Genomic DNA, 144,179 nt, shown 5'->3' with positions numbered 1-144,179 from the left:
TGAATGGGGTTGATTGATATTTTTTTGAGGAGGAGGATCTTGGTTATAATTGTTTTGAGGAGGGGGAGCTTGGTTGGGTTGTTTCCACCCCGTGTTTTGTTGGGGTTTCCAACCTTGATTGTAGGGTTGAGAGTATTGATCGTTTCTTTGCCCAATAGCCGCAGCTTGCTCTTGGTTAGTTGAGTTGCAATAGGAGGACAAGTGATCATTTCCTCCACAAGTTTCACAAGACATGACTTGTTGTGAAGAAGAGCTTGGAGATGTAAGTGTGGCTTGATCTAGCTTGTGAGCTAGAATGTCAAACTTTGATGCAATAAGGTCTATTGCACTAAGGTCGTGGATTCCGCCCTTCTTTGCTTGAGGTTGCCGTCTATCACCTCCGTATGCATAGTGCTTTGCCACTTCTTCAATCATCTTGTATGCATCCTCCACCGTTAGCTTTTTAAGGCTACCACCGGCCCCGTTATCAAGGTTGGCCCTTGAAGTAGGCGTAAGACCATACTAAAAGCTTTGAACAATGATCCATGATGTGAAACCATGGTGTGGGCATTTTCTAGTGTAGTCCTTGAAACGCTCCCAAGCTTCACTTAAGGTTTCATCAATCTCTTGGTTGAAATTGGTGATTTTCCTTCTTAGTTCGGCGGTCTTTTCGGGTGGACAATACTTTCCAAGGAAAGCTCTAGTGACTTCATCCCATGTGGTCAATGATCCCTCTTCTACCGTTCTCAACCAATGCTTTGCTTTGTCACGGAGGGAGAATTGAAACATGTGCATACGGATGAACTCTTCCGTAATGTTGTTTTGCTTGATGGTTGTGCACAATTCGAGAAAGTTGTCCAAATGAGAAAAAGGACACTCATGAGAACTCCCACCAAATTGATCACTTTGTATCATCCGGATGAGTTGAGGTGAAAGCTCAAAATTATTTGCATTTGTAGTAGGGAGACGTATGCCACTCCGAAGTGTGAAGGCATTGGGGTGGTCATAATCTCGTAACAATGGTGGAGGAGGATTGTTATCACCCATGTTATCTTCTTCGTTGGTTGCAAAGATTTCCTCCGGATCGGAATCCGAATATACAATAGAGAACTCGGGTGTGTCTTACAAAAGCCTCCTCACGTTTCTCAAAGTCCTATTTAACTCTGGATCAACGGGAATAAGCGGTGATTGCTTACTCTTCCGTGTCATGCAAGGTCAAACAAAGCTAAGAAAAACGTTAGCAATGACTATCACAAGTTGAAAACACAAATATACAAAAATAAATAAGAAAAATTATGATACAAATATACACACTTAGACTCATTCAACAATAATACATTCAATGTGACTTTGCCTCCCCGGCAACGGCGCCAAAATTTGATAGGCCGTCGTCGAGCCTACCAAAGATAAAGTCCTATCTTGGTCTCACTAGCTAATAGCAAGGGTAAGAAAGGGTCGAACCCAAGAGAGGCGTTGAATCAACCACCGAAATACTACCGCATAAATAAGCTAAATGAAGTCGAAATTGGTTTGGTTTTATGTAACAAGTGCTAGTTCAAGTCAACTAAAGCTAGGGGAAGATTAACAATATTTAGAGAGTTCTAGGGTTTGGGATATACCACTCAATTTCGTCACAAATCACAATTAGCAAGTAGGAAACAATGGTAATTTGAGGGGATAATATAGGGGAAGTCATCTAAAGCACCCAACTACTCTCTCAAGCTAGAGGGATTACTCGAATTATGAATACAACCTACTCTCGTGGTTACAAAGCATAAAACAAGTATTAAAGCATAATCACGATGACAAAAACATTCCCTTGACTGGAAATTCCTATTCTCATGGCATTTCAAGCCAATTAAGCATAAGGGAGCTAACTCAAGTTCATCTCTCGATCCTTCATTAAGAAAGCTTAGATCGATAATAGTTCTAGCAATGGCCAAGCTCAACTAATTAACCCCTAACAATTACCAAATTAACACATGCAACAAGTAATTAGTGACTACATTGAGGGTTTCACCCAAACCCTAGCAAATTAGACTACTCACAATCCATGGAGATTAAAGCAATTAAGGATTTCAAGTAACTCATGAACAAGAATTAACTAAAGATTAAGCTAAATAACAATCTAAGCATACAAGAAATAAGCAAGATAATTAACAATCAAAGCAATTAAAATGGAAGAGAAGAGTGAGAAAATGTTACTAGAAGCTTCAACTTAAATATCAATGGTGGAACTTGTCTTCTACAATGATTGAGAATGAAATTTCCAAGTTAATAATTATAATCTAACTAATGATTTGAGAATATTTGTGTTTCTACAATTGCAAACTAAGAGGAAGCACTAAAAACTTGGATGTCGTACAAATGAGCTCAAGGGGTTATTTATAAAGACCCCCAAATAAAAAGGACGGAGAAAACAAGAGTCGGGCACGGCTACAGGTCAGCACGGACGTGCTGAGGTTGGCACGGACGTGCACCTGGGAGGCAGAAGATACTGTTTTGGCCAGGGCATCCTGCACGGACGTGCCAAATATGGCACGGACGTGCAGGCCTTGTTTAGTAGAATCAGTTTTGAAACTGATTTGGGCTGAGCAAACTGCACGGACGTGCAGGATCAGGCACGGACGTGCTGAATATCCTGCACGGACGTGCAGGCCTTGAAAGCAGTAGGCAGTAGCTTCTGGTCGTGCTGGAACACTTCTACACGGACGTGCCATACTTTGCACGTCCGTGCAGACTCTCTAAGGCCTTTATCTTCACTTTTCTTCGGTTCTGCTCCATTGTTTCGGCTTCTAACCTCGGTTTATCATCCAAATGCCTCAAATGGTCGTCTTTGAACCTAAAAACCCAACAAAAACACTAACAACCCGTGAAGCAAGAGATACACAAAAGTTGAACAATAATAGAGTAAAAGTGAACCAAAATGCCAATATACCAAGTAAACAAGGTTCGAAATCACTCTAAAATCGTATCAAATAACAAGTTATCAATAACGTCTAATAAGTTCAGATAAGTTAAGAGAAGTTCAGAAAAGTCAAAATGAGGTGAATAGAACACACCCTAAGTTCAGATAACTTCAATTCATGTTTAATATGTCATGATAACAGTTACTTAAATATCAAATTACAACTAAAATAAGTTAGAATCACTACTACAAAAAAGGTCTAAGGAATTATTTATAAAGAACCACATAACTCACAACCAAAAATATGAGAAGTGTGGTTTCTTAGATTAAATATAAGAAACCACTCACTAACTATGTATGGTTTCTTATCTATAATGACTATTCCTAACTAAAAGATGAAAATAAAAGATACCATGATTGTATGTAATATGGTTTCTTATGTTAACTTTTTATTTTAAAAAAAATAAAGAAAACAAATTGCACATGCTCCCCACGTTTAATCGAGGCCACAACTTCTACCCCTTTGTTTTCCATCTAAAATACTGCAAACTCCCAAAAAAATAAAAATAAAAATCTTATTTTTACAGTAGTACTCGCACTCCATTGAAAACCCATTAGTGTTGCCGCCATTAACATCGCGCGCTTTCCCACCACCACGAATTCCGATCATCAGCCAATCTCAACCGGCCAGTGCTACTTATTCATCTCCATTTTCTAATTTGTTCAATTTCTGTGGGTTTTATTGGAGAATTTCTGTGTATTAACCCTAACAATCGTCCATCGAACCACTCGAAAACACCACTTAGCCACCTTCACTGCCGCTCTTCCACCCAGCCCGCATCTACTCATCAAGTGTACAGAGTCAAATTGTGTTAGGTAATGTGTCGTCTTCTTTATTTATTTTTTTAGTTTTAATTATACAAATCAATTATGAATTTCGTACAAAATTGAATTTCGTATACAAAATTGAATTTTGTATATAATTGTGTTGTTAATTTTCTTGTAAAATTATATAATTATATATGATTAATGTTTGTATGTGTGCTAGATTATGAAGTTTAACTAGTATGCATCAATTACCTAAGTTGTCAAGTTATACTGAAGTTTTCCCTATAATCAAGGTTTAGATAATAATCTCATAAATGATAATATACCCATTTAAAAAAATTCACTTAAAATAACACATTATTAAAGTAAATAAAATAAACAAGTTGTGAGTATAAGAAGAATGAAGCAGAAAAAAATAGTTCGACTTTGTTTATTGATGTTGCTCTGCTTATAACTCATAAATGGGAAGATTGCAATTACTTTTAAAAAAATAATTTAAAAAAATAATTTGTATATTGAAACTAAAGGATTGATGCACTTAGTTTTCTAGAGTAGTTAATAAGAGTGCCCTGTAAAGTGTTAATAAATGGTTATTCCTCTAAGTTACTTCTAATTGCTTTCATATTTTCAAATATATTTATATGTATTGTTATTTTATTTTACTTTATCTTGATTACATTAATTCGTAGAAATGGATCGAAGTTGGATATCAAATTCAAAACCGGGTGACCCACGTTATGAAGCTGGAATAAGGGATTTCATTAATTTTGTTGTTCAGAATGCTGGAAATCGTTCTAAGTTACCATGCCCTTGTTTCAAATGCCATAATTTTTTGTATAGATCAATAGATGATATTCTTGGTCATTTGTCTAAGAATTCTTTTGATATAACATATACTCGTTGGACGTGGCATGGAGAGAGTTTGGAGGAAAATCCTACTAGTGATTTTAGAAATAATATTAATGAAGGGTTAAATTTTGATGAGGGTGATAGGTTAGGGGACATGATACGTGCAGCTCAAAATAAGTTTGATGACAATCCTGCCACATTTGAAGGGTTGTTAAAAGATTCTGAATTGCCCTTATACCCAGGTTGCAATAAGTACACAAAATTATCGGCTGTACTTAGATTATATAATTTAAAGGCTGGCCATGGATTAACTGATAAGAGTTTTACTGCAGTACTTGAATTAGTGAAAGACATGCTTCTGGATGAGAATGTCTTGCCAAGTGGTACCTATCAGGCTAAAAAATTATTGACTACGATGGGCTTGCCCTACGAGAAAATCCATGCTTGCCCTAATGATTGCATACTATATCGAAATGAGCATGAGTCCTTAAAGAATTGCCCGGTATGTAATGCCTCACGATATAAGAAGAAAGAAGGCATCCCAGCCAAGATATTGTGGTATTTTCCTATAATTCCACAATTCAGACGTCTTTTTTCGAATGCAGAAGATGCTAAAAGATTAACACGGCATTGCAATGGTCGAAAGAAAGATGGGTTACTTAGACACCCGGCTGACTCCCCACAGTGGAAGTTTATAGATGGAAAATTTCCAGAATTTCGTAAAGAAAATCGAAACTTACGCCTTGCATTGTCTACTGATGGTATGAATCCTTTTGGCTCCCTTAGTAGCATGCATAGTACATGGCCAGTAATTTTGGTTACTTATAACCTACCTCCTTCATTAATTATGAAAAGGAAGTACATGATGCTTTCTTTGCTAATTTCAGGGCCAAAACAACCGGGAAATGATATTGATGTCTACTTGGCTCCCCTCATTGACGATTTGAAGTTATTATGGGATAAAGGTGTAGAAGTATTTGACGCATATCGAAATGAAACGTTTAACCTGAAAGCTATGTTGTTTTGCACCATACAAGATTATCCTGCATACGGTAATCTTTCAGGGTATACAGTAAAGGGGGAAACACCTTGTCCCATATGTGAGGATAATTTGAAGGGAACATGGCTATCAGCATCTAAAAAGATGGTCTACCTAAAAAATCGAAAATGGTTACTTGCTGATCATCCATACCGCAAAAAGAGAAAAGCTTTTGATGGTGAACAAGAATTGGAAAGAAGGCCGATAGTATTTAGTGGCATGGAGGTGTTTGAAAAGGTTAAAGACATTCAGATTACTTTTGGGAAGAAGCATAAATCTACACTTGTTAAGAAGGGATATAAGAAATGTTCTGAATTTTGGCGCTTGTCTTATTGGAAATTCTTATTTGTGAGGCATTGCTTAGATGTGATGCATATTGAGAAAAAATTTTGTGATAGCTTGATTGGAACTCTTTTGGATGTCCGTAAGAAGACCAAAGATGGTGTTAATGCCATAAATGACTTGAAAGAAATGGGGATTAGAAGAGAACTTCATGTTGTTAACCAAAATTCTAAAACTTATCTTCCTCCCGCAGCTTATACACTTTCACGGAACGAGAAAAAATTGTTTTGTGAGTGTTTAGCTTCAGTGAAAGTGCCAGAGGGTTTTTCTTCTAATTTCAGCAACCTTGTTTCGATGGAGAATCTGAAACTTATAGGGCTGAAGTCTCATGATTGCCATGTTCTGATGCAATATTTGTTACCCATTGCTATTAGATCAATTTTACCAAAAAATGTTCGAAATGCCATTATTCGATTGTGTTCTTTCTTCAATGCCATGTATGAAAAAGTCATCAACCCTAAGGACTTAGATGATTGGGAAAATGAAATTGCAATCATTATTTGTCAATTAAAGATGTTCTTCCCCCCTTCGTTTTTTCATATTATGGTTCATTTGCCAATTCACTTAGTAAGAGAGATAAGGTATTGTGGGCCATCTTATTTGAGAGCGCAATGGGCATTTGAACGACAAATGAAAACATATAAGGGATATGTTAAGAACTTTCGTCGACCAGAAGCTTGTATTGCTGAAAGACTATTTTATGAAGATGCTATTGAACATTGTAGTCAATACCTTGAAAATGCCAAGGTAATCAGGCTTCCTCTGTCTCGACATAGCGGAAGAATGGAAGGAAAAGGGATCATAGGTCGCAAAGAAGTTGATTTGACTTATGAAGATTGGAATAAAGCTCACACATACATTTTGTTTAATGAGGAGGAAGTTGCACCATATATTGAGAAACACTTAGCTTACCTAGCTGCAAAGAATCGTAAGGCTAATAAAAAATCTTTACATAGTGAGCATAATAGATCTTTTAGTACTTGGTTGAAAGATCAAGTAATTATAGATCTTCATAACTCAACACATTCTGTTTCTGATCGGGTTAGGACTTTAGCTCGAGGACCCAACTTTAGAGCATCCTTTTACTCTGGATACGTTTATAATGGTTGTACATTTTACACTAAAGACCAGGATGATATTAGTACTATGCAGAATAGTGGAGTAGCTGTTGAATCTGAAGCTATGCATTTTGCTAGTGCTAAAGATAATTGTCCAGCCTATGGTAAAATGTGGTATTATGGAGTCATTCACCAGATTATTGAGTTGCATTATACAGATTTTACAATACCAATTCTTGGGTGCAAACGGGTCGATAACAATAATGGAGTTGAATATGAAGATATAGGGTTTACTTTGGTTAATTTTGACAAACTTGGTCACGAAGACGATCCTTATATATTACTTAGTCAAGCGAGACAAGTGTTTTACATAGCAGATGCAATTGATAAGAAAAAGGAAGCAGTTATAAAGTCGAGGCCTCGACATGATATTGATGAAAGTGATGATTTTGATGATAATGATATGGAGTTGCAGGAATTCCCTGCTGCCAAGGTGGTACAAGTTGATGATGTCAGTGATGACTTTTGTGAGAATTCTTCAGCTTATGTACGCGAAGATCATGACGAAGGCATAGAAGTTGATGGAAATTATAAGGAGGGTACTTCTAGAAAGCGTCGTCGAAATAATTGACAGTAAATCACATACTTTTTGTAAGCAAATTACATAGCTTTTTTTTGTTAGCTAATAGTTTGTATGAAGGGATCAAATGTGTTGTGAATGACCTATGATATTTCCTTTAATAGAATTATGCTGTCCTATAAATTTTTTCTTAATTATCTACCGATTTTTAAGAATTTATTTCTTTTATCCTCATGTCGCTTTAAAAGTAACAACACTTGAAAAGTCTTATATATTATTTTACATCTTTACAGGATCATGACTAAAATAGTACATGCTATATGTGAAGAGAATAATGGACATGAAGACGATTCTGATGCAGAACGAGATAGGCGTGAGGATGAGAGGGGGCGCACTGTACTTGCTGCTGTAGGAAAGGCCATTCAAAATGGAACCAAAATTCCTTTAGAGTGGGATCCAATTACCAAAATACCATGCGGGGATCATAAAGATACCTTTTCCACATATGTTGGTGTAATTGCTCGGGAGCGAATATGTATCAGCTATAAAAGTTGGAAAGAAGTTCCTAAAGAAACCCAAGATGGAGTCTTTGACTTAATAAAGGTAAATATCTATATATGTACCTAATTATTTCTTTTATTAAAAACTTAGTTAAAATTTGTGTCCAACAATGATGATAAATTTGTAAATGATGCAGAAAGGTTTTATAGTTTTAGAAGAGCGTAAAGCATGGATCATGAGGCAAGCAGATAATAGATGGAAAAAATGGATGTACCATAAACAATCTGGAAGGTTAAGGAGTGGGGCACCTAGTTGGAAATATCCTTGGATAACACAAACAATTTGGGACAGATTTGTTACATGGAGTACTTCTGATGACTTCAAGGTATTTGTTTGTTGCCTTTTTTTATTATTTTTATACAATCTATTTACATACAAGAAAAAGTTGTGAGCATATGCCTTTTTTTAATTATTTTTATACAATCTATTTACATACAAGAAAAAGATGTGTGCATATGCCTTTTTTTTATTATTATTTTTATACAATCTATTTACATACAAGAAAAAGATGTGTGCATATTTTAACCATGATCCATTATCATCCAAAGGTTCTGAGTGAAAATGGTCGAAAACGGTCAAAGCATAAGACATCAAGCTATCGAGGTGGCCAACTTGGGTATCAATATTACAGAGACGAGATAGTAAGTTTCAATATACACTTTTATTTTTTTATAATTGGTAAAGGTTGTGTGAGACTTAGTTAGGCAAAATAATTTTTGAACGTCATAACATTATTTATTTTACTGTCAGGCTAAAGAATTTTTTAGAAAAGGGATCCATGTCGATGAGGTGCCTCGACATGAAACCTGGTTGAGAGCTCATGCACATGTGAAAGATGGAATATACACTTTTAGTAATCTAATAGATGAAGTTACAGCAAATGCAATTGTAAGTGTTGTGTTGATTAGTTGATAATTAGTTGGCTCTAAACTAGTCAGTTCATAACTGGTTAGCTTTGTTGATGTCAGAATGAATTGAAAGGTCAGGCTGAAAGAGGTGAAGTGGTTTTTCACAGTCGTCGTGATGATATTTTGGCAAGAGGACTAAAAAAGCCGGAGCGTGGTGGACATGTCAGAGGTGTTGGGTCTGGAATCACAAACAAGCAATACTTTAGATACAGCAAACCTACACCACCTAGCCATATGCATGCACAACTCACATCTATGCAGTCGCATATAGCGATGATTCAAAACCAACAAAATGTCTTTATGTCTTGTATGATGTCAATCCTAAACCCCGAGCAATTGAAGCAAATGAATCAATTTCAAACTACTATAGGTGGAGGTGGGTTTCTTGGCATTCCTAATGGACAGCATGGACAATTCAATGATCACGTGAATGGTAACTTCGGTGGTATCAACTACCAATCACAGATAATGAGAGTTGGTAGTCAGAGTACTGCCCAAGGTACTAGTTTGGCTATGGCTAATTTGGAGCATACAAATGGTTTCTTCACCCAATTACTATTAGGTGATATTAATGGTCAGGTTAGACAAGTGTCAAGTCCTGAATTACCTTCATTTGAACATGAAGAGCAAGAAAAGGAGCCAGAACAAGCTGACCCTTATCATGTGTCTTGGCCCACTAAAGACAATGTCCCCTACAATGAACAACTAGATCAATCTCCACAACACAAGAACTCTGCTATTTCTTGGTCTGAAATAGACAATAATTTGCATATTAGTGACCTTCCTGAGGTATTATTGTTACTATTATTTCCACTTCTTTTCGTCAAGTTGCAATTACATAAATCTGTTTTTGTAAATGAATATAACTTTTATATGCCCGCTTTTTTATTCTTTGACTAAGTGTATGCCTTATTGCCTAAATGACAAGGGTATGCATGATTGTTGCTTGGCCATTGAAGATAACAAAGAAATCAAGATTGTGGCCACTGGACAAGTGTATATACCAGGGAAAAATCTAGCAGTCAAGAATCATTTTTTTGATGTGTCTACTAAAAATCGGCGAGTCTCCATAATTAATGACATTGAACCGACTGCACTACTTCCCTGTCCTATTCAAGATTTCCTTTACATTATGAAGCAAAGGAAACATTTGTTCCATGGCCGGCTCACTTGATTTTTCCAAAAAAAAAAGGTATGAATATTTATGTGACTAATTATTTTAATTTGTCATAATATCATTATATTTAACGTCATTACATGTATTGTGTATATAAATAGCTAGAACAAGAAAAAGAGGATACCTCTATCTTGCAATCTTCACCAAAACAAGCATCATCCGAAAAAGAGTATATCATTGATGATGCAGATCGAGCAAAGGTGAACTCAGGTTTGTTAGAAGTGTTTATGGGTAAAGCTATAGAATTGAGAAAGAAAGATGAAAAGATCATAGTAACAATTCCAAATAGTGTGTTCAATAATGAGATGGATGTTAGACTTGATTTTTCTAAAATGCTTGATTGGTGCTTCCAAAAAGAAGTTGGAGCATCTCACACGTTGATTTTCATGAAGTAAATGTATATAATTTTCAAATGTTTTTTTTTCTTTCTATTTTTTATGTCTTAAGTAAATTACCTTTATTATTCAAGAAAAAAAAATGATGACTTTTATTACTGTCATGTATAAAATAATTTTTATATACTTATGTGTAGGTACTTATGTGTAGGTACTTAAGTGAAGTCTGTCAAAAGGAGAGTGTGGCAGGGATGTATGGATTTTGCGATGTTAATTTTGTTTCTCCGTTATCCCCAACAGTAGAAGAGGAGGTTTGCTCTGACTACTTGTGTAACATTTTTGGGTGCAATGGAGGCAAGAATATCAATCAACTATTTTTTGCACCGTTTTATGAAAAGTAGGTGATTTACCTATGTTTTTATCATTCAAGAGAAAGTTTTTTAAATTAATTGCTAATATTTCCTACTGTTGTTTGTATGGAATCATATGAAAATGAATGAATATGCAGTTTTCATTGGACTTTAGCTGCGATAAGTCCGTGGAAAGGTATAGTGTTTTGGCTTGATTCAGCGGGACAAGATGACATTAGTGAATTTGCACAAAAGACCATAGCAGCGTATGTACATTTTATTATCTATTTTAGTTGTATTTTTATTTTATAACATTATCATTCTACGTATGCCTAATATATATTTATGATTTAATAGGGGACTTACAAAATTTAGCGTAATTCATCGGAAGGATATCAAGAAACTAAAGAAGAATCCTGGAATTGCTTGGATTACCCCACAGGTATGTAATTAACCACTTGTTGCTAATTGTGAATACCTTAAACTATGTGTTCAAAAGTGAATCTTAATTAATCACTAGAGAAACGCGGATATAAGTTAGAACCTAGATTTTTATCTTCTTGCTGTAGTGATACATTACATATCCTATCTAAACTATATTAGCTTTTTTAATTTGCCTAGCACTCAAACTATGAGTAAAATGAAACGTAGTACACACCCAAACAATGAAAAATGTGTAAACTTAGGACCTTGTTGTATGATTACAATCGTTTACGTAACAATGAACAATTACATTTAACTTATTTGTATATTTATTTTTTTCTGTATTGTAGTGTCCTCGTCAACCTATAGGATCCAAAGTATGTGGATATTATGTATGTCGTTACATGCTAGAGACTATTGAAAGTAGAGGACAAGTAGTTCCACCAAAGTTAAATCCTTTCATACATTGAAAGCAACACTCTTAATTTACGTTTTGCGGATATAAATTCAAATCCTTGTTTTTTTGTAGTATTTTCCTCGAGTTCCTACCACTTATTCTGAAGAAATGATTGATGAGATACGAGACACTTGGGTTACTTATGTTTTGAAGCAAAAACAAGTCAACAATTACAAGTCTGGAGAAAATGGATCTTGATCACTATTATCTTTGTTTTTAATTTGTGATTGAGAAAACATGATTATTTTGGTGCTTGATATAACAGTTAGTACGTACAATGCATTTTTTAGTGGATAGTTTTGGTGGTTTGAATTTTTGAATTAGGTACTTATTAGATAAATGTTGTTAGTTTGGATGAATTGTAAAGCCACTACATTGTTTTATATTAAATGATTATATAATGCTTATTATTATGCCTACAGTACACTTTTGATGTATATACATTTTTTAGAAAATAAAGCATGCGTGGCAGGTTAATATATATATATATATATATATGTGTGTGTGTGTGTGTGTGTGTGTGTGTGTGTGTGTGTGTGTGTGTGTGTGTGTATACACACATATATATATATATATATTATTTGAAAAAATATTAATTAAAAAAAAAAAAGAACAAAGAAACCATACATCTAATATTAAAGGTTTCCAACAACGACCTGAATCACCAAATAATAAGAAATAAGAAACCAAATTAGTGAGAAATAGGGTATCTTATCTCTTAATGTTAGACACCATAAATCTCAAAAATATGGTTTCTTATCATTTAATATTCACGAATCAAGAGCTCATTTAAGAAACCATATCTCTTAAAAGTATGGTTTCTTACCTCAATATAACTAACCACACAAAAATTATGGTTTCTTATGCTAAGAGACCACTGGGATATAAACCATACATTTATTGGTCTCTTAGGCATATTTAGAATGGTTTCTTTGCCCTTTTTTGTAGTAGTGAATACACTCTAAGTTCAGATAACTTCAATTCGGGTCAAGTATATTCAGGTCATATTTGGATCATGTCAAAATATGGTCGGGTCGTGTATGGGTTGTTTAATTTGTGAATCAACCTCAAATCAATAATTTATTACACAGTATATATTTTGTTATTTTGTAGGGGTGAAGTTCGGTTTTCGGTTTGGTTTTTTGGCTAAACCAAAACCGAACCACTTCATTACGATTTTGGAATTTTGCAAACCGCACCGCACCACTTTAAGTTTGAAACCGAACAAAACCAAACCACCTAAATTTCGGTTTTTTAGAAGAAGAAAAAACTGCACCGAATTTCCTATAAAGCATCATAAACATGAAATTTTGCAAAAAAAAACCAAACCAAACCACACCAATCAAACCCAACTAAACAAAACCAAACCAAACCAAACCAGTCCAGATCCACCGCAGTGCAAAGAAGAGAAGAGGAACGGAGAGAGAAAGGGCGGAAAGAGGCTAGAGAAAGATTTAAGTTTTTTTATTCTTTATATACTATGTAGAGTTTGGCTAGGGTTTTTTAGGGTTCGGTCAAACATTCGGTTCGATTTCGGTTATTGAGTTTTTATTTTCCAAAATCGAACCATATAATTTCGGTTTCTTGATTTTGGAATTTAAACCGAACCACTTTAAAAAAAATAAAAATAAATAAATAAAAAATGAAACATATTTGTTTTTCGGTTTGGTTCGGTTTTAAACCAAATTTGTTTCCCCCCTAATTTTTGGTTAAGACATTTTAAGTTCAATTATAAGGTAATTTTAAGTTCAGGACATTCTGGGTATCAGGTTTGTTCGGGTCAATTTCGGGAACCGGGTCTGTTCGGCTCAAACAATTCGGGTCAGTTCGGATGTCGGGTTAGGATTCGGTGAACTCCACTTTCGGGTCAGGTATGGGTCAGGTCGGGAACAATACAGATTACGAGTCCTTTTCAGGTCATTGTATTTGGGTTATATTCGAATCATGGGTCGAGACATTCGAGTCAGGTTACCTGATATGGGTCAGGATTGCCTAGTTATTACTAGGACGACAACAATACGGAGTAAATACATGTGATCTCACTTTTACTCTTCACAAACATTCTACTCTCCAATTGGCGGGAAAAATTGTAGTCATTGGTAATTGTGCCATCATACTAAAATATTCGTTTTTCATACTAAAATATTGTACTTTATACCGTCTTTAACTATTCTATATTCCATTACCTTATATACAAAACAAATCATTACAATGATCAGCTTCATTTATTGTGCGGGAATATTCTATCACATTTATGACTCCTAGATACTATATAAACCATTGCCATATCTTGTTTAGATATTAACCCTAACTCACATCATCCCTAAAAAATTTTAAAAAACACTTCTAAATTCTTACTTTAATAACACCATGGCTAGAGGAAGAAACCATGATGCTGGCATAAAAGGTTTAAAGTACCTTTCATTTATTCATGACAGTCATATGCATTTATGTTTTTGTTGCTTATAATTTCATTAATATTTGTCCTGTCTAATAATTTGGTTACTTTTTTTTATATATATAGTTGGAAGAGCCCTTCAGGCAAAAGCTCCGGTGACGCGAGCTTCAGTGGCAAGACGAAAAGTGACGGACGAAGAGTTCAAAGAGGCCCAATTGTATAGGGAGAAACTTACATTTAGGTTGTTCATGCGTCAAGTAATGACTCATCTTGGCTCATTTCAAACTGGGAAATTGGTCACCAAGGTTGGTTTTGCACCAAGCCTAGAGAAGATGTTCAACAAGGAACTAGACCATTACAACTTATGAAATTGGCTTTTTTCATACTTAAAAGACAATGGAAAATGGTGAAAAGGCTAATCTTCCTTCCTGAGGTGGATGACAGGATTGTCAAAATTGAACAGCCTGATAAAAATGAGAATCTACTCTCACTCAAAAGGCAGAGGAAAATTGTATTTGTTGATCTCACTGCTGACCATTAGGAAACATCATCTACAACAATTATCTTGTTCTAAGTTTTAAAATAGTTATATCTTCTTAGCATTTATCTTACCCTTACAATGAAAAATGGTAAGGTAAATACTTTTGATAAGTTTATGTATTGATCTACCAACATTTTTTTGTGTGTTATTATATGGTACTCTTTTATATGTTATAGTTTGTAGGTAGATTATGAATTATGTAACTAAATCTTTTGTAATTACATTTCGTATCATTATGTAGTATTTTTATGCTTATAATTAAATTTATCACTCTTTGATTCCTACAAATCTCATTTCTAAATACGAAAATAGACTTTTAAACTATTTTGGATGGTAATAATATGGGACACAAAATATACTCTGCTTTTTTCCTACAAATATAAAATTTATAATACTAAAATTACTCCCACTTAAGAAAAATTAAGGAAAAACTTAAATCAAATAAACAACCATTTATATGAAACAAAAATGGGCCTAATTACTAGCCCATTAACATTTGTCCAACAATTTCTATCCTTTTAATACACTAGCCCATTAACATTCAACCTTTTTATATATAGTTCCTTAATGGGCCTAGCAACATATTTCTCATTAACATTTTCAAATTTTATAACTTACTTTTACTTAGGGGTGAAACTAATTCGGATTAAAATCGTACTAAATCCAAAACCAAACCCTATTAGTACTTTGGTTTTGAGTTTTTTTTTTTTTTTAAATTCGGATTAGATTGATTTGGAATACGGAGTAATTTAAATATATGGATTATATATTGGATTCGGTTTGGGGTTACAAAAACAAAAAGACAAATTACAAACCGAATTTCCACCCATTACTTTAACCCTGATTTTCTTTTTCAAACTATCCAACTACTTTCCCCTTTCATATTTAAACTGCAAAAAAAATAAAAATAAAAAAAATAAAAATTGGATTGGAACATCTATTTGGAAGAGTTGGAACCCCAAAACATTTAAAAAACATATACTACAAAATTAATAAATAAAATATTTCAATGACACATGAGCACAAAACACTTTTTTAAAAATTCTCAAAATGAAAAAAAAAAAAAGAAAAAAAAAAGAGTTGGGCGGTCTTATTTTAAAACTATCTCGATCATATTTTAACTCCTACCACGTCAAATAATGAAATATGGTATAATTGTCACTAAGTGAAATATGGTATAAAAGTTTAATAGTCATTATTATTATTATTATTATTATTATTATTATTATTATTATTATTATTATTATTATTATTATTATTATTATTATTATTATTATTATTATTATTATTATTATTGTCATAAAAGCTTAAAAGTATGAAATGTGGCTTTATATCATTAGCAATATCATTAGACATAAACTGAACTCTTACGTACTAAACTCTGATTAATCTGATGAAAACAGACCCTAACCCACAAATATAATAACTAACCTTTTAATTGGTCCTAATAACCCACAAATCAATTCATCCCATACCTTGTACTCTTGTAGATACTATACAACTTTCCACCAAATTTACATGTGCAAATTATTATTTACATTATATTATTCAAATTTTAATAATAATTTTGCTATCCAACAATAATTACACCTATTTTGAAACCATCATAATGGTAACACTTCATCCATTTATATGTCTACCATCAACTCATATCACCAATTCAACAACGATCACATACCCACTATTTGTTCTCAAATATTTTCAATTACTATACTTAAACAGAATTCATCATTTAAAAGATCTACAACAATTAACTTTTCTAAATTCACTAATTGTAATCTACATTCACAAACTCTTTTCATTTTCACGTTCAAAATCACATATTATACAACTAGTCTAAGAATTACATTAACAAAATTAACTAACATACATCATAACATTTTTTGTCATTTATGTCCATAACTACAACTAAGAATTTGATATGAATTTTTAAAATAAAACATTCTTCTTTTTTATACTAATATATTACATATACTCCTAAAACAATAAATTTTTATACTAAAATAAAACAAATGATGCATAATATATTTTTTCTAAACAATTTCAATTCTACAACAATACACTTGGTTGCCGTTGTCTCTTTCGCTTGCTCACCGACTCCTTTTATTTCACCCTCCGTTGTTCTAGACCATCTTATGTACCACATCAGTGTATGATTTCGCTGACCCTCATTTTATACTCTAAACCACACCGATTTTTCATAACATCAAGCATCGACCCTTCTTTTACTGTCAACCACCTTACTGGCCTTATAGCCAGTGGCGGAGCCAGAAATTTTAAATCAGGGGACGGATGAACATTACATAGTTTGACAAAAAAATATTCGGAAAAAAACACCAATACTTAAATACACAGAATGTTCAATAATTAATGTGTACAACTCAAAAAATCCACAATACAGAGTACTTAATAAATTCAACATTATATATCAATTTTTCCTCTAAAAATAATCGTTTATGAGTTCGGAATTTTTAATAAATTCGAAAATTAAATAATATAGGTTATTAAATGCAATAGTCATAATGTATAATTTTGTATGACAAACTTAATTTAGTGGGTTTTGTTCATGCAATATCATAATTAAAATTATTATTTAAATATATATACTTAGTATATATTAATTAAAAAAAATTGAAAGGAATACTTCTTAATTAAACATTATAAAGAACAAAAGTGAATGGAAAATACTCCACTAAAGTTCAATGACAATAGTAATTTAGGGGTTCCGTTCATGCATTACAATTAGACTTTTGTAAATAAATTAGTATTGGTTAATAAATATAATGGAAGGATTCTTATAAAAAAAAATGGAAATATTACAACAACAAGGTTCGAACCTTGGTATCTTGTAAGGAATTCAACTCCACTCACCACCACACCATCCACTCTGTATTCTAAATTATTACACACGGTAATATATATAGCTGCTTGTTTTTTTGGGAAGTGGGGGGACAGTTGTCCCCCCTTGTACCCCTCTGGCTCCGCCAGTGCTTATAGCCACCGTCGTCCACCGCCGTCTTAAAGCCACCATCGTCCACCCTCGCCTTAAACCCACCGTCGTTCTCCTTGAAGCCGCCTTATATTCAGCTTAAAGCCACCATCGTTGACTATCGTCTTAAAGCCAGCCACCGTCGTTGACCATCGCCTTAAAGCCAGCCACCGTCGTTGACCATCGCCTTAAACCCACCGTCATCGACCCTCCCCCTTAAGCCACCATCGTCGGCCATCCTAAGTCTCTTCTCGCAAATATTCATCCCAAAAGTACAATTATTTTCAAATTTAGAATTTGAAATTCAAAATTTTCAATTCAAAATTTTTCAAAACGAAATTTTCAAAACTATTAGGGTGGGACCAAGTGGGCCAACCTCATCAGCCAATAAAAACATTTGTCTATGTATGGTACACATAGACTGTGTCTATGTGTACTCTTTTCGTGAAAGAGAGGACGAAAGAGAGCAAATGTAGAAGAAGACAGGTGGTATCCATCAAATAAAAAAAATGTTTGTAGAGAAAGTGAACAGGGGATTGAAGAAGAGAGAGAGAAGAGATACAAAGTAAATGTTTTTAGGAAAGTAAAATTCAGAAGGAAAAAAAACAAGGTCAAGATTCTATTGTTTGCAAAAGCACATGCAAAGTGATACAATCGAGGTACAGGAGCTGAGGAGCTATGAGGACATGTTAGCAAGCTCACACATGCAATTGGCACATGTTGCTACTGTTCATAAGGGAATAAGGTGAAACATTTTAAGGGTTGAGGATATCCCTTACTATATGGAATAAACACACAAACTAATTCTCTCTCAATCTCTCTTGTTTCTTCCTATTTGACAACACGTTATCAACACCAGCCCTAGCCGACTGAATGAATTCATATCGTTAATCATGTTTACTTATACTACAATTTAAATTAGATCGCAACATAAGGTACGCTTATGGTTTCACTAATTTTGCGTGAATAATTCATAAAACTTTGTTATTTATAATCATCAGTATGCATGAACTCGTTAAATGGATTCTTTGGGCTTTACCAGATTAATTGGTTTTGTTTGAGAAAAGATCATATATACATATACTATTTGATTATGCATGTTACTTCCATTGATTGCTAATCTATAATCATGGACTCTAGTTGTTTGTATAAATTGCAATAAAATTAAAAAAATAAAATTGTTTTATATAATTGTATAATTTTATATTGCACAACTTCTGCGACTAGTTGTTTATCAAGTGATTAACACGTAACTTTTATTTTTTGAAAGAATTAACACATAACTTAGTGGATACTAGTATTAAAGGAAGTCGAGTAGTTGCATAAGAATTTATTTGTTTTACTTAATACTTACCCATTAATAGTTTCCCAAACTAATACAATATTTACATATAGCTTTATTGTGTGCCACTTTGTTATTGTTTAATCACTATTATTGCTACTACTAGAATTAGGCTGATTTCCGACGGACTACTTCCGACGGACATGAAATTCCGTCAGAAACATCGGAACTTCCGACGAATTTTTATTCCGTCAATTATTTCCGACGGATTTTAACAATCCGTTGTAAATTTACAACGGAAAATAAATCTGATGGAAAAAAATGCTTTCCGACCAAAAATTCCATCAGAAACTTAAATTTCCGACGAAATTAAAATCCGTCGGAATACAATTATATATAAAAAAAAAATCGGCCTTTGTTAAAACCCTAAACCGAGTAAACTTCCTCACTCCTCCTTCATTTCATTTCCGCCCTTTCTCTCTCTTTCGCCCTTCTCATTCTCTCTCTTCCACCGCCCCTTCTCTTCTCCAATTTCTCTTTCTCTTCGCCTCCTCTCTCCTCATCCATCTCTTTCTATCCACCATCTTCTCCTTTTTTCATCTCTTTCCTCATTTCTCTTTTCTTACTTGGTGTTTTCCATGGCCAAAATTAATGGTTTTTTGGTCAAATTCGACCATGAAAAGTGTAGATTTACACTTTTCATCGTCGAATTTGGCCTATTTAGACCAAATTCAAGACTTCTAAGCCAATTTCAGTTAATAAGGTATGTTTTTCGAGTCTTTAATTTTTTTGGTTTTTTTTTTTTAATATTTTCGGTTGTTGGCTGTTCGGTGTGGTTGTAGTGGCTTGTGTGGTGGCTTGGTGCCGTGGTGGTTTTGTTTTTTGGTCAGATCTGGGTCATTTAGGAGGGTGGGTCGGTTTTAAGGTTAGGTGGGTGGGTCAGTTTTAGGGTTAGGTGAATTGGTTTTTGGTTTGGGTGTGTGAGTTTGGGTCGGTTAAGTTGGTGGTTGGGTCGATTAGGGTGGATCTGGGTTTGGGTGTGGGTTAGGTAAAGTGGGGTGGTGGGTTTAGTTAAGGTAAAGTGGGGTAGTGGGTTCGGTGGGGTGTAGGGGCTGGTGGTTGTGGGGGATTAGGGTTAGGGTTAGGGTTACAGGTTGGTGGTGGTCTGGTGGGGTGGAGGGGCTGGTGGTTGTGGGGGATTAGGGTTAGGGTTACGGGTTGGTTGTGGGCTGGTGGGGTGGAGGGGCTGGTGGTTGTGGGGGTTTAGGGTTAGGGTTAGGGGCTGGTGGTGGTTTGATGGGGGTGGTGGAGGTGGTGATACGTCGCGTTGGTGGTGGAGCGACGTTTTTTTTAATTGCAAAAAATTCCTTTCCGACGGATTTTACTATTCCGTCGGAAGTTTTCGGGGGATTTTACTATTCCGCCGGAAATTTTCGACGGACTTTTCCGATGCCTGAAAATCTCATATGACTGAAAATTCCGTCGGAAAAGTGTTTTTGACGGAATTTTGGTCGGAAAAGGTGGTTTTCCCTAGCTAGGATTTAGGCACAAATTATGCTAACTAATTCACTAAACATATGTGATAACTATTGACTATCCTAAAAGGTTAAACAACTAGTACTATATATATATATATATACACACACACAATAAATATGATAACTACAGAATATATGGTAAATATATCCTACCAGTAATATGAGGATATTTGCCAAACCCAGCTTCAATACTAACAATCTAACATAGAACGACAATTTAGATAAAAACCTTAACACCATAATAAAGTACTCGAGTAATACCAAGGGAGTTTTCAATATGATGTAAAGTGATTAATGCAAAACTAATTCAATTGGAACACTACTAGAAAACAACCCGTTTCCGACGGAAAAATTCCGTCGGAAACACCCTGAAATCCGTCGAAAAAGGGGTTTCCGTCGGAAGTGGTTGTCGGAAATGACTTAAGAAATGGCGTGTTTAGGACTGACATTCAGCCCCAACAAGATCACAAAGACGCGATGAAATCTATCAAAATCGCACCCCTTTCCCAACATATAGGAGGTTTTTACTGAATATTCACCATTATCAGAAAAGGCCCAGGTTATCTCATCTTTTTTATCGCACCTGCTAATAGAGATAGACAAAATGCACCTTACATCTCTTTTATTGAAAACTTCCTCAATCAGCTCGACATGCCACTCATTATTTGTCTCGCCATTGATGCAGTCTGCCACTTTCGTGAAGTCACTCCTTTCTTGACTAGTCACAAATCTGCCATCTCCATCCACTAACTAAGGATCATGCTATATATATATATGTTTCCTCAATCTCCCACTCTCTATATGTGACTTTCCAAGATTAGAGCCTTTGAGCTCTAAATATTCCTCCATGAATAACTATTTGTGTATCCCAAACTTGATTCAAAGAAGGTATGAATGGGGTAATAGTTAGCACGAAAAACACCCCCCAAGAAAGACTCCGGGAATCGAACTAATCTCCAAGCATGTCGGCCTAGTAAGGCATCATTAAAGATTGATGAGTCTTTGAATCCCATTCCTCCCAAACACTTTGGGGTACAAATACTATCCAAACTCACCCAATGGACTTTCCTCTAAGCATTCTTCTGACCCCACCTGTAGGCATCGTTTGAAGCGCGCCTACGTAAAGCATGTGTGAATATGCTTAGCACTCATAGGAAGTGGAAATTGACATATACGATTAGGAACACCGATTAGGGACAAGGAAAGTAGGGAGCCGCCAACAAGTTTTTAAGAAACTTGTAAACTGTTCACGGGTCATAAAAGGTAACCACGATTAAGGGACGTCGAAAGGCAATAGTGATTGACCCATGAAGGTTACACCCCATTCATAAGCCATGAGATTACTAATTCCATATGGTTCGGAACCACGAAAGGAGAATCGAGGATGATGGTACAAAATGAATCATGGAGTCACATTCGCCCGTATTGGCCTCTACTCGATTCTTATTATGAAAAGTATTTTTTGCGATCTCAAAGGCATACAAACAAAGATTCAATTTTCTCCAAACTATAATTATGCTAAATTGGTTGAATATATATTAATGCAATGCATAATTCTAAAATATCGTGATCACTTAATTAAAGAACAAGATTAAAAAGGAACCTGAACCGGTTGTCCTGTTCCCTTTAAACATGCAATATGGTGATCAATAATACAATAAAAATCAACATTAATACTGGAAGCAATTTAACAATATATCTAACAATTAATATATGACAAACATAACAAAAATTGTTAAAAGAATAATAGGAACAAAAGGAACATGATTACTTACTTTGATTTTGTTTAATTGCACTTATAAAACAATAAATGTGTTAGTAACTTCAAGGAAAATAATAAACAATAATAGAAATTAGATTAACTAAAGTTGATTTGGGGCAAATCCTCAAACAATTCTACCTTTCACGCCTTGGTTTAAGCGTAGAGTCGCGGTTTAAGTACGAACTCCGGGGAGTGCTTAAAGGAGGTATTGTGAGAGAACAGGGTAGGCTAGTGTTTAGGCTACAACATAAGAGAGAAAGAGAATGATATTTGGTGCCCCGAAACCGTGAAAATTAGCTTCGTATTTATAGAAAAAATATACGAGGGGTGAGGTACAGAACCCTAGAATTGAAGCGCCGTAAAAAATTAAACCTAGAAATTGTCGTGTCACAACGCAATGTCTGCTGTGTCACGGTATTTTTACCGTGGCGCAGTAATTTCTAGTTTTTATGCATTTTTAAATCTATAATAACTTTTGATCTGTAACTTGGAATAAGACATATGATATATTGTTGGAAATCTTATCAAGTCAAATTTCCAACACATTTAAAATTAGGTATTGTAGATTTTAAGATATGGCTGTTTTAGTGAAAGGGTGTCGATTTTGGGCCGAGTTTAGTGTTTTGCTCATATATTTTTCGTTTTAAATCAAAATTGGACTTATGATATACCGTTAGAAAGCTTATTTCAAGTCCTATCCAACCAAACAATATTTGAATCAAAATTATAGGGTCACCAAATCAGTTAAGCACGGTTTTGTGATGTAGACACGAAAATTGGAAAATAAGTTATGCATGGTTTGGGAAAATGGGCTAATAATTGGGTTGGTTTATGATATGTATGGGATTGAATATGGATTTAAGCACGCCAAAGATTAAATAATCGATCCGTCCAATAATGATGGTGAAAGGCTGTTCATCATCGGGTTTGGTTTTGGGGAGAGATTTTTAGGTGTTTACACCACCAAAGTCGACCCATAGCCGATCTTAAGCTTGAAATAACCGAACCCAAATATTCTCCATGAGATAAGTCGAAATTGCATGCATGAAAAATCTTAACCTTGAGATCTCTCATGTAGAGCATAATTATTCAAACCATTGCTCCAACTACACTTTCATGTAGAGCATGCAAGCAAAAGTTGTACTAATTATCCACTTGCCATCAAATTGCCACAATTAAAATATGCCAACACATGCATTTAACAATGTGAAACTACAATTTTTTTAAAAAAAAGTAAGAAGAAGGACCTTAACCGTACCTCAATCCTCATTTTTTCTTTCTTCAGTATTTGCGGGTTAGACACTTTGAGAGGGATGAAGGGTAAAGGAGACCTACTACCCTTAAAGTGTCTGGATTGAAACTTGAACCCCAGCCTTAAAGTTGAAAGTGCAATCTTTCCCACAAGAACTACATTGCTCTGGTAAGCATAGTGGCGATTCAAGGTCAGAGTGAGGTGCTCGACGAAACAAGACCCCCAAATTTAGATATATGTATTTTGTTTTGGTATGCAAAGCATGCTAATATGCAACATTTTTTAAATGAAATTTTACTTTTAGGATAAAGTTGCAATTATATATATATATATATATATATATATATATATATATATATATATATTTTGATACCTTTTGCATTTACACGATTGCTAAAAAGTAAGTAGCATTTACCACATTTTACAACTCAACTAAAATATTTCCAAGTTCCAACTAAGGATGACAATTATAAATGGATATACGTAAACCTGATTCACCGGGTATAAATAAATGGACGAAAATCCACATTAAATGGGTGGGTGGGTGACGGATAAAACAGACAGTGGCGGAGATAGTGTAGGTCTTGGTAAGGCACGTGCCCCACCTGATTTTTTTTATAAAATAAATTAGTTTAATTTTTTTTTAAAAAAATCACATTTAATAAGTATAGGTTTACTCAGCTTCGTCATATGTGTACTGTTTGTAGTTTCCGCCACTTTGTAAGTGCCACATCCTATCACCTGCCATGCTTTATTATTAATTATTTTTTAAAAAAAAGTTTAAAAGCACTACAATTTTCACATGAGTATGTAAAATATGCGGAGTAATTAATAATAAAAAAAAATTATTTCTTCAAAGTCTTAACTTCAACACAATAGCACGCTAGCTAGTAGTATGACTATTGGTGTTTTGACTTCACTCCTTCAAGCTCCAACATCAGATTTCCACTAAATTACTAATGAATCACCGTCTTTTTGCACGCTTGTCACACCTCCACCGTTATTTAAGAAATTTTAATTTATCTTGTTTTTAGCTATTCAATCTTATTTTATAATCTAGGATTTCGTTTTTTACAAATTTGTTTTCAACTAAATTATTTCTTTGAATCCTAATGTCAATCCTCACTTAAATGCTTTTGTAAATTGCTAATTTGTTATACTTGCTAAATTGCGAATTGACGAATTGTGATTTGTTGCTTTGTGCTTGTGTTACTTGCTAAATTGAATAATTTATGTTATTTTGGTTCAGAACCAATGATGTGTTATAATTTATAAAAATTATTGTGTTTATATTTAGACTTGAGTAAGTAAAATTGTTGATTTATTTGATAAATTTAGTTTATATTATCTAATAATATTATTAACGTGTGATTATATTGGATGATTGTTATCGATTAGTTTGTATTCGGTGGTGTCCTACCATCCTTGAAATCCTAGCTCCGCCATTAAAAACGGGTGGTAGATCGGGTCAAATTTGAGTGGGGCTTCGTTCCATCCACTACCCGATTCGTCATCCATCCAACATAAATTTATTTTTTCAATTGTTTTTTTTACCTTATATACTTTTTTTTTAAAAAAAAAATAAGATTTACCTTTTTTTTCCAATTGTTTTTTTTTACCTTATATACTCTTTTTTTTTTGTTTTAATTTTTATACCTTATATACTCTTAGTAGTACTTAAATATATTTCTAAAAATTATTAAAATTGATTTTTTTTTACAAGGGTAACATACTAACATCAATAGTTTTGATTTATTTGTTGAAAATATAGTCATCACTCATAATATTAACCATCAATAACTTTTATGTATATATAAAAAAGAAATTATTATCATCCGATCCACCTGTTTCACTCGCGGGTGACGGATGGATTGGATGCGAGTGATAAAATTTTGCAGGTGGCATGTGGATCGGTGTAGCGGATGGTGTGAACTGGTGGATGCGAATGGAGCTCCATCCGACCCGAATCTAACCCGTTGTTAATTATACTAGTTTCAACTATCTCTTTTTCTTTAAAATTAATTTTACTAGGTTTATACTATACATAATGGATTATTCTCAAAATCTATTTAGTCAATATTATCCGTGTTTTCAATATTCCCAAAGCAAAGAACATTTGAGTTCCCAAAATCCCATCCAAATACCTCAAATAGCCACACTCCAACAACTTATCTAACTCCTCAAACTTTCGATGGTCCAAATCATGTTTATTTAATTGACCAACATACAATGACATATATATAATCACCCCTATTATTGTTAAATTACCCGCCTGTTAGACCAAGTAATCGTCCAATTATGCCGGAGTATTATTCTCATCCACTTTATCCCAATAAACGATACATAAATCATGTGTACTATTCTCGTCCACTTTATCCCAACGACCCCTAAACCTCCTTTTGATTTCTTCATACAAACAACGAGGCTTATGATGTAAGTTGCTATGTCCGAGGAATTTTCTACAGACAACATTTATTTAATCAATTAAAAACAGCCATTGGTAATTTAGGGATGGCAATAGATCCGTATCCGACCCGGATCCGTGGATCCATATCCGTTTTCACGGATATGGATCTTGTTAAATTGGACCCGTCGGATCCGGGTCGGATACGGATCCTGTCCTGAAAAACGGATCTGGATACGGGTCTGACTCAAATACCCGTATCCGTATCCGTTTACCCGTGTTTTTTAAGAAAAAATATTTTTAATATAATATACAAGCCCAGCCCACAAGATATGATTTTATGCCTCTAAGGGCCTTAAGGCTCTAAGTTCTAACTCTACCAAACCTAAATCTCACGCACACACCCTCTGAGAGTCTGACTCTTTCTCCTCTCTCCCAAGTCCAAACTCCCAAACGACACCTTCATTCTCCCATATTTTCCGGCGACCGCAATACACTCCAGTAGTCCACCTCATCCTCTCCGACGACCGCAAGTACACTACAGCAGTTCGTGTTCTGGTAAGTAGTTTAATTAATCTTCGAATTCGTTACTTTATGTTTGGTTTTATTAAAGCAATTTTTTCATGTTAATGCTTAATAAATTGTTAGTATAATGAGTGGATCTAATGAAGTAATGAGTGATGTCTGATGTTTCGTTAGTTTCCGACTTTCCGTTGCATGTTTTAGTTTTTAGAATTTTACTTTATGTTAAGTTTAATTAATTTTCATGTTGTAGACTTGTAGTTTTAGCTAATTGTAGGATCTGTAAGTTTAATTAATTTGCTGCAATTCTTTTGCATGTTTTAATTTTCATTTTGTCATTTAGTTTGTAAATTTTGGTTATGTTGTGTTTGGTTATCAGGTTATGCCGTGTATATGATTTTGCTTTAAAAAGTTGTTGAAATAGATTGTAAATTGTTGATGAAAATTAGTTTAAATTATTATTCTTTGTAATATTTCAGCCTTATGGATGAACAATCAAATTTTAAAGATAGTAATGAAGTACCATTTGTGGTGGTGTCAAATGCAAATGATGAGGAAGGGGATTCGGAGGAGGGGTTTGTTGAGGTCCAGAATGATACTAGCAAAGAAGTTGAATCTAGTTCTTCTAAGAGAAGTAAGAAACTAACTTCTGAAGTATGGGATTATTTTGATTTGGTTACAATCAAAGGTATAGAAAAGGCACAATGCAAGTATTGTAAAAGTAAACTCTCTTACAACGGAAAAAATGGAACTTCACACCTTCTCAAACATGCTAACAATTCATGTTCGGGAAAGCATTTGAAGCTTGCAGCCGGTCAATCACAGTTGAAAATTAAGACTGAACTTGATGGGACTACATCTTTGACCGTTAAGGAAAAGCAAAAGAAAGTGATATTTGATCAAGATGTTTCAAGGCGAGAATTGGTTAAGATGGTAGTAATCCATGAGTATCCTTTGTCAATTGTGAATCACACTGGTTTTAGAAGCTTTGTCAAGAGCTTAAATGAGAATTTCAAGATTATTTCAAGAAACACACTAAGGAGTGATGTGATGAAGATGTACAACAATGAGAAAATTTCTCTAAAGGCTTTGTTAGAGGCTAATGAGGGTAGAGTGGCTATAACAACCGATATGTGGACTGCCTCCAATCAGAAAAAAGGATACATGGCTGTGACCGCGCATTTTATTGATCATCGATGGGTTATGCATAATCGAACATTAAGGTAATTGTTTGATTAATTTTGTTATTATTTAGTATAGTTAATATAATGTTTATATACTAGTATTTCATTGTTTTTTGTAATTTGAATTCTGGTTATATGATGATATGATGTTTGTGTTGGTAATTGTTCTAGCCTTAATTTGTGTATTTGGTATTTTGGTATGTATATTTTGTGTGTAGGTTTTGTTTTGTTCCATGTCCACATACAAAGGGGGTTATTGCTAAGGTTCTAATGGATAGTTTGTCTCAATTCTCTTTGGAAAACAAAATTTCTTCTATTGTTGTTGATAATTGTACCACAAATGATTCCATGATCAATGTCTTGTTAGAGAAATTAGAAAGTAGTTGTTTGGTGTTGAATGGAGATTTTTTGCACATGAGGTGTAGTGCTCATATTCTAAACTTGATTGTGAAAGATGGTTTAGAAGTTATTGATAGTGCAATTGTCAAAGTAAGAGAGTGTGTAGCATTTTGGATGTCTACTCCTAAAAGAATTGAAAAATTTGAGGAAGCTTGTCGTCTTTTGAATGTGACAAAACCTAAAAGAATAGGTCTTGATTGTAAAACTAGGTGGAATTCTACTTACTTGATGCTTGAATCTAGTTTGCCTTTCAAGGAAGTTTTTAATAAGTTGAAACGTCTAAATAAAAGGCTTAAGTTTTCTGTTCCTAGTGACAATGATTGGACTATGGCAACTCTTGTTTGTCAAAAGTTGGAAATTTTCTACAAGGCTACCAAGGTTTTTTCTATAAGAAATCATCCAACAGCTAATTTGTTTTTCCGAATTGTTTGTGAGATTAGACTTGCTTTGAATCGTTGGGTGCAAATTGAAAATCATGAAGTTATTAGGACAATGGCTAAGAGTATGGTAGAAAAGTTTGACAAATATTGGTCACATATCAATGGGATTTTGGCTATTGCTGCCATTTTAGATCCTAGAAACAAAATGGATTGTGTGGCTCATTATTTTGGAAAATTATATGGAGATGATGCTTATATTGAAATGACAAGAATTAGAAAGACCCTTGATAATCTAGTCCATGAGTTTCAAAACAAGCCCGAGGTAGTGAATGAGCAATCACCATTAAAGAGAGGGTTTAATGACCTTGGTGATGAAGATGATTTTGCAAGATCTAAGAGACAAAAGGTTAGAAGTACACCCTTGAGGAGTGAGATTGATCAATACTTAGAGAGTGAAACTATGCCGGAGGACAATGAATTTAATGTTCTTAAATGGTGGAGTAGAGATCAAAATTATCCAACTTTGAAAAGAATTGCCAAGGATATTCTTGCAATCCCTGTCTCTTCGGTTACTTCGGAAAGTGCATTTAGTATGGGTGGAAGAGTAGTTAGTGCCCATCGTTCTCGACTTCATTCTCAAACCGTGGAGGCTTTAATGTGCTTACAAAGTTGGATGGTTGATGACGTGAAAGGTAATATATATTTTGCTTAGTTCTTTTTTATTTCCTTTTATTAATTTTTAAATTCATCTTTTATTTCTAATATAATGTAATTTTATTTATTTATGACAAAGGTGAATTTGAAGGATCACTTTCATGCTCCACTATTACGGAAGATTGTGAGGATGATAATGACACACAAGGGATGGATATCATCGACATGGTAATATTTGCTAAGTTGTATCAATATGTAAACATAGAAGTTTTACTCTTTGTCGATAACTAATTCACTAATTCTTTTGTTTCCTTGTTTTTCTATTTTAGGATGTTGATGATGTTAGTAGTGATGAAGATTAGCCCTCTTGGTAGTTAGTCCAAAGACTTCTTAGGAGATGGATTTGGATGCTCATCTTTCTTGTATCGTTGTACTTGTTTGTATTGTTATTCATAAGACATGTATTAATGGATTGTTGAGATTGTTATAAGTTGTCTTGTATTATTGGAGTAGTTGTAGAACTTGGATTCAAATATTGAACGAAACAATTGAGGGAGGTTTGAGAATTGAAAGTTAAACCACTGTTTTAATTGAAAACTACATTTTTTGCTAAAAAAAGGTACAATATGCAGGATCCGTTTTGGACCCGTTTTGGACCCGGATCCGTAGGATCCAACGTATATGGATATGGATCCTCCTTTTTCATACCCGACGGATCCGGATCGGATCTGGATCCAGGGTGCAAAAACGGATCTGGATCTGGATCCGGTCGGATCCGGTCCAGATCCGACCCGTTGCCATCCCTAATTGGTATACCATGATCCGAGCCCAATAAACCTGGATACTCATCAATACAACATACCTAAATGTAAAAGACAAGTGTCAAGAGCCCGAGAGCTTCATCTTAGCACATATCATGTCTATAAAATGTTCATAGTCCACAACAGTTAACCTTTTAGAACAAATAGGCCATATATTTAAAAAGTAATCAACCTCTTGTGAACCTTGTCATGGCCAGAACTTCATTCATCTCATTTTCATCTCGTTGTCATGACTAGCGGTGTTTCGATTTTGACTTTTTCGCTGATCAAGGGTTTGTCAAAATAAGTCCATTCCTAAATGAATCTCTGCTATTATAACTCATCCTTGGTTTCCAAGCATGGTGGAAAAATGAGGATTAGTGTCTTTGGTGTTTTTAGTAGGTGAATTAATTACAAGCCCCATGGTGTGCACACAATTTTTCAGCGCAAATCTTAGAAAGTAACTCTTAGAATTTGCTTAAGGATTGAAGAGTTAAATAATCAAGACTTGCAAAAACACTATAAGCAAACTAGAAGTAATTCAATATAGATTAATGAAATAGTAACAAAGATAAAGCTAATAGACTAAATAAACAATATAAATGAACATAAAGTAAGAAGTCATTGATCTTGCATATTCTTTAATTTGATTTTGCCTTGTCTAGTTACATTTCTTTTAATTCATCTTGCTATATTTCTTTCCATCTCCATTTTTTTCATTCTTGGAGGTGTACAAGGTTAATCTTGGCTGCAATTTACATTTGGGTGGATTGTGCTAAATATTGGCCCAACTCCTAACAAACTCCACTTACATACTCTCTCCATCTTTTTTTTTTCTTTTTTTACCTATATAACTTTTCAGGGGATTCTAAAACACGTCTTTAAACGTATAAATTTAAATTTCCATAACCGTTAAAGTTATAAAAACTTAATATTAATAAAATATACAATGAAAGAATTCAATAAGATCTGGCCTAATTATATTATCTTTTATACATCAATTGAAATTTATAGTCAATGTTTTTTATGTTTGACCAAATATTGAAAATGGGGCAAAAAAAATACTTGCAAGAATTAAGAGAGTAATATTTTAACAAAAGTATTCAACTCAATCACATAAATTTTATTTTATTTTTTTTCCCATTGTGAGGAGTGGTTCCTAATGTTTTTTTTTTTTTTCTTACCCTTTAAAAAAAAAAACTCAATCACATAAAATCGTTCTGGTTAAAATGTTACAATTAAAGAAGGAAAAATTCATTTTAATAATCCCAACTTTGACCAATTTACTTTAAATAATCCCAACTATTGATTATTATGCAGTAAACCCAACTTTCACTTGCGTTTTCTTTCTTCAATCCCGTTTACGGGTAACTCGAAGAAAAGGTTAAAAAGTTTTTTAAACAAAATTATTTGCCACATGTTACATGTTAATTAAAAATAAATATAATTTAATTAAAAAAATAAAAAAGGGAAAAAAATACCACCAGCCACTTACGTTGGTGGCCACTCTTTCCCCAGTCGGCCATCCTCCTCCCCCAAACCACCCTCTTTGATCCCCACTGCCACAATTTCGACCTCCCTCCCTAACCCCCACAAGCTGTCATATTCAAATTAATCAAACGAATAATTCAATCAACAACCAAACTTAGAGTCTTTTGTTTCTCTAACAAGGATTGATTTGATTTTAGTTCTAAGAATATCGATCAAGAAACAATGGCTAGGTCTGAGACATACGAAAACGACCTCTATCTCGAAGTAACTAAGCTTAAGTTAAAATTACCAAGGAATAAAGAGACAGAAAACCAATCTAATTTTGATACTGCTGGTCATGGGGGTTGCGGTTACGGGGACTAGGATAAGATTAGGGGCTGTTTCGAGGGTGGGGGGAGGGAATGGGGGCGGTTTCGATGGTAGTTCTGGTAGTGTAGCAGGGGAGGGTGGTGGTTTTGAAGGTGGGGCTTTAGAGGTGATGCCACTAGTGGTTTGAATTTTGTTTGTTTGTTTTTTTATTTTTTATTTTTTTGGATTAATCATGATCTAATACGTGTCGGATAACTTAGAATAAAAGGTCATTGATTTTTGTCGACCGATTTAGGATTGTTAGAAGAAAGCACAAATAAAGTTGAAATAATTGCAAACTAATCGAAAATTGGGATTATTTAAAGTTTGAAAAAAAAATATATAAAAAATGGAATACGGAGCACCTTGTAAAGATTAACCATCTCTTTGTGCTCTAAAACCCTACACCCAACTTTCTCCTCTTAAACCCCAAAACCCTTCTTCAAAACTTATTTCATCATCTTCTCTAACAACAACAAATAAAAATGCGCCCTTTTGTTCACCATGCCTCTAACCAGATTACTTCTTCAGTTCCTGGTACTTCTGCACCTCAACAGGTAACCTGCCCTTCAACTTCATCCCCTTGTTTCGACGAAACCCATGAATTGTTTAATTGATTGTTTCTTGTTATTGTTTGTATTTAATCTTACAGGTTGTTGGAAATACGGGTAATTTATTGCCTAATATAATGCAAATGCAATCGCAAATGGGTTTTGTTAACAACAATGCTAATTACAACCCAAATTTGGGTAATGGTAATGCTCAAATTCCCCCTGGTTTTATGAATGTTCCCAATTTCAATGGTCATATGGGTAATTCAGCTCAACAAATTCAATCTAATTCTGGGTTTTCATCAAATAGTTTTGGGCAGAATTTGAATGTTTTTGGGTTTCCGGGAAATGGGCAGTTGGGTAATTTGGGTCAAGGAAACCTGAATCAATTGTTTGGGAATAATGGACAGTTTGGGTGGCAAAATCAATTACAAAGTATGAGTCAACTTGGGAATATGCCAATGTTGAATCCTTCTCAAGTTAATGCTTTGACTCAGTTATTAGGTTGTGCTAATCAAGTTGCTCAGGCTATGAATTCGCAAAATGCCGGTTTTCTTGGTAACCCTAATCCACAGCTTGGTTTTGGCCATCCTAATGGTGGTTTACAGCAGGCTGGTTTCAGTCAACAGCTGTCTGTAGCTCCTCAGCAGCTGCAGAATGTTTCTGTTCCGCCTTCAAATCCCGCTGTTTCATCTCATCCTCATGGCCAGTCCCCCAATTTTCAGGTATGTATGATTGTCTTTTGTGAACATGGTCGTTTGAATTCCTGTAAAGTGTTTATGCTGTTGCTTTCTTTGTTAATATAGCATTGTCCTAAGTATTTTGTGATTATCATCGTGGAGAATAAGTGAATTTTGTGTTTTGATTCATGAAATCAACGACTTGTTATCATTTTATCCATTAGTGAAGTAATAATTGGGAAGGACTTGAAGTTACGACAGCTTTTGCTCATCCAGTTGAGAATGAAAAACCTTAATAGCCTTATTAGGTAGACTATGAGCCAGATTTGCTATAGTGTTTCAGGAGTAACCCGATTAAATATTATATCTTCATGATGGCTTATAACCAAATAAGAATAATGTTGCTTATGGTGAATTGGTGATATTGTTATTATTTTTATGTTTAAATTTTGTAAACTTGGTATTACTCTTTTAGAGCTAGGATATTCCTCTTACGAGCTATGTTGAAGGAGTATATACTCAGTTATAAATTGATATATAATCTTATCGATTTTCCAAATTCCAAGACTTCATATGATTGGAAAAGAGAGGGTAGAAGTTTTTCACTTCACTTTGCGTAACTTGTTTCCCTCTTGAATTCCTTGATACTTTGTGAGTATGGATTTTTCTAAAGAAAACTATCTATGTCTGAGCTCTAGTTTGAAGTCTCCGTCCTTGTCTCCTATCTTAAATGTAAGGAAAGAGAAATAAAAGGCATTTACATGAAGGCGTTCTATGTTATATTCTTACAAGATTTTCGGTTTATAGGAATCTATCATGAAAGTGATCAAGTTTCATCCTAGAAAATCATATTGAAAGGGCAATAGATGATGTAGATGAAGTTGTTCTGGTAGTGTTCATGTGAGTTGGTCTTATAGGTTTTGGAGGTTAATAAGTTTGGGAAGCTTAAATTTGAAGACCAAAGGGAAATAAATATTGGAACACTCTTGATGTTTGTATTCTCTATCATTGGAGTCTTTGGAGACAGAAGAATTTTTTATACTCATATTGAGCCTTCATTCTTTCATTATCGTGACTCTCCCTAATAGTTATTTGTAAAGTTAATTGGGAGCACCTAGGCCTGTATGTACTAGGCCTTATGCACAAGTGCAAAAGTTTATAGATAAATTCTTGCAGTTAGATTACCTTGCATTATGAAGCGAATATGTTATTGAACGAATGTGTGGGTGCTGGGTTTGTCAGTTACTCAGTTGCACACAGGTTATGCTTGCACAGGAGCATTCGTCATCAAGGATGCTCTTGATTCCACCAAATTTTGACTCTGATTATTGGAATCTTTTCCTAACTTTACTCACTTGTATTTAAGGAATTTGCTTTACTGGAAATGACAAGGGGGAGTGAAGGGTGGGGAGGAAGGAACGATAACAGTATTTTCTTCCAAAAACAATGTTAATTTTAACTGGCTTATGTATTATCCGGGCAAAAAGAAATGAAAAAGGAGAACTTAAGTATCTTTACTTCTTACTACACCCTAGCATCTTTTTGATATTTTATACCTCTATCTTTTTCCATTGTGAATTAGAATATACTCTTTCTACTTCATAGTCTTATTCATGAGCTTGATAAAGTTTGTTGAAAGGATGTATTGGCAGCCTGGCAGGGCTTGAATGAAGAAGAAAAGAATACTGTAGAGAACTTGTATCTTCTGCCTAAAGATTTCTATACATGGGATTATGGGAATGAGCTTGTGCAGGCATGTTGCATAAACAATACAAGCTAGGGTGTTTATTTACAAAACAAAAAAAGTGTATTTCTGACTCAAACCAAGTAGTTACCAGGTCTCATATTCATGAGTGTTAACTAATCATTGGAAGGAGTTTTTCAAACTCGTTTCCAATCATGTTTATTCTTATTCTTTTGACTCTCCTAGGTTCCATACTTCCATATCATTCCATTCTGTTTGGTTAAATTAGAGAAACAATTTTGAATTTCATTGTTGATTATTGGTTTAAGAAATTAATAAACCACCTCTATCCTTCATACCTTTTCTCTTCCTCGTTTTACTTTTACTAACCTTATCTTCTTACTTCTTGTGTGCTAAGAAATCAACATTTATTATGCACAATCATCCTAACATCAAAGCCTCACGTTCTTCTAGCTCAGCACCACCACCATTCCATTCCATGGCCTTCCTAATGCACCAATCTTCAAAAAATCGGATCCCCACTAGTTCTTGTCCTAGATCGCCACATCTGTGATCATCAGTTCTAAAAAGGTCTAATTCCACCATGAGAATTGAAGATTTTTAGCCAATCTTTGTCTGAAAATTCCAGGGTACAACTTGGAGAATTTTGTATGCGAATAATAATTCTCTATTTTCATTTTTTTATTTTGATTTATTTATTTGTTTTTGTGGCAGATTGTATTTTTGGTGCTTTCTCCCTCTTTTACTCTCTTTTAAGGAGTAATATTGAGAGTTAAATGTATAATAACCATTATGGTATGTATGAAGCCATCTGCATATTTCAAGATTTTGTTAGATCAAGTGGTATTTGGTCATAGCCTACATTTGTTATCACTTCAATTTTCCTAGCTTGATTGCATTCTTGAGTGCTATTGACTCCACTTGAAGGAATTGACTTTCTTAAAGAGTAACACCTCTGGCCTTTCCAATAAGGCTTGTTAAATATCCCTACTTTGGCTTTCAGCCTTTAGCTGAGTGACCGATATAATTTTCTTCGTTTGAACAATAGTATAAGAAGCCACTTTTACCTTTTATTATTAAATTTATTTAGGCCTTAATGATACTCTTTTAAGTGAAATATGCTCCGTTTTGTTTGCATGAAGTTTCCGAATTTCCAAAATACTATTCTTATAGTTTGATATATAATCTTATAGATTTTCCAAATTCCAGGACTTCATATGACTGGAAAAGGGAGGGTGGAAGTTTTCCACATCACTTTGCCTAACTTGTTTCCCTCTTGATTTTTTGAGACTTTGAGAGTATGGATTTTGCTCAAGAAAACTATCTATCTTTGAGCTCTAGCTTATAGTCTCAGTTTCCTTGTCTCCCCTCTTAAATACAAGGAAAGAAAAATAAAAGGCATTTACATGAAGGTGTTCTATGTTATATTCTTTCCAGATGTTTGGTTTATAGGATTTATCATGAAAGTGATCAAGTTTCATTCTAGAATATCATATTAAAAGGACTATAGATGGTGTAGATGAAGTTGTTCTTGGTACTATCCTTGTGAGATTGGTCTTAAAGATTTTAGAGCCATTAGAGGTTAATAAGTTTGGGAAGCTTAATTTTGGAGATCAAAAGGGAAAGGAATTTTGGAACACTCTTGATGTTTGTATTCTCTGTAATTGGAGTCTTAGGAGACTAATTTTTTTATTTTTTTTATTTTTTGTTTTAATTATATTTTTATACTCATATTGAGCCTTCATTCTTTCATCACCGATGCTCTGCTATTAGCAAAGTTAATTGAAGCGACTTAGGCCTGTATGTACTAGGCTTTATGCACAAGTGCAAAATTCTATAGGTAAATTCTTGCAGTTAGATTAACTTGCATTATGAAGCGAATACGTTATTGAATGAACGTGGTGCTGGGTTTGTCAAGTACTCAGTTGCACACAGAGGTTGTGCTTGCACAGGAGCATTCATCATCAAGGATGCTCTTGATTCCTCAAATTTTGACTCTGATTACTGGAACATTTTCCTAACTTTACTCATCTGTATTTAAGGAATTTGCTTTACTGGTAATGACTGGGAGGAGTGGGGAGGAAGTAACGATAAAAATATTTTCTTCAAAAAATATTGTTGATTTTAACTGGCTTATGTATCCGGGCAAAAAGAAATGAAAAAGGAGAACTATCTTTACCTCGTACTACACCCTAGCATCTTTGATATTTTATATCTCTAACTTTTTCCATTGTGAATTAGAATAGAGTCTTTCTACTCCATGGTCTTAATATTCACGAGCTTGATAAAGTTTGTTGAAAGGATGTACTGGCTGCCTGGCAGGGCTTGAGTAGAGAACTTGTATCTTTTGCCCAAATAATTCTATACATGGGGAATGAGCTTGTGATTTGAAGGCGCGTTGCTAGCTCTCATTGTTCTGGAGAGCTAGCAGCATGCCTTCACAAGTTCTGTTTGGAGATTTTCGTGAAGGCACGTTGCTATTCTAGAATGAAGAACGCTCCACGTTGCTAGCTCTCAATCTCTCATTCTTGCACGTGCCTTCTCAAGACAGAAGATTTCTATAATTGAACTTGTGAAGGTTTGACTAACAGAACTTGGAGAGTTTTATTTTCGAATAATAGTTATATACTATCATCAATGTATTTTAATTTAATTTATTTATTTTTTGTGGCAGATTGAATTTTTGGTGCTTTCTCCCTCTTTTACTCTCTAGAAATGAATAAAAATCATTATGGTATGTATGGCACCATCTGCATATTTCAAGATTTTGTTAGATTAAGTGGTATTTGGTCATAGCCTACATTTGTTGTCACTTCAATTTTCCTAGCTTGATTGCATTCTAGAGTGCTATTGACTCCACTTTAAGGAGTTGACTTTCTTGAAGAGTAACACTTCTGGCTTTTCCAATAAGACCTGTTAAATATCCCTACTATGGCTTTCATCCTTTAGATGAGTGACCGATATAATTTTCTTCGTTTGAACAATATTATAAGAAGTCACATTTACCTTCTTTTATTATTCAAATTTATTTTTAGGCCTTAAGAATGATACTCTTTTTATAAGTGAAATATGCTCCAAAATACTATTCTTATTTAGTTTTTCTAATAGGCCACTGGTTGGAAAGACCAATAATCGAAATCAAGTAAGTCACTATTACCTACCAGTTATATGGTCAGACTTGCTGATCTACGACCACTTCTTTTGAAAAGCTAAACATGAATCTGCTTATCTTATTCCCGATCCTGGTCTACCTGCTTCAGCATTCCTTGCTCAATAGTTTGTTGCACCCAGATAATTGAACAAAGGGTGGAATTCAGAGAGAAAGTAGGATACCATTCAATTTTTAAGCAGTATTAGATCTTGAATGAGTTGCATTCGCTTGATGGTGTGGTATTGTAATTTGTTTCTGCTTGGTGCAGTAGGGCTGATTATGGGTCATTGCAGTGGTTACTTTGAAATTGTATAGAATTTTATGTTAATAATAGGTCTATGTTGGAGAGCAAGAGAGGATGTGTTTGTGCAAATGGTTGTTTGTCTCCACATTTTGTAGTATGTTGTAATAGTATAGTGCACTAACCTGAGGGGGTAGAATACTGTTGGTATTGCAATATTATTCTGTTAGAATTAGCTTGGGGAAGAAGACAAAGAGTTGTTAAACAGGAGAGATACAAAGGAATTCGGAAGGCTATATGTAGAGAAGATCAAATGAAGAAAAAATAAGCCAAAAACTGTTAGATTTAATAATTTAAGTGCATCAAATTACTATTCCATTATTATATTGTTCTTATTTGACATATGGGAAGAAACTAAGGAAAAGTGGACACATTTAGTAAAGTGGGGTATTTGGGTAAATAATCACTTAAATAATGGATAGGAAGAGTTAGTGGAGGTACATTGGACCCAATTGATGAGGTGTATGGGGATAAAATGGAGAAAAATACTGGATTTAAAGGAAAGATTTTAAAAAAGAACAAGCAAACTGCACTTGAAGTAAATTTAAATGTAAGGTAGAACAACAATTAGAAACAGAGGGAGTATCATGTATTCAGTTTTCCCTTAATTCTCTTCTATCTTCTCCTTTCACTATTTTTATTTCTCTGACATGTTGCATTACTTGCATATGTATTGTGGGATCAGTTGCATAATCTTTCTGCTTTTGTTGGAGAAGTGCATACATCTTCACTCATGAATGTCTTGCATCTGCAAGGTACTTAATATAGTTCTGTAGTAGTTCTGTAGTACTTGATATAGCTCTTTTGCCACCCAGCATGATGTATGTATATTGATCATGCTATGTTGGTTTTGCATCTTGACTAGAATACTAGACACTGGACTGATTTCTGTGATGATTATGCAGGGTAATCATGGTCAAAAACAAGGAATGCATATTCCAAACTCAAATTATCATCAAAATAAGAGTTTTGTAAACCCTAATAGAGAAGCATCTAACTGGAGGTATACTGTATTTATTATGCTTTTTTTTTTTTTTTTTTTTTTTTTTTTTTTTGCAATATAATTGCTCTAATTTTGTCTCTAACTTTGAATTCTTACTGCAGAAATCAAAAGTCTCAAGATCGGCAGATGCATAATCCAAAAGGAAAACTTAAGTTTTCTAAGATGAATGAAGGAAAAGGTTTTTAACTTATTCATGCTTACAAAGCTATGTGGTGTTTTTCCTGTGCTAAACTCAATAGTCATTGTGTTTTGGAGGGTAAAGCCATGTTTGCTGGTAAAACCATCAGCTAGTGGGCTAGCTTGGCTGGATTGATCGGCCTTTTGAAATTGAACCCTTTCTCTCACATGGAAAACATTTTGCTGTAACATAACATCTGGAAGTGTTCGGTGTTACTACCTGAAGCTGGCTGAAGCTTCTTGTGAAGCTGTAGCTCTCTTGCTTTAAAAAAAAACATCGTCTGATCACTCTAATATAGTTCTTTATATCAGAGCCTATATTGATTATGTTGCAAAAAGATGCCCCAGACTGATTTCATAATTTCACGTGAACAATTGTCTTTGAGTTGCTACTGATATAAGCCTTATTGTGAATATTTGATATTGCTTAGTCTCAGTACCAATTAGTAAATAATTCTTTTTCTCCATTTTTGATGTGTTATGGAATGTAGCAGAATTAAGCCAGTGAATAAAATAAAGTTTTCAGAGCATGTAATAGCACATTATGAAATCGTATATATAGCCTGTGTATACTATATAAAATCTTAGCATATCTTTAAAGTCTTCTATTTGGGAACGATCTGTTGTCGGTCATGTCATCTTTATAAGAACTTGCAGTATTGTTAATTTCTGGCACATAGCTCATGTATGTTAGGTATAATCATTAATGAATTAAATGTTGATATCCAAAGTCCTCGTCATCTGGCATAGTTTTATTCCCATAGCTTGTATTTATAACATAGAAACTTAGCTTCATGTATTTATAGATATTAAATTAAAGTCAAGATGATGATATAGGATAATAGGACCAATGATGCCAAATGTTTTAATGACTGGTACAGAAAGTGCAGCAGCAGTAGCAACATCAATATATTGTGCTCTTGTAAAGTAGGATCCATAGAAGGTGAGAATATGCAGCTTAGTAGCTCAAATGTTGTATAATTAGAGATAATTTTTTGAATGTCCCTGAAGTAGAAAAGCTATGACAGTATTCAACCTAAATAAGCAGTATTTTTAGTAAGGTGCCAAAGGTAAAAAAGCATTGGTGAATAGAAATAACAAGGAAACATAAAAAGATCATGATAGTGGAATAAGGTAGATTGTTTAAAAACTAAGCTCAAGGAAAACAGAAGACAAGGCCAGACAAGCTATAATTTAGGATCTCCCCTGAAAGCCTAGAAAGCTTAAGAAGTGCCGTTTGGAGATGCCATAAGTAGTTTTAAGTCTGAGAAACCTATGCAGCTATGCTGCCATGGAATCCTATCTTCCACTCGCTGCAGTAAGTCATGTATGCTTGATCTACATAACCAATGCTTCTATGCCTCTCATCCACAACCTACCTGTGTCACTCAGGCACAGGCATGTAAATTAAGAACCTTGGCATGCCATGGTAAAAATCGAGGTGACAGGTTGGGTCATTAGGTTTTCATACTCATGTCATAATGGTGTCTAAAATGTTCATGTAAACTAAATAAGAGTCAAAGTTACTTTGAATGGAGTGTAATGGTACCCTTCTCCATGTGTAGTAAAATTATTTTTGCTGTGCCTTCTCTTTAGTAAGTCTTTTCTTCTTTTTGATAAACCCCCGTAAGTTTTTCCTTGCTTGGCCATACTTCAATAGCAACTTCTGAATCTCTTCCATCTGCAACTCATGAACTTGTATAGTTGTATGTTTGCTTAACTAATAATGAATGCCTAGCAGTCTAGCAGTAAGTGACTAGAATTTATTATGTATATGATGGATGCCATTGGCTAACCCTCCCTTCAGCAACGATGGTATGAATTTTAGGATCTTAAAACTGCTGTCTTCTATATTATTTCCTCTTAAAAATGCGAAATAGAATCATCTTTCCATGCTTTTAATTCTTATCTGGTCTTAATTATTCTTTCTTATGGCAACATTCTGCTTGCCAATACATGCATGCCTTGGTAAACAGTTTTGTTTCATTGTTTGATTTTCTTTGGTGTAAAATCTGTGGATCTACGGATCTGTATTATAAAATGATGTTCTTCATTTCTTCTGCAAGCAGGCGTTAAAAATGTTGGTTCTGATGATTCTGCAAACCAATCTCAAGGTGGAAAGAGAAGGTACTTGGTTATACAATTGTATACTTCGTGTTACATAACAATGAAAAATCAATCTACTCTTTACCACTATAGCTAGAAGCCTAGAACTGTGTAGATTCACTCAGTCTTCTGTTTCTGACAGTGTTGTATCTGCGGTATTTCCTTCTACTTTAACTATAGGTCACTCTCTGTGTTCTACACTGAGAAAGAAATTCAGCAGTGGCGTGAAGAACGCAAGAAAAATTTTCCTTCAAAAGGCAATGTGGAAAAGGTTAGATTACAGTCCCCAGATTTGAATGCTTTCTGTTGATTAGCTTTATTTTACTTCCTTAAGGGTTGGTCTGTTATTTGCAGAAGCTGGCACAAAAGCAAGCAAATGCTGATGCTGCAGATGAAGATGCTAAGTTACGACGTCAGGTATGGTTTTCCTTTTTATTTAAAAATTGACTACTTTTATAGGGTTTGCTTCTATTATTTTCTCATGGATATGTGTTGGATATGGATATGGCGTGGTGCAAAAATGTCATACAATAGTTACTATCTCGAGGATTGTATCTTTATAACAAATACAAAGTATGTGTTATAGATACTCTTTAAGATGGATGTTTTTTCATAAACATTAAAATTTCTCTATCCTTGTTCCTGTTTATCTGAAGAAAAGGAAAAAAAAATGTCTATCATTGAAATGCTGGAATTGTCTCATGTTTGCAAAGAGGGGGCTTCTAACCTCTTGCGCAATGTAGTTTTTTTTATTTGGAGGAAGGTCTTCACTAATTATAATAAGAGAGCATAACTAATGTAGACTGGATTCATATCACCTTGGACTCACTTCTGATTGATAAAAAAGGAAGTTAACAATGCTTGAACTGTGCTGTGTTTGCAATCTGCAATATTGAATTTGTAGTATTTGTCTGTTTGTACCAGATTCGGGTTGTTCTACTCTAGGGTCTACCATGAAAACTTTGCACATATTTGGAGGTTTCAAATCAACTGCATTATACTGACAAGCTTTCTGACTACATATTCATTTGATATATAGTTATCTTTGCTTGGGGTCAGCATGTAATTATGACCTCCATGTAGGCGATATTTAATATATTTTCATGTTAATCTGGTCACTGTTACCGTTTACTTGCAGTTTGATTTCTCATTTTCTTTGTTGGCAAATGCAGCAACTAAAGGATGTATTGGCAAAGCAAGTTGAGTTGGGATTTGAAGTTCCAGAAATTCCATCCCACTATCTGATGGATCCGGAGCACCAGGCTCATGGGAGGGACAAATCTAGAAGGCCATTGAACAAGGGACGCTTCCAAAATAATGGGCGATTCCAGAATAGATTCGATAAAGGGGGAAAATATGACAATAAAGATCGATTTACTACAAAGAGAGGCACAGAAGATGATGGTTCATTCAAGAAGCATGATCGATTTGCAAAAAGACAAAGGGTGGAGAGTGATAATGCACCAAAGGCTCATTTGAGTGTCAAGGAACCTACACTTTTGCAAAAGCTTTTGAGCACTGATATAAAGAAAGATCAGAGTCGTCTATTGCAGGCTTTTCGTTTTATGGTCATCAATTCTTTCTTCAAGGACTGGCCTGAGAAACCTCTTAATTTCCCCAAGGTTATTGTCAAGGAAATTGGAGTTGAGAGCGATGCCATTGAAGATGAGTCTTCCATTCTCGAGGGAGAGCTCAGCAATGATGAGGACCAAGACACTCGTGATGGGAAAGATGGTGAAAATGATGTTGTTGGCCCTCAAGAAGAGGGAGAAATCACAGACTAGAAGTATTTTTGTTGTGACATTGTATATTATATGTACTTTTTGTACTCCTGACCACATTTGACAATCTCAATTTAAGGTTTTGTATTTTTGTGTTTGGCTGACCCAAGCTAATATTCAAGGTGAAATAGATATTTGATTATAGTTATAAGCTATAGCTTGTATGATCATTCAATGGCAGCAACAACAAAGCGTCTGAACTGCCAGCCAATGAGCCGGAGATATCCACAAGCGTCATTGCCAGTTTCTTTCTTGGTCCTTGTTTGTGTTTGTTACCAAAAAAAAAAGCGTCACATAATGATTTGGTATTGTAATTATGAATTTGTAATGAGAAACATAAGGAAAATGAACCAAGAGAAGTAAAGGGCATACCAATTATTGGTTTATGCACCCTGATGCAACCTAAGAGCAAAATTCAAATAACATGAATAAATACAACAGGCACAAGGCCACAAGGGCTAATACAAAAGACCACAAACTCGTAAAGGATACAAGGCTTGAAACGAAAGAATATGAACCCAAAAAAACAAAGAATAAATAGTTTAAACGCAAAGAACATGTATTAGTCTCCATGTATAAGAAAACATGGTTTGTGGTTTAGGGGCTCTAGATGCTCCGTGAGTACGACATGTGTTAATTACAGGTTTAGATATCTGCAGGTTGCTAGATTGCAGGTTACATGTTGCTACGAAGTCAACGACTAGATTACCATAATATATTTCCAAGGAATATTCTAAGAAAATCCAAGTTTGAATGAGTCAAGAGAAGTTCCATAAATATAGAAACCAAAAACTCCAACTAACTATTGGCCAAGAACAAGTCAAAGGATAATGGATAAGAGCATGAAGAATGTGGCATGAACCTGGCAACTAACTCCGATTTTCAAAGAATCATCAAAGAAGCTGTTATAAAACTTCAAAAGGCTATCCTATTATAAATAGGTTGAAAAATCATTGTAAAAAGACAAGATACGAGCCTTAGGCATTATATTAGCAATTGGCAACCAAATTTCAGATTCATTCTAAATCAAAAAACAATCTGCATTGTAACTGTAGTTAATTTTCAAATTAGTAGATTGGTGGACTCAACGCCACCCGCACTTTTTACCCTTATTCCTGGGGTTTTCTGCATCATCATCTTGTGTCTCTTCTTCCCTTTCCTCTTTATTCCTTTTTTCGTACGTTATTCATCCTCATTCATTGAACCTACACTATCACTTGCATATTTATTAATCTAGTTGTTGTCCTATTGAACCTGGTTGAATCTGGCGGTCAGATTTTGGCCTAAATAACATGTATAATGACACGAACGTTGAGAGTGCCAAGAAATTAAAGAATACTCTTAGGATCAGAATATTCCCCTCCTACGATCAAATTATTCATTAGAAAATGTTTTTTTTTTTTTTTTTTTTTTTTGAAAAAAGTCCTAAATGACACTAAATTTCATTAAACAAAGTCATACGACATCTACAATTGACAATTAATGATAATGAAAACGAATTTAACAAAATCAAACAAGAATTAATCGAGGAAGAGCTAAGAATCCAAATACAAAAATATAACAATTCGGCACATTCTCGATTCGTTGACTCATACAACTTTTGAGTGGATCCGTCGTCGCTTCGCAATTTTGTGAGAAAGTTAATTATTGTGCTGATTCCGTAACCCGAATTCGAGCCATAATCAATCGTAGCCCCGCACAATCGGAGACCAAATTAAACACTAATAAAACCTTGTCTTTCGAAGAAGATCGAAAAAACCTTGTCTTTCGAAGGAGATATACCCTTTATTTCAAAGGAGACATTATTATTTTAACCTAATAAACAAAAAGCTTAAAAGAAAATAAAGATTGGGGCTTTCCATCGGTGAAATCCGATGGAATCCCCTTCAAAATTTACAATGGAGGCTAGACTTTAGGAGAGAGAAGAGAGAGAGGAGGCTAAGCTAGGGTTTTTCTTTATTCTTACCAATTACATTTATTCTGAAAACGTGTTTTTTATAAGAGAGAAAGTCGAGAGAAGATAAAGTGATTTTTTAGTAGCACCTTAATATGTGTAATAACGAGTTTGTTCCATTAGTAAATGAGTGTTTGGGGTATTATACTTTTGACAGGATAAAGTCATATCTCCTAATCAAACGAATTACCTAAGTCCTCTAACTAAAGTAGATAGGGAAGTAGGGTCACCATAGGGAAACAAGTCGATTTATTCCTAATTATTTAAAATAATCTAAATTATTAAGTAACCAAATTGTGAAAGGAATTAAAATAGGGAGAATAAAGTAGAGAGAAATCAATTAATAAAAGACTAGGGAATAGGTTCACCAATAAATAATATTCCAGGTAAAACATAATAATCAATTATCAATGCATCAATTAATCAGATCATAAAGGGCTTTCGCTACGTATTACAATCACATAATTAATCTACCGGTATTAAATCGCATCTCTCGAATCTTGACTTAACCATTTATTATAAATTAACCTGCCTATTGAAACTAAGCCTAAACATCAATTCTCATCTCTCGAATCTCGAATCACGAATCAATATTGAAAAACTCATACAATTAAACCAGGCCTAATCTAATTGCATAGCATTAAATCAATCAATAGGAATTGAAATTAATCAAGCATTAACAATTAACAATAATAAATTACCCCTTCATATTATTTATGGATCCCCACAAACACTAGAAATAAAACTACTCACACATAATGAAATCTAAACTAATCAAAACAATTAAACAAAATATGATGAATCAAAGCAATTAAATTACCGAAAATAAAAGAGGAAGAGATCGTTACCAAAATAAACGGAAATAATGAATTGTATAAACCAAGAGTTGCAGAGAGAAAAACAAGAGAGAATTCTATGCTTAAAACTAAGTAAGAGAGAATTTAGCTAATGAAAGAGATAAATGTATCAAAACAAAATAAAACGTATTTATACAAAGCTTAAAAATCCTAATTAGAAACTAAGTGAAATTCATCCTACAAAACACACGCCCGGTGAGGAACGCCTTTTTCTTCATGAATGCTGACCGGGCGCAAGATAGGGCGAAGGGCAGATCCTTGGTCTTCCAACCCGCCCGGTCGGGTGTGCCTCAAGGCGAGGGCTCACCCAATCGGGCGGTGTCTTGGGCAATGCTTGGACTTCCGTTCGGGCTAATAACTCGGCCCAAAGTCTAATCTCCTCTTCGGGGCTTTAATCACTCGGTCCATTACCGCAACTCTTCTATGTCAAGCCCTTAATCACCGGTTTGAAGGCTCTAACCGGCCTTGGGCTATGAAAGATGGTCAATATCCTCTAGTGCTCCAATAATTCCTGGAAAATGCTCTAAATATGCAATTTACTATAAAATCATACCAAAACTACTAAAACACTATAAAGCACATATTAGTAATAAAAGTGGTTCTAAAGAGCCAAAAATACTCCTAATTATGACCAAGGGACGGGGGTAAATCACTATATAAAATAGACATATCAACTTTTATGGATGTTAATTCTAGGTTAATTAACCTAAAATAGAGTGTCATGATATGCTAATCAACGCTCTCATAACACTACCACCTTAACTCTCATGGACTCGCCAAAAAACTGTAGGGAATATTTCAAAAAACTTCAACTTTGAGCCCCACCGTTATCATGCATTTAATCATGGTAGCGTTCGAAGGGAAAATAGCCAGAGCAAAAGAGTCGCAAACAAGTTTTAGGAACTTGTAAACCGTCCATGGGTGTGAAGGTTACACCCAATTTATGATCACAAATATCGCTAACTTCATAGTGGTCCGAAACCATGACTGGATATTCGGGGATGATGGTACAAATCCAACTTAGTCGCCTTGAATATGCCTCTATTTTATTCTTATAATATTCCTGTACGCTTTCCGATCAATTACATTTAATAAATTAATCCTAAGCATATTTAATCTATGTTGGTTGATTATTAATGCACAAATAAATCTATTGTTTGCAATCACTTGAAATAAAATCACATTAACCTTAAACCAAAGTTATCTTATTAAGCGTGATTTCAAAAACACATTTTCCTTTAAACCTGCAGAAAAGACGTGATCAAGAAATAACAATAAATCATGAATAATCAAGCAACATATAATTAATGACACAACCATCATCATCATCATAATAATCATCAAAATATAATACTAGCAAGATCCTAGGCATGATACTAAACAAATTAATAACAAATCCTATTATGTCACTAATAATAAAGATCAAAGCTTTATCCTAAAACATGATACTAGAAATCAATAAGATATTAGAAATATTAATTAACATCCTAACATGATACTAGAAATTAAACTAATATTCTAAACATGATTTCTATATCAAAAGAATAAAGTAATCAAATTACTCACTTTAAAGCCTCGTACCTCTTTCTATCAAAACAATACACACATTACTAACTTCAAGAAAGATTAAATCAAACAAATAAATCAAATAATAATTAAATATAAATTTGGGATCAAACCCTCATAATTATCAACCTTTTGCGTCAAGGTCTAAGGCAACTTCAAACTTGGTTAGAAGTATTCGAGTCTTGTGAATGAGGTATGGTGACTAATCAAAGAAGATCAAGGATTTGTGTGATGTGTTTAGTCTAGGCTTAGAAAATCGAGAGAGAGAGAGAGAGAATAAGCTCTAGCTTAGAGAGGAAATTGATGATGATTGGTTGTGAATGAAAACGGAGAAAAAAACCACTGTTTATAAAGAAAAAACGACGGAAAAGATCAGAAAAAGAGTTAGAACCCGACTCAGAGTAAAACGTTTTTATCGCGTGACGATGGTTACATCGCGAAGCGATGCTCATATCGTGCAGAAATTAGCATCGTTGTGGGATATTTTCATCGCTGCGCGATGCTTTTCGAAAGATAAGATTCGTATAGAATTCGGCTTCCAATCAAACTGAGTTAGTCAAATATCCATACTTATCCTTATTTTATCATAAATAAATCTATTAAAAATAAGTGTTTTATCTGATATAAAATCCTTAGTCTTTATCTTTTCAAAAAGACGATAAATTAGAACCTTCTAGAAGATTCTAGAAGATAATAATCAATCCTAATGGATTTAGGACTCAAAACAATCTTCTAGATAATTCTAGAAACTTGTGATAAATCCTAATGGTTTAGGAATGAAATTAAGGTTAATGGACCGTCCACATGATCATTGGGTCTGCACATAAGACTTCGGTTGGGCCCAGTTTAGCATTTTGGCCATAACTTCTCGTTATAATTAGGATTTGGGCTTATAATATATCGTTGGAAAGATCTCTTTTTAAGCCCCATCCAACTATACAATTATTGGACCTAGATTACGGACCAAAATCAATAGGTTTGTACGTTTTATAAAAAAAAGGACACAAAAAGAATGATTTTAAGGACACGAAATGAATTATTTTAATTTATAACATTTAAAGAAAGGTTGAAAAGGGGGAAATTCAAGAGACTCTTCAACTCTTCACCTAACTCGATAATCAAAGACGTGAAAGGTACTCATCACTGGATTATATTTGGTTTTTGGGGAGACTCAATCAGGTGTCTACAGCTATATAACCACAATTATTCGACATGTGTCAAGGAAGCTCTAATTGGCTTCTACAGCTAGGGGTATTTTTTTTATCTAATCGTTTTCCCCGAGAAGGTCTAACTTGATTCTTGGTCCCTAATCTATGGAAGAAGACTTACTTCACCTAGTCTTTATTCCAAGATCACACATATTCAATTGTTATAATTTTACATAATAATTAATATAAATATGTTAGGAAATTTTACAAAAAAAAACACTTTTTATAAGCATGTTTTTGCAAGAAACCACCTTATAAATTTTTTTTTGCAAAGACACACCTTAATCAATTTTTTTTTTGCAAAACCATACCTTTATGCCGGAAAATAGAGTCAAACCCTATTTTCCGGCGTTGACTATGCCATTTGCACCCACGAAACTAACAGCGGAGGGGAGAAGGGTGGCTAGGGCTATAGAGGAGGGTTTAGAGTGGTCAACGTCGTTAAAGGGGTGTGTTTAGGGTGGTTAACGCCGTAAAAGGGGGTATGTTTATGGTGGTCAATGCCGTGAAAGGGTGGTTTTGTGGGTGGGGCTTAGGAGGGAGGTGGTTTTGTGGGTGGGGCTGGGGAGAGAGGTGGTTTCGTGGGTAGATTGGAGTAGTCAACGCCGGAAAATGGGGTCAAACCTCATCTTCCGACATAAAGGTATTGATTTGCAAAAAAAATTTGATTAAGGTGTGTTATTGCAAAAAAATAAAATTATGAGGTGGTTTCTTGCAAAAAAATTGCTTATAAAAGGTGGTTTTTTGCAAAATTTCCAACATATTATCACTCAAAGTATTGCATTGATTGGCATAAGTGCACAAGGGAAATGATTTGTTTATTTAAACACAGAGAGAGTAATTCACATTATAGTGAACTTGCATATATGTAGGCAAATTTTGTCATTAAACTATGGAAATTTTATCAAGAACTACCCCATTTATAGTCTGTTTTGTTAACAATATTTGTAAACAACTACCCCTAAGATATAAAAACTTTGTCTAACACTACGTACGTACCCTTTAATAGTTTTCGTTCAACTTTTTGTTTGTGGGGCCCACAACTTGGTTTCCCCATCCAATTATTTTCCTTTCGAACTACCTCCCTTCTCCTTCATAAATTTCCCTTCCATTTTCCTTCATCCTTTCACTTTCTTAAGATTAACTAGATACTCCCTCTGTTTTTCTGTAAATGCATCAGTTTGACCAGTACATTTGCAGAGATACAACTTTGAACTATATCTTTAATTGCCCACTAGTAAAAATAGTAACAAAATTATATGATAAAACTATACATTATGGCTAATCTAATGATATATTATATAATAACATTTATTTATTATGAAGAGGTGAAAAAATTAAGTCAGCCATGGTATGTGAATAGTGCAAAAGTCAAAGTGATGCAATTAAAAAAATGAAAGGGAGTAAAATCTTATTACTCCAAATTTCTTGTTAATTTTGTAAATTAGCCCTTTAGTATGTATGCGATATCTCTTTCCTACTTATCTTCTTGCTTTGTTGGGTACGTAGGCCTATGTTAGTGGCTCAAATTAGTATGGGAAAACAAAGACCAAGACGGTATAATGTAGTAATTGCTATGAAACTTGTGGTCTTTTCATTCAATCAAAGTCATATAACCTAAACCCAAAAAATACAAAACCCCTAATTTAATTCAAACCCGAAACCCTAACAATTAAAATCTACTGTTTTCAATTGAAGCTGAAAACTCTAAATTGAATCCTTAATTATGATCATTGAAGTAAATTGTAGGGAAATTCTCTCTGATAACCTCAAACTTTTATTTTTTCTCAGTGGTAGAGTAAAAAAAAAAAAAATTAGTTATCAATGGTAATCACAACTTAATATCACTAAACAAATGGTAACGTTAATGATATTAAAGCATTATTAAATGATTAACCATGTGTAGACACCTAATTGTGTCTCCCCAAAAACCAAATTAAACCCAGTGATGAGTACCTTTCATTTAATTGATTATCAAACGAGGTGAAATGTGAAAGCGTCTCATGAATCTCTCTGTTTTTAATAAAAATGCTTCTTTCTGTTTTCGAAAATCTTTCATTTCATACCCTATTTATGAAAAACGTCCATCCCAGTTTAGTTTATTCCATGATATGGGTCCAATAATAGTGTAGTTGTATAGGGGTTTAAAAGACCTTTCCAACGATATACTATAAGCCCAATTTCGATGAATAATGAGGAAGTTATGACCAAAATACTAATTGGACTCAAACTGGATTTTACCTACGACCCAATGATCATGTGGAGGGTCCACTAATATTAATTATATTCCTAAAATAATTAGGATTTTTTTAGAAGCTTCTATAAGTTTCTAAAAGATCTTAATTATCCTTTTTGAAAGATTAGATCAAATGGTTTGAAATTGGTTAAAACTTTCCTTTTTTAAGTCCACAATCTATTCGAATTTAAAGATGTTCAAAGACAGTCAGATATTATTTTTGTGCCTCATAATATTATCCAAATCTTATATGGTTGGATAGATCTTGAAATTATCTTTTTAATGATATATTATTATATTAATTCCGAGCTATAACGAAAAAGATATGAAAGAAATACGAAACTCTATCCAAACTGACACCCTTCCACTATTTCGGCCATATATTTTATCATAAAAAATATTTTAATTTGATTATAATTGATTTGGAAATTAGACTTTAAGAGCTTTCCAACGACATATTATATGACTTATTTCGACTTCTGGATCAAAAGTTATGATAAAAACAAAATCCGCAAAAAATTGTCTCAGCGCGCCACGACGGCTCTGTCGCTCCACTCTGGACCCTGTCGCTCTTGACAATTTTATTCTGATTTGAATTCTAACTCTTTTATATCGTTTTTGAACTATTTTTTCTATAAATAGGAGCGATATTACTTGTTTTTAAATCATCAACAAGCTTGATCATCAACAATCATCTATTCTCTTCTCTTTTAAGCAATAGCTTATTCTTTCTCCCTCTTTCTAAGCCTTCCCTTTTCATAAAAATACCACATTCACGAGTTCTAGACACACCTAGCCAAGCTCGAAGTTTCCTTCGCCCTACACGTGAAAGAAAGAGATACGAGGCATCAAAGCTCGAAGTTTCCTTCCCTCTTAAGTGTTTTTTTTTAATAAAAAGAACTATAAAACGGGTACACGGATCCGGGTTCGGGTCCGGGTCCAGGAGTTAGACCCGGACCCAAATCCGTTTTTTCTAGCGGGACCCGGATCCGACCCGGATCCGTCGGGTCCAATATTTGAAGACCCATATCCGTGAAAAAGGGATCTGGATCCACGGATCCGGGTCGGGTCCAGATCCACTGCCATCCCTGGTTGGGGGTAGTTGTTTCTTTTTGTAGTCTAATAGCTAAACCATGGTTAAGGAATTAACAAATTGTTTAACTTAAGTTACAATTGGATTAGTAATAATAATTCATGATTACCATTGATAATAAATAAAATAAAATAAAATAAAATAAAATAGACTTTACCACTAAGAAAAAAATAAAAGTCTGTGGTTACCAGAGATATTTTCCCAAAATTGAAAATCCTAAACTAATTACATTGCCAATGAATTCGCAATAACTTTAAAAAACTTGATTTGGTGAATAATTGTTTATAATTGCTCAAATTTATGGTTCTTGGTATTTTTTTTTTGTGACCGGAGGAAAAGAACAACATTACGAGTTTTATTAGATGGGTGGGAAATGAGTTAATTGGGTGGATAAACGTAACTATGGCCCCACAAACGGAAAATTTGACGCAAACTGTTAAATGGTAGTGTCCGACAAAGTTTTTATATCTTAGGGTAGTTGTGTTACAAATTAAATAAAAGATTAGATATATAGTTGTTCACAAAACAGGTCATTTATGGGGTAGATCCGAACAAAATTTTCTTAAAATATTTTACATGATTCGGGATATATATCACATAGTAAGATATTAAAATAAATACAATGTAGGAAGTTTTTTTTTAAAGGAAACCTACGAAATTAAGTTAATATAACATCAGCTATAATTTGTTGCTATTCATCAAAAATTTGTTGCCAACTCTATTTAGCAACAGGTTGGAAACGGAAATTTTTTGTTGCTAAAAGGCTTGTTGCCATGGGGTTTTGGCTACCAGTTGCAAAGCAATTTTGTTGCAATATTGCATCCATTTAAATACAGTTTCCATGATGGTTGCTTTTTTGGTACATTCGTTGCTAACTTTGGCAACATATTACCATTGGTCATTGCTAAAATTAGCAACAAATTATTAATATTAGTTCCTAAAATAGCAACAAATTATTAATATTGGTTCCTAAAAATAGCAACAAATTATTAAAGTTGGTTCATAAAAATAGCAACAAATCATAAATATTGGTTGCTATCAACACTACGAGACAAAAACCTAAGAATCGCAGTTGGTAGGAGTCGAACTTGTGACCTCAAAGTCACATAGTGAACCTCTTACCAAGTATACAAAATACTATTTGTTTAGTTCTATACATGTAATTTATAATAAGTGAACGAAATATTAGAGACAAAATTGAAAAATTTGTCTCTAAATTAGAGACAAAATAAAAAATCCGTCTCCAAATTAAAGACGATATTGAAATCCGTCTCTATTTGAAGTCATTATGGCAACAAATAATAAGAAGAGGGTCTTCACAATCATTTTATACATAATAGCAAAAACTGACCTACATATAAATTAACAACAAAATGTAACACAACTTGTTTCCAATGGCAACAAATAAAAAAATATGTTATCATCTAGCAACAAAAGTTTAGACGACTTGTTTCTAATTGCAACAATTCAAAAATTCATTGCCTCTGTTTGTTTCTAAATCAATACAAATAAAATATTTGTTGTCATAGTTTGTTACTACATGGCAACAATAGAAAAATATGATGCCATCTAGTAACAACTAGTAAGACAATTTGTTTTAAATAGCAACAAATAAAAAACATGTAGCCATTAATTATTAAAAAACTAAAGCATAAAATGTTGCTTTTAATTAGGCAATGAAAAAAATTATATTCGTTGCTATTTAGCAACGTTTAAAAAATCTATTGTCAAACTTAGTTGCTAAAAAACCTTTATTTTTGTAATTGTACTTTGTTATAAATCACTATACTAGTTATATATATATATATATATATATATATATATATATATATAGGGAAATTGTACTAGTTATGTTGTTCATGTGAACTTCATTTGTTTTCTCAACAAGAACAATACTATTTTTTTACATGTAATCATTTGAAAAAAGTGTATTATTGGAGAAAATACAAGTGTATAACCTTGATAAACAAGAATTATGTTATCAATGGGCGTATATGTAAATTACATCTAACTTTGGTTAATTGTTGTTTTCTCTCTCCTCTTTCAACCTTTGGTATTTTCTAATTTTCTCTCACCTTCTTCAACCTTTTGTTGTTTTCTCTCTTCTCCTTCAACTTTCAATTTTAATGGTGAAAAGTACACATTTTACTATATGATGTCGAACAAGTCGAAATCAATGGAGGGAGCAAAGCTTATCTACCCTTTAGGGTTAACCATGTCTGTTATTTTCACTTTGTTATTTGGGTTTTTGTTTACACCGCCAGAAATGGTGGTGCGAAGTCGAATTTAATGAAGGAAGAACTTAGCTATCCTTTAGGGTTAACCATGTCATGAATTTCTCCTTTTGTTATTAGGGTTTTCGTTTAATTTCGCTGGTGGAAATGGAGTTGAACGAACTTGAAAGAGAAGGTGAAAGTGGGTAGACATTGGAGGGAGAAGATTAAGGAGGGTGAGAAGAAAAAATATGAACAAGAGGAAGAAGGTGAACATGAAAAAGAAGGTGGGAGGAGCAAGATGATAAATAGTAGCAAACAGAAAGTTAGAGCCTGCTCACATTTACTTAATTTCAGTTCAGTTCATTTCAGCTCCAATCAGTTCAGTTTAGCTCCTAATTTTCCTCTCTCATAAAATATTCATTTGATCTCAGTTCAGTTCAATTCCAATCAGTTCATTTCAGCTCCAATCAGTTCACTTAAGTTCAACTCAATTTAGTAAATGTGAACAGGCCCTTAACGGTGTTAACTTTGAAAATATGTTAAACTTGTCATTGTGGCCCACAATTTTCAATGCAACTTATTTACGAAAATGTCATTTAATAAACATACTCTCTCCAATTTTAGGAAAAATTAGAGAAAGTATAAAAATATAGAGATAGTGGAGTAAGTGGATGGTAAATTGGAGAAGAGAAGGAGAAAGTATTGGCCACTACCAGGTAGGGACTAGGAAGGTCCATACCACCGTTGAAATTTATTTTTTTTTCGCTAAGTGTTGGAAAAAAGTTATTTCCTATTTTAATACTGTTATTTTAAGTTCTAGCCAGTTAAAATAAAATTTAATATTGTTATATGTTTCTTCAATATTGTTTTCGAGGTGTTATTTTGATCTTTTCAGTAGTACTTATATATTAAAAGGATAAGTATTTGTGTCAGAAATTAAGTATTATGTTTGAATACAGTTATTATATAAGTGAAATCTGTCATTAAGGAAGATAATACAGTTATTATAAATTAGAAACTGTTAAGCTGCGTGATTTAGTATTAGAGTCATACGGTTAAAAGATTAATTAAGTTGTTAATTTAATAATTAGGTAAAACTGGAGAATACTAGACCGTCTACTGAGTGTAAGAAACCTAATTTTAAGCATTATTATCATATTCCTGAAAATACTAGTAATTTTGGCCCAGTCCTTAATTATATAGTAGATCAAATTGGTGAATTAAGATCAAAAGTTGATAACATACATGCTCGTTGTATTAATATCGAGAATAAAATATCAATAACCACAACCGATATTAATAAAAAAGTAAGCGATCTAAAAGAACAGGTTAAACAAGTTCAACTTGCCTTAACAAACGAAATTAGGCATCAATTCGGAAAAGAAGTATCACCAAATAAAGAGAGAATTGTCCCATATAAATATAAGTATCCTTTTCAAAATCTAGATAAAAATAAAAATTTTACCGTATCACTCCCTAAAAGACCTACTAGTAACCAAGAAAAGAATAAAGAGACTAAAGATGAACCCTCATCTTCAGGAGAAAACACTTAACGAATTACGAGCCCTATTCGATGAAGAAGAAGACCCTAATAAGCTTAACGAAATCATGAACTTAATTTCTGAAAAAGGGATTGCTTTTGATAATGAAACAGAGGAAAGTAATTACGTTACTTTAGAGGAAGATTTATATCAACAAATGGGATTAATGAAGTTAAATGATCTAGACTTTCTGCCTATAGAAGTTGTTCGACAAAAGATTGAAAACAAACTAGGAAAAGAGTAATGGATAATAATGATGTTAGAGAGGAAATTATTTATGAAAACATTAACGTAAATAAGGTTATCGAAAGACCTAAGATACATACCATGAAAGACTACCCGGTTTATTGTCAAGGTTATGCCTAATCATATACCTAAACAAGAAGAAGTGACTCTTGAACCTATAAGTCAAACTGGTGATAAACTTAAGCTAGACGGTGTAAGAGATAGACAAGATGTTTTAGATCAATGGAAGAAGAGTATGAGTAGTTTACTTAATTTAAACACTGACTAGACTTCAGAAAATTTCTTAAACTATATCGAACATAGTCTTTATGGCTGTGTAGAAGACTGGTACGATGGAATAGAGGAAAAAGTCAAAACTGCATTAAGAGCTAGTGAATCACCTACTAGAATGTTCAGACAGTTATGTCAATACATTGAGTTAGAATTCATTGGTCCTAAAGCCGATCCTAATGAAAAACGAATGGAATATCAAAGGAAGTTAAGTAATTTTTCTATCTGTAATATGAGATATGTTGATGACTACATTATGGAATTTGAAACATATTATTATAAAATTGGTGAAAATGATACAAATCTCGGAATGTTCTATAACAAATTACCCAGTCCTCTTAATGAAGAAATAAGTGAAAAAAATCAAGAATGGATAGAGAGATTTTTAGCTAGGGATGCCCTAGGAAACAGGATTGCTTTCCTTAGAGAGTGGATTGAAAGGAAGTGTAGAGACGTTGCAGGAACTCAACAAATGAAGAGACAATTTCTCACTTGTTGGGATTTCCCAAATAACTATGGATGTGAAAGAAAAAACTATGATAAAATAAAGAACTATAAGAAAAACAAATTTGACCGATCAAGAGGAGAAACCTATAAGAAGAAGTATTATAAACATAAATATAGAAAACCAAGTAGGTTTTTCAGAAAGGCCACATATTGTCCTGAGAAAAAGAAGACATGTAAGTGTTGGTCTTGTGGAGAATTAGGACATTATGCTAATTGTAGGGATTATTTCAAGCATTATCCCAAACTTGAACCCCACTGTGATAATACACTAAAGTACGGTGGCGTCCAAAGGGAAAGAAGATAGAGCAAAAGAGTCGCCAACAAGTTTTAGGAACTTGTAAACCGTTCACAGGGTGAAGGTTACACCCCTTAACGATCCAAGAGATCGTCAACTCCAATAGGTCTGGAACCATGACTGGTAGTTCGGGGATGAAGGTACAAATCCAACCTAAAAGAGATTGAACCTGCCCTGATAATAGGCCTCTACTTTATTCTAATCGTATTCATGTGCGCTTTCTGACTAACATGCAATCAATAGCTTTAACCCTAAACCTGTTTAATCTATGTTGATTGAATATTAATGCACAAATAAAACTATTATTGGCGATCACTTGATATTATAATAAAATTAACCCTAAATAAGATTATTAATTATCTTATTAAACGTGATTACAAGTACCAATTCCCTTTAAGCATGCATAATAGGTGTGATCAAGCAATAACAATAAAAATCAAGCAACATAATAATCAAATTATATATAATAATAATAATAATAATAATAATAATAATAATAATAATAATAATAATAATAATAATAATAATAATAATAATAATAATAATCATAAATCATGTTAAAGCATAATAAGAGCAAGATCCTAGGCATGATACTAACCAGATTAATAACAAACCCTAGCATGTCACTAATCATCAAAGATCAAAGCTTTAACCCTAACATGATACTAACATGAATATTAGGAAGAAAATAGGAAGCATCGCAGGAATCACAATTGTCATATTTGATAATAGAAATTATAGTTGTTACCCTAAACATGATACTAGGAAGATCAAAACGCCCTGATAGGTTGTCGTACACCTGTCAAAAATAAATTCCTAACAAATCCAACTAACAATGTAGCAGGGTAAGTAAGGTCGAATCCACAGAGAGATGGTATTCAATCTAACCTCTAAGAAATTGGAGAAACTAAACAAGTCACGAAATTCGGATAGAAAAGTAGTCTAAATTATAAAAGAATAAAACAATTAATAAAAAGACCTAGGGTTATGGTTCACCATGTTTATAGTTCTAAATCTATCAAGTATCAATAACAATTCAATAAATCAGTTATCTAGAGCAATTGCTAAGCCTACGGTCGGGTCTTAACGCTCTCAATTCAACATATGTAGTTCGGTCGCTAACATAATCAGAATTGGTAATTGTAGGTAAGCCTCTAAAAGTAAGATATTTCAATTCATACTCTTATTAACAATAATTAATCAAACAATTGATCAGGTTGCAAGATTAACAACAAAACACTATCAATTAGAGAAATCAATAATCAAAATATTAAAAACATCAATCAAGATTCATAATATAAACATGGATTCCCAAATCCTAGAAATAAACTACTCAAACATGGAAGAAATAATTAAAACTAGATCTAAGGAATAAAACATAATTAAAAATAAGAGATAGAAATAAAATACCTCAATGAATTGAAATAATAAACCCAAGAATCATCCATGGAAGAATCCATGGAGATGCCATGAGAAACTAGGGTTCAAAAGAGAAAACTCAAAAGAACGTAAAATAATAAAAGATATAAAAGGCATAAAAAGGCATAAGGGAAAATAATTATCCCTTGAGTATTTATATTATCCTAAAACTAATCTAAAAATAATTAAAGAGAAATTAGAAAATATAAATTACATAAGTTGAATTATTAGTGGACGATAGAAGATGACGTGGCCCGAAGACTTGTGACGATGTGAATGAAAAAGCTACTCGAGGCTTCAAGGCTGCTCGACCAGACCTGCGGGCGCAGGCTGGTGGCCGCGGCCTGGCAGCAGCACCTGCTGGTGTCGAGTGGTCGCGGGACAGGGGCGCAGCAATTATCCCGCGGGTGGCTGACAGCATCACTTGGATTCAAACGCCTATAACTTCTGTTATAGAAGGATTATTGGGGAGTGTGACCTATCATTGGAAAGCTCTTTAAGTCTAGTTTCCAACGCAATTTGAATCGCATCAATCCAATTTGTAGAACTCAAGTTATGATCAAAAGAGTGGACAAAGGTCAGTTTTGCCACTTTACAAACCTTCGTTTTTCTTCGTTTCTAACTCAAATTTAATTCCGAAAAGTGCACAACAACCCTTGTGGATGCTATATTCATTACTCACGCATATTAATCTCATACTAAGCATCCACAAACACATATCCTTCATTGAGCGACCTCGATTCATCGACGTTTTTATCTTTTCATTGTCCGATTCTTCCAAAATCACTCCGAAAGCGTCCAAATAGCTATAGAAACTATCTGAAACATTAAGAAAACACAAACAAAGCGTAATAGAGCACAAAACAAACAACTTATGCATTTGTGTCCTAAAAAGCAACAAAAGACCTAAAAAGCTACTATAAACTTAGCATAAACGTGTCTATAAACTCTATATAAATATGACTCATCACGCCCTAACATGACACTAGGAATCAAAACATCCTAGACATGATTTCTATATCATAATAACAATGCAAACAATTAAAGCACTTACTTGGATGACTCGTATGTCTTTCTAATAACAAAATACACGCGTTAGTAACTTCAAGGAAAATGATAAAACAACAATTAAATTAAATAATTGAAATAGGGATTTGGGACCAAACCCTCAGGAATATCAAACCTTTCACGTCTAGGGAGAAGACAACTTCGAACTTGGCTAGGTGTGTCTAGTGCTGATGTATGAGGAATTGTGTTTATAAAAAGCTAGGCTTAGAAAGAGAGGGAGAATCAAGAATTTCTTGATGAGGGTTGGTGATTGAAAATGGGTATTTCTTGATGAGGGTTGGTGATTGAAAAAGGGGAGATATGACCTCTATTTATAGAGAAAAAAAAAGGGTCAAAGAATAAGAAAAGAATCCGAATTCGAATCGAAATAGAACTCGATGGACAACAGTTTTTGCGGATTTTGTTTTTATCATATCTTTTGATCCAGAAGTCCAAATAAGGCATATGATATGTCGTTGGAAAGCTTTTGAAGTCTAATTTCCAAAACAATTAGAATCAGATTAAAATATTTTGTATATAAAAAGATATGGTCGAAATAGTGGAAGGGATGCAATTTTGGATAGAGTTTTGTATCTCATTCATATCTTTTTCGTTATATCTCGTAATTAATATTATAATATATCATTGGAAAGGTAATTTCAAGATCTATCCAACCATATAAAATTTGGATAAAGATTATGAGGAACAAAAATAATATCTAACTGTCTTTGAACATCTTTAAATTCGAATAGAATTAGGATTTAAAAAAAGGAAAGTTTTAAAAAAGAAAAGTTTTTATTTAACTCAAATTGTTTAATCTTATCTTTTCAAAAAGGATAATTAAGATCTTTTAAAAATTTATAGAATCTTTTAATTAATCCTAATTAGTTTAGGAATATGATTAGACCTTTAGACCCTCCACATGATCATTGGGTCGTAGGTAAAATCCAGTTTGGGCCCAGTTTAGTATTTTGGTCATAAATTCCTCAGTATTCATCGGAATTGGGCTTATAATATATCGTTGGAAAGGTCTTTTCAAGCCCCATCCAACTACACCATTATTGGATCCATATCATGGACCAAACTAAACTGGAATGCACGTTTTTCAAAAAATAGGGTAAGAAAAGAAATATTTTCAAAAACAGAAAGAAGAGATATTTTAATAAAAACATCCTCATCACTAGACTTTTCACACTTTCGCTTCGTTCGATAATCAAATGACATGAAAGGTATTCATCACTGGGTTTGGTTTTGGGGAGACACATTTGGGTGTCTACACTAATGAATATAAGAAAGCTAATCATAAATAATGGAAGCCTTAAGAAGTTGGGATTACATAGAAATACCAGAAGACGAGGCTTTAGAATTGGCTTTAAGTAATAATATAGGGATAGTAGAAATCGTAAAAGAGGAAAATGAAGATAATGAAGAACCTGAAGTTAGTGATGAGTTTGAAGATGAAAATTATGAAGAAATAAATAATATGATGGAAGGAGAAGAATTAGAAAATTCAGAGTTAGATGACAATGAGGAAGATAAAAGCAAAATGACGATAGGTCAACTAAGAAGAGTTGACTATTCATTTGAAGATAATGACCTCGAACATGTAAACAAAGAAAGTTGGAATTTTCCCCAGATCACTAAGGATAAACTATTTAAAACATCTTTCTTTAAAATTAGAACTAAATATGTATGTGAAGAAATGGAAGGAAGCATAGTAATCGAAGATTGTGAACAAAAAGCAGCCGAAATTAATCATAAACTGGAAAAGTATTAAAAAAAAATAAAGAAAAAGGAAATTATAGCTATATTTGTATTGGTGCAGTACAAGTATACATAACTCCTTTACATGATTTTGGTAAGGATGTTAAATGCTTGAGTTTTATCTGTGATATTAGACATAAAGAATTTTATGATCAAATAAGCAGTGGTATCACATGTAATTTAAGTCAAGGAACGGTAAGCTATATATGTGAACCTAGATATTATGTGAGCTTAGAAGATTCCTTTGCGTCAAAGTTTTTAGCTATCAAGCTATTAACAGAAGGAGTGAAAATGCATAAAGGAACACGACCCATACAATTAAGGTGGAAGGTGGTTTATAAGTTAGTAAACACTATAGACTCATCTTTTAAGAAACAAATAGTCGATGCTCAGAAATATGAGCAAGGAAGAGGCCCTAAGAAGAAAATTACACCTATAAAAGTAAATCCTAATGAAATCGAAATTGAAAAAACTTGGGAGGAACTCTTTATGAACCCTGCTGTTAGTAATAGATCAAGTAAGATGTTAATTGATGAATCGGGATTACTTCATATTGGAATGAATACAAAACCTAAAATACAGAGAAATATGAGTTTTAGAACACCAAGTCTAAGTAGACAAAATTCAACAACAATAAGAATGAAAAAACAAGGTGATGAAAAGCCAGAAGAGGATGAAGAAGAAATCTTAGTTCTACTAAAGAAACTAAATAAAAAATATGAAAGCAAAAAAGCCTTTAAAACAACCGACAATGCATAGCATTGATATGGGATCATGTTCTAATTCAGAGTTCAATGAAGATCCAAATAATCCTATTAGGAAAGTAATTGGATATAAAACCAAAACCGTGAGTGAACCAGTATATGAAGATGAAATTAATATGCAAATGGAAGCTTATAATGAAATATCTAGTACTAATCCTAATAGCATTTATATTCCAATTGATATATGCATTGAGGATTATAATAAATATAAATTATGTGCATATATTGACAGTGGTTGTTCTACATGTTTTGGAAAAAGGACTTTATTTCCAGAATTCTTGTGGAAAAAGGCTAAAAATCCTATGCAAGTTAGAATTGCTAATAATAGTGTCATGATGCATACTAAAATAATTGAAGAATTACCAATAGAAATTGGAGGAGTTCAATGTGTTATTCCTATTTTATGGGCAACTGATCAACCTAGTCATGATATGATAATAGGAAATAATTTTCAAAGATTATACTCTCCATGCACTCAAACTATTGATCAAATAATCTTTACTATTAATGGTCATTTTGTTCCTATATAGAAAATCACAAAGGCTTATACTTATCAGACTATGGAATTTACGCGCAGCCAGCGTGGTGATAGGGTTACTCCTACACAACGAGAGGTTGCACTTAGAATTTCTGAGTGTGATTCATCATTAATAGATTAGATAAATAAGTAGCAAGAAAAGTTATGTGAAAAGTTATATTCAACAAATCCTTTAGAACATTGGGAAAAGTATAAGGCATTTGCTAAGATAACTCTAATAAATCCGAATAAGATTATTAGAGTAAGACATATGGTCTATACCTACCAAGATATTCAGGAGTTTGATGAACAAATAAAAAAATTGCTTAATAAAAAGTTGATTAAGAATAGAAAAAGTCCTCATAAGAGTCCATCATTCATGGTAAGAAATCATGCAGAAGAAAAAAGAGGTAAAGCTAGAATGGTTATTAATTATAAACAGCTAAATGACAATATTGTTTTTGATGGCTATTACATTCCTAATAAAATTGTGTTATTTAATAGAATACAAGGAGCCACATGGTTTTCTAAAATGGATTGTAAGAGTGGCTACTGGCAAATTAAAATGGAAGAAGAAAGCATTCCTTTAACTGCATTTAGTGCCCCTCAAGGGCATTATGAATGGCTAGTAATGCCTTTTGGATTAAAAAATGCTCCACAAATATTCCAGAGAAGAATGGATAATATTTTTAGAGAACTTGATCATTGTTGTTTGGTCTATATAGATGATATCCTAATATTCTCAAAAGATTTAGAACAACATAAGAATGATCTTAAAGCAGTAACTCAAAAATGTGCAGAGCATGGTATAATCCTTGGAAAAGATAAATGTGTTTATGCTAAACAAGAAATTGAGTTTCTTGGATTAGAATTTAAAGCAGGACAAATAATACTGCAAAAACATATTTTAGAAAAGATTGAAAAATTTCCAGATAAAATTGAAGATAGAAAACAACTAGAAAGATTTCTAGGATGTTTAAACTATGCTTCTGATTTCATAGAAAATCTTGCTATATTAAGAAAGCCATTACAGAAAAAACTCAAGAAAGAAATAACTTGGAACTGGAAGGAAAGTGATTCCAAAATTGTTCAAAATTTAAAAGCTATGTGTAAAGTTCTTCCTGTATTAACACTACCTACTAGTGAAGATGATTTAATCCTTGAAACAGATGCTAGTAATGAGCACTGGAGTGCTGTGTTAAAAATCAAAGGAGAAAGACTTTGCAGATATAGCAGTGGAAGTTTTAATAAAGCTGAGTTAAATTATCCCACAATGCAAAAGGAAATCCTTGCAGTCATTAGAGGGATCGAGAAGTTCTTAATCTTCTTAGCCCCTAAATAGTTCTTAATAAGAACAGATTGCAAAGGCATACTCGATTTTGTTAAAAATAATTTGTCTAATATGTAAGCGCAAGGGAGACTCCTGCGTTGGTAATTATGGCTTAACCAATTCTCTTTTACTGTTGAACATACACAGGGATCGAAGAACTCTTTAGCCGATAGTCTAACCATAGAATTGGCTAATGACGAAGAAGCAAAAGACATTAGAAAAACTTTCTGCCCATCAACTAGAAAAGATGGAGGCAGAGAGAAAAACTCTTATTGAAGAAACTGATAAAGCAATGGAGCGGGTTTCACCCTCCACTTGGGCCTTGATGGAGGCCATGATTGTTTCATCAAAAAGAAGATCTCAAGATGGTTTAATTAAAAGTTGTCATGTAGCAGTTCGAAGGTTCCTAATGTACGAAGTAATGGTTATCATCCTGAGGCTCATTCTTGATATTCAAGATATAATACTAAATAAAATAAAAGATAATAATTTTAGGTTCTGGTATGATCTAGTTGTATCAAGGTCATACAAGATGTATGATGTCTATGATCTATGGGGAAGTAGAATAATATTCAACACCAATTCCAGAGTGGGTACTGTGTCAATTCATCCACATTCACCGGAATGGAGGGCACCTTATGTAGCAGAGCACTATAGAGCTTGGGATTATGAGATGGTTCATAGTATTGTACCATTTCCTGATAATAATACTACGTTCCTTGAGAAGCTCACGAAATTCCAGAAGTATGTTTTTAGAAGAATTTATGAAGCAACAAGATATAAAGGAAGAGTTGAACAAGTCCAAGTGCAAAGTGTAAACATTAAAATGGTTGAAGGAAAAATTAACTCTCCACATTTCCTGATCATGTTTGAAGACGTTCATCGCAAACTCAAAGATCCAATCTGTATCCAGCAGAGACGAGTAAAAGATCCTACAGAAGCAAGAGCTTATGGATTTTTCTATATTGCTCAGTATCTTAACCAGCTCATAGCCTTAAAAGAAGAACCACCAGTCATAATACATGTGGGAAATACTACTATAGTAGCACCATAATGGTTAAGAAATTATTTAGAAGAAGGAGTATTACATGGTGAATCAGTGTACGATTATCTCGAACAAGTTGAAGCTGGGAGATATTTATCCTTAGAGGGAAAAGAGCACTTATTGGAGATCTTTGTCACATGGGACGAATCCTATGCTGCTAAATGTTTGATGGATCTAGGTATAGAAGAAGACAACCCATGGTATGTCCCTTATGAAGAGAGTAAGGACACCAAAGGCAGTCTACAAGATATGATGGAGTCCTAAGCCCACACCAACAATTATGTATTCTACTTTTACTATTGTAGCACGTTTTATTTGTTTTAAAGAATCTTTAGAAAAGCAGTGAACGATATTCACTTGTTGAGTCACGGTTTTCTATAAGCCATAGAAAGTGTCTGTAACTTTTGTGAGTCTTCCCCTATATAAAGGGCATTAGGCAAAGAAGTGAAGGCAGAGTTGGAAGAGTTAGCTAGAGAATTGCTCTGAAAGCATTAGAGAGTCCTCTAGAGAAAAATACTCACCTTAAGAGACAGATTGGTTCTCCATCTCTCTTAAAGTAGAGAAAACTCTAGTTCAGCTTATTATGTCTGTTTAAGCTTTCAGTTTGTGTGATTGTTGTAATATATGAGTGTTGTATTCTTTTCAAATTAAATAATAGTTTCGTTCAAGAAGGGAACGTTATCCCCTTGAACCTTATATATCAAATGAGTTATCTTTCTGTTTAGTTCCATCATAAACACATTAAGGATTGTCTAATTAGAGATTACGGTCTAAGGTAGGAAACGAATTAGATCTGTGCTGAACCTGATCTAAGGAAGACAGGGTTGGGGTTAGCTACCTTGGTAAAGCCGGAAGCTCAAAACGCCGGAGGTTCCATTGTCGACTAAGTTCAGGTATTGGTCAAAACTCTCTAGTTAAATAACTATTATTGCGAAGCATGGTGGGCTTTCAAACTGTTAAAATAATTTATTTTGATGTATAAGTAGTAGAGTTGTGATAACTAGTACCGTCAAAAGTCATTTAAGTAATTGTCAGATCGAATTATAGTAAAAATCAGTGTATTATTAAAAAAATGTTATTTTAAATTAAAGGACTGTTATTAATTTATCAAATATTGTTATTGAGTCATTAAGTACTGTTATTTACCCTAAAAAAAAATTTTTTTGACGCCACTTGGTATTGGGCGGGGTATCCTATATCGGGTAGCGGTCCATCATTCCCTAGGAGAGAAGATCTTAAAGTAATAAAACTGAGTCCCACTAATTAAGAGAAATGAATTAAATATTATAAAAGTTTTCTAAATATGGAAATCAAACAAGTATTTAAAAACAGCCATAAAAAAAAAAAAAAAAAAAAAAAAAAAAAAAAAAAAAAAAAAAAAAAAGAAAAAAGTAGTGCAAGTATTTATTTGTTTATCTAACGAATAAATGAATCATTAAGGTTGACCAAAGCACTTCTACGAAGGAAAGCACCAATTTTGTTTTGGAGCCAAAATAAGACAAAATCACAATAGCAATCACCATTTCCGCAATTACGCTCATCACCATTAAATTGAACCCCACAAAATTCCCACCTAAATTCTTCAATCTTCAAAAATGTTTACACATAAACTTGTACAACAAAATTTGCTCTTCATTTGACATTCCCAATACAAAAAATGGCAACTTCATCATTCAAATCTTCCTCAAAAAGACCCACTACTTCATCTTCAACCTCTTCAACTTCCATTAATAAGCAGCCATTGCAGCAGCATTCAAGAAAGCCACAATCTTCGACCCAGAAACCTCTTCCTCGAAGATCGAGAAGTGTGAGCTCATTTCCGAGGACCCAATTGGATATAACCTCGGAATTCCAGAACAAAAGGGATAATCCTCTCTTTTGGGTTGATGGGTCACCCAATAATTCTGAGGAAGATATTGATTTGGTGAAGTTGTCCAATTTTGAGATCCCTAAAATTGTTGGGGTTGATAATTTACATAATTTGAAGGGTGAATTTGATGGTGGTGGAGATAGTAGGAGAGGGAGGTCAGTTTTGAGGAACTCCGGCGGCGAGCCGAAGTTCTCTAATGGTGGTTTTGGTGGAGGAAGGAAGGGTATTGGCCGGAGCTTGTCTAGGGTTGATACTGGACGGCGGCGGCGGTCTTCGTCTCGAGGGCACTATGGTAATTCTGAGGTTTGGTGACACATTTTATTTCTCTTTTATCTTATTTTTTCAAATTGATAATAAGAATTTTTCTGTTCCTGTGGTTAATTTTGATGTTTTGAGCAATTTAGATGAATTGGTGTTGTAGACTTGTGTTGTATTGCAGGAATTTATCATTTATGTGATGTAGACACTCCATTTTCGGCTTTTTGGCCCGAGTAGGTTGGTATGATGTAGTGCTAACATGTACTTGTATGTAATTGATGAGGGATTGTTATGAATCAGGTGATGGAAGGAGTTTGATTTGTGTTCAATTTTATAACAGATGATGAATTAGGTTGTGCAAGGAATATTGGTTTTGTTGCTAAATTAGAATATTAACGTTTGGGTGTATCGATTCTTGAATTTATGTATGAGTAGCTATTAGCTACTGTGGTTAATGGTTGATGCCTGATGGTAGAAGATGAGAAAATTGTGTAATGTCAAGTTGTGTAAAAGACATTAAGCAATTGATTGCTGAAGATTGATTTCTTGAAAATATTTTGCACTTCATATGATATGCCAAGGTGGGACGGGGATTGTGTGTCAGTATGTGCGCACACAAGTGAACAGTTAGGACACATTAAATCATTTAGATTTCCTTATTGTGTTATGAATTAAGTTTGGGAACACTTGATCCCTGATTAACCAATTTTGAGGATTGAGGGCTCTAAAACAGCTCTATATCTTGCAATTCTTTTCTGCACTGCCTAATCTGGATATATCTGTATTTAAGCTGTAATCTAGAAAGTCTTGTTCCGATCATCATTTATCAATGTGATAGATATAAGATTACTACCTTATAACGTCTACTCTGTATTACTACACAAATAGTTGAAAAAGTCAGGCTTGGTAGAAGACTAGAAGTAGTACCTGTTTTTTTTATTAATACGTTGTTAATGGAGGGGTCTTCAAAAGTGGATTTTTTTTATACAATAATATTTTTCCCTGGTGCAAAGGTATGTTTTATACTAAGTATTTAGCCTGTGCTTGTAAATCTCTGGGATTATGTGGAATTGAATTTTGCAAGAAAAGAGTTTGCTTCATTTTCCTGCTTTTCACTTGATCCATATTTCTTCAATTGGAATATCACATTAATTTTGGAGCTTCATATGCCATCGAATGTTGCTAGCTAAGATGCCTGTAAATTCAGTTCTTTCTCTAAATTTCGAGTGCATAATATTGTATTTTGTTTATTTGTTCAGTGTGAAAGGGAGCAGGTAAGTGAATCGTTGAATTCTAGAAGCAGAAGTAAGATCAGTTCAGAAGCAAATCGTGCTTTGGTTGATAAAAAGAGCAATCTGGCTAGAAGTGCTTCTGATTTCTCTGAATTACTGAAAGGCCGGAATACTTGGTCAAGTCAGCATCCTGCCTCTGAGACTACAGATGATTCTGCCATAAATCTGGTACTATGTTTGATACTCTTAGCCATTTATTTCATAATAATATTATTTATTCTATTAAAGGACAAATCTCATCAGTCTCATGTGCTTGTTTTCTTGAATAGTCTGGCTCTCTAATACCTCATTGGGATGATGGAAAATCAACAACTTCAATCTCAGAAGCTGAAGAAAAGACCATTAATGCAGTTTCTGAGGAGAAGGTTGGTTCCCTGATATTTAATTCTCAATTGAATATTACATTTTAGACCCTAAATTTTGGCTCCTTATTTTCCAGATAACTCCCTTAAAAGACAATAGTAGCACTACTGGTGGAATTCTTGAAACTGTTCGTTCAGAAGTTAGACGGGCTATCTCTAACTTGGAGAGTGACTTAAGACTTGTGAGTGTCTCTAGATTAACTATTTGCTGTTCTTTCTTTCTTTCTATTGTCTTTTACTTTTGCCTCAGGATATTTTGCAACCCAATTCCCTTCATACTTACTATAATGATTAGCCAACTTTAATTTCAAATCTAACCTTCTGATAAATATGATCGATTGGGCAATCTGAACCCAGCGTACTCTACAATACAGCTACCTGGAATATGTACTGTTGTGCAATATGGGAAAATTGCAGGGTTGTATAGAGTTACAAATACTGAGGCAGGTTTGACCTGTTCTGCTGGCCATAGTTGCATAATGTACATTTGTCCCATAACAAATTTTCTTTTGGGATCCAAAATCATATTAATCGAACTGATAATTATAATAATTTAAATTTGTGCCATAGATATAAAGAGTTATACATTATAGAACCATAAACAAGAAACAGAGCTAGTAATTTTTAGAGTTGAAATATCTGAAAATACAGTTTATTATGGCTACTTCATCACTGATCCTAGTAGATCATTGATTTATATTTAATGTAATATTATGCTAACTGTTTTACAACTCTGCATCCCTGCATCTTTGTCTTAAATGAATTGTATAGGCAAGATACCTGTAATGTGTGCTTTCATGATAACGATCTCAACACATTGTTTGTTGGTGTCTTAGTTTCTTTATTAGTAATTTTATTGCTTCTTTCTTCCATGCGAATCTATTAAGAATTATGAGTTAGCTTATTCCGCTCATGAAATCATGTGCAATTATTATAGAATGGGTTGAACAAGGTTAATTTTTTTTTTACCTGTAAAGGAGGTAGCTCCGTAGCTGTAACTACTTGTCCCAAGCTTTCTATCCTGCAGATGTATGCAATATGTGGTCCCAAATTATTTAGGAAAGATTAATGAAGATCTGTTAGGAAGTAGCTGAGGTGACAGTATATTAAAAATACAGAGCTGAGATAGTGAATGGAATAAAAGAGATAGAACTAGAGAGAAAGGGTCTTTATGTGATGTAATTTCTTTGCTTGGGAGAGAATCTTAGCCTCTCGAGTGCTTATGTAATCAACCTTGATGTATAATTATCAAATAAACATCCCCATCTCTTAACTCTTCCTAACTAATACTCCTTGTTATTACTGATTGCTGGATCCAATTTATTACAGTAATATTTAATATTATGATGAAGTTGAGCATTTGATCTTATATCATTTCTACCCTCTTTCACTTACTACCTACTACCAGTGTTAAAACTTTTGACAAGACTCCCCTGATTTTTCACTTTGCTTTGTTCTACCACATCGGTTTTCTTAGACACTCACAGGCTCATAACACTCTTTAAATGGGCATAGGCACCCTTTTCAGCCTTTATCATTTGTGCTTTGTTCATAGGGCATGTCCATCCATTCAGCTTCTACCATTTGTCCTTAGTTCATAATTCTATTTTCTCTATATTTATGGTGGGAAGTTGATAAATTTCTTGGATCTTCTATTTCTTGAAGGATCTTTCGGATTAGGGAGTTAGGGACTGGTTGAGCCCTTGAGCTTCCTAGACTGTCAACTTGACAAGTCACAAGTGTCCCTAAGACGATTTCCTTGATGGATGCATTGGCAGGCGATTTTCATTGGTGTATTATTTTCCTGTAAAATATTAGATTAACTTTTGGTATTATTTTACTTTTCATTATTGGCCAAACTTAACACATGGAATGAATTGACTCCCATATCACCTTGGCGCTGCTGATTTCCAGCAATAAATTCTCTATGGGATGAGGCCTGAGCTAGTGAGCTGTATAGATACAATAGTAAACTATAAAAATGTCAAGGAAAGTGGTTGGCAGATCTATATCTTGTGGAGAGCCTCTGAGCTAATGGATCCATTATTGTCACAGAAGAGTACACAAAGAAAGTTCCTTCTGCTATACTGGTAAATAGACTTGGTTTCTATGAAAGTTGAATTGTTCTGATAAATCACGGCACTATAACAAAACTAACGGTCAATATAACGTTGCAAGACATGTAATAGACCTAGGATGGACTAATATTAGACCATCAATTGGTGTTTCCTTCTGAAAGCTCTTGTAATGCGATGCAGAGCTGCCTTTCAAAGAGAGAACTTGAAATTGATATGTGAATTAGGATTACATTATTCTGTGGCAACCATTTTCATGAGTAATCTTGTGCCAAGCAATCATACACCTGTCACTTGCTAAACTACTAAAAATTTTGCAGGTCAAATTAAGGAGTGATTCTGATGTTATTGATAGCTACATCAATTCTGATGTTCTTCATGAAGTGGAAGATCCTAATGCAGTTGAACTAGTAGAAGATTTTAGAGAGGAATTTGCTAGGGAGCTGGAAGAGGTAATTTATCTTTCATATTTTCAGTTGGAAACTGATCTTTGTTGATCTCATTTCCTTTGGACTGGTTGACAACATGATTTTAAATAACAGTTTAAACAGATATCTAAGCAGCTGCTACGATTCTTGTATGGTTTTTCTTCTCCTTTTGTTGTGTTCCTCATTTTCTTGTAGTCAATTTCCAAACTATTAGAGGAGGGATGCATTAGATTGCAGGCAAGCCAGCACTGGTACTTGGGGATTTCTTGAATAAATTACTGGGTCTTTTTAAGGATATAGTTTCTGTCAGATAGCTGAACACTTGTTTCTTTTAAGAACTTTGCTTGTTTGGGCCCTGAAGTTGTTATAAACCTCCTTTCTTGTTAGTGCCATTACCATTTAGTTTCATGTGAGATTCCAAGTAGAAGCTGCACACGAGGAATATTCCTGCAACTCTGACCAATGGTTTCTCCATGATGTCCGGAGGTTTGCTACTTTACCTTTCCTCATAAAAGAATTAGAGGAGAATAATGAAAATTTTGTAAAATTTAAGTCTGATTTACAAGTACTGTTGTTAACTGAGTGCATATTTGCCACAACATGCTAGAGGAGAGATAATAAGATGTCTTCATTTCACCAATATTATTCTGTTAATTGACCTTGATAGTTTGTGGTCCACCTCTCTGTCATCATATACCGTGATGATATTTTTGGCGTTGGTGAATGAGTGAAAATGTTACATGCTGTGTCATGAAACATTTGTCATCCTGATGTCATAGCTATTTTTCTGTCATGATGTATATGTGTTCTTTTACATGTCTTTCGTGCTTCAGTGTGAAGAACGTACCAGGAAACTTCGAGCGGAATTAGCTGTTGAAGAGCATCGTGAGATTGAATTATTTAAAATTCTTAACGACACTGTTCCTGAACCAAAGACTCCTGTTGTGCAGAAAACTCGTGCAGTAAGAAAGGTGATACTCTATTTTCCCTATGTATTGTTAGTGAGGGTGCCTAGGGTGTGTTTAGTATCACGGACTGGTGATAGAGTTGAAGGCTGTCCATATTATTGCTCCCTCCGTTCCTTTTGATTGACTCATTTGGCCAAATTTTTGGTCCAAAATGATCCCATTTGCATCAAAATACCCTTCAATTTGCAACGTATTTGTGCAAAGGTAGCTTCCCCATGTGAATTTTGCTTTTCCATGTACTTTTATTACTTTGTCTCTCTACGTTTTTGCAAACCCTATGTGAATTTAACTTTCCAAGGTACTTTTCTGCTTCCTCTTCTCCGTTAATTCCCGTGAAATTTGCTCAAATGAGTCAATCAAAAAGGGACGGACGGAGTATTTCTTTTTACATATTGATTGTTCTGTATCTTAGTCCTAGTGAGTTGGATTAGTCATGCAGCATTTTTGACTAGCTTTGAGTTTCTCTTATATCTCTACTAAGGGTCTAATCCACTCCACATGAATTAGGTTGGTTATTTCGTTTGAGTATTTTCTTGTATCTGAAAGCTTCTGTTGAGATATGGTTATACAAATCGTCATAGCCTCTTTTATTGATGAGTTTTTTTGCTTCATTGCTCTTAAATCTGCTACCCTGAATTCATTCTTGAGGTGTCGTGTGTAAAACATTTGAATGGCCAATGTATCTTCCGTGATCCTTCCTATTGTCTTACTTAATTTCATGATATTAAATGTGTGCAGGCTAGTTTTGAAAGGAAGAAAGTGTCTAGGCACCTTGAAGAAGATGCATTGGCTTTTTTTGACGAATGTGTTTCAATATCAACATTTGATGAGTCTGACTTTTCTTCTATAGAGGATCTACCCTCCATGGTCAGTGTTGATGGCCCAGGCAGTGATAGAGTAGGTTTTCCTGGAATCCCAAGCAGATTTAGTGATGCTTACTCCTTTGAGACCCAGGTCTGTTTCTTACATTGCCTGCTTTTTTTTGTATTTTCTTGCCATAATTTTTATACTGTCTTTTACTTCTACATCATAATCTATCCTAATAAGTAATAACGTTGTTAAAATTCATGCCTCGTTGTTAAAATTCATGCCTCTGTTGGACTGGTTTCCCTGCTCTTTATTGCTACATTTTCGCGGTACATATCAAATGGGTTCGTGGCTTACATTTTTAGCAAAGTTGCACATAAATTTGCCGACTTTACCTCAATTTATGGGCTAATTCTGAATAGAGCATCAATGTTTAGCTGTATGCTTCAGTGAAGCTTTGATAGAGCTATTGCACTCGGACATGATTGTTATTAGTGGAATCTTCTTTCTAGCATGTAGGAGTAGCTACGTAACCTCAATTAAGTCGTAATAGTCAGGCAATGACGTGACTTAATCGTGATGGATGGAATATTTGCCTCCTGTTTAGTGTGGAGTCTGATTTGTCTTCAGAGAGTATTTATCTGCTCGAAAACATTTGAATAACAAAACAATAAAATTTAGTCTTTTTGATAAATTCTTAATGTTGTTCCTGTTGATATGCAGAGAACTCCATTTGGGCAATGTCACGAGGGCTCTCCACTTAAAAGAAGTTATAATAGCTCATTGTCAAAATCTCCCTCCATTTCACTTGAAGAAGACATAAGAAACTATGTCAAAAGTTTTTCCAAGGATAGTGAAGGAGAAACCAGCAACTCTGATAGAACAAGTACTCGAAGCATCAAAGACTACAATTGTGAGATACCTGTGGAGAAACTTTTGCTGGACCGGGTAACGTTTAGGAGCAGAATAGAATCTGGGGGAATGTTATTATGTGGTGGGGGTGCTGGTTTTTCAGCGGCTCCCTTTTCTTCAGTTTTATGGTAAATAGCTCTGCATATCTTCAATTTTTTTGTGTACAGATTTCCATTGACTTCTGAAGATCTTGTATACACGGTAAGCCTTCTGCAATGAAATATAAAAATCATTTATGAAAACACCGTTCAATCTTGAAATCAATATTCATATCATCTTTCAGTAAATTCAGAAAATCATAAATTTAGTTATGTTCCTGTATACCTCCCCATTAAACTGAGGTTCAGTGATGGTGCAAGCGAAGTGTGATGAGGTTAGCAAGGAAACTAATATCGGATACTAGTACTTATATATAAAATGACGAATCCGAGTAACATGGCGGAGTTTGTTTTATGTTTGTCAATGGGAAAAGGGAATTTAGGTGCAGTGTAAGAATCCAAATTCCATGCAGCATGAAATTGGGCCAGAAAAAGAGGCCAAAAGTGAATACAAAAGAGCCCAAATGAAATGGTAATGTATTTGCATGCCCTGTAAATCTGGGTTTGTTTTGTTATAAGAAGTGAAGTGGGTGATGAGAGTTTCTGTACAAGTTTGCTGGCATAATTGAAAGTCATAAGCAAATTGCCAAATCTCTTTTTAACTCTTCAGATTTGATCTCACACGTGTTCTCTCTTTCACCTGCTTTTTCATGTTTGTTGGGCTACAAATATTACCCTCCACAATGTAACTGACATTTCCAGCTCCCCTCATAGCCCAAAAATTAAAATAAAAAAAATAAAATAAAATAAGTTAAAAAAAAAAAAAAGTTTTCTGATGAAAAAAATGTATCAATTTTTGTGTAAACTCACAATTTTCTGAAAATATCAATCTTTGTTGAAACTCCATTATTTTTATTGAAATAATCTTGCACTTTTTTTTTTTTTTTTTTTTTTTTTTTTTTTTTTTTTTTTTTTTTTTTTTTTTTTTTGTTTGGACTCAGAAATAATCTTGCACTTATTATTGTGTTGATTATATACTTGTATGAAGCTAAAGTTATCTTTTAGAGAAATTTTATTTGGTAGGAAGTTGGAATGATTTATTTTTATTTTTTAAAAATTTGGGTGTAGAGAAGTTAGACTGATGCAAATAACATAAAACTATTGTCAAAAGATACAGTATTAAAAACCTTGATCCAATTTTATTATTTGTTTATTTATTTATATGAAAGAAACAAAATGCATCATAAGCAGTTAAGTACTGTTGACTTATAGTTTCATTCAAACTAATAGGTCATAACTCCGTAATGCATTTCCAACAACAGTGTTATTTTATACTTCTACTTCGTAGTATATTCCTTCCATTTTCCAAAGTCGGACTCACTTAATGACTTAAATTTGAAATATTTAAATATATACAAATTTAGCAAGATCTTATTTTATACTCCGTATATTTTTTAAGGTAATGCTATACATAGCCCTTAGGGCTATATATAAGCATTGAATTTACTCTTGGAAAATGTATAAAATTAGGAATTCATGACAAAAACACGCGTAAATCGGTGTAATTAGTGTGTTTTTGTCATGATTTTCTAAATTTAAACAATTTTCAAGAGTAAATTAAATGCTTATATGTAGCATGTAAATACTACTAGATTAAAAATGATAATGTATGACAAATATAAAAATGATAATGTATGATTAAAAATTTAAAATGATCTTTTTTTACCATGTAAATACTACTATGATTCAAATCTTAGGAACTAAGATGTATTAGGGAAGACAATAATATATATATAATATATATATATATATATATATATATATATATATATATATATATATATATATATATATATATATATATACACTTCAGTTCAGTTCAACTCTTAATTTTTCTTTCTCATAAAATATTCGTTTCATATTAGCTCAGTTCAATTCAATTCAGCTCCAATTAGTTCAGTTCAATTCAGCTCAATTCAGTAAATGTAAACAGACCCTAAGTTTAAAGTTGAACCTTAATAAAACTTTCTTCTTATATTCATTTACCTTTTTTCTTTTTTTAATTTTTGGAAGCATATATTCAATTCATTTACCTAATCTAATAGGAAGTACAAGTACTTCCTAAACTACGGGCCTGTTCTCATATGTTGAAATTCAGTTCAGTTCAACTCCTAATTTTCTTCTCTTATAAAATATTCAGCTGAGTTCAATTCAGTTCAGCTGAGTTCAGTCAATGAGAACAGGCCCTATATGTCAAAATATTATGCGTTTTTATTTTTTTTATTTTTTATTTATTTATTTTATTTATTATTTTTTATGATTTGTATTTTGGAAAGGGGTAAAAAAATAAAAGGCTTAAAAGAGAGATCCAAAAGTTACACACTGTATAAAGCAAATCCTGATTGGTAGCATGGCTGAAACAACTTGGAGCCATTAAGCCAAGTGTTTGGCTTCACTACACCTAATTCTAAAACCCCTCACATTAAATTTTAAAAATTAAAAATTAATTACAAAACTCAACACTCTAGTTAAAATAAAAATAAAAATAAAGAACCTAAACTCAACCATAGTTAAAAAACCCCCCTAAAAACCCCTTCAGCAGAAACATCAGGAGAAAGAAAAGAACAAGTCTCAAAGTCTGTTTTACACAATCTTTCTTCTCTCTCTCACTTCACTCTCCCATCCACCCTTACCTTGTTTTGGTAAACAAACCTCCCTTTTCCTTCACCAAATTTCTCTTCCTAATTTATCACATTCATACATTACTCTATTTCTTTCACTCCCTCATTCTTTTACAGCAGCGAGCCGAGGAGAAGGAAGATGAAGACGTCGTCTAAGAGGTGTCACTCACAATCCTACCCCCCGCCTCCTCTTCCGCTTCCTCGTCGTCGTTGTCGTGTTTCTCATCCAATTTCTAGTAATGCTGCTGACTCCGCTAATGGGTCGCCTTCGTCTCCGTCTTCGTCATCGTCGTCGTCTTCGTCTTCCTGTATAGTTGATTATCATATTCATAATGATGATAAAAATAAAAATGACCAAATTCAAATTGATGACGACCAGAAGCCGCCTAAGCCGAAACGAACTAGAAGAAAGAGAGCACCCGTTAATCCTAAAACTGAGAAATGTACCAATCCTTCTACCAATCGTCGTAGCTCCATTTACAGAGGTGTCACAAGGTAATTTAATTTAATTAATATTGAAATTTTTCCATTTTTTGTAATTTCCACTTGTCAATTTTTTTTTTTTTTTTTTTTGGTGAATTTGTGGAAAATTTAATAAGAAATTAGAGTTGATCAAATGCTGATTAAATTTGATTTGAATTTTATGTCTATTAATCAATTTGCATGTCATGGAAATTGAGTTAATTTTAATTTTTGTTCAATTTTTGGGTGAAATTTGCAGACATAGATGGACAGGAAGATTTGAAGCACATTTATGGGATAAAAGTTCTTGGAATAGCCTTCAAAACAAAAAAGGAAGACAAGGTAATTTCTGAAAATCTCGATTTTATTTAATTAAAAAGATATTAATTTATTATTTTGTTAAAAAAATTAAATGGTGAGTATTCTCATGGAGATCCGTAATCTCGGTTAATTAATATTTTGATTACTGTATGGTTGGTGATAATGATACTGTAATACTCCTACTTATTAATTAATTAATGAATTAAATTTTGTCCTATTATTATTGATTTTATTTCATTAATTTTTTTATTTTTATTTATGGAGTATTCGTATAACGTTATTTGGAGTTTGTTCTGCCAACTTGCTGACTGCGTGCGTTTTCTTTGTCTTTCTGACTATCTCACTCAACGTTCATCTTCCGCTTCTTGTTCAAAGTTTATTTGGGTAAGTCCAAATCATTCGGTTTTTTTTTCTTTTTTTCTTTTTTTTTTTTCAATTTTCCGCAAAAATATGATCCCAGTAGCAATTTTGTAAATAAATCAACTATACATTCTAGTTAGCTGACTTTGGATGCATGTTTGATAAAAAAGTTGATTAATTTATGAAATTGCCCCACTATAAAAATGCAACATGATTTACTTGTCCGTCTCTAAAAATTATTCCTGTTAAGTGGCGATTTTTCAAGAAAAGAGTCAAAACACGAAGAACTTTTTAGAGACGAGGGGTTAATGTCGTCACAATATTGAAATTGTTTTGTTTTGGGGTGATTATTTAAATGCAGGAGCATATGATAGTGAAGTAGATGCAGCTAGGACGTACGATCTAGCGGCACTTAAGTATTGGGGACCAGAGACGACATTAAATTTTCCAGTGAGTTACCTAAGTTTGTGAGCAATTATAAGTAAGACTATATTATAATTTTTATAACCCAAAGTCTTGTCAAAATGAAATGCAGCGGTGTTTTATTGCTAATCTAATTTTGCGACTTGCACCACTTTCTTTCCACTTGTTGTATGTTTGACACACACAGCTGGGTCGTGCTATCAATGTTAATGTTAATGTCGTGCTTTAATGTTGTTACAAAATTTAATAATAATAATGATAAATTTGACTTACGATATGGTGTGGTATGTATTGATTTATGTAGATAGAAAATTATACGGAAGAGGTTGAGGTCATGCAAAATGCGTCTAAGGAAGAGTACTTGGCGTCATTGAGACGGAGAAGTAGTGGATTTTCGAGGGGTGTTTCGAAATATCGTGGCGTGGCTAGGTACATTTTCAATGGGTTTTATTGCCGTGCTTTGTTTTTTGAATCAAGTTAACAATAAACAACAGTAGTCTGAACTTTTGACCATTTTAATATATTTGTCATCTTTTTTGGATTTTGGAGGTTGTGTTCTTGTAATAATTTTAAGCCATCAAAATGCTTGAATTTTTGGGATTTTTTGTATTGTTATGAGAATGTATTTTTGAAGGTGGAATTTATGTAAAAAGATGGTCAAAAGTTTGAACATTCATTGTTTTTTCTTTAATTCTATGGGTCATGTGACATCTATGATTCTTTGAATGTCTTATTAAAATTATTTTTTATCATTTAATTTTTTTGTAGGCATCATCATAATGGGCGATGGGAAGCACGAATTGGGCGCGTTTATGGGAACAAATACCTCTACTTAGGCACTTTCAGTAATGTCCTGAACTCTATTTCTCTCGTGCTCGCTCTTGTTTTATGAGATTTAGGATCACGAGCACACACGCTGATACGTGGTCAGACAAAGTGATTATCATAATCACAGGGACAAAGATACTTAATATTTGGACTGACCCTTTTGGTTTGGTCACTTTCTGTGATCATCATATATAGTATATGTTGTATGTATTCCTGTCCACTATAAACAATAAGATATAAAGGAAAGGGGGTGAGTACGGTACTAGTAGATCTGCCATTAATTAAAAAATTGCTTCTACGGACTCACATGGCGTCACGTGAGTCAAATATTGTGAATAACTTTTAGGAATGGGTTGCTTGATCTGATTTTATGAAGAAAATTATTAGTATGATTAATTAATTAGGTAGGGTTTTGGTGAAAATTATGATCCACTAAGATTCCTGCTCTTTGCTTAAACCCCGTCACACCTGACTATTACATATGCAGTTATGCACCCCCACCTTTACCTATAAAGATATGTAATAAAGTCAAATTTGATTAGAAAAGAAAACAAAAAGAGGATTAAAGAATGGAATCAATCTTACGAAAATAAATTTGAGATTTACTGGTATTTTCGGTAGGCCCTTAATTCTGTCTTTCTTTATATAGGGGATGATCTAGAGTAGTTGAGAAATTAGTTTTATGAGAAATTAAGATGAGCACTAAAAATTTAAGGAAGCAAAGTATATAGAGGAGAAAAAAGAGAACTTTTTTATGGGAATAAGGGGGGTGTTTACTATATAGGGCCACTTCCATGCATGCTAGTGTTGTCCTACCATCTTCCCTTACTCAAAACTCTACTTGTGCACATGGGAACTTCATGTACAAATTAAAGCATCAAAGAATATCTTGTGACTTTGTTTTGGTCAATACTATTACAACATTTGAAATCACTTAAAAACCATGCATTATGCAATTGATCAATTTTCTGTGAATCTTGACCTCGTTTTTCTAACTTAGTAATATTCTTTTGAGCTGAAAGAAAGCTCTCTTGGGTAATTAGGGAGTTAAATAGCTCGTAATCTTATTTTATACACAAGTATTGAAGAGCATCAAGGTAGGACGAGATTATCTCATATTTCCACCTATTTTTAGGGACTTTTGTTGCTTGTTTGGCCCCTCACCCGTGTTTCATTTGAGTTGGCAAAACTCCTGCCTTAAATGGTAAGGTGTATTGTTAGTAGTTGGGGAATATCATGCTTAAAAAATATTAATAAATAAAAAAAAAATCTTTTCTTAATTTTGTCCCCACTTAAATGGTATGGACTTCATAATTCATATTGAACTATATTGCTTGCTGATTTTATTTATTTATCTATTCAATCAATCAATCAATCAATCAAAGCCTTAATCCCAAAAGTGGGGTCGGCTAACATGAACCAAATTTGATTATTCCGTGTAGTCATCAACATAAATCTTTCTCCTCCATCCCTTACGATCCAAAACTTCATCCTCACGTAAATCCATGCACTTCATATCCTTCCTCACTCCTTCCAACCAAGTCATCTTTGGTCTCCCTCTTCCTCGTTTAATCCCTCCATGGTCCCACTCTTCCACTCTTCGCACCGGTGCACCCTCGGGTCTCCGTCTTACATGTCCAAACCAACGCAGACGATTTTCCCTTAATTTATCTACAATGCCCGCCACACCTACTTTCTTGCGAATAACCTCATTTCTGATTCTATCTCTTAAAGTGTTTCCACACATCCACCTTAACATGCGCATTTCCGTAACCTCCATCTTTTTAATATGCTCTTTCTTAGAAGCCCAACATTCTGTACCATAGAGCAACACTGGTCTTATGGCAGTCCTGTAGAATTTTCCCTTCAACTTTAAGGGAATGCTGCGGTCGCATAGCACTCCCGTGGCCGCTCTCCATTTAAGCCACCCTGACTTAATCCTGTGGGTCACGTCTTGATCAATGTCACCATTCTTCTGGATGATCGACCCTAGGTACTTAAAACATTCACTCATGGTCAAATCCTTTCCATCCAAACTCACCACTTCATTGCTTGTCCCCCTCTGAGTGCCAAAACGACATACCAAATATTCAGTCTTACTCCGACTTAGCTTAAACCCTCTAGATTCCAACCTTTGCCTCCATTGCTCCAACTTGACATTAACCCCATCCTTAGTCTCATCCACCAAAACGATATCATCTGCGAACAGCATACACCATGGAACCTCATCTTGAATTGGTCTAGTTAATTCGTCTAGAACCGTTGCAAAAAGAAAAGGGCTTAATGCAGACCCTTGATGCAATCCGATTGTAATAGGGAAATCTTTTGTCAACCCTCCGCATGTCCTCACATTTGTTGACACATCCCGATACATATCCTTAACTAGGTCTACATACCTTCGTGGGATACCTTTCTTCAACATTGCCCACCAAAGTATCTCTCTTGGCACCTTGTCATATGCCTTCTCTAAATCAATAAAGACCATATGAAGATCTTTCTTCTTTACCCTATAAAACTCCATCATTTGTCTTATCAAATGGATTGCCTCCATAGTAGATCTCCCAGGCATAAAACCAAATTGGTTATCTGAAATGCTTGTGCATGCCCTCAACCTTTGTTCAATCACCCTTTCCCACAACTTCATAGTATGGCTCATAAGCTTAATTCCTCGATAGTTAGAACAATCTTGAGCGTCTCCTTTGTTTTTATAAACCGGGACCAAGGTGCTCTTCCTCCAATCTTGTGGGATCCTTGTAGCCGTCCATATCTTGTTGAAAAGGTTTGTTAACCAATCAATACCAATCTTACCCAAACACCTCCACACCTCTATCGGTACCCCATCAGGGCCAACCGCCTTCTTAGGTTTCATCTTCCTCAGTGCAATCTCCACCTCTACTCTCCTAATCCTTCGCACATACTCCATGTTGATTTCTTCATCACTCATAGAGGTATCTCCTATCACAACTCCATTACTTCCATTAAATAATTCATCGAAGTACCCCTTCCACCTGTCCTTGATGCCCTCCTCTTGCACTAGGACCATTTGGTTCTTATCTTTGACACACTTCACCATGCCAATATCCTTCCTTGCCTCTTGTCTTCTCTTTGCCATCTTATAAATGATCCTTTCTCCCTCCTTGGAATCAAGCTTTTCATAAACCTCCTGATATGCCTTTTCTTTTGCTTGGCGAACAGCTGCCTTTGCCTTACTCTTAGCCTCCTTATACGCTGCAAAGGTTTCATCACTCCTACATTTTCCTAAGGCTTGATAGCATTCCCTTTTTTGCTTAATTACTGCTTTCACCTCTTCATTCCACCACGAAGTATCTCTCTGTACCGAAGTTCTTCCCCTTACTTCCCCTAAGACCTCTTTGGCCACTCTTAGGAAACAGTTCTTCATTCGTAACCAGGTCATGTCCGGATCCACCTCTCCATCCCAATCCGCTTCTTCAATTACCTTTTCTGTAAAGACCTTAGCTTTTGCATCCCTTAGGGTCCACCATCTTATCCTTGGTTCTTCTTGTCTAACTTTTTTCTTCGCCTTCTCTTTCAGACGAATAGTCATTACCAATAGCCGGTGTTGTCTATTCATTTATTTTTTTTTTTTCCAGAAATTTTTCTATAATTTTTTTTGTATATTTTTCTTTTAATTTAAATATTAGTTTGAGTAATTTTTCCCCCTTTTCAGGAGGTCTAGGAAAAAATGTGTTAGGGTCAACTAAATTAACCTAGTTGGATGTGTCACATGTGGTCTGCTTTCATGCACATCTTATCTTTGGAGTTCACCTTCTGACTAGATCTTGTCTTACCGGCCAACTATTAAATTGTTATGATGATTTGTGATTTATACATCCCTACCTGGTTTGATATTATCCTTTAGAAAAGCCTTGTTTCTTTTTAATTAAATGAGAAGCTGTATCCTAGTTTCTTCTTGCTTCTTTTTACTTTTATTGGGGCCCTAAGTTCTTGTATCAAATTCAGATACCATAGGCTGTCCAAGTGCCCGACATATCCATCACTTCGCTGTTTGTTAGTCTACTCGGCTAAAGTTTTCTAAAATGTTGTGACAGATTATATGGGCTTTATAGTATTTGAATGTATACTCCTGCCACCATTTTAGAGCTTTGCTTGACATCAATCTTATCAGCTCTTAAAACAAAGCTTTAGAAGAAATAAATTTCAATTACAGGCTATACAGTCTCAATGTACAACTAAAATAAGTATCGATAGGTTCCATAAGTAAAGAAAGATAATTTCAGAAGAAAAGAACAAAGCCTAATTCAATGACCTTTTAGCTGTGGCCATGTACTGCAATATAATTCTCTGTTTAAACAGTATTTATAAACATGAGATTTCTATTTGATTTCTCTATGTAATGAAAGCTTGTTTGTCGCGAATGCTTTGGCTCATCTCCATTTTGTAATGGAGCTTGCTTAATAATTTTAGCAGAAGGAAAACTATATACTGTATGTGTATATTAATTTGCACTCTTCTTAGTTGAGTATAGGTTGAATTTCACTATCCTCTATTAACACAAATTTGTATCATATTTACTTTAGGTTCACAAGAAGAAGCTGCTGCAGCGTATGATCTGGCTGCAATAGAGTATAGAGGCCCAAATGCAGTGACTAATTTTGATATTAGCAATTACATCGGTCGTGTGAAGAATCTTATGCCAAAGGTTGAATCAGGGGAGCCAAGTCCCAAACAAACAGAAGTTGCAGTGCCAAAATTTCAGCAACAAATAAAGCAACAGAAAGAGGAAGAAGAGCTACAAGATGAAGTGCCAGTAAAACAGCGAAATTTGGCTGATGTTGTACATCAGGAACAAGATCAACAAATGAGTATTCCATCTCAGCTTGAGGAGTCTAAGCTAGTTAACTCCATCGATCACCACCCAGCTATGATTGAGATGGAGGGTGCTGACGATGCAAGAGAAAATCCGTGGAGCTTTTGCTTGGATACAGGGGGTTACGACCCCCTCTTGGTTCCGGATATTCCCTTTGATGAAGATGGCGGACTGCTTGATTTATTCAATCAGACCAATTTTGAAGAGAATATTGATATGATGTTTGAAGGAGAAGGAAATTTGATTAGTATAGATGACACCTTCTTCGATGGCACAGACGTCATAGGCTGTCAAACTTCCGAGGAATTAGACAAGAAAATGGAGATTGTGCCTAAGGTGGAGGAGAATTCACTTTCTTTTTCATCGTCCTCCCCATCATCTCCTTCTTCGATTACTAGCTTAGACTCATGTCAGCTGTAACGCGAGCGTAATGCATTTTAAGAACTGTTTCTTCTCCTTTCCCCCTCTTTTTAAATTTTAGTTTAGTTTCTCGTTTTCAGGCTCTTGATTTAGCTTTGTGTTTGTTTAAATTTGTTTGGTTTTAGTTTTTCTTTTCTTTTTTTTTTTTTATAAAAAAAAAAAGGTTAGTTGTTGAATTGAAGATCTTATGAATGGATAGGAAGAATTCCAAACATGTCATTACTCTTCTGTTGTAGGAAAATCGAAATTTTGTTTCTTGAATTTGAGTTTTGTTTTAGTATGTGGGAGAAAAAAAAGTTATTCACTCCATTTCATAATATTAGTGCCTATTTTATTTTATATAAAACTACATATTTAGACGTATTTAAAAATATACTTCTTTATTTTTTTGGTCGAAAACAATGTACTTCTATTTATATATTTTTTGCAATGAAAATCTATAAGCAAAATTTGACCGAAAATAGAAATAGACATTACTTGTATATTATGGGACGAGGGAGTATGAGCATTTGGTTGCATAAAAGGACCTGCTTGTAGTTTCTAAAATAGTATAGAGTTACATGCTAGTCATTGTGGAGCTTCATTGGTTGTAGCTAAGTCAAACTATAGAGTTATGTAGTTTAAAAGGATGTAGCTTACTATAGTAGAGGTTGTAGTTTAAAACATATAGCTTGGGGATTAACGATGACATGTAGGTACTCATTATAAATGCTCTAAACAGATACATGTAGAAATTAAGCCTAATGTTGTGAATAATGCTCTAAACAGATACATGTAGAAATTAAGCCTAATGTTGTGAATGTGAGGCACGTTTTTTCTAATATATTTAACCTCTTTTTATTTGTGAAAAGCAAACTAAAGTCAAGATCATTAGGTGGATAATGGATTATCAGGGTAAACTGAATTTAACTTTGGAAGCTGTTTTTGTGTGGGTGGAAAGTGGATAGGGAAAGTACATTGAATATCTTTCTCTTTTCAAAAATCACAAAATTTGAAGATTTTTGGCCCAATTTCAATTGGACTATACTGAATCGGAACTTGGGACCAAATAAATAGTGACTTGTTGGGATAAGATTGTAACGCACATACGCAATAGTAATCCTTATTTTTTATATATATATTTATTTAATTGTTTAGGCAACGTAATATTAATCCTTATAGAGCTATATCGAGCATGATATGCATCATCCTTACATTTGTGAGACAATGTTATATGACATTATCGACTCTATTTGTTTTTTTGGTTTCTTCGACCTTAATGGTACCCTAGAAGTTGGCTTAGGGTACCTAGGGGCTATCCCTAAATTCACTTATTACTAATATAACCTAGCGAATTTTTGTGAAACAGACAATACATTGATGATAGGAGAAAATCAAATATACAACATATGCGATTATAAACTAGCGTTTGATAGCTTCAATACATCAGTTTCTCTTATTAAAACTAAGATCCGTGTACTAATTCAAGGTGAAACTACATAAATACCAAGTGTGTGTTTGGTCTGATATAAAATATTTTTTTGGAAAATCATCATATTTCATTTTTTAATTGTGAAGGGGTGAAAAACAACTTTTACAATCAACTTTTACAATGGTGGATTGGTGGATAATTACTCTCTCAATGATCGATTTTTGTCCCTGCAAAATAAGAAAGCCACATTTTTCTCCCTCCTTATTTCTTTTTTCTTTCACCTTTTCAACCCTACTTTTCGATTTTTCTATTCAGTTGTGGTTCTTTTAATAAAAGTATAGTATTAGCCACCAGCCCACTAAGCTATTGCCATTATATGTCATTCTATTAAAATTAAATATAAATAAGGATTTGAATCATGAAATTAATGCACTAACTCAGGCCTCAGGGTATCACCCAAACCAAAAAACTGATTTTACATCAAACCAAACAAACCTCAAAGAGTTCCTAAATAAATTAATTGTATTGATTTGAAGTTTTATTGATGCCTTCCTTAAAGAATCCTAACATTTTCCTTCCTATGCAGAAGTCATTTTTTAAGGTAGTTGTCATGCGGTCATCATTGATTGGGTTGATTGATTTGGCTCGTTTTGAATTTGTTTACTTTAAATTTTGGGTTAAGTGACGAAGTGAGTCTCTGGACTAGGACCAGGCCAAGGCCCAAATGGTGTTCAAAGTCAAAAGTCAAATTAATTTATTATTGTACTAGGCCCATGCCCAGGCCTGAATAGATCTTCATAGTTATAAGTTGTACTTGTACTTCCATACCTTTTGGATTTTTTCTTTTGTCCTTGGACCTCTATAACATTAGAAAGTTACACAAATCATTATATGTGGCTAGTTCTATGATGTAGCGCCGTTCACATAACAGATGAATAATTTAGTAATCAGAGTTACAACAATGATTATATGAGGCTAATTGTATTTGAGTTGAGGGGTTCAAAGAAAATAATGACGATGTTAAAAAAAAAAATGGGTGTCTCTTAAACTTAAGTAGCATCACCCATTTGTGAATTCCAGCAAGAATCTCTAACGAGTGCAACCCATTTTTAAGTTTTTTACAACTAAAATAGGTTCTAACCGTCGTATATATAACAACCCACCTTTTTTGTATCGGCAAGAATATATATATATATATATATATATATATATATATATATATATATATGTGTATGTATATATATTCTTAGCTCGCCATGTAGGATTATAAATTTAAGTTGTAACCAATTAAATAAAAGATTATTAATTTCTTTTACAATTAAATAATTCAAATGGCATGTAAGCAAAATTGACGAATGAGATTTTAAAGTTTAAATTAATTAAATATAAAATATTATCTTTTGAGATTATGAATTTTATCTAATATTTTAAAATTAATATAATAACAATTTTAATAACATAAATATGAAAAATATTTTTTATTTTTAAAAAATACTCTCAAACCAAGCATCACACGGGCTTCATCTAGTTTATATTTGTTTAGGACTCCAATAGTCATAAGCCAATTTTTGCTTGATTTTGTAAGTGTCCAATTGATTCATCAATTAGTCTAAGGTGCACCCTTGTGCACCTTAAATAGGTGTAACAACGTAGCTCAAAAGCCTAAATACACACAACCCAATTAAAAAAAGCCCTAAAACTAAAAACACGAAAACTGCAATACACACCCACCCACACCCAATAAACCCACCCACACCTAATAAATATAACGTCATTTCCAAACTCAAAAATCTTCTTCTTCTATATGATTTTCTCTCTCCTCTTTTTCACTTTCTCTCTCCTCTATTTCATTCTTTCACTAAAAAACTGCAAAAACTTCAATGGAGATTAGAAAAGAGATGCAAAATCAAAAGGATCCTCCCCAAAAAGGCAATGTTATGTAAATTTCACTTAATTTTGTTTGAATTTATATGATTATCACTTAATTTTGTTTGAATATTGTTCGAAATTTATTACTGGAATTTTGTCAAAAAAATTAGTGAAATCAAATGGATATTTTATGTTCACATTTCGAAATGCATATGTTTATATTTTGAATGTTTATGTTCATATTTTGAATCCGTTTGTAAACTTTCTGAAATGCTTATATTCACTTTCTAAATTCATATGTTCATATTTTTTTTATGTATATGTTCACCTTCTGAAATGCTTAATTATGTTCATACGCATTCAAAAATGAACCAATGCATATGTTCATATTTTGAATTCATAGGTTCATATTTTTAATACTTATGAATTATGATGCATATGTTTCATAATCATATTATTTTTATTTCTTCAATTTTTTATGTTCATAATAAAATGCCTTATATTCATAATAATATTTTATATGTTTATAATGTAAATATTCATAGTAAATATTTGTTGTTCTCATTAAGTTTGTTTATGCATATCTTCTCTCTCTTAAATGCATATGATCATATTTTTTACGCATATGTTCACCTTATAAATGGTTATATTCACTTTAAGGAAATCAATGCTTACGTTCATATTTTGAATTGTTATGTTTACTTTCTTAAATGCATATGTTCATATGTTTTATGCTTATGTTCACTTTCTGAAAAGCTAATCTTCACATTTAAGGGAACCTATGCATACGTTCATATTTTGCATGATTATGTAATTATGTTCATTGATAAAAAAAATGCAGAAAATCAAATGAAATTCATACACAAATGAAATTGATCGAAGCTAAAAAAAAAAAAAAAAAAACAATTCATATAAATTCAAAAATCAAATAAACAACCAATTCCATATTGTAAGTAACATATTTTATCGTTAAATCGAAAAAACGAGAAAAATAGAAAAAAAAAAAACAAAAAAAAAAAAAAACAGAGGAAAAAGGAATTAAAGAAGGAAGGAGAAAAAATAGAGTATAATTTGTAAATTCAAAGATTCATATATACCTTAATCAATCGAAATTAAGGCACAAATTCGTAATTCACACAAAAATTCATACTTAATAACTACTTTCATGTTGTAAGAAACAAATTCAATCAAAAAAGTGTAAAAAAGGGGGAAAATTAAAAAAAAAAAAAAAACTGAGGAGAGAGAAAATAAAAAAATGAAGGAGAAAAATAAAGGGAAGAAACCTAATGTTCACTTTCTGAAAAGCTAATGTTCATATTATGTTGTTGTTACACCTATTTCTAGGTGCATGAGTGTGCACCTAAGAATATGTGTTGATTCATGATAGTATAATGGACCGATAAATGGATTGGGCTAGCAAATAGGCTAGGACAAATGATTATTCAAATAATTCTTATATCCGTTATGCAAATTAGACCAAATTAGGCGGTGATGGTTGTTTTGCCATTGAGTTTTACTTTAAGGAGATACATTTTAGTGTCTACATTTTAGATCCATCCTCAAATACCCAAATTTTTTTAATATCACTTTGAATGTTTTACTATGTTAAAAAATCACATAATAGCAACCAAACAACTAAAATAGAAGAAATTGAGTCCAACTTAAAAAAAAAAAAACTCACAAATACAAAAATTGTATTTTCTAATTCTAAAGAAAATGCATCCTGAAGCCTAAAATAAAATCTACTTATCAATGGTAGTCGAATGTAATAAGGCATATGGCTCTATATTCAAATAATGAACAATAACTGAAAGATTCAATCAGTTTTCAAAATGTTAAATTTTTAATCTTTATCTACTCTAGAGTTTATATATGTGATTCATGTAAACAATCAATATAATTAAAGTATTAGTACTAATAATAGAAGGTGCAGATTAATAATCATGGAATCAAACTCTAATTATCCACCTACTCTAAACATGAATTCAATAAATCAATTGGAAATTTTAAGCAAATTATGTAAATTAGTACTAGGGCTTTTCAATATACTTGATGAATCAAACAAATCATACACCAAAAGTTTTCAATTAATTGTTGTAGATCAATAAACAATCAACAAATATTAAGCACATAATCAGTAATTTAACAATATAATTGGTGCTCGTAAAAGATTAAAAATAATCGTTTATATTGAACCCCCCCCCCCCCACACACACACACACAAAAAATCATAATTTAGACAGAATTTGGCTTATAGACAGTCCATGAAACCTTTGTTAGATTTTGATTTAGAACGTTGTTTCCAATCCTGTAAAAATACAAACAAATGTAGCCACATTGCGTGATTAAACACATAAAAAAACTTGCCATCAAACTTAATATTACTTCTATCTCAATTTGATGAAACATTTACCAGTATTACAAATTATTTGTAACAAATATTTTCTTTCCTTTTTAATTTGTCATTTATTTTTTTCTCTCTTCTCGCCATATTCTATTTTTCCGCTCTCTAATTACCACCCATAAACAAATTTTACCTAGATATTAGGTATTATATATAAAAATGTATAATGTTATTCCAAAAATATATAAATGTATAATGTAAAATTATAAAATGTCAAACGATTGCATTTATATATTTTATTGAGAAAAGGAGGAAGTGTTAGCCAATAAAGATGATCTATTTCCTTAAACAATATAATCACTCGAACTACCCAAGTCCAAGTGCTTGTCAAGATAACCCAAAGTTTAATATTTTTATAATACAAAAAAGTCAAATACAAAATTAAAAAAACATGAAATAAAATACAATTACACCGTAAGTTACTTGGAAAACTTTAAAAGTCAGCCATTCATTAGTTTATTACCTCAGATTTCTTTACTAAATAATGAAACATAATTAGAAAATTTCATCACCATTTAAATGACGTTAATTATAATACAAAATCAAAAATTAAAAATATATTTTTTTTTTAACCTTTTTGAGTGTAAAGATAAGGTTAGAAGAAATTAAAAAAGGGTAGACAATGTAAAAAATGACATGTGTATATAATAAGGACAAAAAATGTGGGTCCACTTTACACGTAGTAAGTTATTAGTGGGTTATTTAAGGGGACAACACGTGGGATGCCAGAGTTCTACTCGTAATGAGGTTGGCGGCTGACAGAGACGACAATTTTTTTTTTTTTTTTTTTTTTTTAATCACGGATTAACAGGATTATATTGTATCCTATTTTTTATTTTATTGGCATCACTTTGATCGATATATTTGTCGAGATGAATCTTTAAGGGTCTGTTCTTATAGATGAGCTGAATTGAAATGAATATTTTATAAGAGAAGGAAATTAGGAGCTGAACTGAAATTTAACGTATGAAAACAGACCCTAACTATTAATATCTTTAATTATTAATTAATAAAAATTATTACAAAATTACATTATGAAAGTAGATATTATGACGAATCTAATGATATATTATATAATAACATTTATTTATTTTATAGAGGTGAAAAAATTAAGTCAACCATGGTATGTGATTAGTGCAAAAATCAAAGTGATGCATTTAAAAAAAAACGGAGGGAGTACTTCCTCTGTTTCTTTTTTAGTTGCTACACATTCGAAATTACTTATTAGTTGCAACACCTTTTATTTTTGACATTTCCGTCTCTCTATCTCTCTCCTACCCACGAGGCCTTCCAAAGGGAGGTTAGTGAGATATGAGTAAATACATAACGAGGGGCATAAGGGTCATTTCACGTAAATGCATATTCTGAATTTAGAGTAGTATCATTGGGTGATCAATGATGATCAAATAAATGATCAAATAGTACCATTGAACAATTCAAGGGTACTATGTATGTGTGTAGTGGTATAACACATTCATTAAGTGAATCCAATCACATGTAAAAATAGTGTCACTACATAGTCAATGATATTATATAAGCTTTTTAATGGTGCATTTAAAAGTGGTCCCACTTATCCATTTCTCTCCTCTTTTCTCTCAACCCCATGTGCTTTTCAATATTTTAATATTTGTTATGCATTTGCAAATACATTATAATACACCATAATTTTAAAACGTATTTCTAGTTAATTAATTAATTAGTATCCTCTTAAAAAGTGTATTTTAGTAATTTATTTTACTATTTGAATTTTGGAGCCAAAATGATGTTTGAATTTTGGCGCCAAAAGTATTTAAAAAACTCAATTATTTTTTTTTGGATTTTGGATATAATTCATTATCCGTTTATTTTATTTTAAAAACTGGATTATTTATATATATTTTGGATATTTTAACTAATAAAAAATTATATTTTAATTTAGGAGGTTCGAATTATGATTTTCGGATTTTCTAAGTGTAGAAAATCTTATTTTCTTAGTGAATTTCTTTAGTGAATAATTGATATTTTCTTAATTAATTATTTTATACAATGTATTTTATTTACACAATTATTTTTAATTCCTTAAAACTAGCAAATTATTTTCCTAAATATCTAAAGGGAGGTCCGAAAATATGAGCTTAGGAAAGCTCAAATTTTCGGTCACCGTGATGGATTTTTGGGTGATTTATTTTGGTAAATTGTATTTTTAATTATCTCCTTAAAATCTCTTACTTTCCTTACTTTCTATTTTCCATCTCACAAAGAAAAGATCATCTTATTTCCCTAATTTATTTCATCTTTGATTATCCCCCAAGTAATCTCTTTTGCCATATTATTTTCATGACAAACACGCTTTCCTAAATTCTATTATTTTTAATTACCTTAATATCTAAAGTTTCCATACTTCCTTATTCATTTCTCCACGTAATTCCTTAATTCTTTTTACCATAATTCTTCCTACATTCTCCTACCATAATTCTCTCATTCATGACCCTATAAATACTCCTTCATACCTCTCATATTTTTCATACCAAAAACCTAATTCTCTTCTTCTCTCTTCTTCTTCTTCTTTTCCCTAAACTTTTTCATACTTTTCTTCTCTTCTTTTTACACAAATCATCCTGTTCATCTTTGAATCCAGTTTTCGGGCACTTTTGGTCAATTTTGGGGTATTGACGTTTCACAAAAGATTGTTCCTCTAAAAACATTCTTGAGGTTAGGCTCAAGAATTACCCAATTCGGAGTTATATTGAAGGACTTATGACCTCTGAAAGTTATGTCTATTATTCTTTCCAACGAAAATTCAATTATCTTTGATCCTATTCCTTTATCTTTTTTATGGTTAGTTTTCTAAAATACAAATACCTATTTCAAAGTTATAATTTTATATTAAATTATTATTTTAAAAGAGTTTTATACTCTATGCACATTAGATTTGAATTTATGTTGTGATAACCTTATGGTTATGTTACTTGCAAGGTGTATTCGTGATTGAACTTTGAAAGTGCGAACTATTGATTGATATTCGGAATTAAGGTTCTTGAGATTCTTTTTGTGTGGTTTTGCTAGCAAGGACCAAGGTACGTTAGGTGGCTAGATACCTTTGGAAGTGATTGGTTTGAATAACATGTTTTATATGATTTGATTGGTGATTGAATTAAATTGATTTGAATTATGATTTTGAAATAAATTATGTTTGAAGGTATTTATTTTAACAAAAGTATTTTGAGTGATTGATTTTTTAAATCATGTTTTGAATGGTTTGAATTACTTATCATGTTTAAATAAAGGATTTGATTTTAAAAGGTTTACTGAATTAATAAAAAGGGTTTTTTTTTTTTTTTTTTTTTTTTTTTTTTTTTTTTTTTTTTTCAAGGAGGAGTTATTGATTTTGAAAATATAAGATTTTATTCTCAAGTATTTATTAGCCCTTACGGATACATATAACATTACCCTTATTTAAAAGGTTTGAGTTTGAAGCATGTGGAATTAATTAAAAAGGATTTTGAATTATTTGGAATTATTGGATATTAAAAGGATTTATTGAACCATTGAATTATTATTATTACTATTAATGCTTTATAAACATGTTAGTAATCCCACTATGCGGATTTGGTTTATTGATAAGACTTTGGACTTTGTATGAAAGAGTCTTTCCTCAAGAATAGCCTTGTAATATAAGGAAACTAGCTTGGGGGGGTGTGCACACTTGGGTGAGGAATTGGATTAAAAGAAATTGGTTCTTAATAAAGGAATTGGTTTTATTAACTATTATTTTGTATATTGAATCATTGGAATCTGTTTTGGAATAATGAGTTTGGAATTTATTGGATTAATTATTGAAATTGGTTTTAAAAGCATGTTTGCAAATAAAATTGAGTTTACATTATCTTGCACTTATCATACTTAGCATATTTTGCTAATCTGTATTTCCTATTTGTTTTGGTTGGCCTTGTTTACCGTAATGGTAAGCAGTGTTGACTATTTTCAAGTGGAGTCATGAATGAGCATATGGGAGTCCCAGGATTTGCTTCACCTAGTTTAGGAATGTTGGTTTTGTCTTTATTTTGAGTATTATAACAATGTTAATTACAATTTTTAATTTATAAGTATTAATAAAAGAAAGTTGAGTTTCCGCTGCAAGTTTTAATTTGTTATTGAGTTAAGTATTTTGAGTAGCCTTGCGTAATCACGCGGCGGTAACACTCCTAAATCTATCTCTACTGTATAATTATACGTATTATACTAGTATTTTCGTAGAGGGAGATTTGGGGGTGTTACATACATAACAAACCTACATTAGTACTTCTTCCCTACCCACATGAGTTCCTCTTATTTTTCTCTATATCTCTCTCATTTTTGAAAATTGTCTAGGAATCCATGAAGATAAAAGTGTAGCAACTAAAAAAACAGAGGAATTATTTTAGTACAGTACTAGATTAGACTCGTCCGTTGCATGATTTAAACAGTTTAATTATTATGCATAAAAAACAGTGGCATTTGATTTTTGTTTTGTAGATTAAAAAAAATTATTTGATGGCTCACACATAAAAATGGAGGGAAAATTTATAATGTGATAATGACACGTAAGATAGTTTAAGAGTTGATAATGTCAGTAATGTTTTGTTTTGGTATAGTTAATGGATAATTTTACAGTGGTCATTCGTAAAATGACTACCACTATTCTTAATTCTTATTGGTTGATTTATGATTTTTTTTAAGCTTGGTCAAACTTCTTTTTTTTTTTTTTAAAAAAAATTTTAATTTTTTTTTTCTTTTTTATTCATTTTTTTATTTCGAAAATATTTTCTGTTTTTTTGGAATTTTTTTTTTCATATAATGTTATTAAAATCATTTTTTTATAAAATCAAATACAACGATTATATAAAGATAATTCCTATAAAAAAATTATATAAAGATAATTAAAATCAATATATTATTCTTCAATACTCTTTATCAATGGATGAAAATTACCGCCATCATCATAATCTTTGTCCCATAATAAACTCACACTTTAATGAAGATTAAAAAGTATGCATCAATCTACATATTATATGTGAAATTTGAATTCATTCAAAATCATTCGTGCAAATATGAGTTCATTTTTAATCCTAAAACAACATATGTTAATTGAACAATTAAAATCAAGGGATGCATGCAAAATCGGCCATTATATGCACAAATTAAAATAATTTATCAATTTTTCGAAAATCTAGGTTTGTGAGGCAAATCGGAGAAGAAACCATAAATTTTGTTTTGAAACCTTTTTGATAAAAAAAAAAAAGGAAATGGAACCATTATCTGTTAGGACATAATCTGAAACACACAATTTTATTATTTTGAACTAACATTCCATTCCAATGTTAGGGGACAACTTAGGTTATAGGGGATAGCTTAGGTAATAATACTTAGTATTGTAGCATATTGTACTCCCTTTTTAATTATCAAATATTTTCTTTATTAAATGTTAATTGGTAAATCGATTTAGTCTAGGCGAACCTCTTTTTGATAATTTCATATTTTACTATAGCTTATATAGTTAAAATAAATTTTGACCAAAATAACAAAAATATGTTTGGACAGTGATTTTTGTTTTTTGGTTTGTTCAATTTGAAATTCAAACCAGCTTTCTATAAAGTAAAAAAATATTTAAAGCAAAATTGAAATCTATATTAACAATAGAAGGTAAACTGTTAGATTTAAGATCTATATATTTTTAAAGAATATTGCCTATATGATGATAATTAGTTGTTGATTGCTTAACTTTAGGAAAATGTTATTATTGTTACATAAGTTATCCCATATAATTTTTTTTTTCGTCCAAATCTTTTTAAATATTCCATTATAATCGTACTATTTAGGAAATAAATCAATAATATTTTTTTTTGGTGAAAAAATAAATCAATAATATACAATAGTGTTGTCATCCATTATTTTTTATGACACATAAAATATAGACTATTAGAAAAAAAGATTATATATTTTGACAATTTTTTTTGAAACAATATATTTTGACAATTTGAAAAAAAAAAGTATATATTTTCCCCAATGATTCTCATTAAAATAGATAGATATGTATATACAAAACTGAACAATGATACGCGCCTAATTATATGGAATACAACTATTAGCAGCAATATGTATTTAGCCAAAAGGGACTGAATATTAGCTTTCTTTGACAAGCTCTCCCAGCTCTTTTCCTTCCAATTCGACCTGTGCTTTAGAGTTTATTAGCCCACGACGTTGGTGCAAGCCACCCAAAAAATCTGCGAAGATGAAGATCTCAACCACGAACAGGAACCCAAGAAAAGCTTTTTTCAAATGCAATGGTTGTGGATTCTTCAAGTGGCTTGATGAAAGTGATATTGAAGGCTTGATACGCTGAAGAAAAACAACAATGGGATTGAAGCAGTGATGTTCAAATTGACTGATTTTATGTCTTATGTTAGGGAAATTGAGAGGGTTGGAGTGTTTATGTATGTTATATTAGTGGTGATTTTAATGCTTAAAGATGGGGGTAATTGATTGTTATTGCCAAATTTGGTGCAATTGTAACCCAAATTAAATAATAAATTGTATAAATAAATTTGGGTTTTGATTAATTGGAGTTAAGTGTAAAACAGGGGACTCAATTGTTGCAAAATATTGGGAAAGGGGACTCAATTTATTTTATAGAGGAAAAGAGGACTGGGCTAGAACGGGCTTGGGTTATCGGTGAGTTTTAATTAATTAAAGGAAATAATTGAGTTCCCTTGGTTAAATAATTGAGTCCCCTTAGTTAACAAATAATAAAAAAGTATATTTTTATTTTTTTTATAATATTTTACTTTGCAAAGAATTGAGTCCCTGCCTCTTTTTGGGAACAAAAGCAGAGCATCGTCACTTTCATTGCTCTCCTTTTGTCCTTAATGGTTTGGATGAAAGCCAAATTTGGAAATTTTGCAACGAAATTGCGGCAAAGAGCATCAAAAGGTACGTATTTCTTCTAATTAATTGTTTTATTTGTTTGGATTTACATAATTGAGGTATATTTTTAGGTTGTTCAATTGCCATCATAATTGGTAGGGTTTATGTACTTAGTGAAATTCATGCAGTAGTACTCTTTAAAACTTTGATTATGCCTTAAATGGGGATGAATTATGGTTTTTGTTTTGTAATTCTTGTTATGTACGATTTGGTGATGTATCTTTTGCTTGTTTTGGGGTTTTAAATTTTTTAATTTTATTTTTTATCATTGTTATCAGAAACCTTGGGTATCTTTCCGAAAAAAAAATAAGCAGAATCATTGAGTGATAATGTTTGGGAATGGAAATGGATGCAAGTAGGATGCTCATGATTATTATTTTTTTTTGCTATAATGGGCTAATATGCTAATGTTTGCTGCTGTATATATCAACTTATTTTGTACTTATAATGTCAATGTTTATAATGACAAAGTGGTTTTGAAGTATTTGTAACACTCTGCCATTGCTTTGACATGCCAATATAATGTAATTATTTATTGATTATTAATGGAATGACTTAATGATATTCATTGGAAATTTGTTTTGAGTTGGATGTGTTTTATTATTGATTGTATTTTTCTTGTCTGATCTTATAGATAATGGAAGTCATCTCTATCACAATTGTAGTTCACTATGGTGGTGATTGGAAGCATAATCAAGGATTGGAATATGTTGGGGGAAAATTTAGATTATTTGATGAAATACCTATTGGTTTCAATGCAAATGAAATGAGAAAAGTAATAGATAGCTTAGGTTATGATGACATAATTAAGGTGCATTACAGTGATCCAAGTAAACCAATGAGCACAGGAGTGAGATTTATGAGTTATGATGATGCAAACTTCACAAATTTTGTTAATTTTTTGACACATTATAGGATAATGGACGTGTACACAGAGCATGAAGACAATAGTGAGACCGATGAGGGTGAGGGTTCTGGATAGGTTGATGGTACTAATTGTAGTGCGGTGGCCGAGGCTACAGTGCATGTTAGTAGTGAAGATGAAGCTGACTATGATGAAGAGGGTAGTGATGCCGATGATGAAGAGGTTAGGGAGGCAAGGGAGGAACTCAGAAAGCATAATAAAAAAGAGAGAGAGGTTCAAATTGAGCTAGAAAGTATAAGAAACTCTCAGGGCATGACAGGAGATGATGCAAATCCATTTGAAGACACATCTGGTGAAAGTGATGACTGCCCGGACAGTCCAAAAAAGTCTGAAGATGAGGCGGATTTTGGAAATTTAATAGCATACTCCCCTCCAAAAAAAAGTAAGAAGCCTTTGACACACTCATCTCACATGCAAACCCTTAGGATTGATGATGGAAAACATTTCTTTATTGGACAGCAGTTTGAGGATGCAGTAGAGTTCAGAAAAGGACTTACTCATTACTGTGTAACTCAGGGAAGGGATTTGATTTTCACAAAAAACTCTAAGAAAAGGATTGGGGCCAAATGCAAAGCTTTTGATAGAGCATGTCCTTGGTATATTTGGGCATCTGTTTGCAAAGACAAGGGCACGATGATTGTCAAGACATTAATACCAAAGCACACTTGTGGGAGAGTACCTAATGTACGCAAACTGAGGTCTAAACGGATTGCAGAACACTACCATAAGAAGTTTAGAATCAACCCTTATGTAAAATGTCAGGAGATAGTAGACACGATATGGTCTGAGTATGGAATTCAGATTAGTCTTTACATTGCCATGAGAGCTAGAAACATAGCCAAAGAACTTATTATTGGTGAGTAAAAACATCAGTACTCCATGTTATATAGGTATGCTGCTGAAATAATGAAATCTAACCCAAACAACACTGTCAAGTTTGGGCTGAATCAAGGACAATTCAAAAGGATGTACATCTGTTTTGACTCTATAAAAAAAGGCTTTCTTGCTGGTTGTAGACCTTTCGTTTGTGTGGATGGGTGCTTTCTAAAAGGACCATTTGGTGGTCAACTTCTTGTAGCCGTAGGAAGGGATGGAAACAACCAAATGTTTCCCCTAACTTGGGCATGTGTGGAGGTTGAGGACACAGACACATAGGAGTGGTTTTTAGAGCTTCTTGCAGTGGACCTAGGGACAATGGATGGGTATGGTTATACAATGATGTCTGATAAACAAAAGGGCCTATTAAAGGCAATATCTAATGTATTACCACAAGCGGAAACTAGAGTTTGTGCAAGACATGTGTACTGTAATTTCAGGATCAAGTTTGGGGGTGGACTACAGTATAGAAGGGCATTCTGGAAAGTGGCAAAGAGTTCCACAGAGAATGAGTTTAATGCCAACATGGAGCTCTTCTCTTCCATTAATGATGAAGCTGCTGCTGATTTGCTAAATAGGAATTACAAGAAATGGGTGAGGGCATTCCAAAGCCCTCAGTCAAAATGTGATTGCATTGACAATAATATGAATGAGGTTTTCAATGCCTACATCCTTTCATCAAGGCATAAACCTATCATAACAATGCTTGAGGATATAAGGGAAGGATTGATGGTGAAAATGCAGAAGAAAAGAGACTACCTTGCTAAACAAGAGGTCTTACTATGTCCTAGAATACAAAAGGGACTTGAATATTCAAAGGTTGCTGCCCGGAGATGGATTGCATATTGGGATGGGAACTTCAAGTATAGTGTAAGGGAAGGGGGAACACAAGTCAGGTATGTTGCGAGCCTACTAGATAGGACATGTAGCTGCAATGTGTGGCGATTGAGGGGTTATCCATGTAGACATGCAGTGACAGCAATATGGAAGGCTATGGAATACCCCGAACACTATGTTCATGAGTGGCTCACCAAGGATAAGTACTTACAAGCATATCAATTTCCATTAGAGTCGTTAAATGGCCCTAATGAATGGCCAGAATGCTCCCATAACCTACAAATATTTGCCCCTTTTGTAAAAATTGTCAAGCACAGGAGAACTTATAAGAGGAAGGCTTCTGCTGGCGAGCTCACAGGGGTGATCAAGATGTCAAAGAAGGGGATGCAACATAAGTGCAGCAATTGTAAACAAGTAGGCCATAAAAAGACTACCTGCCCCATGCTTCCTACCCCAGCAAAATCAACCTGAAGTTGCCACTCAACAATCTCAGACATCGATACCCATGCACAACCGAGGATTCGGGGTCTATACTTATCCTAATGGCTATCAAAGACAGGCAGTGGTATGTACATTTATACAATTAGATCGAGTACTACATTTATATAATATTAAACTAACTCCCTTTTATTCATAATATTTCTTAGCAAATTAACACAAGAGGAAATCAATCATTAGCTTCATTACAAGTCACAACGGAAACCTCTACTCAGGTACATCACTTAAACACAATTAGAAATCTTAAGATAAAAATATATAAGATATAAGATTACAGTTCATAACTTTTTAAAATATTTTTTTTTATATATAATTTCAGGGCTCTGCAAGCCTTCATTGATAGTACTGATGTGTGCTTCTGCTACAAATGAATGACAAATAAGCTACAGTCCATGAAGATGAAGAACATGCTTTGCTTTTTTTTTTTTTTTTTTTTTAATTATTATTGAAAGAATTATTTTTTTGGATAACAAATATTAAAAAACAAACAAACAAACAAACAAACAAACAAACAAAGCTTTTGTTGTTTTGTTGTTGCATTCTCTTAATTTCAAACAATTATAATTTTGAGACAATCAGCAAGAATGATTAATGAAGGGATTAAATTCATTTGGTTTAATCAAGGAAATAATGAGGGGACTTAGTTCTTTACAAGGGACTTAATTCTTCTTGAGTTAAAGGTGAGTTAAGTCACCTGAAAACACCCCCTTTAATCGGAAATTTAACCCCAATCCTCTTTTCCTCTATAAAATAAATTGAGTCCCCTTTCCCCGTATTTTGCAACAATTGAGTCCCCTGTTTTATACTTAACTCGATTAATTGTGTTCTTTTGTTTATTGTGTGAATGCATTTATCTTTGTAATTACAAATAGCTATATAAGACATAACTGAGATGGGTTAATTATGTATATAAGACATGACAAAATTTGACAAACATATAAACAACATTACTGAGATGAGCTAATCATATCAACATCATAATTGTTGGTTACAAAAAAACAAACCCATAAATGAAGTAGTTTGCTAGTCAACAAAAGGGCATGAAATTAAGAAGTTTGCTAGTAACAAAAAGCCACTTAAGTGGTTACAAATCCAGAGTACTGTTTTTTGCAAAAGTGCTGCCAAAAGAACTGGGAAAGGGGATCAATTTACAGCATTGACAGCCTGTACATAATTTTTTGCCTCTTTTGGGTTAATGCTCTGGTGCAATTCTGATGTTGGCGGAGGCTGATTGGATGCAACACCTTTGGCAGCTGATCTACTATTGATGTGTCTATTTTATATAGTATTTTACCCCCATCCCTTGGTCATAATTAGTAGTGTTTTTGGCTCTTTAGAGCCACTTTTATTACTAATTGGTGTTTTCTAGTGTTTTCGTAGATTTGGTTGACTTTTGCAGGGATTTATGCTTTTGGAGTATTTTCCCGAGTTATTTTGGAGCAATCACGAACATTGGAGAAACACGACCAGATTCTATAGCCCAGGGCCGGTTAGAGCCATCGAACCGGTGATTAAGGGCTCGGTATAGGAGATACCGGGGCATTTGGACCGAGTATTCAAGACCGGAAGAGGAAACCCAGATTGGCCCGAAGAATTGGAGCCCAATCGTAGTCCAAATATTGGCCCAAATGAGCCGCCCGGCCAAAGAGGCTGGCGCCCGGAGGCGCGCCCGGCCGGGCGGGAGAAGCTTAGGCTGGCACCCGGTGACGCGCCCGGCCGGGCACGAGTTTAGTATTAGGGAGCAAAAAAAGGCGCGCTCGATCGGGCGCGTGTATTTATTAGTGGACGCTTAACGTCGTTTTAATTTGTTTTAGTTTAGGATTTTTGTACGGAGTATAAATACTCCTCCGTAATACGATTTTAGGATCTCTTCTTCTCTCTTTTACTCTCTCTTTACTCTCTTAATTGTTCTCTTAGAATTCTCTCTCTAAACCTTTGTTCTTAATTCTACTCTTAATTCCAGATTTATTTTTGGCAACGATTTCTCTTCTCTTAATCTCAGTTATTTACTTTATTCTTTTTATCATGTCTTGCTTTATTGCTTTGATTAGTTTAATTTCTACTATGCGTGAGTAGTTTTATTTCTAGGGTTCATGGGGATCCATAAATAATATGAAGGGGTAATTTATTGTTGTTGATTATCAATGCTAGATTAATTTCCTATTGATTGAATTAATGCTCTGTGACTAGATTAGGCCTGATCTTTTATGCATGAGTTTGACAATATTAATTCGAGATTCGACAGATGAGAATTAATGTTTAGGTCTAGTTTCAATAGGCAGGTTAATTTATAAATGGTTAAGTCGAGATTCGAAAGATGAGATTTAATATCGGTAAATTAATTGTGTGACTATAATACGTAGCGAAAGCCCTTTATAATCTGATTAATATATGCATTGATGAATGATTATTATATTCTACCCTGGAATATTATTTATTGGTGAACCTATGCCATAGATCCTTTTATATATCGTTTTCTCCCTATTCTAAATCTTAGTAGTTTAGTTTCATATTTAAATATAAATATTGGTTACTACATAATCTAGATTATTTTAGTTAATTAGGAATAGAAAGACTTGTTTCCCTGTGGAGATCGACCCTACTTCCCTATCTGCTTTAGTTAGAGGACTTAGGAATTACTTTTGATTTGGGGATACGACTTTACCCTGTCAACTATGTCTTGGGATGGGTTGGTTGGAACTAGTTCTGGGAGGTGGCATGGACCTCTTTCTGGTAGATGGTGGCTGACTTGAAGTAGGAGTATGCAATGGCTAGGTTTTGGAAATTGGCTATTGATGATGTAGATCCATGTATCATTAGCTCAATCAAGTTGGTGTTACTTGGTTGACTGCATTAGGAATGTCCATTATTCGGATAAAAACCGAAATTCAATCCAATCCAAATTATTAATGCGGATTGGATCCACACTTTAAATTGGATGGGATCAGATTGGAATTTTTTGAAAATTCGGATTTTCGGATCGGATCGAGATTCACCTTGTTTGGATCCAAAAAATAGAATTAACCTAAATATAAAACCATGCTTTTTTACAAATAAGGATGGTTCAAATTAATCATGTAAAATTATGTTAATAATTACATCAATATTAATTATTTATAACTATGTTTTCAATACTTGTAATAATCTCGTACAACTATGTTTTCAAGACTAAAACTTTTATAATTATTTTTTATTATATAATCACTTTAGGCCCAAATATATGCAATATATTTCAATTTGGATTGAATCGGATTGGATTGATAAGAAATTCGGATCAGATTGGATATTAAAATCTAAAACTGAATTTTATTTTGGATCGGATTGTATTTAGCCTAAATCCAAACCAAAAACCGAATAGGCACCCCTAGACTGCATTGCCTTGTAGCCATTTTGTCCTTGCCCTTGCCCTTAGCTTGCTGTGATGTCTTCCCCTGTGTTGCCAACAACTCCTTCTTAGTTGTTTCCCCCTTGCAAGTTAAAGTGTTATGCCCAAATTGTTGACATTTCTGGCATTTCATAGTAGTAATTCTCTTTCCTTTTCTTTGCTCTACCTCTTCTCTTATTCTATTTCTTGAGGGTCTACCCACACTTCTTTTGATTGGTGGGGGCATCATCTTTGTGAATTCCGAATCAAGCCATTGTTTAGGATCTGGGATAGGCAAGATGTTCCCAGCATAAGCTGCCTTATACCTAGCCACTGAATACCACTCACTGACATAATCAGTTGACTCTTTCCCAGCATCTAACAATGCCCTAATTCCATGTCAACATGGAATCCCACTAATTTGCCACCTTCCACACACACATGTCCTTGAGTTCAATTATGTAGGCAGCATACTTTTACCATCTGAGATTTCATACTCACCCATTCCAGCTGGGTAAGCCTGATAAAACCTGACCTCCTTCATCAAAACTCTAACTATTTCTTTGATGTTAGGGCGAACTCCATCAACCCATTGCTCACTGGTTTGTTGTCTTGTAGCATGCCTCACCATTGATATTCTCTTATCACTTGCACCAAAAAGTACACAGTGTTGTCATACATTTAACTTAATAACAAGTACAAAAGAAGGCACTTTCAATACCTTCCAAAAGGGTGAGAATGGGGTAGTTCCTGTCAACTTCAACTGTGCCATGTTCACTGGGCTTAATTTTTTGGGATTTAACCGTTCTAGCTAAAGTCAGAATGAAAGAGGGCTCACTCAAACAAATGAACCCAAATATCAATCTCTTTCTTTTCAATAGTCTCAAACATTTTTATCAAACTTCCATCATCAATTAAATTAATAACTTTCTTATTATAACAGTAATGCAGGCCAGGGTATTCAGAAAACTCAAAACCTCTATTTGCAAACTCCTTACACATATCATTAATCACATTAATTAACAAACACTTATCCACATCATCAATTGTAAAATCAACACAATTAGCACGATAATGGATTTTCAAAATCCTTTCCTCTTCCATCCGCAAAATGTGTTACCCATACAATCATCAAACATAAAGTACATACACTACACAACAACCAAACTCATACACATACAAATTGCATAGGTAAACAAAAAATAACCAACCCATAGCCAAGAAACAATAACCCATCCACAAACAACCCGAAAACACATAATCAAGCTGATTTCTCCCAGAATTAATGTCATGCCACTATATAAAAAAAAACTTACTTAACAAAAAGAATGCAAATTTATAACCTTCATGCATTTACATTAACAATCACAACATCAATCAACAACCTTTCATCATAATTGTAAGGGTTAGGGTAAGAATGAGCAACCATACTTTCTTCGCAAAAGCTGTCTTCTTCACACAACCTCAACTTGTTACCATACACTTACAACCTCAACTTCTTTGCGAAAATTTGGAGAAGAATACCCTAGATAATTCGCACTACTTTAGATGAAGAAGTCCCTTTTTATTTCGTAATTTAGGGTTGCTTTTGATCAAATTCGTAAACAGGGGTGAGTTAAGGAGGGAAATCAATTTGAAGTAGAGAGAAAGTGACAGTGAAAAGTTAGAGTTAGATGACGTCTCTAATGCTCACCTAACGTCCGTCATAAATGCTGGATGATGTGGGTTACCGTACACTTACTAAATGTACCTTGGAGTTATAGTGTAGACATTTAAAAAATCCTGGGCACAATGTAGAATTTCGAATACTTGAGGGTTATAGCATAGAATTTCCTAAAAAAAAAAAAAAAACAGTTTGCCATTGTACATAATTGCTCTAATTCCATTTTTTATTTTTTCATTTGGATATTATGTAGGATATGTCAATATTAAGATATGACATTACTTATATATTTAGAACTAGTCTTAATCCCCTTAATTGTAAGCTATATAGTAATAATAACAAACTAGTATCCAACTATTGGGTCACACATATAGATATGAAGCTAAGATAATAATCTAATTTGACAGTTAGTTGCCATCAGAGTAACTCTAAAGATGGTTTAATTGAGAGTTATTTTAATTTTGAGGTATAAGCATACATAAATCAAACCCACAATAGTAGATATATAAGTGATAATTGGGATCAAACCTGGCAAACATACATTGTGACTTGGCTAGTGAAGAACACAATCCTATTTGCTATCAATTAAGAAAAATTTTAAGATAAAAATGCATTATAATTTATGAACTAATAATTAGCAATGTTCAACATAACGTATGGTACGGTCATAGACAAAAATAAATAATAATATTATGTATTATAGGTAATGTCCTATTAGCATTTGGGTTAATGCCTAGTATACAAACAAAAATTAAAATTAAAATTACATCTTCTAATTTTCGTATAAAACAGGTTGGTATTTCAAACAAAAATCGTGATTGTATTCTTCGGTTGGCCTCACGAGCCTATATTCGAAAAATTCATAACATTTTATTTTTGCATACATATAAAGGCCGATTTTGGATCCATTGATTGCAATTGTTCAATTAACTTATATTGTTTTAGGATTAAAACAAACCCAGATTTGCACATGAATCCCAATTTCGAACGAACTCAAATTTCATTAATGTGCGAGTATTTTTACGGGATAAAGATTACACTAATGGTTGTTAATTTCATCCATGAATGAAGAACATTGAACAACATTAAAGAACAATGAAGAACAATATTTTATTTTTATTACTTTAATTTAATTTTTATTCTTGATTTTATTAAAAACTAATTTTAATAACCATTATAAAGATAAATAAAAAAAAACCAAAAATCAGAAAATAATTTTCGAAAATAAAACAATGATTATAAAAAGAAAAAAGAAGTTTGATCAAGCATAAAAATAAATAAAAAAATCAACCAATAAGAATTAAGTATAGTATGGTCATTTTAAAGATGACCATGGTAGAATTTACCAATAGTTAATAGATAACACTTTTTTTTTCTTTGAGATTAAGACATAGGGTCAATACATCTTATCAAAAAAAAAAAAAAAAAAAAGACATAGGGTCAATACAAATCACGAGGGTGGAGGAGTTTGAATTAGAGGTGTCAATTCAAATATTCGGATTGGGTTCGATGAGGTTGGTTTGTGTTGAATCTAATTTTAAACTCGAGTCATGCTAAATTATTGTGTCTATGTAAGTCGAAATCTGAATTAGATATTTTTTTAATCGGTTTTGGATCTGGTCGAGTCGGGTACGATTTTAATACCTCTAAATTAAATATATCAGGCGCACACCTTCAATCTTAATTACTCCGTAGGCATTATAGTTTAGTCTCTTCATTTTAATAATCACATTTTCACTTATTTTTATAGTCAAACCTATAAAACTTAGGCCAAAAACTCACATTGATATACATATAAGAAAATTTGTCAATTGTAGCCATTTGAAGTTAGTATTTTGCAAATTACAGCCATTTAAAATAAAATTACAAATTACAGCCCAAAATTACTAGTAAATTGTAAATTGCAACCAATTCAATTATTTTATCGATTTATGCGTTGAAAAATGTTTCGATAAGGTTTAAGGGCCATTTAGTTCTTAAGGATCCAAAATGAGCTCAAAATTGGCAAAAAATTAACTTAAGGGCCTCGTTTTCACGGCAAAAAAATAGTTGCACACAGATTGATACATATTTTTATACGTAAAAACAGGCACTTACGTGTTATTTTTTTTGCTAATTTTGAGCTTAATTTGGGTCCTAAATGACTAAAATGACCCCTAAAACATTAACGGAACATTTTTCGACATGCGAATCGATGACAATTTTGAATTGGGTTGCAATTTATAATGTATTAGTAATTTAGGCTGCAATTTACATTTTTTTTAAAATGGCTTTGTAATTTACAAATAACAAACTTTAAATGGCTGCAATTGACAAATTTTCCATATATAACTACATAGTCATGCGATATATTGTTATATTTGTATCGATGTGTAGTTTTATAATATCAAATTTAATAACTGTTGTTAAAATATTATTAAAGATATTGATGATAAAAGGAACATCTTAAAGAATCTACAAAGTCCAAATGAAACTATCAAATTGAAACGACGGGAGTACTTGCTAACACTTCACTTAAACAAGCCTTACTCCCTCTACTTCAAAATAAACGCTTCACTTTGACTGGTACGTTTGGCAATGTGGAAATTTGACCACTAATATATTTAATTTTCAATAAGTGTAAATTATATGAAGTAGAAATTTGATATTCAAATATTATACATTGAAACAATTCTAACAAGTACTCACACGATATTAAAAAAGTATACGTTCAGACAATTCTAATAAGTACTCAACTGATATTTAGAGACCATACTATATGAGATGATTCTTATATATCCTATAAAGCAATAATTAAGATTAAAATGGTGTATGTGAATAAAATGCAAAAGTAGTAGGGAGAGGTTTTCTGGTTCCTTCTAGGGTTTGGTTTTTTTAGCCTCCATTGTTAGATTTTTTTAATTTTTTTAATTTAAGGTTTTTCTTCTTACTTCTCCTTTTCTCTCTTTCTCCTTCATCTCTTTTCTTTTAATATCTTTTGTGAATTTTTGCAGGGGCTTTCATCGGTGTTTTTTCCGGTGGTAAGGTCCAATTTTTTTTTTTTTTTTTAATTGCTTTCAATAAATGGATCCCATTTTTGAGATGGTGGTTATTCTATTAGGGTTAATTTCTTTTTATGTTTGTTTGCCGAAGATTGATGATTTAAAGTTTCATAATCTCTGGAAGTATATAGAAGATCACATGAGTATTTTCACTCAAACAACTATTCGTCAGTGGATCTCAAGCCGAATTGATGCTAACTCACAAATTGTATTGCTTCAGAAGAAGTTTTTTATTAAGGCAATCGTCAATCGAATCTGCGATGTAAATATTTTTAAGGTGATTTGTACATGAGTTGGAATTCTTATGTTTCTTAGAATTGTTTGTAAGTAGGAATGACAACGGATTGGGTTCGGGTCGGATGTGGCTAAATCCGAATTTGATCCATTCAGTAAACGAACCCTGAACTCGGATCCGAATCCGAGCCCGAATTCGAAAACTCCGAGTTCGAATCCGATCCGACTCATAATTTTTGGATCCGAATCCGGTCCGTTTATATGGACCTCCGAAATAATCCGAATTTTTTTTAATTTTATTTTACTTTTGCAATATCATATACCTATAATTGCTTATATTGTCATACTAAGTAAAGTTTAAACATAACATATTTAAATTATGAACTAAGTTACATAAGAAAATTTTGCTACAAAACAAGCAAACAATTGTCCCAAGTCATAAATCATATGCTCATACTCTCGGATTCAGACTCGGATCGAAATCCGTCGGACTTTGCGTAGGGTCCAAGTCCAATCCACCTCCTATTGGATTCGGATCTATTTTATCGAATTCGGATTCGGAATAATTTTAAACGGATTCAGATCAGAATTTTTTCTTCGGATTCGAATCGAACTCGGATTAAATTGTCATCCTTATTTGTAATTGTCGTTTGAATATCTTTTATTAGTGAAATACTTTTTATTCTTCTCAAAAAAAAAAAATGCAAAAGCAGTATATTGTGATATTTATTATAAACAGGTGGAGTATTTGTCTTTCGTAGGACAAGTTTTAATAAAGGCAAGTAAAATGAAAATGACTATGGGGTTTATTGATTAAAGGTGAATATGAAAAATATTATAGGTTTAGTTAATTAAAAGTGAACAAAAATTAAATAACGTGATGAGATTTGGTTGATTAATTATAAATGAGCATTTCCTCTGTGTTTTCATCTGCTTACAACAAACTACTTTGACATGCACTTTAAAAGGAAGATATAATAATTAGACTACGTAAATGGACAAACTAATTGATTTTACCACTGATAAGACAAAAAGAATTAAGTTGTAATGATGTAAATTTTGAAATAGAACGAAATAAAGAGATATAAAGAGATTTTCAAATGGAAACTTCTTATGCCCAAAAGAGAAACATGGCCACTTGAGATTTTTAAAATTGACTTCACTAAATAGGGAAGCTACGGCGTTACAACCTATAGGAACTCGACAAAACTTAAGTTCGACGTAGAACCTAAGCCAACCCCAAGTGCTCACTCAAGGTTTTACTCAAAAACCTACACTCAAGACTTATCACTAAGCCTTTACAAGAATATCACTCAGCCCTTTCCCAAATTACAACTCAATAATTTGAACTCTACGAGGTTTAGATGATCTTATAAATAGTTGGAACAAAAGAATACTCTCATTGATAGGGGTGGCAATTCCATTCAGTAGGTTAGGACAGGTTAGATTTCGGGTCGATTTTGGATTATGCTTAGAAACTATCAAGAATAATGTAAAACTTAATATTATTACAAAATATGATATTTAGGTCAAATCGGGTCAAATTCAGGTTGTTCGGGTTCGGTTTTGTTCGAGTTCGGGTTTCTTTCAGTAACTTCGGGCTGGGTTCGGATCGTGTTATCGGTTGGGTCAGAGATTGTCAGCTAGGGCTGGGCACATTAGGTTAACCGTACCGTTTAGCCTTAACAGTACGGTTAATCGTTATGTCGGTTACTAAAAAATGTGAACCGTAACCGTATCGTTAAGGAACGGTTAATCGCTAGCGCTTAATCGTTCCTTAACGGTACGGTTATAGGTTATTCGCTACCTGTAGGCGTCGTTCGAAGTGCGCCTACGTAAAAGCATGTTGTGAATATGCTTGGCACTCATAGGAAGTGGAAATTGACATATACGATTAGGGACAACGATTAGGGACAAGGAAAGTAGGGAGCCGCCAACAAGTTTTTAAGGAATTTGTAAACCGTTCACGGATCATAAAAGGCAACCACGATAAAGGGACAACGATAGGAAACAATGATTGACCCGTGAATATTACACCCCATTCATAATCCATGAGATTACTAACTCCATATGGTTCGGAACCACGAAAGGAGGATCGGGGATGATGGTACGAAGTGAGTCATGGAGTCACATTCGCCCGTATTGGCCTCTACTCGATTCTTATAATGAAAAGTGATTCCTGCGATCTCAAAGGCATACAAACAAAAATTCAATTTGCTCCAAACTATTATTAAGCTAAATTGGTTGAATATTAATGCAACATATAATTCTAAAATATCGTGATCACTTCAATTAAGCAACAAGATTAAAAAGGAACCTAAACCGGTCGTCCAAATTATCTTATTAGGCGTGATTTTCAATTACATATTTCCTTTAAACATGCAATATGGTGATCATAAAAATAATAGAATAAACACTAATATTGGGAGCAATTTAACAATAATTCTAACAATACAAAATCGTTAGAAAATAATAGAAATAAAAGGAACATAATTCTTACTTTGATTCTGTTTGTTTGCAACTACAAAATAATAAACGAGTTAGTAACTTCAAGGAATTAATAATAAAACAATAATTAAATTAAATTAAATAAAGTAGGGTTGATTTGGGGCCAAACCCTCAAACAGTTCTATCTTTCATGCCTTGGCCTAAGGACATAACCACGAGTAAAGTATAGACTCCTTGGAGTACTTGAAGAAGGAATTTTGAAAGAAGAAGAAGGGTAGGCTAGTGTTTAGGCTAGAGCATAGAAGAGAGAAAAATAGAGAATTAATTGATGCCCCGTACATCAGAAATGAGAGGGTATTTATAGAGAAAATGTGCTGAGGGAACACACGGAACCCTAAAATGATAAAAACCCTAAAAAAAGTATCCCGCGACACGGCAAACTGTACCGTGACACGGGAAATCCCACCGCCAGACGGGAAACATTCCCGTGACACGGTGCACATTTTGTGTGACGCGGGAAATATTTAGTGAGCGGGGGAGAAAACACGTTAAGGGTTTACGCGGAAAGGACACGTAAATTCCCGTGTCACGGCAGGTTTCCCGTGTCACGGGGAACCCCACCGTCAGACGGGAAAGTTTCCCGTGACACGGTGGACTGTTGCCGTGACACGGGAATTTTCAGTCCGTTTTCCCGTCTAAATTCATTTTTAACTCTAATTTCGTTCAGAATTTTAAGTGCCGATTTATAATTTCGGGATATTTTCTGATTTTATTATTATTTGGGCTAAAATAAATAAAATAAATAAAAAGTTTGAACCAAAATAAATAATAAAACAGTAAAATAAAAAAAGGTTTGGGCTAAAATTAAATAATAAGTTTGGGCTGAAATTAAAACTATGCTTTGACCAAACATCAAGACTAACCCATGGACTATTCAAAAATTGAATTTAATTAAATACGATTTTTTAAGCACTCTCGGGATTAAATACTGAACCCGACCAATTGTGGCGGTGAAAGGTTGTTCATCATCGGGTTTGGTTTTGGGGAGACATTTTTAGGTGTCTACACTATCCGTTTAATAAATTTAAACTCAACATTGTATTTGAATTTAAACTTTAAAATAAACAATAAAATTCATGTTCCAATTAAGAGTATATACCAACAAACCAAATACATTACAAAGTTTTAATTACTACGAGTAAATTTTTTTTATTAAAGCATAACAAGACATACAATCTAATGAAACTATACGTAGCACATACTTAGCATCTTCAAATTAAGACCATGACATATTTGCAGACTAGCAACTTAGAAGATCAACTTATGCAACATTATTAATGATCAACTGTTGCTGCCATAACAAATCTCTAATGAGAGAAAGAATTTCTAGTGAGAGAATATCCTCTCTTTTCCTTAGCTTTAAGTTTCTTTGGACTTTAAACTCTGTCTTTGACAATCATCTCTTACCTTAGTTTTAAGTTTCCTATTAATTCCAATTCCGTCTTTGTTCGTTTTTCGAGTTCTATAGAGTTCTAATTTCCTTTTCAATATGAGTGACAAAATTTTTCCTAATACCTTTGTCTACCCTCACCGTTTAGGAGAATTTGAGGTTCCTCCTCCTGTTTATGAAACGAGCACCCTGTGTTGGGATTTATGTATTATAGGCCGTTTTTGGGATGCTAGGAATTTTTCAGTTGAACTTGTTCAACGGTTAGTTTCAAGGTACTGGCACCTCCGTCAATCGGTGGTGGTATTCCCTTATGGCGAGGATTTTATTTTCTTTTGTGGTAATGAAGAAGATGCTGTTGATCTTGATGCTCGTGGTTGGATTCACCTTAAAGGGAGCCTGATGGTGATTCAAAGACTACGTGGACACTCAGTTCCAGAAAATTTAAACTTGAATCTAGCGGATATGTGGGTCACAGTGGTGGGCCTTCCTATACGTTACTTGACTCCTATGGTAGCTTCATCGGTTCTTGGTCATGTTGGGGATATAACGATGGTGGAGGAACTTCCAAACGGTTTTCCTATTCCGAGGCCGCGAGTGAAGCTATTGGTGGACTTATCTCTTCCTTTGATTCCGGGTTGCTATTTCCCGACCTATGACAACCGCGCTACATGGGTATGCTTTAAATATGATGGTATATTTAGGTTTTGTAAAAAGTGTGGGTTTGTCGGACATGGTCGGACTACGTGTAATAAAGACTAAGACGAGGTGACGTTTCACCTTGAACGTCGCTTTCGTAAGCTTCACGAAGGCGGCACACGTGTTTTATTTGGTCCAACGGATATCCCTCTTTATTCTAATGCAACACGAGGAATTTCTCCTAATTCGCAAAATTGGACTACAGAACTATGGTTCGGTGATCATGATGATGATGATCCCTCGGAATACTCCGGGGATTCTTACCCTTCTGATGGTGATTTTTATAGGGAGGGTAATTTGGATTCGCCTCAGGCCCGATGCCACAGAGGTCTTTACCTGGGTTGTTCCCGTCGGCTGCTCCGGGTGTTTTTCGTGGTGAGGCAGATGAGGTGTGGCTCCGTAATCTCGGGGTCAATAGAGCAATGAGAGCTGAATTTGAAACACCGGCGCCGCCGCAGCAACAACCTTCGCTGCCACGTAGTAGACGTCCGATGATATTTTCTCGTACTGCAGATTATCATGGCACGTGGCGCAACAGTCCCCCTCCTGTCAACCATGCAGAACATATCTTCTCAAGTCGTTGTAATCTTTTGCCACGTGATGTTCCCCCTTTACCTCATCAGATTTTTCATCCTAATCCTAGGGGATCGGCTATCAGTGAAACACCTGTTGACATGAATTATGTGCCTTCTCAGTCCTTATCCTTGTCTTCGGATAATCACCCTGCATTGATTGGTCTTAACCCAAATTTAAATTTGGGCCAGGCCCAACTTATGGAACGTGATCCAAGACTCATGGCAAGTTCTTTACCTCCCTTACCCAATGATTCTGATATTCAGTCTCAAGGTTTGCAAGGTGGGCCTTCAGATTTCCATTTAGTAGCCCATACGTTTAATATTTCTTCAGGTTTTGGCTTTCCTGGTCTGCTCACTCGGCCTAATACACCCTTTCATCTGGCTGATCCTTATGCTCCGTATGCTTGTCCTGCTCCGGCGACGGATTTTGGTTGGCCGGTGAACCACTTTTCTCCTCCGCCTTGAGGTTCGATTGGGCCTGCTTACCGTGATCCTTTTGGAGCAGGCCCGAGCAACTGGATAGACCGTTCACCCCAAGAGGATCAAGGGATGAGTCCTTCCCCCGTTGTTTCTCCGTCACCGTACTTGGCGGATTCTTTTCCGACTCAGTCTGCAGGTAATTCGGGATACATAGCTGACTCTTCTAATGATGATTTCGGGTTTGTTCATAACTCTCAGGATTCGGATTTAATTGGGGAAGTACAACCGCTTAGTGAGCAAACTCAGTCGGCTTCAGAGGACCCTGTTCCGATGGAATGTTCACCTCCTTTATCTGTTGCGTCGTCTTCAAGTTCACCTAAGGCTATCTCCTCTCCGAAGCTCCGAGATTCTGGAATGGGGAAAAAGCCATTGACGCTAAAATTATAAAAAAAAAGGGGATAAAGTTTGGAATTGGGTGAAGGATTCGTGCCCCTGCAAACGTCGTTCAACATCTCCAGAAGCGCCTTTGCACCGATCTCTGGTTTCAGATGCGAACTCGGTCTGCTTTCCGTTTCTCAAGCCGTTTAAGAAACGCAAATGCAGTAGCAGCTCTTCGGAGACTGGCCCTAATTGGATTGATTCTGAGGGTAAGGCAGCTCCCCGGTCTGGGCTGCCAAGGGAATCGTGAATGTTGCAGCTTGGAACTGTCGGGGCCTTGGTTCAGCGGACTCCCCGAAAGTTCCGTATGTGCTATCTCTAGTCCGCTCTTTTGGTGTGGATATGATGTTTCTGATGGAAACTTTAGTTTCAGTTAATGTAGCTGTCCAAAAATTAGCTTCGGTTAGCTTTGATGGGTTTTGTGGTAGTGATGCTTTAGGCCTTAGCGGGGGTTTGGTAGTGTTTTGGTTTGCCCCTCTTATAGTTAAGCCTATTTCTATTTCCTCTCATGTTATCTTTTGTAAAGTTGAGGTTCCTGGTGAAACAATAAAATATATCCTGTTTGTGTATGGCTCGCCTCATACTTCTGATAGATCTATAGTTTGGGAGGAAATTACCAATATTTTAAACACAGTTCCAAATGCAATACTTTTAGGTGATTTTAATCAGGTTGAGTATTTTGATGATAAAATAGGAGGTTCTTCTGAGATCCCTGGTTGTCATAATTTTATAGAATGGAAATTACAGATGGAATTAATGGATATCCCATTCTCAGGCCCACAGTTTACTTGGACAAATGGTCAAATTGGCAATCCTACTTATGAAAGGTTGGATAAAGGTTATGCTACTTCTTCTTGGTTGGACTTATTCCCGGATGCTTCCATAATCCATCAGCCGATCCTTTTTTCGGATCATGCAGCTATTATCCTGCGTGAAAGGACCTCTCTTGCCTGTAGGAAAAGGCCATATAAAATTGAAAACTGGTGTTTGGGTCTTAAGGAGGTCTCTACACTTATTGGTTTTGACTGGCAGAAATTTCATTCTGGATCTCGTATGTTCTCTGTCTCTCGTAAATTGGGTGATGTGAAACAACATCTTCTTTCTTGGTGTGTTTCAAATAAGAAAAAATGGGGTATTGACTGGCAAGATCTTCAGCACTCCGTGGCTTCTGGGTCTCTGGATCTTCAGGAAGAGAAAGATCGTACTGATCTTCTTGTTTTGCGGGAGGATAAATTGTCTCAAGCTCAAACTGCTTTCATGTTTTGGAAACAACGGTGTAAGACCCGCTGGGATGCTTTAGGTGAGACGCACTCGGGCTTGTTGTTTCGGTCGGTGCAATCTCGACGTCGTAGAAACAAAATTATGAGTTTAAAGGATGATAAGGATGTTTGGGTCTCTGACCATTTAGGGATCGTTGCGCTTCTGCAAAACCATTTTACCGAACTGTATAATTGTAATGGGAATTCTGGTCCTCCTGCCTCTTGCCAGTGGGATGATTTGAATATTCCTTCTCTTTCACAGTCAGATTATCAGTACCTCATGACTCTTTTTTCAGCATCTGAAATTAAGGAAGCTATGTTTCATATTGGTAGTGATAAGTCTCCTGGTCCGGATGGTTTTACATCGGCCTTTTTCAAGCTTCATTGGGCAAAGGTTGGCTCTCAGGTTATTGAGGCGATTCAGTATTTCTTTATGCATGGCTACTTATTAAAGGAATGGAATCGTACCTTCTTGGTTTTACTTCCAAAAGTTGATCACCCGGATTCTCCTGCTCAGTTCCGTCCTATTGGGTTGTGTAATGTGTTATATAAATGCATTGCGAAGTGTTTGACCAACCGTCTTCGCCGTGTTTTGCCTTCCTTAATTTCTGACACACAAAATGCTTTTGTGTCGGGTCGGATAATGGCAGATAATGGTTTGCTAGCACATGAATTGCTTTCTTATATGTCTACTTCAAATTCTAAGGTATGCTCTGTTGCTTTAAAATTAGATATGAATAAGGCTTATGATAGGGTCAATTGGGACTTTCTTTAGGAAGTGCTTCGTAGATTTGGTTTCCCGCCATATTGGGTTCATATTCTGCAACAGTGTGTTACTACGGTCTCTTATCAGATTTTGGTCAATGGTTCGCCCTCTCAGAGCTTTCTTCCCAAGTGTGGCCTACGACAAGGGGATCCATTATCTCCTTACCTCTTCGTGCTTTGCATGGAAGTGTTTTCTTTGATGCTCCGCCGTGATGAATTTAAGGGTTTATTCCGTGGTCTTCGTATTTCCCGTCGAGCCCCTTCTGTTTCTCATCTTTTTTTTGCAGATGATGCTCTTTTATTCTTTCAGGTGTCTCCGGCAGCTTGTGACCATGTGCTTTCGGTTGTCAATGAGTTCTGTTCGGTGTCGGGACAAATGATTAATCTCCAAAAATCATTTGTTAAGTTTAGTTCAAATACGCCGGATGATTTTCGAGACTATTTGGCTAGCAGTCTTAGGATGAAGTATCGCCCCTCTATTGGTGATTACTTGGGTCTTCCTGTGGATATGGGCCGTAGTAAGTGTAAAGATTTCCAGTATATGATTGATAAGCTGGTTCGTCGGCTTTCAGCTTTTGCTTCGTTGCGGTTATCGGCAGCTGCAAAGTTGGTTATCATAAATTCTGTTCTGATAGCCTCCTTTAATCATGTACTTTCGGTGTTTAAGGTGCCTTCTACTATTTGTGACAAAGTGGATTCTCTGCTTTTGCGCTTCTGGTGGAAGTCGGGAAAGGATTCCAAAGGAATGGCCATGGCTTCTGCGGCAAAAGTTCATCTTCCTAAAGGAATGGGGGGTTTGGGTGTCCGTCACCTTAAATCCTTCAATGTGGCTTCGCTTGCTAGGCAATCTTGGCGTCTGATGCAAAATCCCCAACTCCTAGCTGCTCGAGTTTTGTCAGCTAAGTATCCTGGACTTTTTTCTCACAGTACTGCCATTTCTGTTCCTAGGCCTTCTTGGGGTAGTTGTGGTTTGTTAGAAGGTAGTTTATTGTTATCCAAAGGTTCTGCCTGGAAAGTTGGTTCAAGGAATAGTATTAGTATTTTAAATGACTGTTGGCTTCCTAGTATAAATGTGAAATTTAAGGAGTCAATTCTAGAAGAGACACGTCCTGTTTACGTTTCAGAGCTTTTTCTTCCCAATTCTTCTCTCTGGAATCCTTCCTTGGTTAGATATCTGTTCCCTTCAGCTGTTGCTGATTCTATTCTTGGGTTAGAACGGCCAACAACGAGGATTGATGATTTTATTTACTGGAAATATACTCGAGATGGCTCCTTTTCTACCAAGTCGGCTTACTCTTACATTTTGTCGCAATACTTCGCTTCTTCTTCTGGTTCAATCCCTCACAGCTGGTGGAAATCCATGTGGGGCTTACCTATTCTTCCGAAATGGAAGATGTTTGTTTGGAAAATCTTGCATAATGCCCTTCCTACTGTGTCTGTTCTTGCACTTAAGGGAGTTCCGGTTGAGTCTGTTTGTGTTTACTGTCATGATTCTGTTGAATCGGTGGAGCATTTGTTTCGTGATTGTTCGTTTGCTCGTCAATTGTGGAACAATATTTCTTGGGGTACTCTTCCCTTTCCTTCTACTCCTTTACCATTTGATAATTGGTTTCAAGGTGTTATCTCTGGCTATAGTTTGGCCAAGAATTGGTCTGGTCTGGATTATTTTCTGGGGGTTTGTTAGTCTATTTGGATAACCAGGAATAATATGAGATTTCGTTCTACGGTTTATTCCCCGAGTCATACTTTGGACTTGGCTTCTGATTGGTGTATGCGTAGTCGAGATGCTCGTCAGGTTTTAACTTTAGAGATTGATAAGCCTCTTGGTTTCCCGAACCCTTCTCCTGTTTATGCTCTTTGTGGTAATCTGAATGTTGATTGTGACATTTATATGAAATTTGATGGTGCTTGGGAGAAGGAGAATTATTATGCTGGTGCAGGTTGGTGTTTTCATTCCAAGAATTCCCCTCACTATGTGGGGGGAGGGGCCAGAGCTTGTATGGCTAGTTCTGCTCTTCATGCTGAATTGCAAGCTTGTCTGTTTGATCTTCAGCAGGCTCGATTGCAGGGGTTTTCGCAGATTTTGGTTCTTACTGATTGTCTAGTGATTCCAGAGTTAATTCTGCGTAGGAGGAAAGAGGACATATCGGTTGTTTGGATTCTGAAGGAACTTCGTGATATTTTGCCATCGTTTGCTACTTGTCTTATTCGTAAGGTTTGCAGGTCTTCAGTTACGGAGGCTCATTCTTTGGCAACTGCAGCTCGTTGCAGAGATTTACTTTGTGTTTCCTTTTAGGTTTCGTTTTATTTTTTGTTGTTTGTTGTTGTCTCCTTTGTCAAAAAAAAAAAAAACTTAGAAGATCAACTTGCATCATTTTATATTTTCCCTACAAAAAAAAAAAAAAAACATATATATTTATTTTGATGGTAAACCGATGATGGTTAACCGTTTGCTTAAAATTGTAACTTTAACCGTTAACCGCTTTATTTAGCGGTACTGTAAACACCTAAAAATGTCTCCCCGAAACCAAACCCGATGATGAACAATCTTTCACCACCATTATTGGTCGGGTTCAGTACTAATCCCGGGAGTGCTTAAAAAAATCATATTTAATTAAATTCAGTTTTCAATAGTCTATGGATCAGTCTTAATGTTTAGTCAAAGCATAGTTTATTTTTAGCCTAAACCTTATTTATTTTATTTATTATTTTGGCCCAAACCTTTTTTATTTTATTTATTTTTATTATTTTGGCCCAATTAATAAAAATTAAATCAGAAATGGCCCGAAATTATCAATCGGCACTTAAAAAGGCTGAACGAAATTAGGGCAAAAATGAATTTAGACGAAAAAATAGATGCACAGTTTCCGCATCACGGCAAAAAGCACCATGTCACGGACTCACGGGGCTCAATGCCGCGCCACGGTGTGCATTCCCGTGACACGGTGCTAGTGCTAGTGCTGTGAAACGGGGCAACTCCGTGTCTATTCCGCGTAAACCCTTCACGCATTTTATTTTCCGTAACCTAATTATTTACCGCATCACACTGTTTTCCCCCGTGTCACGGGATTTTTCCCCGTCTGACGGTGCCTGGCACCGTGTCACGCTGTCCTCTACCGTATTGCGGTGTTATTTTTTAGGGGTTTTATCTTTTTAGGGTTTTGTGTGTTCTCTCTACTCATTTTTTCTATAAATACCCCCTCATTTCTGATGTACGGGGCATCAATTAACTCTCTTTTTCTCTCTTCTATGCTCTAGCCTAAACACTAGCCTACCCTTTTTCTTTCAAAATTCCCCCTTTAAGCACTCCAAGGAGTCCATACTTTACTCGTGGTTCTGTCCTTAAGACAAGGCGTGAAAAGTAGAACTGTTTGAGGGTTTGGCCCCAAATCAACTCTATTTAATTTAATTTAATTATTGTTTTATTATTTTTCCTTGAAGTTACTAACTCGTTTATTATTTTATAGTTGCAAGTAAACAGAATTAAAGTAAGAATTATGTTCCTTTTGTTTCTATTATTTTTCTAACGATTTTATATTGTTGGATTTATTGTTAAATTGCTTATAATATTAATGTTTATTCTATTATTATTATTGATCACAATATTGCATGTTTAAAGAGAATATGTAATTGAAAATCACGCCTAATAAGATAATTTGGACGATCGGTTTAGGTTCCTTTTTAATCTTGTTATTAATTAAAGTGATCACAATATTTTAGAATTATATGTTGCATTAATATTCAACCAATTTAGCCTAATAATACTTTGGAGCAAATTGGATCTTTGTTTGCATGCCTTTGAGATCGCAGGAATCACTTTTCACTATAAGAATCGAGTAGAGGCCAATGCGGGCGAATGTGACTCCAAGACTTACTTCGTACCATCATCCCCGATCCAACTTTTGTGGTTCCGAACCATATGAAGTTAGTATCTCATGGATTATGAATGGGGTGTAACCTTCACGAGTCAATCGTTGTTGCCTTTGTTGTCCCTTATTCGTGGTTGCCTTAAATGATCCGTGAACAGTTTACAAGTTCCTTAAAAACTTATTGGCGGCTGCCTACTTTCCTTGTCCCTAATCGTATTATGTCAGTTTCCACTTCCTATGAGTGCCAAGCATATTCATAACATGCTTAACGTAGGCGCACTTTGAACGACGCCTACAGGTACGGTTAACCGTAATCGTTTAATTTTAACGGTTCGGTAAATTAACCGTTTAAAAGAGCCGATTATACCAGTTAAAGGTTACAGTAAACGGTAACAGTTTTTTTTGCCCACCCCTATTGCCAGCCCTACTCACTTACATTCATACATACACACACACACACATTATATATATATATATATATATATATATATATATATATATATATATATATCTTACTCAAATATTGTACGTACGTACGATTGTCAGGATACCTAAAAACTAAAACTTAACTCCTTTTTATACTGATCCAACATCCTAACACCATCTTAAAATTCTCCATTAATGAGCTAGTGTTCTTAAAAATAAGGAACTCACTCAAGAAGTGGAGACAAGTCAGGAAGAATGTTCAACTGAACTTTTTCTTGGAGAGTAATATAAGAAATCTATTAAAATTATTTTAAAGAAAAGATATTTATTTTATTACAAATAAAATATCTAATATTATATTTTTCCAAAATATATATTTTATAATTTTAACCAAATATAAGATAAAATTTTCATTAAATAAAATCCAATTTTATAAAAATGGACGTTTCAATTTATATTAAATCCTTTATTCCTTTTGTTCCAACCAATCATAAACTACTAAACACTTACATAAAGCCTAAAAATGATAAATCATAACTTTTAGTTTTCATGTAATACTAACTACTTTTTACGAAAATTTCAATTGGACCTTGACAACTCTATCTTTCTAAAAGGAACATCCAAGCATAAAACCTTCTTTGCTTCTTCACTTCAAAATATCCAAAGTGTATGCCATATGGAGAATAAGAAATTTTCTTTGTTCCAACCTCGAAACTTAGTTCCTAACCTAGATTTTGCCTAAACCAACATGCACACTTAGTACACACTTTATTCAAATCGAGTTTGCTTGTCGTCACCAAAACTAATTGAGGTCAACAATATTCTCCCTTTTTGGTGATGACAAACCTTGCAAACTTATTCAAATAAAGAGACAAACTTTTAATGAAGAAAAGCAAATACAAACTTCTAATTGATTTTATAGATATAAAAAATAATTTCTTTTTATCAGAGCAAAAAATAATAAAATGTACTACCAAATGATGAATGCTTGGAAGAAACATGGGATGAGAATGTGTATGGAACTCGGATGACATGTAATTCAATGTTTGCATTTCTTTCCCCCGGTTGGCATCAACAAAAATAATAATAGTAATAGCACAAGTAATCCACATATAGCACCCCTTGTTGAGTTTATATAAGTAAACAAAGGGTATAAGTAAGGTTATGTACCAAGTAAACTCACAAACATACATCACTCTCTAAGTCAATCAAACATATGCCAATCAAAAGTACTTATTATTAGATAAGCAAAAGTTACAATAAGCACACATCACCAAAAATTTGCATCGCCATCATACCAAAATATATAATAGCATATAAAGATAATGTTGCTATAATCTAAATAAGAAAAAGACTAGATAGTAAAGAGATAAGAAGACTAATCATCATTCTGAGGAACATATTCAAAAGCAACTTCCTCCAAGAATTAGAGAACTTTATTTAGAGCTTGGGTGACTTTCTGTCTCTAATCTTTGGTCACAAATTGAAGCGGGTGGACTGATCCTTTAAAATCTCTAATTGTAGGTTAAAGTGACATGAGTTTGATGTTAATCTGTTCATATTTGGACAACATTTGGGTCGTCATGTCAACCACAGTTTGCATCTTAGGCTCACTGCCAAAAGGTCCTGCTCCACCAAATGAACCAAATCCAAGTGTTCTAAAAGAGGTTGGAATACCAAAACTTAAGCTACAACCATTAGGGCCAAAGGAAGGTGTTTTCTTCCTTGAAGGAACATGAGGTATGACATCAAAGCTTGTACTCTCTTATTTTGGTTTATAACTCTTCTCCACCATAGGCTTAAGGTGTTATAGCTCACTCTCACTTTCCTCACTGTACGTCCTTACTTACATAAACAAACATGGGTGGTTTATCAATTTGGGTGGGCTAGCCACCCTCATGCTTATTCTCCTTGTTCGACCTATTTTTATTTGTTTTGGTTTACCAACACTTTTTTTTATTTTTTTTTATTTTCGTGTCTTTAAGCTGAGGCACTATCTTCTTTCTCACTCTCCCTTGCTCCCTGTTTTTTTTTTCTCCACAACCTTTCGATTTCAGCTATAGATCTTCCCATCCACTACAATTAAGCCAAGTGTAGACATGGAGGCATATTGTAAGATGGTCTTAGCTTGCATACCAAGAGAATAAACGACATACAAATCTATACCAAAGCTTTCAAATACTTTGGGATAAAGTGGCTAAGATGTTATGTCATGATAGATAGTAAATAAATTTGAAATTACTGCCAAGACAATAAATCAAAGCACAATCATGCAAGACTACCTCCATCCATATTTGAGAGAGAAGAGCTACCCCCTTTCGAACAATGTTGAATAATAATTTGACTAGAGGATCGAAGTAAAACTACATTGGAATACCATAGTCGTGTTTTCATCACACTCACTACCACCAACATACTTCACAATCTGATCATGATGCACTTCACCAATTTTAACAGTATGTTTATGTTTATATAATCTAAATATCCATCAATAAGTATTCCAAACAACCTTGATAGATAAGTTGCATCAAAAGAAAAGGTAATATCATTCGCTCTACTTGAAGAAACACCTTTTTACACAACAAAAGTTTGTCAAAAATTCATTCACAACATTCATAATTAAGGGTTTTTTTGCATGTACATTCAACAATTGAACCCATCCTTGAAATTCTAGAATGTCAAGTAGTTCAATACTCACTTATTGACATCAATCAAAATTTAGAGCAAAACCCTGAGTTAGTCATTCGGCTTTTAGTTCTAAGGCTATCAAACGTTCCTTTGCTTCCCCTTTAGATGGACCACCATCTTTAACTTGCGTCTCTTGGTTTGGGCTTATTATAGGTGGGTGAAAATCTAGGTTTAATGGATTGGGGTTTAGTTTTTCCGGCTGAATTTTCAAATTTAGGTACAGGAGTGACTTTTTGTAGAGGTGAATATGGAGATGCGTCCATCAGAGTTGGGGATTCCGTGGAGAGAGATGAAGTATGAATTCTTTTTCTAGTTTGATGAGGGAGTGGTGTGTTGGAGCGTGTTCTTGCCATTGATGAATTTTGGTGAAGATTCTAGTTTATGAGGAGAGAGAATAAGAAAAGGTAGATAAATGTATTTAGAGTAGTTTATTTGGGGAAGAAGATTTAAGTGGTGGGTAATTATAATGGAGGAAGGTAAGTGGATTTTTGGTTTCTTTTGGTTTAGTCTGCCGTAACGTTTTGGTTTATTTTCTAACATTTGAATAAGAATAAAATATTAGAACATTTATAACAAAAAATAAATAAATAAAAATATATTTAAGAATTTGAAAAGGTCATCGACTATTTTTATGTATGGAAGAATTTGTTCAAGAAAATAAATGAAATTTTTGTAAATAATAATAGAAAAAAAATATACTACCTTCGTTTCTTTTTAGTTGACACATATTCCTTTTTAGGAAGTTTTTTTAGTTGACACGTTTCCTTTTGGGGTAAATTTTTTACCTTGAATTTACAAGGTATCCCACTTGCTTTTTCGTTCTCTCTCACTCTCTCTCATCTCCTTAACATATGTGCCTAAATCAAACGTGTCAACTAAATAGAAACTGAGGAAGCAAGGTTGTTAGGATCGGGATCCTACCTTGGATCGATGAGGGGTGGGATCTAATCGATTGAATCGGATAGTAGGATCGTAAGATCCTACTTAATAACGAATAATACTATATATTATGCTATAAATTGACATAAAAACATTTCTTCTAAGGGGTTTTAATGCTAAAAGACATTGGTTTGCTTATGAAAAGGTCGATCTTCATCTAGCTTTGTGTGTATAGTAGTTATAAGATTAATAACGCAATTTTTGAATTGATAAATTATGTGCAAATTTATCAAGAATGAAACCTTAACTATGATATTTGCAAGTTGTCAATTGATAAAATCATATCAATGTCTCGGACTTGTTAATTTATTAGCAATAATTATTGAGTACATTAACTTTAGGTGCATATAACCTAATGAGTAATAAAAAAAATGTTAAAATAAATTAAAGTCTCATATAATAGTGAAATGTTAGATCGGATCGTAGAATCGTAATAAAATCGTAGGATCGTGTTTAGATCCTACCACTCATAAAATATCGGAGTAGGATCATAAGATCCTACAAACTTTAAGATCCTACCAAAGATCCAGATCGATCACACAATTTTGGATCGTAGAATCATAGGAGCGTAAGATCCGGATCGAGATTTTAACAACTATGGGAGGAAGTATATGATCGAATGAATAATATATAGAATAAAATAAAACGATATATGCCACATAGGCACATAACACAACAAGAACTTTGATATGTCTAGTTTATATAGTGTTTTATCCCCGTCCCTTGGTCGTTATTAGTAGTGTTTTTGGCTCTTTCGGGCCACTTTTATTACTAATTTGTGTGTTCTAGTGTTTTCGTAGTTTTAGTTGTATTTTATAGGAAATTGCACTCTTGGAGCATTTTCCCGGGCTTTATTGGATCGACTACGGAAGCTAGAAGGACACGACCACTTTTGGAGCCCAGGATCGGTGAGAGCCGGTGATTAAGGGCTCGGTAATTGGGATCACGAGGCATTTGGACCAAGTATTCGAGACCCGAGAGGAAATCCGGATTGGGCCGAGAAATCTAGCCCAATCGAAGTTCAAGCCTCGAAGAAGAAGACCGGGCCCGATCGGGCAAGCATACGCCCGATCAGGCGGCTGCGCGCATAAGGACCCTCAAGGAAGAGGCGCGCCCGATCGGGTGAGCTAAGCTCGATCGGGCGCGGCACATCAGTAAAGGGCATTGTAAAAAAGGCGGGCCCGATCGGGCGGCCCTTCGCCCGATCGGGCGCGTGTTTTCTTAGAAGCTGATTAGTTTAGTTTTAATTCTTGTTTTAGGAGAGGTTTAAATACGTTTTTTGTACGGAATTATTAGTCACTTTCTTTCTTAGACTTTCTCTCTCTACTTAGTATTTTTCTCTCTCTTAAATTCTCTCTAAACTTTTGTTCTTAATACTTCCTTTAATTCCAAATTTATTTTTAGTACAATGTCTTCCCTTTTTAATTTCAGCTATTTTAATTGTTTTCTTGATTATGCTTTTAATTATTTACTTGATTGGCTTAGTTATGATGATTAGTGAGTAGTTCCATTCTAGGGTTTATGGGGATCCATAATTAATATGAAGGGATAGTTTGTTATTATTGATTATTGATATTGCATGATAATTTCCTATTGAATTGTTTTAATTCTTTGCAATTAGATTATGAATCGAGAAGATGTAATTTGATTGTGAATGTTTAGCAATATTGAATTGATGAATTGAGCAGATGTTGATTTAATATTAAAGGCTAATTTTAATAGGAACTTAGGTCTAGTAAATTGCGAGAGCCTGTTAGATCTATGTTGATTAATAAATTGCGAGAGCCTGTTAATCATGTTATCTGTGCATTGTTAATTATTAATTACTTCGTTCTATCCCGGAATATTAATTATTGGTGAACCTGTGACCCTAGGCTTCCTTATTATTGTTTCTTTTCTCCCTAAACTTATTCTTTGTAGTATAGAATTCATACCTAAAATTATTGGTTACTTAGATAATTTAGATTATAATAATTAATTAGATTTAAAAAGACCTGTTTCCCTGTGGAGTTCGACCCTACTTCCCTATCTACTTTAGTTAGAGATTTAGGTAATTATTTTTTATTAGGGGATACGACTTTCCCCTGTCAAAATTTGGCGCCGTTGCCGGGGAAACGATTTTATTTTTATTTTCTGATTATATTTTTGTAGTCTAGATTATCCCCCCTTTTGCCTCAGAGAACATTAGTTCTTTGAGGCAAATCTCATATTTGTCTTTAGTTCTTTGTTTATGCCCAGGTGTTCCAGATCAGGTTACATCCCTTTTGATCCTGAGATCGAGCGTTCTTTTCATAGGCAAAGGAGACTCTGTAGACAAATTCTGGCGGGTTTCGAGGAGGACAACGATCGAAGAGATCCTCCCCCTGATTCTAGTGACACAGATATTCCTTCAGATTCAGAATCAGAGATGACGGCCCAGAAGAAACTCAGTGATTATTCGCAACCGAAGCTCACAGATTTCCCGCACCTTACTCCCACTCCGGCTCTAGATGGAGTTCAATTTGAGATCAAGCCCCAATTTATCACTATGATAGAGAGGAAGCAGTTCAGCGGAGCTAAGGGTGAAGATCCCAATCTTCACATCGCAGATTTCTGCCAATATTGTAACACCATTAGACAAGCCGGGGTCACGCAAGACCAAATCAGGGAGATTCTTTTTCCCTTTTCATTATGTGGCAAAGCAAAATTATGGTTTAATGGTTTGAATAGAACTGCACTTGGTATTATTGACTGGGAAACTCTTGCTTTGAATTTTTATAATAAATATTATCCTGCAGAGAGAACAGCGGTGCTAAGGAGTGCTATTCAAAACTTCGCTCAAGAGGCCGACGAAACATTATATGAGGCTTGGGAGAGGTTCAAGGATCTACAGAGAGAGTGCCCCCACCACAATCTAGCACAATGGCAATTGATCCAAGCATTTTATAATGGACTTGGAAATTCTTCTAGATCAGTACTAGATTCGGCAGCTAGTGGGAGGTTTATGAATTTAAATGTGGATGATGCAGGACAGGTTATCGAAGACATGGCAATACACAATTCCCAATATGGGAATCCGAGAGGGTTTGCAAATAAAGGAAAACATAATGTCGATTCCGTATCCTTTTTGCAAGCTCAATTAACATTTATTTGTCAAAAATTAGATAATCTTACTGCTGCTCCTAACTCTGTAGCTAATGTTTCTGTTGTTGCTAACCATGAAGCTTTTTGTGAAAATTGTGGAATTGTAGGTCATTGGGAGCAAGATTGTAGGAGCTCTATGGAACAAGTTAATGCCTTTCAAACCTATAGGCAAAATAACCCCTATTCCAATTCCTACAATGCCGGTTATAAAAATCATCCTTATCTTTCATACCGGAGTACCAATGTACAAAATCCTCCACCTCCACAACAACCACAACAGCAAACACCACCACAGCAAAAATATTATCATCCTAATTCTGGCCAGAAAAGCCAAGCATCACCCTCATCATCTTCCGACCCTGCCATGACAGAAATTAGAGCAATGCTTGCCAACAGGCAAAAGCATATGGAGAGTAGGGATGCGCAAATTGATTCTATCCTAGCCCATAATAAAATCATGGACAATCAAATTGCACAACTTTCATCTACCCTACAATCCCGTCAGCAGGGAGCTCTACCATCACAACCTATCCATCCTACAGATCATGCTAATGCAATCACTCTAAGGAGTGGTTCACATTATGATGGACCTCATATGCCAAAGGAAGATAGACCAGTTCCTGATCTAGATTCCTCTATACCAAACGGTAATCCTGCTAGCCCTGCAGGGCTACAAATAGATACTAACCCTACTAATGCTTCTTTGCAGGGTAAATCGTAGGATAAGGGAGGAGATGTGCAGAGCCCAGTTATCAAGCTTCCATTCCCTAATAGACAACTGAAGAGTAAGCTTGATAAACAATTCAGTAAGTTTTTAGAGGTTATGAAAAACCTGCAGGTAACAGTTCCTTTCACTAATTTAATCACTCAAGTACCTGCTTATGCTAAATTTATGAAAGACATTCTGACTAGGAAAAGGGCCTTTCCTCCACACTGCAGGAGCGATTATTGATGTGAAAAATGGTAAACTAACCCTTTCTGTAGGTGACGATAATGTTACCTTTAATTTAGGGAAGGTTTTGAAAGGGCCTATGTTAGAGGAAAATTGTTGCTACATTGATACAATTGATATAATGGACGATATTTGTGATGGTAGCTTGCCACAGGTTCTTGCGAAGGATCCCTTAGAGGAAGTTCTCTGCGGGAATCTATCTAGCGACAATGCAAGCGTTTGGGGTAATGAGGTATAGGATATTGAAAAGGCTCTTTCCTTAGAAGAGTTAAGCCCCAAGGAGACAATGAAGGTAGTAAATTTAGTTCAGGAATCAAAACCTGCAGAGGTCAAGAAACCTGAGCTAAAACCTCTCCCTTCTCATTTAAAATATGTTTTTCTCGTTGAACAGGAACTACACCCCGTGATCATCAGTACTGCACTCACTGACCTACAATCTTCCCAACTTCTAGGGGTCCTCAAAACCCATAAGAAGGCTATAGGGTACAGTATTGATGATCTCAAGGGTATTAGCCCTGATTTTTGCATGCACATGATTCATCTAGAGGAAAATTACAAGCCCTGCATTCAACCCCAACGAAGATTAAATCCCAACATGCAGGAAGTAGTCAAGAAGGAGGTGATGAAATTACTTGATGCAGGTATTATCTATCCTATTTCTGACTCCAAGTGGGTAAGTCCTGTGCAGGTGGTACCGAAGAAGGGTGGGATGACTGTGATAACAAATGTAAAAAATGAATTAATTCCCACTAGAACTGTAACAGGGTGGCGTATGTGCATAGACTATCGTAGATTAAATATCGCCACTAAAAAGGATCACTTCCCTCTTCCCTTTATAGATCAAATGCTTGAGAGGTTAGCCAATCACAAATTCTTTTGCTATTTGGACGGGTATTCGGGATTTTTCCAAATTCCGATTCACCCTGAAGATCAGGAAAAGACTACCTTTACATGCCCTTATGGCACTTTTGCATATCGTAGAATGCCCTTTGGTTTATGTAATGCACCCGCTACCTTTCAACGTTGCATGATGAGTATTTTTTCTGATTTCATAGAGTCTATTATGGAGGTCTTTATGGATGATTTTAGTGTATATGGTTCTTCATTTGATTCATGCTTAATTAATCTCGCTAAAATTTTGAAAAGATGTGAAGAGTGCAACTTGGTCCTTAATTGGGAAAAATGTCACTTTATGGTGACAGAGGGAGTAGTCCTTGGCCATATTGTATCTGATAAGGGCATACAAGTAGACAAGGCTAAAATATCAGTGATTGAGCAATTACCTCCCCCAGTCAATGTTAAGGGAGTTAGAAGCTTCTTGGGTCATGCGGGGTTTTATCGCCGCTTTATCAAAGATTTTTCTAAAATTGCAAAACCACTGACACAGCTTTTGCTCAAGGATGCCCCATTTATTTTTACTGACGAGTGTCTTGAGGCTTTTAACAGGATTAAGCAGGCTTTGATATCGACACCCATCATATGTGCTCCCGATTGGAACCTTCCTTTTGAGATCATGTGTGATGCAAGTGACTTTGCACTAGGAGCCGTGCTCGGACAGAGGAAGGACAAGGTTTTGCATGCTATTTATTATGCTAGCAAAACCTTGGATGAAGCCCAAGTCAACTATGCCACCACAGAAAAGGAGTTTATTGCTGTTATTTATGCTTTAGAAAAATTTAGATCATATCTAGTTGGTTCTAAAGTTATTGTTTTTACTGATCATGCAGCACTAAAATATTTGATAGCCAAGGCGGAATCAAAGCCAAGGCTACTCCGGTGGGTTCTCTTGCTCCAAGATTTCAACATAGAAATAAAAGATATAAAGGGAGCATAGAACGTAGTGGCAGACCACTTGTCACGTATCAGGTATGATGAGGGTAAGGACTCTTTACCTATAGATGATTTTTTCCCTGATGACAACCTGTATGTAGTTGTAGAGCATCACCCTTGGTATGCTGATTTTGCTAATTATATAGTGGGTGGTACTCTACCTCCTGACGTGTCCTACCAACAGAAAAAGAAATTCCTTTATGATGTTAAACATTATTTTTGGGATGATCCTTTTTTGTTTCGTGAGTGTGCAGATGGATTATTTCGCAGGTGTGTTCCCGAATGGGAGGTTCACGGCGTCCTTACCAGTTGTCATACTTCACCCTATGGTGGGCATCATGGCCCCACTAAAACGGTGGCTAAGATTAATGAGTCAGGCTTCTTTTGGCATACTATGTTTATAGATGCTAACACTTTTGTGAAGGCTTGTGAATCTTGCCAGAGGACTGGCAACATTTCGCGGAGGCATGAGATGCCCCAAACTGGGATTCTCGAAGTTGAAATATTTGATGTTTGGGGTATCGATTATATGGGGCCGTTCCCATCTTCCAATGGGAATTGTTACATACTTGTAGCCGTAGATTATGTGTACAAGTGGGTAGAAGCCATAGCTTCACCAACAAACGATTCTAAGGTAGTCATCAAGCTCTTCAAGAAGATCATATTTCCCAAGTTTAGTGTTCCACGAGCAATTATTAGTGATGGGGGTACCCACTTCCATGAAAAACAATTGGATAACCTCCTTAAGAAGTATGGCGTATATCACAAAACAGGGCTTAGTTACCACCCTCAAACTAGTGGTCAAGTTGAGGTCTCTAATAGGGAAATCAAGGCGATCCTAGAAAAGGTAGTAGCCAAGTCAAGGAAAGATTGGAGCATGAAGCTTGATGACACACTTTGGGCATACCAAACAGCATTTAAGACACCGATTGGTACTTCACCTTATAGATTGGTTTATGGTAAGGCATGTCATCTTCCCGTAGAATTGGAGTACAAAGCCTTTTGGACGATCAAAGAGCTTAATATGGATTCTAAGGCCGCGGGTAAGAAGAGACTTCTTCAACTCAATGAGTTGGATGAGTTTAGATTGTCAGCATATGATAGTGCGCGGATCTACAAGGAGAAGACCAAGAAGTGGCATGACAAAAGGATTTTACGAAGAGAGTTTGCACCGGGTGATAAAGTTCTTCTCTTTAATTCTAGATTGAAGATTTCCCCAGGAAAGTTGAAGTCTAGGTGGTCCGGTCCCTTCACTGTCACAAAGGTGAACAAATTTGGTTCGGTGGAGTTGGTGAATGACAAAGGTGAATAGTTCAAGGTAAATGGCCAAAGGTTGAAAGTGTATCATGAAGGTGCTACCATTAGAGATGTGGAGGAGACTCTCCTAACTCCACTTCCAACATGAGATTCAAGGTGGTAAGAAGGTCGTGCTGGACCTAGATAAACCAGCGCTTTGCGGGAGGCAACCCGTATTTCATGCTTTCTAGGCTAGTTTTCCTTTTCCTTATTTTTGTTTTTTTTAGAGAGGCGAGGAGAGTGATATTTCACCAGTTTCAAGTGTTGTTGTACATGTATGAATTTGACAGGTATAAAGACTTAGAAAAATTTGACGAAGAAAAGAAATCGGAGAAAAAGGGCTGCTCGGGCCCGATCGGGCGAGGCTCGCCCGATCGGGCGCGCAAGCAACCCAGATTTCAGCCGCAAATTCGCCCGATCGGGCGCGCAAGCAAGCTTGAAATCGGACCTATTTTCGCCCGATCGGGCGAAGCAGCTCGATCGGGCGCGCAAGCAGGGTTGAATTCAGAGGCATTTTCGCCCGATTGGGTGCTTTTTGTGGAAAATCGAGTGAGAAGGAAAAGATATGTCGGGCGAAGCTCGCCCGATCGGGCGACCAAAGGGAGAAAATTCTCTTCGCGTTCGCGCCCGATCGGGCGCGCAACTTGAGTTCTAGAAATTCCACCCTTCGCCCGATCGGGCGAGGCTCGCCCGATCGGGCGCGCCATCAGTCCGTCCCCCTTTATCTTCTTTTCTCTTCTTTCTTTCCTCACTTTCTCCTTATTTCATCTTCTTCATTTCACTTTCTCTCTCTAAAACCTCCATTTTCAAACCTTCAACCTACACTTCAATCCAAGATCTCCTCCAATTCTTCCATCCAAACTCAAAAATTCTTACATATTCCATCTCCCCTCATCCTCCTCTACAATCTACACTAATTTTCCCCTATTTTCTCTCAAATTTTCTCAAACCCTAAGAGAGAGAAACCTTCAATTTGCCACTATTTTACAAGAAGATGGCCTCAAAGCGTTCAAGGAACCAAAGGGGTGAGAGTTCGAGGGCACCACAACCAACAATCAACCCGGATCTTCAAATTCCGGGATGGGAGGAGGTTGTCATTACCTCGGAGGAGCAACGGGTTAGGATGGTCAACCTTGCCACTATTTTACAAGAAGATGGCCTCAAAGCGTTCAAGGAACCAAAGGGGTGAGAGTTCGAGGGCACCACAACCAACAATCAACCCGGATCTTCAAATTCCGGGATGGGAGGAGGTTGTCATTACCTCGGAGGAGCAACGGGTTAGGATGGTCAACCTCATCGATCGTCAGGTAATCTCTACCCGTTTTATTCATCATCCCACATTAGTTAGGTTAGGCCTAGATAAATATGTGGAAAAAATTTTCAAAGGTATAGGCATGAGTGGTTTTTTTCAAATGTGCCATGATACATATGATTACTTAACATTGGAATTTATCTCAAGTTTTAATGTTATTAAAATGAATGCACTAATTACTTATGTGCAATTCCGATTATTAAACAACGATGTGAGACTAACTCTTAAAGAATTTGGAAAGTTGTTTGATTTAAAATCGGATAAACCTATTGAACCCTCTCAAGACCACACCACCGTGGTCTATAAGAGGCTAACTGGGGAGGATTTAGTGAACCTCCAGCATGCCAAAGAGACGTGGATTCAACATCCCGTCCCAAAACTTTGGCAAAGATTTGCCGGCCTCACTATTTTTGGGAGGCATGAACCGGCAAATGTTAGGAGAGATGAATTGGAACTATTGGCATCCTATATAATTCCTACTGCTGAAAAATTGAACATACCCCATAGGATAGCCAATCACTTCCAAAGGGCGGCCAATACGGCCGAGGCTAGTAGGTCTAGGGCACCTATTTACTTTGGGGGGTTAGTGACCCACATTGCTAGGAAACACCTAGGTTGGAACCCGGATGGGCATAGGAAAGTTGTGGGATCGAACCTCATGGACCTACCCTATTTAGGGAGTTTTAACTGGGTGCAACCTGTGGGGAGTGATACTTGGTGGATAGTCCACCGACAATCGGGTAGGAGAGACCAAGCCTTTACCTTACCCAACCCCGCCTTGACCAAATTTGAGAGGGGGAAGCCCTCTTATACTTTCGAGATAAATGGTCAAGGTGAGGTTCAACCACCTCACCCCTCACCACAACCCCACCATTCCCCCATTCACCACTCACCACACTACCAACCACCTCCACCCTTCACCTATGTCATGCCCACTTCCTCGGTCGATTACAACGTCGACCCCAATGCCCCATATGACTTTTCGGCTTTTAGGAGCCAATTAGACCGCATCGAGACGGGGCAAGGGAGAGTTGAGGGTATGATGCAAAACCTAGACTCTAGGTTAAGCACCTTAGATGGGCGGGTTAGTCATATAGAGAGGAATCTAGGGAGGGGCCTTTATCCCATGTATGATGATTACGCCCGTCGGGGGGCTATTCCTCCCGATTCACTTACTCCCGATTGGTTCCAATACCCCCAAGGAGGGTATTCTCACCCCAGTGCGTATGGTACTTACGTGGACTACTCTTCGGTCCACGGATATGGGGGTGATGCTCCTTTTGGGGGTATGGGTGGGAATGTGGACCCTAACTACTATGCAGGTGGTTCGGGGTATGGAGGTGGTGGCTCTAGCCATGGAGGAGTCGGTTCTAGCCACGGCAGGGGCTATTCGAGGATGGATGAGGATGAGGAGTAGGCTACTCTCCCAAGTCAATGAGGGCATTGCTTGATTTGGCTTGGGGGGGTGTTCTTTCACTTGGTAATTCTCTTCCTTTTCTCTCTTTATTTGCTTTCCTAGTGTAGTTTTTATTGCTTTCTTATATATGAAAAATAAAAAAAAATTCAAAAATAAAAAAATTCAAAAATACGTTCCAATGAATTGTAAATCATGATTCCCTGTGCCCCGTACTTGAGAAAAATTGTTTTGATTTTTGGTATTTGATGATGAATATTGTGGATTTGTTGGTCATGATTTGAAGTTTGATTGCTTGGATTCCTAAACATGCGTCAATTTTGTCCAACTACTTGTGAATATAGTGCTTGACTAGTTGATTTGGTTAGGAAATGTGTGATAGTTCCATAATTCCTGGTATGTCAATGAATTTGAGTATTGATTTGCAACTATGAGTAGTGTTTCATGACTTATTATTATGCACATGAGGAGGACGAAGACGTTCATTCTTTTAGGTAGCCTTCAGAGTATTAGATACATTTGTTCCCTTCTTGTTACCCATGTTGTTGCTTGTGCCCTTTTATTGTTTATTTAGCCACATTACAAGCCTACATGAGCCCCATTGGTTACTAGTCCCAAGCTTGGCTTGGGGGAGCTATTAGTGAGTGAGGTGAGGGAGTTTGTAGTGTGCACATTATTTGCACAATTTGGGTGGGTTTTGAGAAGTAATTCATTCTTGATCATATTTTTGTTTTGTTGAGTTTAAAAGTTGTATATTTTTGAGAAAAATAAAAGTGTGATGAAAAAAAGAAGTTCAAAAAAAAAAAGTGAGAAATTTGAAAAAAAAAAAAAAGGTGAACTTCTAAGAAAGAAAAAAAAAAGAAAAAAATGTTTGATGTTCAAATGTTCTAAGTGAAGGTTAATCAAAAGAAAAGAAAGAAAAAGAATAAGTGGTTCAAAGTTTGTTTCAATTCACTCTATTCCATATTATTATATTCTTATGAGTGAAATTGTAAGTGTTGGGATTGTTTATATTGTTTGGAGTATATTTGGTGGATTGTTGTTTGGAGTTGGTTATGTTGGAGATGTGTATGATCATTATTTTTTATCATGGGTTTATTAGGATTTGGCTCCCTTTTAGCATAGCTTTTCTCTCACATAATCCCAAATTTATCCTACCTTTACCCTAGCCTTACATTACAAGCTTAAAAGACTTTCCGACCTTGAGCATAGAAGTTATGTAAATGTGAAAGTGTTGTTTATCAATGCAAGTTATGACTTGGAATATTTCGAGTCGACTAGTAGGATGAGCGTTCAATGTTTTTATACACACGAGAGTGTGAGTTGGGAGGGCATTGTTCACATTAAAGGGGTTGGTTGGAGAGCGATCGAGTACGTTCTTTACTCGCCACATAAATGAGATTTGAGTGTGTGAGCACTAGTCTTGAATTCTATATGCTCTTGTGGTTTGCTCTACTTGACAATTGTCGGGGAGGAAGGGTGATTGGATGAATAAGATTGATTGATGTTGAAGCGTGTTCACTAGATTTGCCTTGAATCGTTGGTTTTTGATTTGATTATTGGGGTGAAGTATGTTTTATGTGTTCATTGATGAGCTATTTGCTTAGGGACAAGCAAAGGTTTGGCTTGGGGGAGTTTGATATGTCTAGTTTATATAGTGTTTTATCCCCGTCCCTTGGTCGTTATTAGTAGTGTTTTTGGCTCTTTCGGGCCACTTTTATTACTAATTTGTGTGTTCTAGTGTGTTCGTAGTTTTAGTTGTATTTTATAGGAAATTGCACTCTTGGAGCATGTAGGGAATAGTTTCAAGCCTTTAAAATCCCACTAGCTTGAACTCCCCTGTGATCATACACTAAAGTACGGTGGCGTCCAAAAGGGAAGAAGATAGAGCAAAAGAGTCGCCAACAAGTTTTTAAGGAACTTGTAAACCGTTCACGAGGTGAAGGTTACACCCCTTAACGATCCAAGAGATCGTCAACTCCATAAGTTCATGAACCAAATAAGGGCTCGGGGATGAAGGTACAAATCCAACCTAAAAGAGATTGAACCTGCCCTAATAATAGGCCTCTACTTTATTCTGCTCGTATTCATGTGCGCTTTCTGATTAACATACAATCAATAGGATTAACCCTAAACCTGTTTAATCTATGTTGGTTGAATATTAATGCACAAATAAACTATTATTGGCGATCACTTGAATTATAATCACAATTAACCCTAAACAAGATTATTAATTATCTTATTAAGCGTGATTACAAGTACCAAATTCCCTTTAAGCATGCATAAAAGGTGTGATCAAGCAATAAATAATAAGCATCAAGCAACATAATAATGAATAATCATGAATAATAATTATAAATAATCATGACAATAATGAATATCATAATCATAGCAATCATATATATTAATAATCATAATTATATATTCATGTTAAAGCATAATAAAAGTAAGATCCTAGGCATGGTACTAACAAGATTAATAACAAACCCTAGCATGTCACTAGATAATAAAAATCAAATCTTTAACCCTAACATGATACTAACAAGATTAAATATTAGGAAGAATATAGGAAGCATCATAACAATCATATTCAATATTAAAAATACCCTAGACATGATACTAGGAATCAAAATAACAATCTAAGCATGATGTCTACATCATAATATCAATTAATCAATAAAAGCACTTACTTGGATGCCTCGTACCTCTTTCTAATTACAAAATACACACGTTAGTAACTTCAAGGAAAATAATAATCAAAGCAATCAAATTAAATAATTGAAAGAGAGATTTGGGACCAAACCCTCAGAAATTAAACCTTTCACGTCTAGGGCGAAGGCAACTTCGAATATGGATAGGTGTATTAAGATCTTGTGAATGCGGAATTTTGTATTAAAAAAAAGCAAGAAAGAATATTTATTCTAAAGAATGAATGATGTTGATGATTGAAAGAATTGAATGAATAATTGATGAAGAATTGATGAACGCTTCTTGATGAATGAATATTGATAATTGGTGAATGCTAATTAAAACTAATTGTTGATGAGAATTCGTGAATGAAGAGAATTGATCCTTGAAAACGGAGTTTTTGATACGATATTTATAGAGAAAATCATCCAAAAAAGATAATTTAACAAAACAGAGTCTGAAGATCGAAAATCAACCTTGGCGCCAGCCCTTGCTAGTTGGCGCCAGGACCAGTGGCTAGCGTCAGGCGCCAATGGCTAGCGTCAGGCGCCAATGGCTAGCGCCTGGCGCCAACCCTAGTTCCAGGCGCTAAGGCCTGGGGTTGGACGCCAAACTTATTTTTAACGCGTTTTCGAAAATCTGATAAATTTCCCGTACTGGAAGATAAAATAATATAATTTCAGTCGAAAATGCTATTTGATCTTGATTAAAACTCTGAAGAGTCCTAATTGAATTAAGAATGATAAGAACCTTCTAGAAGATTCTAGAAGACTAAAACCATTCCTAATTACATTAGGAATGATAAATTATATTAGGCCCTCCCCTAGATCATTAGGCCGTACATAAAGCTCAAACCGGGCCCAGCTTAGTAAATTGGCCATAACTTCCTCAATATTCATCGGAATTGGGCTTATAATATATCGTTGGAAAGGCCTTTGCAAGCCCCATCCAACTACACTATTATTGGACCCATATCATGGACCAACAAAACTGGATTGGCTGTTTTCTTAAAATAAAGTTTTCAAAAACAGGGAGAAGAGAAAAGAAATAAAACTTTCCGCAACACTAGACCTTTCCACACTTTCGTTTCATTCGATTATGATTCGACGTGAAAGGCACTCATCACCGGGTTTGGTTTTGGGGAGACACAAATGGGTGTCTACAGAGCATTTTCCCGGGCTTTATTGGATCGACTACGGAAGCTAGAAGGACACGACCACTTTTGGAGCCCAGGATCGGTGAGAGCCGGTGATTAAGGGCTCGGTAATTGGGATCACGAGGCATTTGGACCAAGTATTCGAGACCCGAGAGGAAATCCGGATTGGGACGAGAAATCTAGCCCAATCGAAGTTCAAGCCTCGAAGAAGAAGACCGGGCCCGATCGGGCAAGCATACGCCCGATCAGGCGGCTGCGCGCATAAGGACCCTCAAGGAAGAGGCGCGCCCGATCGGGTGAGCTAAGCTCGATCGGGCGCGGCACATCAGTAAAGGGCATTGTAAAAAAGGCGGGCCCGATCGGGCGGCCCTTCGCCCGATCGGGCGCGTGTTTTCTTAGAAGCTGATTAGTTTAGTTTTAATTCTTGTTTTAGGAGAGGTTTAAATACTTTTTTGTACGGAATTATTAGTCACTTTCTTTCTTAGAATTTCTCTCTCTACTTAGTATTTTTCTCTCTCTTAAATTCTCTCTAAACTTTTGTTCTTAATACTTCCTTTAATTCCAGATTTATTTTTGGTACAATTTCTTCCCTTTTTAATTTCAGCTATTTTAATTGTTTTCTTGATTATGCTTTTAATTATTTACTTGATTGGCTTAGTTATGATGATTAGTGAGTAGTTCCATTCTAGGGTTTATGGGGATCCATAATTAATATGAAGGGATAGTTTGTTATTATTGATTATTGATATTGCATGATAATTTCCTATTGAATTGTTTTAATTCTTGCAATTAGATTATGAATTGAGCAGATGTAATTTGATTGTGAATGTTTCGCAATATTGAATTGATGAATCGAGCAGATGTTGATTTAATATTAAAGGCTAATTTTAATAGGAACTTAGGTCTAGTAAATTGCGAGAGCCTGTTAGATCTATGTTGATTAATAAATTGCGAGAGCCTGTTAATCATGTTATTTGTGCATTGTTAATTATTAATTACTTCGTTCTATCCCGGAATATTAATTATTGGTGAACCTGTGACCCTAGGCTTCCTTATTATTGTTTCTTTTCTCCCTAAACTTATTCTTCGTAGTATAGAATTCATACCTAAAATTATTGGTTACTTAGATAATTTAGATTATAATAATTAATTAGATTTAAAAAGACTTGTTTCCCTGTGGAGTTCGACCCTGCTTCCCTATCTACTTTAGTTAGAGATTTAGGTAATTATTTTTGATTAGGGGATACGACTTTACCCTGTCAAACTTTAACAAGTAAACATGCTTATTTTTCTAATTCATACGATCAATTAATTTGCACACATTTCACTTAACAAGTATTTACCCTGTATGATGATCATTTATCGAATAAAACTCTAAATATGCTTTTGTACAATAATTTTATGCAAGATTTTTTCTGTCACATATATACTAGTTATTTGAGTCGTACCTGTTTAGGAGACTTGTGTGCATTCATTGAATTTTTATCATATCAAGTTCCAACCTCATCTTTTTATGCTTATCCCTACTTAAAGATTTAGTCAAAATATTTGCAATTTTATTATCAGTTAGCCAAAAATCTAAGTTAATTAAACCATTTTCAACAGTATCCTTTATAAAGTGATGATGAATTTGAATATGCTTTACTCTAGAATGATGTTCTGGATCTTTAGAGAGGCATATAACACTAGTATAATAATCACAATAAATAGGAACACATTCTATATTAATACTAAAATATCTTAACAGTTGTTTTATCCAAAGTAATTGAGAGCAGCACACTAGTAGAAAAATGTACATTTGCGTCGCCATATTTGCGTCACTCATTCTAAGGAGCGAAGCAAATGTTTTATTTTACCTTCCTTTTAAATTATTTGCGTCGCATATTATTTAAGAAGCGACGCAAAACTCAAGTGTATTTCAGCTTTCTATCATTTGCGTCGCTCCTATTTATTAAAGCGACGCAATTAATAAACTTATTTGCGTCACTCATTAGTTAGCAAGCGACGCAAATAAGTGATTAAGTAAATTGCGTCACTCTTTTACTAATGAGCGACGCATATGTACATTGTACAACATTATAAACAAGGTTATTTGCGTCGCTTTTTTATAATAAAGTGACGCAAATAAATCTTTTGGCTTTAGGTTTTTCTGCGTTTTTTACCAGGTACCTACATTCACTATACAAAAAGAAAAAAAAAAACGAAGAGTTCTTAAATCCCAGCGAATTTCTACAGCAAAACACCCACAAATTTGTCTCTAAAATCCAACAAATTCGGCCAAAAACTTGCGTTTCCCCAGCAAATTTAACATCTGAAATCGCAGTGAAGTCGAAGACCCATAATCGGCTGCAAATTCGAGCAATTTCGAGCAAAAATTTAGACCAAAAACCCTAAGAAATTCGAAGCCTTAAACCCAGAAAAATTGATTGTTTCCGACCAAAAATCCCCCATTTCGAGCAAAAAATCAACTCAAAAGCATACAAATTCGAACCCTAAAAGCCCCAAAAAATTCAATTTCGGTCTTCAAGTTCGATTGGGGGATTTCGTGGGGGGATTTCTAGGGTTTTTGGCAGCGACGCAATATACCCTAAGAAATTTGTCCCATTTCAGGCATAAATAATTTTTGTTCGAATTTCAGTCAAGAAATTACAGCAACAATAGGTTAAGTCAAGAAATTACAGCAACAATAATTGTTTGAATTACGTTTTTTTCTGGGTTCAAGTCAAGAAATTACAGCAACAAAAATTCGAGCAATAATTGAAATTTTCGAGTGGAAAAATCGCTTAATTTCGCCCCAAAAAACCCGAGGAAGTTCAAGCAAATTACAGCAACAACAATTGAAGTTCGATTTCGGCTCGACATTGTTGAATTTTTGAAGTCAATTCCACCTATGGTAAGATTGCTTCTATTTATGTTCAATCTTTTCTTGGTTTAAGGCTTCGAATTCGGGGAAGATTAATGAGTGTGCTGAGTAAGCTTAATTTGCAAACTTTGGCTATTCTTACATGATTCATAATTATTGTGTCTCTGCTTGGTAATTTTGCAAACTTTGATTTAAGTTATTACTGCCTTAATCTATTCTAGTCTAGTACAAATGTACATTACTTGATGATTTAAGTTATTACTGCCTTAATTGCAATTAAAAAGTCCATTATGATATCGGGTTTAGTCATTGAAGCATGCTGAACGAGCACTTCAGTCGAGTGATACATTGTTATGTCTATCTTAGTTGTAATTAGCCTAACAGATGATTAAGGTTTACGTGCTCGCATTTGTAAGCATCGAAAAGTCGATATCCATCATACATATTGTCATGCAGCTTGATTATTGCTGGCATGCTGTTCAACATACCTTAAGAGCATGGTTCAACCCCTGGCCTAAGATCTGCCTTTTGGTCCTAAATCTGGAGGAAAAAACCCATAATTATTATTATTATTATTTTCAATTTTTTTTTGTAAGTCTCAAGCATGAACAACTGTCATCTCCGATTCATTAAAATGGAGAATCCGTATGTTCCCTTGTAAATGGTTGAATAAAAGGAAGTTATTGTGAATCAAATGATCATTGATAAAACAATTAATACATATGAAATTATATAAGGGAATGGTGTTGTATGCATTGCTTTTTATCTTAGTCTAGGGCTACCGGGGTAGATTCTAAAACATTGCTAATTGCAGATCATTTGATCCTTACGCTTAAGTAAAAATTGATATGTACAATAATACACTTTGGTTATGCATGACATATTCATCCTTTGTTACATTAATTCACTTATGATTCTAGTCTATTAGCCGCTTCATCTATATATACTGCTTGGTTAGTTCTCATCTGGAAATATTTTTTTCTTATTGATTTCTAAATTTTGGTTGGTTTAAATCTTGGCAGTACTTGGATGAAAACAAGTCTTTGATTCTGAAGATTGTGGAAAGCCAGAATTCGGGGAAGATTAATGAGTGTGCTGAGTAAGCTTTATTTGCAAACTTTGGCTATTCTTACATGATTCATAATTGTGTCTCTGCTTGGTAATTTTGCAAACTAGTGCGAAATGGTTAGTACTCTAGTTTTTAAGGCAATTGGGTCAGATTAATTATCAATTTTATCATACTGATCTGTTCTTTCATTGTATGGTTAAAGGTGGTATGCAAAACGATTTCTACATCTTGACATTGTGGCACCATATGATTACATATTTATCTGGGACGAAGATTTGGGAGTGGATAATTTTGATTCTGAAAAGTTAGCACTCTTTCTGCATCATATCCTCTAATGTCTTGAGCTATTCAGTACAGAACTTTTGTCATTTTTTTTTATTGAATTTTCAGATACGTTGATTTGGTTAAGAAACATGGTTTGGAAATTTCACAGCCTGGTGTGGATCCTAATAGTCCGTTTACATGGCAGATGACAAGGAAAAGACATGACAGTGAAGTTCACAAGTAATAACTACTAATGATGTATAATTTATGCCCAGTTATCTTCCTTTGCAACAGAAGCAGGATTTCGATATTAATTACCAAAATATTGATCTGAGTTGTTTCTTGGGTGCACTTTGCAGGAGCACAGAGGAGAAACCAGGATGTTAAATTTCAGTTAAATTGTTCAATTTTTGCTACAAAAATGGAGAATGATTCTACCAAGAAAATTGAAGTTTCTGCCCTAAACCCCAATTTACAATCAAGAGGTGCTTTGGTTGTATTAGAAGGGTTAGATCGAAGTGGAAAGAGCTCTCAGTGTATTCAGCTTCTCTCTCACTTGCAAAGTATTGGGTGTTTTGCTGAGTTATGGCGGTTTCCGGATCGAAATACTGTTGTTGGGCAGATGATCTCTGCTTATCTTTCCAATCAATCTAATTTGGATGATCATACTATTCATCTTTTGTTCAGTGCTAATCGTTGGGAGGAAAGGTTATTTCTTTTTTCTTTTTATGATTGTTTTTTTATACATAATTTGTGAGTTGCATACCATGTGTTTGATGTTATGTTTAGCTGAATCTAATTCCTTTCTATGTTGTTATTTATTGGTTAATTTGGGTAATTCGTTCTCGGTTATATTACATTCTGGAGATTGTAGTTGGAATTATGATAGATTACTTTTTAAAAAACTGTCTTTATTCCCCTGAGATTTTGAAATATATACAAGTATATTGGGACAGGAGTTCAGAATGTGATTTAAAGTTGTAAACTTTACTTCTTCATGAATCTGTTTTTTTGGTGATATGCTTGTGATTTAAAGTTGGAATTATGATAGATTACTTTTAAAAAACTGTCTTTACTCCGGTGTGGCTTTCTCTTCTGCCAAAGGCCTTGATTTTGATTGGTGTAAGGTAAAATGTTATCACCACAATCTCTGTTTAAGTGACTGTTGAATGTTCTATAAAATTGGTTACTGACTTTTCATAATCCCATGACTTGTGAAAGTGTAAGGATTAAAAGTATTGTTTAACTCTTTTGGTTTGGTAACAATGGCATTCTATGAAGCATTATGTAAAGAGAGAATGGCTGATATAAGGAAATAATATGTAGTAATTACAGTTGTTGAAAACCCGTCTTCGAGTGAGTGTGATGTATGTTGACAACTTGCTTTGAAGATTCCAACTCTTAGTAATCAACCAGTTCACTCAGGCATATCTCTATTTAGTCGCAATATGATCACAATTCTCTTTGTGCAGGCACCAGAGATAGGATTGCTGGCTCCAGACATGGTCTTATACCTTGATATATCACCAGAGGTATACTTTCATTCAAATAGGCATGATAGGAATTTTGCCTTTAGTTTCACTGATAAGAATTTATGGGGCGTACCATTTATTTGGTAAGATCTGAGACATGGCTGTTAAACCAAATCTTAGTTTTTTCATAGCTTGCATCAGACTGTACAATTTTGGTAAGGCTGTAAGGTTAATAGGTTTGACAGTGGTGACTTTATCTTGCATAGTGTCATTATAGTGAT

At 34.4% G+C, this 144,179-nt stretch overlaps 7 protein-coding genes and 1 non-coding gene across 10 annotated transcripts in view; 7 read left to right on the top strand and 1 right to left on the bottom strand.

The window, feature by feature from the left end:
* The window catches only part of LOC145627777 (uncharacterized), a 2,450-nt gene extending 1,424 nt beyond the window's left edge, over positions 1-1,026 (bottom strand). Inside the window, exons 1-2 of the mRNA XM_081680125.1 lie at positions 665-1,026; positions 114-478 (exon numbers count right to left, since the gene is read on the bottom strand). Of these exons, the coding sequence (XP_081536251.1) occupies positions 114-478; positions 665-1,026 (727 nt within the window). The remainder of the gene's footprint in view (positions 1-113; positions 479-664) is intronic.
* On the top strand, positions 533-639 carry LOC145629620 (small nucleolar RNA R71). Its single transcript, XR_014111782.1, has one exon. It is a non-coding gene; the product is annotated as a small nucleolar RNA R71 (small nucleolar RNA).
* Positions 1,027-4,406: 3,380 nt separating the features above from the next.
* LOC145627776 (uncharacterized) lies at positions 4,407-7,634 on the top strand. The gene has a single exon (XM_081680123.1). The coding sequence runs from the start codon at positions 4,407-4,409 to the stop codon at positions 7,632-7,634; it is 3,228 nt and encodes a 1,075-aa protein (XP_081536249.1).
* Positions 7,635-8,924: 1,290 nt separating this feature from the next.
* Positions 8,925-12,113, top strand: LOC145626828 (uncharacterized). The gene is made up of 8 exons (XM_081679292.1): positions 8,925-9,032; positions 9,113-9,841; positions 9,981-10,244; positions 10,331-10,620; positions 10,776-10,961; positions 11,073-11,180; positions 11,272-11,356; positions 11,688-12,113. The coding sequence occupies exons 4-8, from the start codon at positions 10,457-10,459 to the stop codon at positions 11,805-11,807; spliced, it is 663 nt and encodes a 220-aa protein (XP_081535418.1). The 5' UTR covers positions 8,925-9,032; positions 9,113-9,841; positions 9,981-10,244; positions 10,331-10,456; the 3' UTR covers positions 11,808-12,113.
* Positions 12,114-32,086: 19,973 nt separating this feature from the next.
* On the top strand, positions 32,087-43,337 carry LOC145626827 (uncharacterized). The gene is made up of 8 exons (XM_081679291.1): positions 32,087-32,295; positions 32,391-33,014; positions 39,032-39,129; positions 39,231-39,307; positions 41,376-41,433; positions 41,593-41,683; positions 41,767-41,829; positions 42,585-43,337. Exons 1-8 carry the CDS (start codon positions 32,224-32,226, stop codon positions 43,194-43,196), a joined length of 1,695 nt encoding a protein of 564 aa, XP_081535417.1. The 5' UTR covers positions 32,087-32,223; the 3' UTR covers positions 43,197-43,337.
* Positions 43,338-66,615: 23,278 nt separating this feature from the next.
* LOC145626825 (uncharacterized) lies at positions 66,616-74,282 on the top strand. Of its 2 annotated transcripts, none has more exons than XM_081679289.1 (8): positions 66,616-67,241; positions 68,456-68,656; positions 68,758-68,853; positions 68,928-69,032; positions 71,246-71,377; positions 72,187-72,324; positions 73,060-73,275; positions 73,852-74,282. In XM_081679289.1, the coding sequence occupies exons 1-8, from the start codon at positions 66,726-66,728 to the stop codon at positions 74,170-74,172; spliced, it is 1,725 nt and encodes a 574-aa protein (XP_081535415.1). In that variant the 5' UTR covers positions 66,616-66,725; the 3' UTR covers positions 74,173-74,282. The 2 variants fall into 2 exon arrangements, with proteins under 2 accessions (XP_081535415.1, XP_081535416.1); XM_081679290.1 differs by having other exon boundaries at positions 66,988-67,230.
* A 2,428-nt stretch (positions 74,283-76,710) lies between these two features.
* Positions 76,711-84,888, top strand: LOC145629029 (ethylene-responsive transcription factor WRI1-like). Its single transcript, XM_081681500.1, has 7 exons — positions 76,711-77,254; positions 77,481-77,563; positions 77,918-77,926; positions 78,264-78,352; positions 78,630-78,754; positions 79,094-79,170; positions 83,713-84,888. Exons 1-7 carry the CDS (start codon positions 76,899-76,901, stop codon positions 84,420-84,422), a joined length of 1,449 nt encoding a protein of 482 aa, XP_081537626.1. The 5' UTR covers positions 76,711-76,898; the 3' UTR covers positions 84,423-84,888.
* Positions 84,889-140,420: 55,532 nt separating this feature from the next.
* LOC145626824 (thymidylate kinase-like) overlaps positions 140,421-144,179 on the top strand; it is a 4,333-nt gene continuing 574 nt past the window's right edge. Inside the window, exons 1-6 of one of the 2 annotated variants that reach the window (XM_081679287.1) lie at positions 140,421-141,123; positions 142,116-142,192; positions 142,365-142,466; positions 142,553-142,666; positions 142,786-143,134; positions 143,899-143,958. In XM_081679287.1, the coding sequence (XP_081535413.1) occupies positions 141,121-141,123; positions 142,116-142,192; positions 142,365-142,466; positions 142,553-142,666; positions 142,786-142,813 (324 nt within the window). In that variant the 5' untranslated portion in view covers positions 140,421-141,120 and the 3' untranslated portion in view covers positions 142,814-143,134; positions 143,899-143,958. Of the gene's footprint in view, positions 141,124-142,115; positions 142,193-142,364; positions 142,467-142,552; positions 142,667-142,785; positions 143,135-143,898; positions 143,959-144,179 lie in introns of those variants that run through there. The other variant, XM_081679288.1, reaches the window with a different exon arrangement.

Source organism: Chenopodium album, chromosome 4, assembly GCF_948465745.1.
Source record: "Chenopodium album chromosome 4, dcCheAlbu1.1, whole genome shotgun sequence".
NCBI classification, from domain to species: domain Eukaryota; kingdom Viridiplantae; phylum Streptophyta; class Magnoliopsida; order Caryophyllales; family Amaranthaceae; genus Chenopodium; species Chenopodium album.
The sequence above is the reverse complement of the archived record's forward strand: the minus strand, read 5'-3'. Positions and strand labels throughout refer to the sequence as shown.

What these genes read in the sequence shown, in the direction of transcription:
- LOC145627776 (XM_081680123.1), top strand. Translation starts at nt 4,407, where the DNA reads ATGGATCGAAGTTGGATATCAAATTCAAAACCGGGTGACCCACGTTAT.
- LOC145626827 (XM_081679291.1), top strand. Translation starts at nt 32,224, where the DNA reads ATGCGCCCTTTTGTTCACCATGCCTCTAACCAGATTACTTCTTCAGTT. An exon ending in AGAGAAGCATCTAACTGGAG is followed by an intron (nt 39,130 to 39,230) that starts GTATACTGTATT and finishes TTCTTACTGCAG; the next exon opens with AAATCAAAAGTCTCAAGATC. An exon ending in TAAGATGAATGAAGGAAAAG is followed by an intron (nt 39,308 to 41,375) that starts GTTTTTAACTTA and finishes TTCTGCAAGCAG; the next exon opens with GCGTTAAAAATGTTGGTTCT.
- LOC145629029 (XM_081681500.1), top strand. Translation starts at nt 76,899, where the DNA reads ATGAAGACGTCGTCTAAGAGGTGTCACTCACAATCCTACCCCCCGCCT. An exon ending in ATTTACAGAGGTGTCACAAG is followed by an intron (nt 77,255 to 77,480) that starts GTAATTTAATTT and finishes TGAAATTTGCAG; the next exon opens with ACATAGATGGACAGGAAGAT. An exon ending in AGACGACATTAAATTTTCCA is followed by an intron (nt 78,353 to 78,629) that starts GTGAGTTACCTA and finishes TGATTTATGTAG; the next exon opens with ATAGAAAATTATACGGAAGA.
- LOC145626828 (XM_081679292.1), top strand. Translation starts at nt 10,457, where the DNA reads ATGGGTAAAGCTATAGAATTGAGAAAGAAAGATGAAAAGATCATAGTA. An exon ending in TTTGCACCGTTTTATGAAAA is followed by an intron (nt 10,962 to 11,072) that starts GTAGGTGATTTA and finishes ATGAATATGCAG; the next exon opens with TTTTCATTGGACTTTAGCTG. An exon ending in TTGCTTGGATTACCCCACAG is followed by an intron (nt 11,357 to 11,687) that starts GTATGTAATTAA and finishes TCTGTATTGTAG; the next exon opens with TGTCCTCGTCAACCTATAGG.
- LOC145626825 (XM_081679289.1), top strand. Translation starts at nt 66,726, where the DNA reads ATGGCAACTTCATCATTCAAATCTTCCTCAAAAAGACCCACTACTTCA. An exon ending in GGCACTATGGTAATTCTGAG is followed by an intron (nt 67,242 to 68,455) that starts GTTTGGTGACAC and finishes TTATTTGTTCAG; the next exon opens with TGTGAAAGGGAGCAGGTAAG. An exon ending in ATGCAGTTTCTGAGGAGAAG is followed by an intron (nt 68,854 to 68,927) that starts GTTGGTTCCCTG and finishes CTTATTTTCCAG; the next exon opens with ATAACTCCCTTAAAAGACAA.